Raw genomic sequence first — 144179 nt, forward strand, 5'->3', positions numbered from 1 at the left:
TTTTATTATTCTAAAGTTTCTTTGACAAGACAAGTTAACTGCTGGCAACACCCAGCCTACTTCAAAGAAGATGACCAACATCAAAGAGCCTCCCTATGGAGTTGGCTTCAAAGTGGCAAAACAGCCACTGGGCAAAATGTCCTCGTTTCTGCCACAGACAGAATTTTGCCTAGGCAAGCTTGGATGTAGGTAGAGTCGATGGATGAACTCTGCCAAGACAGGGTAAGTAAGTCCTCAATAGTTCCTGTCTTGCAAATATGTCTGTTAGAGATATTGGGCTAGAATGTCAAAGATGATGCTCCAACGTTATAGCGAATGTTGGATGACTATTCAGGAAGTAAACTGTCTCAGTGATTTTTTTCATTTTGAAAGCTGCTAACCTGCACTTCCAGTTTACTCAGGTATTTAAGTTTTATCCTTTTTCAAGTCTCTGACAGAGCTGAAGACCAGATAGTTTAGCCTTACAATTAAGCTTAGTTGGTTAGGGGTTAAGATGTTCTTAGATCAAGATAGATGTTTTAAGTTTATAGAAATGAAATATGATAGATATTGATTTTCATTCAGAAATTTAGACCTGACAAGATAAGAAAGATGCTTTCTTCACGTTTGACAAATACAAACATCCAAGTCACTATGAATGTAACATTTATATAACTCCTGACTGTCTCATGGTTCTTCCTGCTGCATGTAGTTTATTTTATTTATGTGCAATAATATAAATGTAAATATTATAATTAACATTTTAAAAAGGAAAAAAGAAATCAAAAAGCTTAAAAAAGAAAATAGACTAGTTTCTCATGACCTGAGAAGTTAGCAGGAAATGGGAGGAAATGGGGAATGTGATGATAATGTAATGTTTCTTTTGAGCAAGACAAAAGACTTTCTTAATTGATTGTTGTGATAGTTGCAAAACTCTGTGAAGAGTAAAACTTATTAAACTGTACACTTTATGAGCCTGAATGGCATAGTATATGGAGCCATGCATCATAAGATTTTTAAAAGCAAAGCCAGGAGGAAGTGGAGGAGAAGGACACCTTCCTAGGCCTGTTAGCTCATCATGTTTACTTACAAAACCATTTATAGAAAAATCTATTGGACCCTCTAAATTATGAAAGTTTCTAAGTGGGGAATGGATTTTATATTAATCTCCTTGATGGCTCAGCTTCATAAGTTCAAAATAATAGCTGACTAATTATAGAACTTAAAGAAATAGGAAACACATAAATTGTTTCCCAGCTAAACTCCCATAAGAAGTTGATGGGTTGCTGTAAAAAGAATGTAACCTTGCCTTAGGCTGGGCCCAAGGTGAAAGCAACCTTGGGTGGCTTGACCCCACTGAGCCCTTGTCTCTACAAACTGATAAAGATTTTAGACTGACTCAAAGAGAAAGAGAAAGAAGAAGTTTCAGCCCAACACAAAAGAAAAAAAAAAGGACAGACTCCTGTGATTACACCCAGGGTATTGTATTGCAAAAAGGACCGTTGATTGGGAGGAGATGGATGATGTTGGAGAATTGGAGTGAGTAAGATCAGAGGTTCCTGCCTGAAGGCCTGGAGTTAGAAGATTCACCAGGGAGCAGAGAGCTTAGTGGAGTCATGCAAGTTCGGTGGACAAAGAGGTGTGGCTTCTTCTGTTGGATAGAGGACTTACTAGACTCTGGAAAATTATGCCAGAGAATTTGCCAGGCAGAACAGATACTCAGAAGCTTTCATTTTTGTTCACCTTAATCTCCTTTCCCTCCTATTTAGGGTAGTTGGGTTGTAAGGGAGGCACATGCCTTTAATAAATTCATAATAAAGTAGAATTGTTAAGGAATCAGAGCCAACAGATTACCTTTCCGTTTGGGAAAATATTTCAATCTAATTCAACAAAACAACAGAAGATCTGTCTGTAACAATGATTACAAAAATAGTGGGCTCTTGAATTCACTGAGGCATGGCCTTTGAATTGTTCTGATAAACACAACTAAACCAGGGCCTTGGGAAGAGATCATTTCTGTTAGAAAGAGGCAAGAAATTCAAAAGTCAAATTTTTTATTTATGGCTAAAAATAAAATTGAATGTTTCATAATGAGAAAAGTTGCTTTAGTTATATTATGAGATTTCTATGAGTTTTTAACTATTAATATTACTTGTGGAAATTAACACGGTTGTTACTTAAGCATTGGCAACATTAGGGAATCACTTTAAATACTTTTATCCTACCACTTGTTTCAAATAGTTGCCAACCAAAAAAACACAAAAAAGTGAAATGGGTCAATTTATTCAAATCAGAGCATAGAACTGGATGAGATTGACTTTTGCACAAAGAATATTGAAAAGCGAAACTCTTATGATAAGAAAAATGCCAGTGTTGTTGTAGTCTACAAGGAATTGTAGCCTCAAATAACACAGTTGCTGTGTACTCGATGAAAGACTCTTTCTCCCCACTTGAAACACAACTCTTGCTTTGGCAATGACTCTCCTCTTTCTCAGGAATAGTACAGCACAAAGTCAATGCTGTTGTAAACTCTAATTCTTAAATAGACAACATATGCAAATACCTCAATCCATTAACATTAACTAATATTTTCTTGTTTTTGTAAGGCCAATGAACTGTCACTCTGAATCCAGTTTTTGTTCTGAATGTACAATAGAGTTGAGTGAGAGAGAGTCATCTTCCAACTCAGATCATTTAGCCTAGATGGGTAACTGACTGATACGCCCCAAAGATGAGTAAGACAATAATTTCCTTATAGTAGCTGTCGTGACTCTCGTTTGAATGCTATGCAAATATTTAGTAGAATCATCAATATGTTCCAATTTTTCCCTCTTGCAGTGCATGACCACAAGGACCTACTCCTAGGTAAAAAAGTAACCCTTATTTTCAGTAAAATTTTTGTTTTTATTTTCTCCAAATATCAAGTGGACAAAAGAAAATAGTTGTCACCTTAACATTCCATATATCAGGAATTGAACAAAATCACTAAAATCCCTTAGTATCTCATAAGCATTCCCCAAATGAGAGATGAGACCAATCTGTCTTCACTCTCTACATCCTTATTACTGAACTTCATAATTTAACTGGCAAACAGATGGCTGGCAGCTTCAGTTGACAGTGTAATTGTATGTGTCTCGTTAGCGCCATCTACTGAGGGCTGGTTTTATTTTCTAAATCTCAGAAAAAGACTAAAATCAAAACAACCAAATCAAAGGAACAAAAGAATGACAATGGGAAGGTCCTATGGCCAGTACATCATTTTTTCCCATTCTTTTTACATATAGGTGCAGTGATCAGAGATGTGAATGTCACATCGCAAAAGGGGCTAGTTCGAAATCCCACATATATAAACCAATTTGTACCATCCTTTAAACCTTATTTAATTATTATGAAACAGTATGGAAAAATGTAGTGAAATAATTCCATCTGTCTTGTTAAGCACACACTCATAACACAAGCAGAACACCAGTTTGAAGAGTCAAATAATAGCCGCATAGCATTTTTTTGTTTGTTTGTTTCTTATTTATGACACACAAGTATAACAAGGAGCCTTGCCAAAATTGGAAGCATGAAAACACATGTAAACACCGAAATGATTACCATGAACATAAAAGATAATTGTCTACAATGCTGATATTTCACATGAAGGCTTTGCTACTTGCAAACACAAACACACCCAAAATACTGTTATGAAATCCTGTCTCCACTGCATGTACGTTCTTGTGTAGTGGAATCATTTTGTGGAACAATCCTGCTGCATTCTCTCACCCATGCCGTCCCTCCTGATTCCCTGGAGGTTTCTTAGCATGGAGATCTCATTTGCAAAATAAAAAAAGTTCCCCTCGAAGCCAAATATGCACAGTCACAAAGTATTCTGCAAAGGTTAAAAGACTGATAAGAATTTGGTCCACTGCATGCAACCTGTGTGGTGACTGCAGAGAAGACAGGAATTTGAATGAGCCTAGGTGAAAAAGTAAATTGCTTTGTTCCTTGAGGACAATCTCCACTGGTCAAGGCCAAGGCCTACTCCTTTGAAATTGTAATCATGTCTCTCACCATTTTTCTTTCTCTCTTCACTAAGGTCACATGGGTGAGACATTTTATTTAGTAATCTGATGTTTTATTTTAAAAAAAATTGTCTTTCAAACAATGGAAATGTTGTCTCAATACAATAGAAATGATAAATCATACGAATAAATTTCTTAAAACTCAGGTTATTAATAAGAATGCTTTTCCTATCCTTCATTATATTGACTTGTACCCTCTGAGTTCATTGAGCACAGTGTGATATTTCAATTTCCTGATATTTCGACACATATGTAGAAAAGTGCAATAGTCAGATATGTCTCGTTGATATCAGTAACAAAAGAAAACAACACGATAGCTGAAAATTTGTAGTCTGAGTAGTATCCCTTTTAAAGGTACCAAGTTGAGATATGAGTCTCAGTAAACTTTAAGTCAAAAGCATATTTGCATCTATGAATATACTGAACTACACTCCAGAGTGAAAGGGAGAAAACAGACTAATCTTGAGAATAAAAAGCAAAACAAAGGACAACTATAACAGTGCACACAAGTAAATGGTTCACCGGCTACAATCTCGGGAGCTGTGAACAAAAGAAAACATTTTTTCCTCTAAGTTGCTCATCTGAGGAAATTTCTTTTTTGTTTTGTTTTTAGTATCAGAAAGTGAATGTAATTTGATCATGACAAATATACAAGATTGTGTATATAAAATACAAATATAGAAGCATTGAAATGTCATACTGCTCAAGTACCATATGTCAACCAAAAATTATATGTGTGTGTTTAAAAGAAAATTTTGTATCTTGTATTTTTTTTTCTGATCCACTAAGAGATATTTGCTCAATGAACTGTATGTCTTTTGGATTTTCCTACCAACTGAACTGTTCTGGTTTTCTTCTTCCCAATTCATACAAAAATGCCAAGTGGCCTTGTATTACACTGTGTATTATCAAATATCCCAAACATTCAGAAAGAATTGCTTTTAAGTCAAATGTTGAAATGACCAATTTAATAAAGTAGTCATGTAGATAACAGTCTACACTTATTAATGATTGATTTACTCTGTGTGTGTGTGTGTGTGTGTGTGTGTGTGTGTGTGTGTGTATGGAGAGAAGCTCAAAGGACAACTTGTGGGACTCATCTCACCTTATGGGTTCTGGGAATCTAACAAGCTTGGCACCTTTGCATGGTAAGCCACTTTGCTTGTGAAAGAGATAGCTTTGATAATTCACTTCACACCCTTAGCCTTACAAGAATATACATCCATTAAAACACACATTTATACAGAGATGCTTATTGAGTTTAGTCATAGGAAGCTTCTTGTAGAATGTTTGGCTCTAAAGGAATATTTGGTTAGTAAACTCATTTAAACACAAACAAAGGCCTGAAAGTAGTCCTGTTTTTAGACTCTTTCAGGTACAATAAATTACTAGGACCATCCATTGACTAATAAACAGGCTTCAAAGTTGACAAGGTTGATGATGCCCCTGAGTTCTGAAATGTCACTACTACAGGGAAATCTCTCATGCTATGGCCTGGATAGCATTTGATTCCAAACTATTCTGTGTACCAATTCCAAGAAATCCATTCCACTAGGATCCTACTTTTTTTTCAACGTCTACCTATAGTGATTGATAATTAATGAGACATATTTAGACAAGCAACATTAGAAATACATCTTTTTTTATTTCTTGCCCATTCATGTTTTCAGTAAAAATTTAGAGATTTATGTTTTACTCCAATGAATTCATTGATATAAATGATCTTTCAACTTAGTATTATCATAATTTTTAATCAAATAGGCTCTGATGGTTATTATTGATTTTAACATATTGGCCTTTAACTAGTTATTAACTTATACTAGCATCATTATGATTAACATCATTAGCAACCTGCCACCTTATAAATGAATAAATCACATACACAGGTACATATTTAAATAGTAACATTGTTATTAGAAACTTGCTCCACATAAACACATATCCTAAATTGTTTGGATCCCCATTACAAGTACAAATACTGGAGTTGGTTTCTACTCATTTTTTTTCTACTCAACAATTTTTGCTGTAGATAAATCACAACAGGATACTTACAGGGACAACCAGATGGCTAAAGGCCAGCATAAGAGCACAATCAACAAGAGTCAGGACAATACAGAAGCATCAGAACTCAGCTATCACACCACAGAATGCCTTGTATATCCTAACATACCTAAAGCAAAAGATGACCTTAAATACAATTTTATACAGATGATAGAGGTCTTTTTAAAAAGAAAAGCAATAAATCCCTTTGAGAAACACAGAAAAATAAAATCAAACAGGTAAAGGAAATGAATGAAACTGTTCAAGACCTGAAAATGGAAATAGAAGCAATAAGTAAAATACAAACAAAATACAAAATCCTGGAGATGGAAAACTTAAGAAAGAGAACAGAAACTACAGAAACAATCATCACCAATATAATACAAGAGATGGAAGAAACAATCTCAGCCATAGAAGATACACAGAACAAATCAATAGATCTGTCAAATAAAATATCAAATCTTATAAGTTCCTGATACAAATGATCAAAAAAAATCAAGGACATTATGAAAAGAGCAAATCTAAGAATAATAGGAATAGAAGGACCAGAAAAATATTTTCAACAAACTCATAGAAAAAAATTTCCCCAGCCTAAAGAAAGGTATGCCTATAAACATACGAGAAGCTTACAGAACACCCAATAGATTGGGCCAGAAAAGAAAACGCATCAGCCTCATAATAATCAAAACACTAACTGTATAGAATAAGGACAGAATATTGGAAGTCCAAGTAACATATGAAGGCAAATCTACTGGAATTACATCTGACTTCTCAAGAGAGACTCTAGAGCCCAGGACAGTATGGACAGGTATCTTTCAGACTCTAAGACACCACAGATGTCAGCCTGAACTACTATAGCCAGCAAAATTTAATAACCCTCGATGGAAAAAACAAGATATTCCATGGCAAGATCAAATTTAAACAATAGCTATCCACAAAGCCAGCTCTATAGAGCTACCAGAAGAAAAACTCCAACCCGAGGATACTAACTACACCCAAGAAAAGAGAGGAAATAAACATCAGCAAAACCAAGGAAGGGAAGTATACACACACACACACACACACACACACACACACCACCACCACCACCACCACCACCACCACCACCACCGCCACCACCACCACCACTATCATATTAACCCTGGGAAACATCAAAACCCCACTGTCATCAATGGAAAGGTCATGAAGACAGAAACTAGACAGAGAAATAATGAAAACAACCAACATTATGAATCAAATGGAGCTAACAAATATTTGTAGAACATTCCACCCAAACACAAAAGAATATATGTTCTTCTCAGCACCTCACAGAATCTTCTCCAAAATTGACCACAAACTCAGTCATCAAGCAAGCTTCAACAGATAAAAGAAAATTGAAATATCTCCTTGTATCTTGTCAGACCACTGTGGGTTAAAACTGGAACTCAACAACAACAGAAAGCCTACAAGTTCATGTAAACTGAATAGCTCTCTATCCAATTACCACTGGGTCAAAGAAGAAATAAAGAAAGGAACTAAAAATTTTCTAGAATTTAATGAAAATGAAGGAACAACATACCCAAACTTATGGGACACAAGGAAAGCAGAGCTTAAAGGAAAGGTCACAGCACGAAATGCCTTCATAAAGAACCTGATAGGCTGTGGTCAGATGGTGGAGGAGGAAGACCCCAACAGTCAGAGGTCTAGGGTAGAAGAGGGAGGGAGGGTAGGAACAGCAAGATAAAAGCCAGGGGATTACTATAATAGGAATGAGTTATATTAAAATTAATTAATTAATCAATTTTATAAAAAGAAATTGGAGAGATCTCATACAAGCAACTTAACAGCATACCAGAAAGTTCTAGAACAAAAAGAAGCAAAAATACTCAAAAAGATTAGACTTCAGGAAATAATGAAACCCAGGGTTGAAATCAATGACTTAGAAACAAAGAAGACAATAAAAAGAATCAACAAAACCAAGAGCTGGTTCTTTGAAAAATCAACAAGATAAACAAATCCTTAACAAAACTAACTAAAAGGCAGAGAGACAGTATGTAAATTAACAAAATCAGAAATGATAAAGGTAATGTAACAACTGATACTGAGGAAAACAAAAGAATCATTAGCTCTTAATTTAAGAGCCTATACTACACAAGATTGGAAAATCTAAGTGAAATGGATGATTTTCTTGGTAGATATCACTTAACAAAGTTAAATCAAGATCAGGTAAACAATTTATTTTTTTAATTTTTTTATTAAATAATTTTATTTTTATATATACATTTATATTATTACACATATACATAATAAACTACCTACAGCAAGAAGAACCATGACACAATCAGGAATTACATAAATGTTACATTCTTATTGTTTGGGCTATTTGTATTTGGCAGCCTTGAGGAAAAGATCTTTCCTATCTTGGTGTGTAAAATTGTGAATGTAAATCAATATCTTATCTCCTCATTATCAACTTAAGACATCTATTTAGATTAGGGGGTAAGATGTTTTCAGGTAAACAATTTAAATAGGCCTGTGAGCCCTAAAGAAATAGAAGCAGTCATCAAAAGTCTCACAACAACAAAACCCCAAAAACAACAACATTCACAATAGCCACAAATAATAGAAAATATCTTGCTATAACTCTAACAAAGCAAGGGAAAGACCTGGATGACAAGAAATTCAAGGCTTTGAAAAAGGAAATTGAAGAAGATATTAAACGATGGAAAGATCTCCCATGCTCATGGATTGGTAGGATTAGCATAATAAAAATGGCCATTTTACCAAAAGCAATCTACAGACTTAATACAATTACCATCAAAATTACAATACAATTATTCACAGATCTTAAAAGAGCTATTCTCAACTTTATATGAAAATAAAAATCCCAGGATAGGTATAACAATTCTATATTATAAAAGAACTTCTGGGGGTATCACCATCCCTGATTTCAAGCTGTACTACAGAGCAAAAGTAGTAAAAACCACATGGTATTGGCATTAAATCTGACAGGTTTATCAATGGAATTAAATCAAAGACCAATAAATAGACCCACACACTTATGGACACTTGATTTTTGACAGAGAAGGCAAAACCATACAATAGAAAAAAAGAAACTATCTTCAACATATGTTGCTGGTCTAACTAATTATCTGCATGTAGAAGAATGCAATTAGATCTATATTTATCACCCTGCACAAAACTCAAATCCAAGTGGATCAAAGACCTCAACATAAAACCAGATCCACTATATATAACAGAAGAGAAAGTTGAGAACAGCCTTGAATGCATTGGCAAAGGAGACAACATAATGAATAAAACACTAACAGCTTAAGCACTAAGATCAATAATTAATAAATGGGACCTCATAAAACTGAAAAGCTTCTCTAAGGCAAAGGACACCATAAATAAGACAAAATGGAAGTCTACAGATTAGGAAAAGATCTTCATCAACCCTATATCTTACAGAGGACAATATACAAAATATATAAGGAACTGAAAAAAATAGACACCAACAAACCCAAATAGCCCAAATAAAAAGTGGGGTACATAGCTAAATAGAAAACTCTCAACTGAGGAATATCTAATGGTTGAGAATCACTTAAAGAAGTACCCAGCATCCTTAGTCATGAGGGAAATGCAAATCAAGATGACTCTGAGATTCCATCTTACACCTATCAGAATGGCTAAGATCAAAAACTCAAGAGATAGTACATGCTTAGAAGGATGTGGAGCAGGGGGAATGCTCTTCCACTGCTGATGGGAGTGCAAACTTGTACAACTTTGGAAACTAATTTGGCAGTTCCTCAGAAAATTAGGAATAATTCAAGCTCAACCCCCAGCTATACCACTCCTGAGTGTATACCCAAAAGATGCTCCACCATACCACAAGGACACCTGCTCAACTATTTCATAGCAACCTTGTTCATAATAGCCAGGAACTGAAAACAACCTAGATGTCCATCAACTGAAGAATGTACAAAGAAAATGTGTTACATTTATACAATGGAATACTACTCAGCTATTAAAAACAGAAACATCAATATTTCAGGAAACTGGATGGAACTAGAAAATATCATACTGAGTAAGGTAACCCAGACCCAGAAAAGACACATGTGGCATGTACTCAATTATTAGTAGATATTAGCCAAAAAGTACAGGATAACCATGCTACAATCCACAGACCCAAAGAAGTAAAGTAACAAGGAGATCACAAGGGAGGATGCTTGAATTTCACTCAGAAGGGGAAATAAAATAGACACTGGAGATGGATGGATGGAGGGACCTGGGTGGGTAGAGAGGAGAACAAGAGGGATCAAGTGTGCGGAGGACTGAGGGAGAAAGAACTGAAATTGGAGGGGGAGTAGGCATCTCTGGGATGAACCAGAAACCTAGGACAAGGGAAAACCTCAGGAGTCTATGAGGGTGACCCTAGCTAAGATGCCTAGCAACAGGGGAGATAGACCTGAAATGGCCACCTCCTGTAATCAATAAAGAGGGAGGGGAGGGGTACACCAGTCTACCCACAAAACCTTCTACCTATAATTTGTCTTGCATACAAGATGTGCAGGAATAAAGATGGAGCAGAAATTGAGGGAATGGCCAACCAATGACTGGTCCAAATTGAGACATATCCTATGAGAGACAGCCAATTCCTAACACTATTAATCATATTCTGCTATACTTGTGGAGAGGAGCCTAGCATGACTGTCCTGTCTGTTGAGAGGCTTAACCCAGAAACTGATGGAACCTGATGCAGAGACCCACAGTCAAGCATTATGTGGAGCTGGGGGAATTCTGTGGAAGAAGGGAAGGAAGGATTGAAAGAGCCATAGAAGTCATGGACTCCACAAGAAAACTTACAGAATCAAGAAACTTGGGTCCATAGTGGCTCACAGAATCTGAAGCACCAACCAAAGAGCATTCTTGGGACAGATCTACACATATGTAACAGGTATGTAGCTTAGTCTTCATGTGGTTCCCCTAGAAACCAGAACAGGAATTGTCTCTGACTCTATTGCCTGCCTTAGGATCCCTTTCCCCTAACTGGGCTGTCTCAGTAAGAGAAGACGGGCCTAGTTCTGCTCTATCTTGATATGCCAACCCAGGTTAATGTACATGCAAGGCCTCCCCTTCTTTGAGGAGAAAGGGACAGGACAAAGGAGGGCAAAGGAGGTGAGAGGGAGGTCGGGAGGAGAGGAAGAAAAGGAATTTGCAATTGGGATGTAAAGTAAATAAATTACTTAATTAAGGAGAAAAAGTATCATTGGCATATAAATCTGGGAAAACTGTGAAAGAATATGAGATGTTTTAAATTCCTTCAGTCTATACGACTCAGAAGTAACAAACAATTACATTATATAGGATATTAATATAATCATCACTCATATGGCTCCATATCCTATCAACTCCTGTATATTTACATCAGAATATCCCTATTAATAGTGTAAAGAAAAATTAGCATATCCCAGTGCTTAATGAATAGAAACATGTAGAAAGTTTAACACAATATATTCCTTACAAAAGAGGGCAAAAATATTTTATAAATTAAGTGTTAATAACAGGGATATGCATTAATCATCTTTCAAAAGCTAAATGTGTCTCAAGTTCATTATTATTCAAAGAAGTGGATTTTCCCTAGTAACATGTCACAAAGGAATAAGGAGCAATTCTAATGAGAGCCCAACAATTAAGTATGACATTTTTAATTCTGTAATCTAAAGCTTATGCACACACATGACTGCTTACATGAACTAAAATTCAATTCTAGAATCATGTCATAAATTAAAGACATGAATTGTATCTCAGGAATTCAAAACATGGTTCCATATTTCCAAATATTAATACATTACAGAATAATGTTTTGTTAAACAAGAAGCAATTGTTAATATTCCCCACATTAAAGCAAGCAACATAAACACATCTCTCATTATTATAACATTTCAAAATAATAACAAATCTATGGCATAATGACAACCAATTCATTGCATATAGGATTCATATTGATAAAAATTGGACTTAAGTCAGATACAAGCACCAAAATAGGAGAAGCATTAAGCATAGACATTTAAGTTTGGCTTGCAGTACATAATATTACAACATTGGCCATCATGTATATATATGTGAGAGAGAGAGAGAGAGAGAGAGAGAGAGAGAGAGAGAGAGAGAGAGAGAGAGATTTGGTTTGCCAAACAATGAAAAAATTGAACATTGACAGATTTAATTTTGTATTATTTATCACAAGAATAAATGTGATTTTCTTTTCAATGAGTCTAAATGATCCAGCTAGGGTACCATAACATCGGTAGCTCTTTAGTTATTACAAGGATTTGAAGTGATATGAAAACAATCTAATCATACTGAAAGGAATAGTTTATACTCTGATTCTAATGTGTTTTCAGCTCTCACTACTCATTACTAACTTATTTCCAAAGTTGTGTTTATGTTCAGGACAGATTATCTCAGAATGAAAAACAAAAACTGCAAGATTTTCTTCATATGTCCCTTCTAGAGAGTGAACAGCTCAGCAGCCTGGAGTTGTTCGCATATGGTTTCTGATCCTCACAATTCTCCTCTCTGCTCTTGCTTCAGCCTTTCCTAATGGAATAGCTCTGACTCAGCAGACATAGGAGTATTCTGTCTGGATCATCTATATTATAAATAGCATTTGAAGTAAAATTCAAGACATTGCCAGACTTGTTATGGTAGTAGAGGTTGAAGTTAAGGAACAGGGGTGAGGAGACAATAAATGTCTTAATACTTGCTCAACAACTGTTATTCTAACTGGAAAGACTGTATCAAGTTTCATAAAGAGCCAAGCAGAGGGTATGTGCATTCAGAATGTAGCATCTCATCTCCCTTGAGTATGTCACACCCATGTTCCTCAAGTAATATAGTTGGATCTAGAGTGTCCCTAAAAGGTTGGATCCCTTGTGTGGCACTGACAGCAGCCACTGACAGGCAAAATCTTGAATAGTTGGAACCTACTCACAGGTCGTCAAGTCATTAGCATCATGGTCTTGAAGGAGATAGTGGGACTCCTCCAATCTGTCTCTCACTCCTCATCCACCCAACCAAGTTTTGTTGTGCTACATAATTCCTCCAGAATGTGCTGCCTCATGACCCATGCAGAGCAACAAAATTCATTGATACTGGATTTAAATTTATCATGAACCTAAATAAATATTAGAAACTAACTGTCACAGTTTGTAATGGTGAAGGAAAACCAATCCAAAAATGTCTTAAATGTACTTTCATGTGAAAGATTCTTTGATGAGGATATGTGTACAGAATATTTATTGAAGAGTACTTTCAAGAATTGGATGCTGAAGAAAATAGGAAACACTGGTCAAACAAAGAAACATCTATGACATGGTTGTAATGTAACTTGAGTCTTAGTCAATACAAAGAGCAGTCAGGATAGCCCTTGAGCATTTTTCTGAACTAGGACTGTAATAGGGCTGCATCAGCCCATTACTGACACACGTCACCACTAGGGAGGGACATAAACTAGAATAACAATTCTTTGAAAAGTAGGGTTATGATCAAAGATTAAGCTGTCCCTGTCAGAAGCCAAAATTCCCAGCACTAGTGGGATGGCATTGAAGTAGAGGACCCTTACGAATCACCACACTCAGACCAAGTTACACTCATCACACAGCGTTATCTTATTAGGCTTGGGTTATTGGTTGCTGTTGCCTGAGTTGCGAGATTATCCAGATGTTGATGGCCACGGAAATTTTCTGGTTTTGCCCAATATAAAGCCAAAGGCAGTAGGCACGATAGGCACTTAGAAGCTTTAATCTCAATGTTACATTGGCAAATGACCAAGTTTTATGTAATGATTACAAGAAATAAACAATAGTATTTCTTTGATAATCTGGAATTTATGTTAAAATATGATACTAAACACTTCACACAGATTATCTCATTTCATCTTAATAGAAGCCCAAGGAGGTACATAACACAACTTTCCCTGTTGCAAATGGCAATTGAAACCTAGGAATAAATAGCATACATACTTTTTGGTATAATCAAGAAACAGATATTAAAATACAGGAACCTTTGGCTGTCGTGGGCATCAGCCTAGCATTCCAACTGAGGACTTGGTTTTATCTAACACAATGAAAAGCATACTAAACAGCAACCAGTGCTCAATCTTCAGGACCCACATGGTCGAAGAAGAGAATCAACTTCTACAAATTACCCTCTAATTTTCATACATGTGCTATGGCACATTCATACCTCACCCCTGCAAAAACAGCAATATAGTAAAAATTTTAAGTGTAAATTAAGTGAAACATCTGTGTACTGGCCCTCCAATAAAATCTTAATTCTTAAAGGAAAAATAGTACATCCAAAAACAGACAATCAGTAACACTCAGAATAAGAAACGGTTTGGTAATTTAAAAAACAAAAACAAAAAACAAAAACAAAAAAAACTCTGCATTCTGGTGTAACACTGACCATATACAACGGACACCTCCTTGACCTCAGATAAACTCCTCACTTTAGTTTTAAGTCACAGGTGCTATATTACAAGCATTTTAAAATTGCATTATGCTTGTTCAGTGATCACATGTCCAACAATCTTCATTCTTTGGAATACTACTTAGGACCTCAAGATGGGTTGGAGAGGTCTCTGTTCAGGGAGGATTGTAGTGCTGGGGATTGGCTATTTTGCTTTCAAAACTAGAAAATTCCACCGCCAACAACAGTAACCTTCTGTATAAATCACTGTACTTCCTTAGGAAATAAACAGTGCAGAACTTCACTAAAAGAGAAGAAACAAACAAGCAAACTGTGAATACATCAGCTTATGTCCATCTGTTTCCAGGATCTTTCGGGAACAGAAAACCCTAACAGAGCCTACACTCTGAACTGTAAAAGAAGAAATCCATTTAGAGAGATGAAATGGGCCTGGTTTGCCAAAATGAGTACAATATGTGAGGAAATTGAGCAGAAAAAACTCAGAAGACCTGCAAAGAGGGCTTCTTGAAGCTTCTACTGAGGACAGATCTCATATATGACAAAAAGCTATCCAAAGCATGAGAAAGAACTGTTGTAAGTTCTAGACACACACACACACACACACACACACACACACACACACACACACACACACACACCCCACAGACATAATGCTAAATGCCTATTATTCCAGCACTCAGGACAGCCACAGAAAGATCACAAACTCAAGGCAGTCTAACATGCTAAATAGCAATGTCCTTTCCAAACACAAAGCCAGAAAATACTGGAAACACAAAGAACTAAAAGCAGTTTGTATATCCTGACACAGTTTGTGTTCTCAGAATGGAAAGACCTCATAATGTACAATGTACTCTGTACAATACCTTCTATTGCATACTAGTGTAGAATGTATTTGGGTCAATCATGGGCCATTCATATAACAGTGTTCCCATAAGATTAAATCATCCTTGATACAGTCATTTCAGCTGGTGCACGGTAAACACACACTACGCTATTTGAACAATGATTAAATCTCGTTGACTGTTGCTGTCTGAGAACGCATTCCCATCTCTGAATCACGTGTGACTATCCTCAGGACCAAGCTTCAGAACTACTCATCAGAATCTAATAGTGAGGACGCATTCCAGAACACACTATAGCTATATTTAAGAGAAGACTATAAAGCTCAGCAGCTAACAAAATAAAATGTGCAGTGCCAAGCAGTCAATTAAAAATTACCAGGATTATTAAAAGCTAGAACATATAATTAATAATGAGAAAATCAATCACACAAAACAGACCTCAAAATGACAAACACAAAACCAGAAAACATATTAAACAGCTACTAAAATATGTTCTGTCGGTTTAAATAAGAGAAAAATATTAATGTTACTACCAGAAAAGAAAGAGAGTACTTTATAAAAGTCCTAAATTCAGCTTCTAGAGCAGGAATGACTCTGAAAGGCCTGCCAGATTTTGCTCCACAGGCCATATGGCAAGTACTTTTAACTCCACAGACCACATAATTGCTGTTGCAATGATTCAGCTCCTATTTTATACCAAAAAGCAATAAGAGACAATATATAAGTAAGTGGATATAATGATGCTGCAATAAAACACCCTTTCACAAAGGACATAGCAGCTGTACTGTTGACCTCTTCCTAGAAATAAAATATGTCCAAAATGAAAAATTCCAACTCCAGAGCCTATAAGTTAACTATGTAAGATAAAACATACTAAGACAAAAATTCAGGCTCTGTTATGGTCCTTGTTTTCTTCTGCTCTGACAGAGTACACCACTTCCCCTTTGGGGCCTTATTTCGCACAGTTTCTGTTACCCATGGTTAACCACTGTCCAAAGCTATTACATGGAAAACCCCAAAAGGAAACAATTTGTAAGTTTTAAACTGAAGCACTCAGAGTAGCAGGATGAAATCTCTCTTGCCTCACTCCTTCCTGCTCTATACATCAGTCATCCTTCCGTCTGTGCACCTTCTCTGCAGGTGCTATCTTTGCCTTAGTCACTTAGCAACAGTCTCTCCTACCAGATCACCTATGGTGTCAGCATCCCAGGGCTTCTGTACAGAATAACCTCTCACATAGACACCTAACACTAACCCACGTGCCTGAATCATTTATCTCAGCTAAGTCCGTCATCTGGGGGCCGAATCATCTCATGTAGAGAGGAGTGAGTAGCACATTGTGAGAGAAAGAAGGACCACATTCACAGAACTTTTATCAAAAGATATTGTCACATTTTCTATCTTGGTTAGAGTTATGATGAAACTCTCACTATGCTTAACTTATAAATTAGCTTTCTTCATAGCTGCTGTGCTTAGACAGTATGTGTATGAAATACACAGTATAGCAAGTGCTCGAACATGGTCCAAGAATGGTATTTATCGTAACAGGAGAATTCTGAGTGCTTATGAGAAAATTCCAGGGAAACAAGAGGTTTTTTCTTTCTTTCTTTTTTTTTTTTTTTTTTTTTTAAACCTCGATTTCTTCAAACATGGAGTTGCTCTTGGAATGTGTTTTCATGCTCCTCCAAGGCAGAGTAAATAAGAATCAGATCGCTCATTACAACTAGCTATTGTCATTTGTTTATATGCCTCTACGAAGAAACACATTTTTGCCTCACGAAGCTTGCCCCCTCCCACCGGTGACTTGTTCTTGTGATTGTACATTTTACTCATGTGCCTCTTCTTAACTCTTAAGACTATAACATTGTCTGATGCTCTGAATAAAGTTAGGTATTGCATGAAACTTCAGTCTGCCTCACTTATCAGCTCCATTCTCCTAGGTCCCACCTCCCCTAGAGCAATAAACAGACAAGGAATTAGATTTAGGTATTATCTGTGGTTTCAGGGCTCTGGAGTAGATAAAGTGGACTGATGTGCTACAAATTACATAAATTACAATGTTTTATATTTTAAAAGTGCAAGCTTGATACTTTAAAAAATGAATCTAGCAATTTACATCCCATGATATGGCATAATGAGGCAGAAAAATCAAGAAATTATGCCTGAGACAGAAAGAAGAGCAGAGATGTGTCCTTGTCCTCTCAACTCACCCTCACCCTCTAAAGAGCCAACACATTCCCACCATAGGCATGAATCCATTTTCAAGGACAGAAATCTCATAACTATTTGGCATAACTCTTGCTAAACTTGATGGAATAAGTAATCACCTCCAAAACAGAAGTTGAAATATTTTGAGAATTTTTGAGAATTTATTGAGAAACCAAGTACATACCTAGAAGATACCATTCAAGGTAGTGTTCCATTTACTTCTCTTATCATAGCATCTACATTTAGAGTTGTCTTACCCATTCTAAAGATGGAAAATCTGAAACTGAAGGTTCAACAGATGCTGAAGAAACAACACTAGGAAAAAAGAGGCCCAGACTTGGGTCTTCGGGTCATATGCCATGTTCTCCTTGGAGTTCGTCCTATCAATGCGGTATCAAAAAGGCAAGAGTCACATGTGTTATGAAGGTAGAAACCAGGCAGTCTAGAAATATTCAAACTACAAACTCCTTGGAATGATGGGAAACAAAGCCATCCGTTCCATTCTTAGAACAGGAGACTGCTGGTAAGAAACAAATAGCTGTCACTAAATCTTTAAAGTAGAGTAATTGTTGTAAGTATAGAAATAAATACTTAAGACTCACTCATAAAACCACAAAATTGTGGAATTACTTACAGATTGTAGTATCCAGTGCCTTGGGTGTACCTCAGAAGGTTAAATCATTTACCCAAAATACTATTGCTGGTTATTGACCTTTCTACTAAGCCATCCCCAATTCCATCCCAGAAAATATAAATTATTCATGTAGAAAGACAAACCCAATTTTGGCAAGTGAGAGATTTCAGTGAGATATGAATTGGTTAAGGACTGTGATTGATGAATCTAGGCAGCTATCCAGATTGCATTATCTCAGCTGTCCATCTGGGAAGCGCACTATTGTGAGGACCTAAATTGATCTCTATTCCACCACATTCAACAGTCATCAGCTATCATATGAAGGGAAAGGTAAATTACTGAGACACAATGCAAACACTGAAAGTCAAAAAATGTTAGAGAAGAAATTTATATTGAGATTATCTCCCTTGTTTGCTAGATACACAATTATCCAAGATAGTTCATGACCATATTCTGAAAGAATAAATACAAATCATGTCCATTTTAACCAAACCCTCAGTGACACATTTTACACATGCACACACACACACACACACACACAGAGAGAGAGAGAGAGAGAGAGAGAGAGAGAGAGAGAGAGAGAGAGAGAGAGAGAGATTCTTTATTTAAGATTTATTTTTAATGTGTATGTGTGTTTTGCCTGTACGTGTATATGTTCACCACATGCATGCAATGGCCATAAGAGTGCATCAGCTCACCAGGAGCTTGAGTTAGGGTGCTAGGAATTGAACTGGGGTCCTCTTCAAGAGCTGTAAGTTGCTCTTAACCATTTAGTCATCTCTCCATCCCTGACTCACACATTCTTTTCTCTTTATATGTTCTTTGAATTCAAGGACTACCAATTTCTCATATGAAACTCCCTGCATAGCAGCTCAACAATTATTGAATGACTGAAAACAAAAATACTGAACAAGCACAAGAACACAGAAAACTACAGAATACACAACACAAAGCAAAACAAATAGCTTATTTTTTATCTTCGAGCTTTTTCAGGAATTTGAGAAATAATTGTATTTATTTAACTTGTATGATGTTTTCATATTTACGTTATTAATCATAGTAAAGTTTACCAGCATATCCATGCCTGATCATATTACCAATGTGTGTTAAGAAATTGTCCTGTTAGAAATGTTTAACTTCAACATTTTTGTTTGTAGCTACATTGCCATGAAATCACCTTGTTAATCTTACATAATGAACACTGTAGCCTCTCTCTCCGTTTCCCCCTTCACTCACACCCATCAGCAGCCACCATCCTACTGTCTGTTTCTATATATCTGATCACATTAAATTTTATATCCAAGAATATTTATCATCCCTGTCCAGTGGAGAGCTTATATATTATTATCGATATGTTAGACTATGACAGGGTTTTTCATTCTTTTATAATATGAATAATTTTCATTGGCTTCTAAGGAGAGAGAGAGAGAGAGAGAGAGAGAGAGAGAGAGAGAGAGAGAGAGAGAGAGAGAGAGAGTTTCTAGTATTTTGTGAACATTAGGTTGGTCGACATTTTGGTTATAGTGGATAATGCCACAGTGAACATGGGCATGCAGAGAATCACGCAAGGTATTAAGCTCACTTGTAGGATATACACCTGTGATTGCATACTATTACAGCAATTCTGTTTTTACAGTTTCGAAGGACATTCGTACCCTTTTCTGTAAGGGCTGTGTGAGTTTGCACGCCATCAGCCATGAGTAGGAGCTCCCTTTCTCCACACATTTGCTGACATCATAACCGTTCTGAGAGGTGTGAGGTGTGAGGTGTGAGGTGATATCTACCCTGGTTTCAGTGTGCAGTTCCCTCTTGATCATGGGGGCAGGGGGGGGGGATGCAGGGCACCTTTGCACATGTCTTTTGACCTTTTGTGTTCTCTTTTGTTTGTTTGTTGTTTCTTTTTGTTTGGGGTTTTGAGTTTTTGAGACCGGGTTTCTCTGTGTAGCCTTAGCTGTCCTGGACTCACTTTGTAGACGAGGCTGGCTTTGAACTCACAGAGATCTGCCTACTTCTGCTTTTGAGTGCTGAAATTACAAATGTGCACTACCACCGCACCCAGCTTGTGTTCTCTTTTGATACACATCCTTTGTCGATCCTTTAATCTGAGTATTTGTGTTAATTGGTTATCAATCATCGAGTTATGCTTTCTCTATTAACCCATTATGGAGATACATTATCTTAGTGCGCTTTCCATATCGCAGGTTGTATTTTAGTTTTGCTGATCGACTTTGTTGTAGAGATTTTACTTCAATGTGCTACCACTTTCTGGTTTTGCTCCAGTTGCCATTAATTAGTATTTCCTCCAAAAATTCTGGGTCAAAACAGTGTCAAGAGGCTTTTCTTCTGCTATCTTCTAGCAATTTCAGTTTCACTTAAAGGCTTAAAGTCTTCAAGCCATTGTAACTTTGTGTTTGTGTGTGAGAGCAGGTCCTTATCTTCCTCCTTCCATGTGAGGCATCCAGGTTTCTTACTCGTAGCAGAGATTACTGTTTCTACATTGCATTTGCTTGGCATCAATGCTGAAGACTGACATGTGTAAACCCACTTCCAGATTCTCCATTCTGTTCTACTGTTTCTCTTTTCTTAGTCTGTTTTTAATGTTAATTCATACTACTGGTTTGATAATTAATGCTTTGAATACATTTAAAAACTATGACCTAGAATGCTTCTAGCTGTGTTTTTCTTGCCACAAACTACAATGGTATTTAGTGGACTTGGTCTCACAGGTCCATATTTGTTTTGTTTTTTAATCTGAGATTATACAGAATCTACACACGAATTTGAGTAACATGGGTATCTAAGTGCTATTAATTATTCTAGTACCTAAATATGATTTACCTTCATTTATCTACATCTTTTTCAATTCCTTCATTGGTATTTCATAGTTTTCTTTTTTATACAATTTTTTTCTGTGAAAATAGCTTATTTTCTCACATAATTATATTGATTATGGTTTTATTCCTTCTACACCTCCCAGTTCCTCTCAACCTTTCCTCCCGTCTAGATGCATCCACTTTCTGTCTCTCAATAGAAAACTCAAAGGCTTCTAAGGGGCAATAATAAAATATAACAAGAAAAAACAAAAACTAATACATTGAAAGTGGAAAACACAGATAGAAAAGAGCTGGCATGTTGAGATGAAGGCTCTGTGTAGGCACCCGCTTGACTTTTCCATGTTCAACGAGTTGTGTAGGTGCTGACTTCAGCTGTGGGACATTGCCATCAGTTCCTACAGAGCAACCTATAGCCCTGGCAACAGCCTGGCTTGTTTGGGAGTTCCCATGGAACAACTGAATTAGATGTATGAACTTCATTTCGTGACAAGAGATGGCCATATGTCTCCCCCATAATTGGCGATTTCATTTTGATCACCTTCAAACATGTTTATATGTAGAAAGTTAGTACTGTATTAGGTTTCCATTCTATTTCTCACATGACCCTTAATTTTAGCTGTTTTTCCCTGTATTCCCTCCCTAAGCCCCCTTATCGGGCCCACTTGCTCTTCCTATCCAGTCACCCTCAATCATCTATAACTATGTATTCTATTTCATTTTCCTAGGGATATCCATCTGTCCCCCACACCACCCCACCCCACGCCCACAAGTCCCCTTCTCTATACCTACAATCCATGGAGTGTGACTTGTCTATCGTGGTCTTCACAGACAACATCCACATGTAAGTGACTACATGCTGTTTTTGTCTTCCTGGGCTTGGGTTACCCAGCTTGGGATGATTTTTTTTTTCTAGCTATGGTTTTTCATAGTATTTGCTTGTCCTGTTCACATTGATGCATTATTTATTAGATGCCTTCATTTGTTGCAGCTCTTCCCTGGGAATGTGTTTTGGCCTTGCTTTGCCTCTTGTTGGTGAGATCAGTCTCTGGATGTGGGAAGAGAGCAAGCACTGTAAGGGCTTCAGTCACTGTGCCTCTCAGTATTCTCCTAAGACTGCAGAGATGAGAACAAGGAGGCGCACGGTGTTCTCTCCAGCATCTTAGAATTCTAAGTATTCACTCTGCATTGCCTTGTCTAGAAAGCCAAACGTGGCTTTGCAAGTAAAATTTGGAGCCAGGACTTGCTGCATTAGATTTCTTTTTCACTCTTATTCTTCTTGGCCAGTAAAAAGTTCTAATAGAAGAAAGGGATTTAGGGTAGAATTCAAGTTGGTGATATGATTATGTCCTTGCATATGATTTGTCAAGCACTTAAAGTATGACTAATAACCAGTTAGACAAAAGATTTCTAAAACTTTCAAAGCATAGTCTCACAGAAAGCTTATTCTCCAGACAGTAGCTGATACATGTAAGGACAGAAAATTAAGTATTTAAGATGTTATATGACTTATTAAAAAAACTAAAGGTATGGCTGGCACTGGTGGCACATGACTTTAATCATACCACTTGGGAGGCAGAGGCAGATGGATCTCTGTGAGTTTGGAGTTGGGAACAGCTTGGTCTACAGTGCAAGTTCCAGGATAGCCAAGGCTACATGAAGAAAGGCTGTCTCAAAAAACAAAAAACAAAAAACAAAAAAAAAAAAAGAAAAGAAAAGAAAAAGAAAGAAAATAGCTAAGTGTATTAAATCTAATACACAGAAACAGAGGGAAATTAATTAAGAATGGAACGACAGAAACTGGAATGATGGCTTAGCAGTTTAGAGCATTTGCTACTCTTGTAGAGGACCTTGGTTCCCTACCCAACATCCACATGACAGCTCACAGCAGTCTACCACCATTTCTGACCTCTGCAGGCTCCACACATGCATGTGATATGCATACATATATGTAGACAAAACATTCATACACATGAAATAAACAAATCTTTTTTTTTAGATTGTAGTAGCTAAACAATTGCTAGTATGGGTTAAGAAGCTAGATTTTGGTCAAATTTTAAGGCTTCTCTCTCGTTGGTTTTCTTCTGGCTGGTAGCAGTTAAGGAAACCTTTCAGCTTCTAACACAACCACTGTTTTCCTAATAAAACAGGGAAGATGCTTTCAGCCAAGAACAGAGTGCAGAGTTATAGGCCATTGAAGAGCTACAAACTATAGCAAGCTGTGGATCTGGGAACCATTTCTGCTAAGCAATAAAGTCTCCAACTGGCAGTATTTTCCCTGTGAAATTCAAAATCATTGTACAGGAATGATGGCTGTATTCTCCTCTCTTTCAAATGGAGTGGAAGTGCCGATAGATCTCAGGTCTGTCTCACAGTTTTATGTGAATGTTGAATAGAAGAAGATAATATTTCCCTTTGTATCTCCAGACTCTAGACAAGAAGAGTCATAGCTAAGCCATATCCAGGCATAATAGCTTAAGCCTGCTATTAGACAGGATGTTTAGCATCCTGGCATAATGGTGAACACAGTGAGAGAGATGTTCATATTTGTGGTAGAATATTTATAATAATATGACCTTGAGCACATTTTTTTCTTACCTCTGTCACATGACTTCAGATGAAACAGTAGAAATTGTCTCTCACATCTGAGTTATACCTTATGTTACTTAATGTATCACTAGCAAGCATGCACTCATCAGATGCCTGGGTACTGTTTAACCTGTGTTTTTAGGAACTTGCATGTAAAGAAACCCAGGTGATCACCCAATAAACAACCCTAGCTAATGTATGTCATATGTATGTCATATGTATGTCATATGTATGGGGTCCCTCTCCCAAGAAGCGCTCTTACTTGTTGACTTTAACATGCCTCTGGAAGGTGAGAATGAATATATAACATTTACTGACCAGGACTTTGTCCTTATGAGCAAGTAGCCCGCAACAAGATGATTTATATGTGTATGACACTGCATATATTTAACTAAACATTATCATTTATTACTGTACATAGATAGAATTCAGTACAGGATCCCTTTCACAAAAATAACTGTAAGAGCTTTTGTACTTCTCTTTCTAGGGAGGAATTAAAGTACACCCATATTTTGAACCTGAAGAAATAACAGTATAAGCTTTTTTTTTTTTTTTCAATCGAAGGAAGCATTAAGTTGCTAATTTTGATTGTTCCTATTAAAAGAGCACTTATTCAACAATATAACTGTCTTTGCCATTAGTTACAATTATATATAATGCTGTCACTTCTACACTGTTGCAAAAAAAAAAAAAAAAAAAAAAAACCCAAAACAGTCTGGAGTTAATCTCCAGGATATCACAAGAGAAAGAAAGGGAGGAAAGGAAATAGATAGATCCATCATTGGCTGTGTGCTAGTGTTGGTCTACAGAAAATAACACCAACTGGTTTAGATACAAGTAGTTATTTATCTTTCAGGGCCAGTATGGACACCTGTAACAATATTGAATGGGTGACATATCTACTCAAGGACAAAAAGAAAAGATAGATTGTTACAATTTATGCTAGACCCTGGCCCTAGTCCTATCTTGATACTGTCCCACACATGTATCCTTAGAACAGAGACCTAATTGAATATTTCTCTACATCTGTTGCAAGCACTCAGCAAAGATAAATATAACAACACACTGATAATAGTCAGTGTCAGTTAATTATCATAATAAGCCCATGCTTACAACTTCTTAGACTTCTTAGAAATTAACAATAGGTTGTGGAAGTCGAACAAGCAACGCCAGAAATATCTCCCTGTACTTCAGCACATAGCAAATGACACTCCAGAGTACCCAGTGTGTCATTTACATCTAAGCAATTCTCAAGAGATTGCAGGGCCCCTGGGTCCTCAGGGCATCTGCCCGCTGGCCTGCTTTGCTGGCACTCCTGACTGACTGGCTGGCTCTGCTGATCTTGCAAGCCAAGGGATTAGTAGATTGACCACGTGCCCTCCGCTTTTGTTTCTTTGTTTTTGTTTTGTTTTGAGATGGAGATCCTAAAGTTGACTAGGGCCCCAGAGATTTATGAGGGGAAAAAAGAAAGGAAAAGGAGGCGAGAGGGGAAAAATTTGCAGAGATAAGTGGTTTCAGTTGTACAAGTCAAGAGAGCATGTAAAAGTTTGGTTCTCATAGAAGCAAACTGACAATATAGTTCAACAACAGCCCACGGGGATGCCAGGATAACATCTCTTGAAAGATGTCTCTAAATTACATCAAAAACTTCTATGAAGGATGTGTAAGTAGCAAGCAAGAAAATCAATTGTATGACTTTTTGTCTGTGTGTTTTAACCTCATTGGCATGCATGTTGATAAGTACATTTACAAAAGAAAATAACCTAAATAACAACCATATGCAGTAAAATATTGTGAATTTAAAATTTTAGATAGATTAACTCTGAACGTACTTTCATTCATTGATGCATTAAATTAGCTCACACTCTTAATATTAAATATGAAAAAAATTTTGCCAAAAATAAATAATTAATGTTCTGCAATTATGATGATATTTGCCCTAAGTTTTATGCTGTTATGTGTCATCTAAGCTTCCAAAAGAAACAATCAGACATTCTAAGATATTTATGGTTTTATTTCAAAGAGATTACAAGAGAAAGAAATGTTCATTTCATTCGAAGCTGTTTACAGCATTTCGGAGCTTCCCCGTTTGGTGGGCAGTAGATCCCTATTTGACTTCTGTGGCTTATGAAGACTGAAATGCAACAATTTTATAATGCAGGGTTTATCCTGCATGTGGTCACCTCAAAGAGTCTCGCTTGCTTAAAACTTCTCAAATCTTAACATTTTTTAAACCTTTTTTTTAATGTGATCATAAAAGCATCCTCCAAAGTGTCCCTTTTAAATGTTTCTTTCCAACCAATTCCCACTCCCCCACCTCCAAAAAACGATAGGTTAAACCTCCAACGGTGATCGGCCAGTTCCACACCCTCTTCTTCGGCTCAGTGAGGATGTTCTTCCTTGGAGTCCTGGGTTTTGCGGTTTATGGGAATGAAGCTCTGCACTTCAGCTGTGACCCAGACAAACGAGAGATAAATCTGTTCTGTTACAATCAGTTCAGACCGATAACTCCCCAAGTAAGTTTTCCACTGTGTGCAAAAACACTGACTCCCCAATATGCAGTTTTTTTCTACTATAGTTTTGAGAATTGTATTACTTTTTACTTGGCTAAGTGCTAAAGAAAGTTGTAACTTGAGGTCCTCAGAAAATTCTTCCAAATACAATTTTCCATTATCTGTTAATATTATATATATATATATATATATATATATATATATATATATATACCATAAAGGCATTAAGCGAGTATTAAAATCAAGCACCTCATCATTATCTTTAGTAGATAAGCAAAATAGTAAAATATGATTATGTTCCCCAACTGCCATGTGTTTAAAGTTCTAAAATATCAGTAATTAAATGGTATATGTCAATACCCCTGCTTGTTAATTATATTTTCATTTGTATAAAGTATTCATGAAACTTTTTACATTTTTAAATTGGTCCTTGCAGAATCTATGAATTATCCATTTGTTCTTGGTTACAGGTTTCTTATTTAATTGAACTAAAATAGTTCTGATATACTTTAGGTGTTCTGGGCATTGCAACTAGTGATTGTCCTGCTTCCTGGAGCTATTTTCCACCTTTATGCTGCATGTAAAAGCATCAATCAAGAATGCATTCTTCAAAAGCCCGTGTACACTGTGATTTACATCCTCTCGGTCTTGTTAAGAATCAGCCTGGAAGTTTTAGCATTTTGGCTTCAGATTGACCTCTTTGGCTTCCATGTGAAGCCTACGTACTTGTGCGATGCTGAACCTCTTGGTAAAAAAATGAATATTCTAAAATGCATGGTTCCAGAACACTTTGAAAAGACTATTTTTCTCATTGCGATGTACACATTTACTGTAATCACAATAGTATTATGTGTTGCTGAGATTTTTGAGATCATATTTAAAAGATCATGTTTCCTCTTTAAGCGATGACAGGGTTGATTACCTTTTGTCATACCATAGTTCCTACCAATCATTTATATTCAGTTTCCCCAAGTGTTTCACTTACATATGTTCTTCAAGCTTTTGTGTGTCAGTAATTTATGTATACCAGAAAATAGGATACCAAGTTCTAAACTAGGTATTTTTGGACAAATATTTCCTCCTATTTTCATTTTTATCAATTATTCTATGACAATGTATACTTAAGACTAATGATAGCTCATTTTTAAGACTCTAATTCTATAGGCGTCTCTCATACACAACATTTTAAGTGATCACATTAATTTTTGGATAGCGAAACATCCTACCTCTGTTAGAGGTTGAAAATTGATGTTCAGAGATGTTATTTTATGTGCCCTGAGTCACACAACCAAACCAGATTCCAGGTCTTCCATGTCTCCTGAACCGTGTGTCTTCAACTTTAAGGACATAATTATCTTTGCATTTGTGTAAAGTATAACTTTAAACACAAAATATAAATTAATGAAGAATCATAGTATGGTTTGATTGCTAACTCAAAAAAAAAATGAACAATTGCATTTTGAAATACTAAATCCATATTGTTTTCCTGAAAGTTCAATATTGGATGATTATGGAGATAGTAACCAAATAAATTAGAGTTGCTATAAACAACAGTGTGCATGGCTTCCTTGTTTTTGTTGTGCCCATATATACCCTGTAACAAGTGACTTCCATATTTAAATTTATTGAAATGGAAAATTTTAGTTTCCATTAAGCTATAATTCCTCAATAGTTTTTAGATCACTTCATAGGCAATTTTACAGAAAATCATTGCACTTTCTTTTTATTTACCTACAATACCAACAATCATCCTCAGTTTATGTCATTTAAAAATATTTATGCCCTACTGCTTTATGCTGGTACATTCATAGGGAAACCACTGGTCAAATACTGAAATTTTGGAATTCTAGAGCATTGTTTAGCCTATGCTTGATATTAAAAATTCTCTATTAGTATTTTAAATCATTGAATTTGCACCATAAAAGCACAAGAAAACCAACTTTGTTTCTCTCAACAAATAGCTATGGAGGACATATTATTTAATATGGAAATTTGACCATTGTTAGGTCAAATTAAAAAAAACAACAAACAAACAAAAAACCTGGTACTCAAAGGAGAGCACATTCTGTTGGATGATTACGTGATATATTAAGAAAGTAGTGGCCTGTTGTAATGGAAATAAACTGTAAATAAAATAAGATGATTAGCAAATATCTAAATATTTGAAAACACACTGTTATTTTTTATAATAATCCATGGAATAGGGGAGAATTGGCATCAGAAATTAAAAAGCACTATGAACAAAATGATAATGAAAACAGAATTTACTGAAATTTGTTGAAAGAATCAATAGTGTTTGTTAGCCTATAGAAATTCTATATTATGTCAGTAAATTTATACATTTATTTATTGTCGCCCTTCAAGAAATTGGCAAACAAGTAGGAAAAACATTAAATGGGATGGGAATAAAACACAAAATATAAAAATATGAAAATGAATGTTAAAAGAAAATGCATTAAATAAAGCTTAGTAAAACTAGTAAGATTTTAGTTACACAGTTTACGATGATAAAGAAAAAAGAAATCAACCTTATATTAAATAAAAAGTGATAGGATATTAAAATGATCATAAAGATACTAGAACAATGTAACACTAAGTTTGATGGAATGAAGAAATTCTTTGATGCCATATTACAAAGACAGAGGAAACTGATAAAATACATAGAAAATGTTAATATTCTTAAATGCATTAAATAAATTAAAATTCATATCCTTTTCATAATGAAAATTCTAGCTCCAGATGAACTCTCTGGTTGAATTCACCAAATGTTGGAGAAGACCTAACATTACAAAATCTTTTAGGAAAAGAGAAAAAGGAGCCATCTAGCTTCTTGGGCAAGATTGCGTCCGAACGAGTAGAAAATATGTCCCATTTCAGTTAATCAGAGCAGCATAATTTTGGTATTGAAAATTCTTAGCAAAAGAAATATTAGCAAATGTAATCCAGCTATGTATGTACAACTAAAACATGTCCAGGTTGGGTTTACCCAGGAGATGACAATTTTTTTTCTTAACATTTAAAAGACAATTGATGTAATTACGCTTTAGTAAAAGAAAAAGGAAGAAGCCACATAATCATCTTAACAAATGCAAATTAAAGTATTTGATTAACATTAACAGTTATTGCTGATGAAATAAACAAAACCAAATTTTAGTAAGAGAATTAGCTAAATTTGGTTTAAAACTACATAAAGGAATCTTAGGAAATATCCCATTATATTGAAAGAATGAACAGTTTTCCTTATGACTTGGACAAAGAGAAAGATTTCCATACTTAATGTTTTGGCTTATTTTGAAATGTAGCTCATTAAGACAAAACAGAAAAAAATAGTATATATGCTGAATGATTTCTTCAATGTATTCAATAAAACCAAAATAAAAGATATGCAGATTAGAAAAGAAGGAATATCATCACTCATATGGAAGTACATCGAAGATTCTAAAAAATTTTTAAAATCCCTACACTAATGGTAAAATACATCAAGAAAAACTGCTTTTCCACAACAAAATCTTTACCTTCATAAAAGTATTATCTTTTATAATAGACTAAAAAGCCCTAAACACATAAAAAAAATTCACGTGCTAGACAGGTACAATAAAAATAATGTGGCAGTCCTCAAAGAAATTAAATGAGAAAAATAAAGATATTCTTAAATCTATTAAATAAATTAAAAGTCATGGCAATAGCTGTGTTGGTAGCCTTAATCACTAAGATCTGCTAGTACCTCAAGTGGATCTATAAAGTCAATATACTCTCACCCAGTTTTTGTAAATATCTACAAATGGTTCCTAAAATTCATACGGCAATACTAAAGAAAGCTCATGATAGGATACGTTTCATAAAAGGAAAAAATTCATTATTTTAATACAGTAAGCTAAAAAAAATTCAAGCAAACAAACAACAACAACAACAACAAATATCTCTACTAAGAGGAAAAAGATAAAAAAAAAAAAAAATGACCCAACTAAAACCAGAAAAACAACAAACAAGAACGTAGGGTTTAGCAAATCCTCAAATGAAACACAAAAGGCCTCAGCTCAATATTTAAATGATGAGACTAGTTGGCTTGATTAAAGAATAAATTCCAACCTTGGCAAAGATCCCTCACTGGTTAAGAATACGAACAGCTCTTCCAGAGTTTTGAGTTTCCTCCCAAGCAAGCCTGTCAGGCAGTTTACATCTGTAGATATCTATTAAGTACAACTATTATTGTAGCAAACAGACAGACTCACATAGACTTTAAAAGAAATCTTTAAAAAAGAATGCTATCTGTTCTGCCTAAGAAAGATATCTCTGGCAAAGTAACCTAGAAACTGAGACTCACAGACTATTAGCATAACTATTAAGTAAATAGAAACAATTCACACTGCATAGCTATTGTGATGTCGAAAAGACTTCAAACCAAAATTAATAAAGAAGACCACTTCACACTAGTAAAGAGACCAATTAGTTAATATGATATAACAATTGTAAATGTATCAATGCATTCACTTGATATTTGTGCCACTAATTTCATAAAGCAGGCATTAATGTGCATTTAAAGGTCAGACATATGCTAATACAATCAATACCCCAGATATCAATACCCTATTTTTAATCTTCAAAAATCCATTCAAACTAAAAATCATCAAAGAAAGTTCAGCGTTAAACAGGATCACTGACCAGTTGGACTGAATAGATATCTACAAATATTCCACCTAATATATACAAAATATACATTCCTCTGCTCCTCTTACAGAATTTTTTCCATCATAGAACATATTATAGGCTATAAGCAAGTCTAACTAAATACAAGAGTATTGAAATAGTTCTTTGAATCTTGGGAGACAATGGAATAAAACTAGAAACAATAAAAAAGAGAAAAAAAGCAAATATTTAAGGACTGAATAATAGACTTGGGATCGTGGAAGAAATTTTAAAATTACTGGAATCAAATGAAAATCATAGCACAACTTGTCAAGAACTCTGGGATACAGATAAGACAGTTGTTAGTGAAAAGTGTGAAACTATACATTAGTGGGAAATACAAGACTGTAAGTGCCAGGTTAAGAAAATTTCAAGAAGATCACTAATAAATAACCTAAAAGTATCCTTCAAACATTTTAAGGAAAAAAGAACAAGTCAAACCCCAAAGAAGTAGACATTGAGGACCAGCGAAGGGCAGGGAGGAAAATAATGAAGCACAGACTACGAGGGTACCATCATATCAACTGAACACAACCAGGTTCTGTGAAAATATATGCAAGATAGAGAAGCTCCTAGTCAAACTAATCAAAAGAAAGACAGAAAGCAGAATTAGAAATAAAAAAAATTGAAAGATTATTATAGCAAATTGCAATGAAACTCACAGTATCATTAGAGAATAGTTTCAAAATGTATATTAAAATAAAACAATAGAAAATCTAAGGGTAATAATTTCCTAGGCATATATAACTTACCAAAATAAACAACTTCAAAGGGTTCAGAACAAGGTATGAAAATGAAGCAATATTTTTTCAAAAGTTTGTCCACAAAGCAAAGATAGATAGATAGATAGATAGATAGGTAAAGACTAGGCATATTCACTACTGGATCCACTCCCCCTCCTCCAAGACAGGGTTTCTCTTTGTAGCCCTGGCTGTCCTGCCTGGCATTCTCTCTGTGGACTAGTTACCTCAGAACTCAGAGATCTGCCTACTTCTGCCTCCAGAATGCTGGGAGTCAAGGTGCGTGCCACCATGCCTGGCACACCATTGAATTCTAATGAACAAAACAGAACAGAGTATAGCAATATTCTCAAACTATCCCATGGATAGAAAGGGAAACAACAGTACCAAACCCATTTTGTGACACCAGTATATTACTCGGAACTTAAACTAGAAAAGGCAAAAGAACACTATATACCAATATTGGGAAAGGACGTAGATAAAATTTTCCCAGAAAAATAATTTTAAACAGAATCCAAGAACACATTAGGAAGATTATAAACAATGGCCAAGATTTAATCCCGTGTATGCGAGGTCTGTTCAGCACCTGTAAATCAATAAAACTAATTTACCATATAAATATATTTAAGGACAGAAATCACAAGATAATCTCAATAGATGGAGAAAAGGCCTTTGACAAAGTCCAACATTGCTTTAATACATACATACGTGGCACCATATCATTTGTATATGATTCATATGTGTGTGTAAATTCCATAAGAAACCTCATAAGACCCATTACTTTGTACATTAACTTTAAATTCATTAAACTACATAAAAATAAATAAAAGTGTAGAAAGCATGCATAGACAAAGTATCTAGAGGAGACAAATATAAGGACATTGTGGGGTATGATCACGAAATCTTTTAGTTCTTAGGAGCACGGGGATTTCAGTGAACAACAGTTTTAAGACAAAGCCTCAAAACTGAGTGCTGAGGGGGGAGGGGAGGAAAGCATGAGCAGATGAAAGGTGAGTCCTTAGAGATGAAACTACAGAATGTGGTGGAGGCACAAGAATCGCTGATGTAAGGAAAAGGCGAGGCATGCTATAAAATGACACGAGCCAGAAGTTTTGTATGAATCTCCGGACTCCATCGTGGCATGTATTAAGACAGAATAACACTTTCCTAATGTCCTTAATCAGCGTGCATAGTATTAGTTCACTAAAATATATAGTAGCCATATCAGAGAAAGTATTCAATGTTCAATAATCTGCATGTGTTTATCATTCAAGTTTGAAAGGGCTAGTTATTTAGTCCAATATGCGAACATGCAAATTTTTAATTTAATATTTAAATATAGCACTTCTCATGCAAGGATTTAAAGTTTCTAAACTAAAAGCAGCGGTTGTTTCTAGTTCCAACTCCCTTTACATACATGTTTCCAGTATCTCTCTGCAGTTTCTAGAAAGTTAGAAAGGCTGCAAGGTGTACTTTTTTGTGTGAATGTTTATAAAATTTTTTTTTGCAGTCATTTACTCTATTAAATTAATGGCATGCCCGCCACCCCGACCCGGAAAGCGCTGTGGGCCTGTCTGTAAACACATGGCTCTAATCTCTGCTAACAGGGAAGCTGTAGGTAATGGATTTCAAGTCCAAATCTTGTTTTGGCAACTTAGTGAGACCCAGTCTCATTAAAAAATAAAAACAATAAATAAATAAAAATCTAAAAATAAAAAAGAAAGGAAGAAAGAGAGGAAGGAAGGAAGGAAGGAAGGAAGGAAGGAAGGAAGGAAGGAAGGAAAATTGAAAGCAGAGAAGGTAGCCTAATGGTATACAGTGCTTGCCTAGAATGTTCCCATCAAAACACACACACACACACACACACACACACACACACACACACACACACACACACACACACAGGAAGCACGAGGGAAAAAGATGAGGTGGGTGAGTTTCCTTTCTCAGTCAATGTGCTTTACTTTCTTATTTTTCCCTTTCTTCCCTTTGCTTTACTGAGTTCCATGGTGGGTTGTTGGGTGGGGGGAGATTAAATAAAAACCACTCTCTTCTTCTTACCAGCAGAGAGCGCTGGTGCCGTGTGCACCGTAAAAGACGCTCGTCCTCCGCGTTTCGCCCGCCTTGAGCCAGGCAGCTAAGTTGGTCTCTTCCAACCACCCGTCCCGGATAAGCCTCTGCGCACTCAAAGGCGGAAGCGGAAGTGTCTGGGGCCGGCTTGTAGGAAGTGGCGCTTCCGGGAGTGGAGATGGCCGCGCTGGCCTCGCTGCCGCCGCTGCCCGCGCAGTTTAAGAGCATACAGCATCATTTGAGAACGGCTCAGGAGCATGACAAGCGGGACCCCGTGGTGGCCTACTACTGTGAGTCCTTCCGAGTCGCCGCCCTCCCGCAGGGTTGCTCCCGGAGCCCACGCGCCATCCTCGGTTCTCGAGGCCCACCCCGCCCCCTGGCCTTAGACCTGAGCCTTGACCTCTGGCCCTGCCCCGGGAAACCCCAAGCACCTTGCTGTCCCCGGCCTCTTCATCCCCTCCTGAGTACTCTTTCTGCACACGCCTCCCTGCTTTTTTTGTGTATACGCGAAAGCTGCCTATCTTCTGGGAATAATGAGCTCGACAGATGAGCCTTTGAGATAGGGTGAAACTCAAGTGGGTTTCCCAGAGATGGGAAGGAAGGTAGACTAATAGAGAAAACAGAGCAAAAATTGCACGTTAATTATGATAACATTCAGGTACGTTCCAAAACTCATAAAGGGTTCAGTGGAGTGTCTCCTACTAAAAATTTGAGTTTGACTGTACTTGAGTTGATTTTCCATACTCCTCTTTCCCCACCATAAGAATTTTCCGCCGTCGTTGAGTGATGCTGACAGTTGAGAAATATTCCCGGTTTGAGATATCTATACTCTGTCACTGAAGGGAAACAAATCTTTGTCCTGACTTTTTAGAGTTGGTAAAGTGGGTAGGACTAGTAGTTTTATGTTAACTATAGTTTGAATTTTATACTCATGTCTTTGTTGCAAGAAGTGGCTGTACTACTGTGAATACAGAGCTCCTCAGTATAGAGCAATTTAATATGATGTGTCCTCTGTTGTGGACATTATTAGCAAAAATCTGGACCAAGTCATCCCTTCCCTTCCACATATACCTCATTTCTCAAATGTGCCTGGATACCCTCCCCCTAGTAGCCAAACTCCTCTTGATTTAGATGAATTGGCAGCTCTTCTGCAAGCCCCCAGGTGAAGAATAATACTTTATTTTTATAAAAATCTTAAAGACTGTTTCCACCATGCTTGTTCTTTTAAGTTCCTCAAACAAAGCCTAGTAACCATTCATGTAGTAGGTAATTTTTGAGTCTTTTTTTCCTTCTTGCCAAGCATTGCTAGGTACTGTAAACAGTCCCTATGTTCATTTGTAGGACTAATGAAAGGAGGGTGCTTGAACAGTTCTTGTGAATTATATAAAGTAAGTCAGGAAAGGGAATAGAAGTCCCACAGTAGTGTAAAGGGAATTTTATTTTCCAGTGTTCAGAGAACACTGAGTTGGCAGTTGAAGCCAGATCTTTGGGCACTTTGGGGGAAAAAAATATACCTTTACAAGGAATAAAAAGTTAAAGGTCCAGAGGCAAGTTAAAAAGAGGAGCTAGGATAGGAGGGTAGAGCCAGACGGAGATTGGTACAGGACAAAGAAGCAACGTCTCCTTCTGTCAAATGGAGCCCTTTGTTCCCCTCAAAACTAATCCTTATTCGTCCTATTACCTATTACCGTGCACCTTTGTGACTGCACAGGACCCTATCCTTCCTGTGTCATTTGTGCTCATTTGTCCCTTTGTTCTAAGCTTCTTCCCTTGTTCCTTTTGTTTAAAACAGAAGAAGAAGAAAAAGAAAACAAAACAAAACAAAGCAAACTAAGAGAAATGCTTCCCATGACAGGCCCCTATAATTCTTAAATTGAGCCTCATAGGTCAGCTGGAAATGGGAGTCCACTGGTGAGGACCTTTTAGCCCACTGCCGTCTGGTTTTTATGCCTGTTTCTATTTAGTGGAATCCCTCTTGCTACAGTCACAAGTAGGCATTTCTATGACAAAGTCCATTTGGCTGTAATGACATTTTTGTTATGAGACCTATATGTAAGAAGTGCATATCAGTCATACAGAGTTTAAGGAATGATAGGAAGGCACTACTGAACTCACATTTGCTGTTACTAACGTTTTTAATTTTTGGTAATTTGGTGGCTGTGGATGCTGTCTCTTTGAAGTAATATTTGCAATTCTTTGAGTCTTAATGAGGTTCAACATCTATTCATATGTTAATTAAACATGTGGTTTTCTTTCCAGCTGCCTTTTTGTCTCTTTTGCCTGTGTTTCTATTGAAATGTCTTTTCCTAATAATATATACTAATCCTTTGTTGCATGTGTTGCAGCTATTTTCTCCCAGTTCCCAGCCTGGTTTTTCTTCAGGAAGTCCTTTATCCAAAATACTTAATATAAATTGTCTGTCAGTTTCTAGGAAACATTCTTGTTTTCCAGTCCTTGATTTCTTTTGTGTACTCACTTGGGATTTGGTTTCTTAATCCTGTTAATGGATATCTTATTAATTATAGAAAGTTACAGTATTGATGTTCCTTTGTTATTGTCAAGTTTCTGTTTTATATATATATATGTTATCATTTTTTCCTTTACTTTTCATCCTTTAAGTCTCTCATATATTTCATTTGTCATATGTTGTGTAAATCCTTTAGGCCTTTTCTTAAATTTCCACATATTTGTTGCTTACGACATCTGTTGAGTTGATTTCAACTTATATTTGTTTTCAAATCTGCCTGACCATTTCTCATAACTGAGTTTATCTTTAAACCTGTTAAGTTTATATATATTACCCCCCCACACACACACCCTGTATGCTCTAAAATCCAAAAGGCTTTTAATGCAAACATGATGGCAAAAGTAGAAAATTTCACAGAGAAGCATTGTTTCATGCTTCAGACCATGGAAATATATAAATTTACTTCCCATGCCAGAGAAATGGGTGCTGGAGAGATCGCTCGTGGGTAAGTGCTTACTATGCAGATGTGAGAGCTGAGTTCAGACCTCTAGCACCTGCAGAGGAGAGAGAGGGAGATCCTGGGGAGGAGGTGAGATGAGTAAGCCCAGGAGCCTGCTACCATCCAGCCAAACAGTGGGGATGAGCCCCAGGCTCAACAAGAGGCCTTGTCTTGGAAAACAAAGTGGAAAGCCACAAAGGAAAGCACCCAGCATTGATCACAGCCTCCATACATGCCTATACAAAAAAATACCTGCTGTCTCTGTGTCTAAAACCGACCTCCATGTCTTCACATGGATCTAATCCCTTGTACAAATACCACTGTAATTAGGAGTATATGGTTATACTTATTGCTGGGTAATAATGAGATTTTCAAAAAATGAATGATTCCTGGACTTAATAGGAATCTTCCAATGTTTTGTATTTTTTATTACCTTAATATTCTTAGCACTTCTAGGTTGCCTGCTCTTTTAATATTTTTAAATCAAAAGTTAATGCTGAATGTTTCCTTGCTTGCCCTATTTAATATAGTCATAGCAAAATAGTGAATTTCCCAGAATTGAAAACTCTGTCCATTCCAAGAAAGAATCCCATAAGTTCATCTTGTCTTGTGGTATGTTGTGGTGTCTTTTTCAGACACAGTCTTCATAGCTCTGGTTTTCCTCCAATTCAGTAAGATCAACTTATGCTGAGATTTCAGATGTGTGACACCGTGGCCAGCAATTTTATTTCTTATGAAAGTGTTGTTTGTTTGTTTGTTTGGCGGGGGGCGCTGGAACAATGGCTCAGCAGTTAAGAACACTGACTGCTCTTCCAGAGGACCAGGGTTCAATTCCAAGCACCTACATGGCAGCTCACAACTTTCTGTAACTGCAAGATCTGACACCTTCACACAGACATACATGCAGGCAAAACACCACTGAACATAAAATAAAAATTTAAAAAAGGAAGCATTTTTCTTTTGAGATCACTTTTGATCCATGTGCAGGTGAAAGAAATAATACAGAGAATGGCTGTTGTCCTCACAAATGTCATAGAATGTCTTAGCCAGATGCAACACATCAGTAGATATGTTGAAATTAATGCAGCTCACTGGATTTCTGATTTCCAAGTTCTACACATGCTTACTTATGTGTACACACACTTAGTTCTAAGCAGGTGTAGGTTCCTATTTGTATCATCACAGTCAATACACAGCAGCCTAAGAATCCATTGAGGGAGCTATGGGCTGTAAGGCACTTGGCCGTAGGATGTCCAAACAAGATTTGTCTTTGGAATATGCTTATAATATTGTGCTAGCATGAAAGGTAAATAGACATTTGCCCAAGTATTGAATGAATGTTTGGGCAGACATGTTGCTGCAGGGTTCTAGTGTGGATTCTTATCCTACAAGGGCTCCCAGGAGCTTACAGGCCCTACGCACGTCCACCATGAAGTCCTTCAGCTGTGACAGACTGTGAAGATGGCACTGATGGAGGTCCTGGAGATCCTTGAGAGCACAGACCAACTTTAAGTTGAGACAAGTGGGCCCAGCAACAGTGATGGAAGTTCATTGGTCACCGAGTCCAGAGCCATCCATGCACAGAGTCTCAGGTCCTCTTGCCACTGCACAGAAACTAGCAAAGCCATGTCTTGGGAGTGTGTGATCCTTGAGACCATTCCCAAAGTTCCTTTTTTTTTTTTAATCATTTCATTGGGTGCTAGCTTTGTGCTCTCAAGGCTCAGAGCTTGGGACTGGTTCACTAGCACATCAGCAGCATCTTGGGTTTTCTCACTAAAATATCCAGGCCTCAGGTTGGACCAGGCATTGGTTGGACATTCCCCGTGAGATAGAGTGAACCCCTGACACTATTAATGAAACTCTGCTATGCTCGCAGATAGGCGCCTACATACAAAGACCACCCAGAAGCAGATCCAAACAGATGCTGAGACCCACAGCCAAACATTGGGTGAAGCACGGGGAGTCTTGTGGGAAAGTTGAGGGTGTGGGGGGAGATAAGAGGACATGGAGGGGGCAGCCACTCCACAAGAAGAACAACAGAGCCAACTAACCAGGGCCCAGAGGGGCTTGTGGAGACCAAATCACCAAATAGGACTAAACTATTCTTAGACTGGACCTACACCTCTACACAGATATAGCAGATGGGCAGCTCATGTGGGTCCCCTAGTAAGGAGAACTGAAGCTGTCTTTTGACATGGCCTCTGTTGCCTGCTTTTTGATCACTCCTGCCTGGGGTTGCTATCTTACCAGGCTACAGGGGACTAGGACTCCCTCAGTCCTGACGCGACTTGATGAACTGGGGGAGGCTCTCCCTTTTTCTGAAGAATAGGGTAGGGCAGAGGGGGGAAGAGGGAGGGAGGGAGGGTGAGACGAGGAGTGTATAGAAAGGGTTATGATTGGGATGTGAAGCTAATTAATTAATTAACAAATATATATCAAGGCCTGCCCTGGGCTAGGTCCTGTCTAAGTATCTAAGCTGCCAGGTAGCCTGCCTGAAGCTTGCTTTTAAGGTGTAGTGCTTATCATAGCTGCCTGATGACAAGCTCAGACATCATAGTATTTCAAGTCATATAAAATGGTTTCTAAATTACAGAAAATGGTTTATATGTTCCTTACATCCATTATGGTGCTCTTTACCACACCTACTTTACACATGTTTATACAGTTATATACACATGTATATAGTGGACACATAGTCTTTTATATGTCTATGACAGCTTAGCAACTTAACTGTTGAAGGATATTCAGGCTGCTTCATATTCATTTTATGAATAAAACTAACATGTCACAGAGGATTTTTTAATGACACCGTTAATGTTCATTTCTCCGATATAAAAAGACTGAACTTCCAGTTCCTTCATCATTTTAAATCCCACACACAAGCAGTATGAATGAGGAGGTGCTGGGAATCTGAGCTTAAGTCTCTGCACCTGCCCAAGAACCTTACCATTCATTGAGCCATCTCCCCAGACCCAATTTTACAGATGGAAAATCCCTGAGAATAGACAAAAAAAAAAAAAAAAAAAATGCAAACTAAGGAAAGACAGTGTTAATTATTAACATTAAGCTTAATCAGTGTCCCACCTAGTTTTAATAAGAACTTGACACAGCTGGAGTCATCTAAGAGGAGGGAACTTCAGTTGAGAAAGTGCCTCTGTAAGATTTTGCTGTAGGTAAGCCTGTGGGGCATTTTCTTGTTTAGGGAATGATGTGAGAAGGCCTAGCCACTGTGGGTGCTACCATCCCTGGGCAGGTGGTTCTGATTCTGTTAGGAAGCAGGCTAAGCAAGCCAGTAAGGTGCACTCTTCCGTGGTCTCTGCATCAGCTCCTGCTGCCAGGTTCCTGTACTGTTTGAGTTCTTGTCCTAACTGCTTTTGATGATCAACTGTGAATTAAAACAAACAAACAAACAAAAACAAAAAACAAAAAACCTCTCTTCTCCACATTGCCTTGCTCATGATGTTTTATCACAGCAAAAGTAGCCCTAACCAAGACGGTAATAAGTTTAAGTTAAAGTGAATACGATTTTTAAATATAAAAAGTGAGCTGAGTACAGGTAAGTGTTCTAAAGTCTTCACTGACATAGTTAGGTGAGTTGGCACAAAGTTTTAGAAGGCACTTTGAGAAAATGTAAATATAATTAAGTGGTTCCAGTTCAGGGAAATGTGTTTAGAAATAATTACAAATACTGTAAGAGCTTTAAGCAGAAATCCATGACATGTATATGATACATATTGTTTTTCTTTAATAAAACCAGAAAATATCTGAGTCCCTACAAATAACTGACACTGTGTGAAATATTTTGGACACTGCTAGATGTGCTCCTTTAGGTAATGCTAAACGTAGGAAGATCTTTTCATTCTCAAGTTTGCTGAGCATCATGGTATATACCTGTAATCCTAGTACCCAGGCCATAGAGGCAAGAGGATCAAGAGTTCAAAGCCAGCCCTGTCTATTGCTATTGAAATACCTCCTTTTAGAGCACTTACCTACCCCTGTGGGACCCAAGTACTACATAAGTTTTGCTATAAATTAAAGTGTAAAGTTCCAAAGCACAAATTGTCTGTGTGTGTTTGTTTATGTTTAAATATATGAACAGTGTAAATAAGTACTATGAAAATAGTGTCTTCCCTGGTAGGAAATCATAATTATTCAAAAATTACAATCTGTATTTTATAAGATGAAAAGTTATATGACAATGTAGGACAAATGATCTTATATATTCACAAGTAATAGAGTTTTTGTATGTGTGTGGTATTTTTCCTTTTGATTATGTTTTCCCCTTTCTGTGAGTTGACATATTTCATATTGTAAAAATAAATAAATAAATAAATAAAGCCACTGAAAACTATAACCCAAACTATTAAAAGGCATAGGTAGGTAGTGGGGAGCTTCAAATGCTAACCAGAAAAAAATTGCAGTGTCTTCAGTGGCATGGTGTCTAGTGATTGGATTTTGTGTTTTGTAGTTCTAATGAAACTGATTTCCCTTCCCTTCCTGGAGCATAATTTACTTTCTCTTGTCTCCATGGCCTGTAACCTCTGCTCTGCCTCTACAACTCTTCCACTACACACTCCATTTGTATCCTTAACATCCCTGCCTGCATGTCACCGTTGTTTCTGGTAGCCCTTTTCTTGAGCCCCTAGTTTTAGTCCTCATTGTGTTTTCTATGGCTTTGTTCTGGCTGCCTTTTTATTTGCTTGTCTTCTCTTGTAGATTGTGAAGGTAGGGAGGCTTGCTTTTCTTTATTCATTTACTGTGCCTGCTAGTGCTCAGCTACCAGAGATAGTTTCAGAGTAAAGAAGTCAAGATTTACTGAATTGAACTGAATATTAAGGTAACAGTGGTCCTTATAGAACTATGACCACATAGATGTCACAGAAAGTTGGCAGACAGCTAAAGCTTAGGTAACTCTTGGAATTTGTAACAGTCTTTCTTTAGGGACATTTGATCTTGCTGCTAGTTGGTAGAACCAACATCTGAATGACAGGTGGAAAGGAGAAATGTTGAATAAAAAAGTTGTCATTGAAAGTAATTAGCAAAAGATAATGACATAATCAGGGAGAAACTTAGGTAGAAAGAGAAAATGAAGGTTAAGATTTCTGCTCCTAACACTGTGTCTCTAAGCTCCTCTTCCCTTCTCTTTAATAAAGGCAGAAAATATTTGACTTTCCTCTAACGCAACTGTATGATAACAATTTAGACACTGCCAGATTTGGTGCTCTAGGCTAAATCCAAAAAGGTCTCTTCAAGTTCACTGTATAAAGGGTCCAGTTTGACTTAAACATTCCTCTAGGGGGTGGCATTGTAAAACCATAGACCTTCAGTGACCATGAAAACACATTCTGAGACTCTGTTTATGTGATCACAGAAAGATTAAGTAGTTCCTCAGGAAGTTGTGAATACATGTAACTGTTTCAGTCAGATATAAAATAGCACATTAAAGCAGAAATGTTTAACTTAAATACCAAAAAATGTTAGTTTTTCTTTGCTATTGATAACATATATGGAAATTAGCATTGCCTCTTATTAATTTGTTCTTAATCACACAGAAAAAAATAGAATTTTAAGTTAGATAATCCTAAGCCAATAGGAAGAATCTTGTAATCTTTGTGGTTTCAGAACTTAAATGGTAAATTGGGATCATAGTCTTTTGTAATTTTTTTTTATTGTAGCCCAACTCAAGATACTGTACTGTGACCATTGTCTTACAGTACAGTAAATATACAGAATGATCAATTCCTGTTTTATGTATTATAATTTCATTACTTTTATTTGTACAAGTATAAGAACACCCATATTTTGTTTTATAAACATGGTCATTTGAATCATTTGATGACTTTCCTTTGTTTAAATAAAACTGTTCAAAAAAAAACTGATTGCATGAATGGAGCCTGTGCAACCCCTCAACTTTCACTTCCTTTTCAGCCATCCCAGAGAATTTAACCACTTTTTGATAAGGCTTGCTTTTCATAATAGTTGCATTTGACTGCTCAACAAAAGGGAGGTGGAGGGGGGAAGTGAAAGACACAGCATTTTTGAACAGCACAGGACTATGTATACTAGGCTTCATTTAGCTGTTATGATTAGTTTGTTTTTCTATCTTGGGGTTAATCAATTTTGGGTATGGGGTGCTTTTGTTTAAGCCTCAGTATATTATTGCTTCTTTCTGGAAACAATGCTGGAAATCATGGAAGGAGTTGTTCTCTGTTGACAGGACTTCCCAACACATTGTAGAAAATCATTGTTGTAAGTGGCGCAGTTTCCCCAGACACTACATATACTGGGAAGGGGGCTCAGTCATAAAGTGCTTACCATGCAAGCATTACCACCCAACTTTGATTCCTAACACCCACATAAATGCCAGACATGACAGCATTCCTCTGTAATCCCAGCGCTCAGAATACAGGGACAAGTGGAACTGGTTGGGCAGCCAGTCTTTCTAATCAGCAAGTTCCAGGTTCAGTTAGAGACATGTGGCGGACATTGAAGAAAACACCAACATTGCCTTCTGGCATTTGGTGTACATGCACTCACACAAGCATCCCCATACTTTTCTTGCTCTCTCTAGAAGTCTTGTTTTGCCACCTTTGAGAAACATTGATCAAAATAATGGATGTTTTTTTAGAAAATGTGGGATACAACCAAAAGAATAAAGAATCACATGATTTCCCATTTACAGTCATTACAGGCAGCATTTGTTTGAAGGGACTAACTTGTAAAATTATGTACAAAATCCATACCTGCTACCTTCTGTAGCTGCGTGTGCCACCTGACCTCCTTAGGTGTCAGTTCTTTTGAGGGAAAGATGATTAATTATGCCAAGGATGATTGTAAGTATACTTGGGTTCTTATGTCTCTTTTTCCCTTCTCTACCCAATCCCTTCCAACACCAGGTAGGAGAGAGAAGACATCATTTAGAAAAGGACATAGTACTCTTCGGCTAATTCCTATTGTTGGAGGTCTTAGGTGTCTTTGGGGCAATATAATCTCCATCGTCAGGATATTCAGCCAGCAACAGCAAATCCAGCAGCAGCCTTTTTTCCTTCTGCAACCATCTCCAAGTGTTCTTCTTGCAGGCCTCCTTCTCTCTCTCTTTGGGCTCTTGTATTTTTTCCAACTGGCAAAGATCATGCCTCCGCACGAGGCAGTTTCTCTTGACAAAGTTCATGAACCCTCTCATGAGGCTGTTATCTGCTGTAGACAAACTGGAGCAGCCCCCATATTCCACACATGGAATTAAAACAAAAACATGTTTACATAACATTACTGAGTTTTTAAATGAACAAAAACTTCTACAACAGATGATGATTATTATTATGATCATTATTATCCATGATTATATCGAGGATTCTTATCAGGTTAAGGTCTTATTTAAGAATGAAATAGTTGTTGGGCGGTGGTGGCGCACGCCTTTAATCCCAGCGTGCGGGAGGCAGAGGCAGGTGGATTGATGTGAGTTCGAGGCCAGCCTGGTCTACAAAGCGAGTCCGGACAGCCAAGGCTACACAGAGAGACCCTGTCTGGAAAAAACAGAAAAACAAACAAACAAACAAAAAAAGGAAATAGTCCCTGTGAGAAGAGAATAAATAACACGTTTTACCATGGTAGTCCAGTTAAGTAGAATGGCGTGAAGGGAAGAATGGCAAGCACAAAAGTGCACACGCATAAACCTATTTTTAGTAGTGATGTTTATGATGTGCTGAAACTGTAAAGCTAATATGGATAAGTTCAAGTCCTTTGTGGTAGGCTGCTGTAATACAATGTTATGTCACTAGAAATAATAGTTACCTTTTTTACAGAAGAATCCACAGCATACTATAAAAATATGAATAATGATATATTCAAGTATATATAATCTGGCTTTATATACATGGCACATATACAGTACTATGTACATGTGTGCGGTAAGAGCCAGAGATACAAGGTAGGGGAGGTGGGCGAGACTGTACCTGAGGGAAATCCTAACCTGTTACTTGATTACATGACTTTGGACAACATGCTTCACTGTGAAATTGAGTTTATTTTTAATGCTGCATAAATAATGAGCTTTGTTGTAATATTTACATACATGATACATATATACTTGATGTAATGTAACCCCACCCCTTTTACTTTTTCTTCTCTCTTCTCCTTCATCTCCTTTCTCTTCTATAGTAGTCACCATTCTACTTTACTGTCATCTTTCTAACTTACCCCTGTCTTTTATAGATGAGAGAAAGCATGGTATTTGCCTGAGTTGACTTGCTTCATAGGCATGATGATAGACAGTTCATTTTTCCCTTCTTCCCTTCTAGTGATACTATTTCATTCTTTATGGAGAGTGAAAACTCCATGTTGTGTTTGTGTGACACATTTTACCTACTTGTTGATAGTAACTATTGATTACTTAACTGTTGTGATTAGTGTCTCAGTAAGCATGGATATACAGGTACCTCTATAGTAAGCTGGCCTTGTTCTTGCAATATACACCATTCAGGGTGGTGTCGGTAGATCACATGGCTCTCATTTTTTGAGGAAGCGCCATCCTGATTTTTATGATGGTTATACTAATTTAAATTCTTATTCACAGCTATGAATGTGCCCCCCCCTACATTCATACGCACACACACACACACCAGCATTTGTTGTTTTTTTACTTAGCCATTCTGATTGGGATACGATGAAATCTCAATGTAGTTTTGATTTACATTTGTTTAATGGCTAGAGATGTCAAGTTTTTAGTGTTCATTGACGTTTGAGTTGGTTTGAACAACACATTTGTTCACTTATTTCTCAGATTACTTTTTAGTGTTCTATATATTCTGAATATTAATTCCCTGATTATATAGACAACAGATCTTCTCATATTCTGCATTTTGTCTCTTCTTTGGTAATTGCTGCATAGTTTTATGTAATTGTATTTGTTAATTCTTGATATTATTCCATAAGCTGTTTTGAATCCTGTTCTGAAAGTCTTTGCCTATGCCGCTAATGTAAAGTGTTTCCTTTTTTATTTTAAGTCTTTGATTAAGGACTTGGATCCATTTTCAGTCTAGTTTTGAGAGCCATGAAGATCTAGATTGACACTTGTACATTTGACTGTCCACTTTCCCTAGCACTATTTGGCTAAGAGTGTGCATTTATCTGACATTTGGTTTTAGAACCTTTGAGAATCAGATAGCAGGAAGTGTGCACTTTATTACTAATCTTGGATCAAAGGTAATAAATACTTAAATATTTTTGTGGTGAAATAATTTGATGTTGCTACTTTTAATGATTATGTAAGTACATGACTCTTACTATTCATTTAATGCTAATTATTTTTGTTTTTATTACATATATTTCTGAGTCTTATAATTTCATATATTCTTGAGTCTCATCTTTTTTCTCAGTATGATACCCTTTACCTTTTAATTGGTGTAGATTATTTGTTTATTCTACTTATTAATGTCTTAAATACCCCTAAACTCAAAGTCCCTCCTACTGTTTAATCCCTGTCAGCTGATATCTTGCTCCACCTCTTGATCTATGGTTAACTTTTTATTAATAGCTCTTGGATTTAAAAGTATGTGTAAGGCTGGCTGAACCACACCTTAATCACCTGTTTACAATAAACAGATCTTGGAGTAAAGGTGTGTTAGGGCTCAACCACAAGCAACAAGGATTTACAGTTCAATCTCAGGAATCACAATGGCATCAAAGACAGATTTTTACAGTTCACAATCTCAGGGATCAAAGGTCCTGTCACGTTAAAGCGTTGCAGTCTTCTGTCATGTGGTATATAACTTAATACCATAAACTATCATTTTTCCTACTCTTTGCCAGTAAATGTCATATGCCCTGTAATACATTTTACTTATGTTCTAATTTTTTTATAAAGTGAGAAGCTATTTTTTCATATATTTTCTACAAAAATATCATTTTCATCATTCTACTTCCTTTCTGGCCTAACCTTTAAATCTGATGGCATTACTTTTCCTCTCCCAGAACTATGTCATTTCTTTCTCAGTTTAATGCTGAGGTTATTTCAGCCTCTCCTGTGAGGAAGTAAGCTTTTCTCTCAGCCTTTCTTTTTGACAGATTCACTTGCACTTGCAGTGTACTCGACTTGACAGCTTGTTTTTCTTTTACCTCCTCTTTGACACCTTTCTGGCTGGATTCCTTTATTTGGGAATCTAGTCACATGTAAGGTAGATACTTGACATTTTCCTGGACCTCTAGAGGCTGATTTTTAAGTTGTTTGTCTTTCTTTCTCTTTTTTAACTGTCATGTTTTTTAAATTTATTTATGTATTCACTTTACACAGCCCCCCTCCAGGCATCTCCTCATAGGCCCCTTCCCCATTCTCCCTTTCCCTTCTCCTCTGAGAAGGCAGAGCCCTCCATGGATGCCAGCAACCCCCCTTCCCCATATTAAGACACTATAAAACCAAATGCATCCTCTCCCACTGAGGCCAGACAAGGCAGTTAGGGGAATGTGATCCAAAAGAGACACTAGAATCAGTGAGGGCCTCTGGTCCAGTTGTCAGCAGATCTTCATGAAGACCAAGCTGCATATTTGCTACATATGTGCAGCAGGCCTAGGACCAGTCCATGCGTGTTCTTTGTTGTTGTTTTTTGGTTTTTCAAGACAGGGTTTCAGAGGAGTTATGTTAGGCTCCTATCTACAGGCATAGCACAGTAACATAGTAATGTCAGAGATCGGTTCACTTCCTTGGGATGGGTCTCAATGAGGCCAGTCTTTTGGCTATTCCCTCATTTCTTTGTCCTGTCTTTGTCCCTGCACATCTTGTTGGCAGGACAAAGTTTGGATTGATGGTTTTATGGGTGGGTTGGTATCCCTGTACCTCCACTGAAAGTCCTACCTGGCTACAGGGGGCTGCCACTTCAGGGTCCATATCCCCTGCTGCAGCAGTCTCCTTTAGGGTGACCCCATAGACTTCCTGTGCCCTCCTCTATCTCAGGCCATCTCCACCTCCAGTTTCCTTTCTCTCACCTGGCCCTCTCTTTCCTGCTCACCCTACCCCTAATCACTACCCTGCTCCCTTCCGCATCCCTCTCCTACCTAGTTCCCACCTTCCATTCACTTCCATTGCCTATTTTATTTCCCCTTCTGAGTGAGATTCAAGCATCCTCCCTTGGGCCTTCATGTAACTTACTTTCTTTAGGTCTATGGATATTGTATCATGGTTATCTTGTACTTTATGGCTGAGATCCACTTATAAATGAGTATCATCCATTTGCCTGCAAATTTCAAGATGTCCTTGTTTTTAATAGCTGAGTAGTATTGCATTGTGTAAATGTACCACATTTTCTGTATCCAGTCTTTAGTTGAGGGACATCTAGTTGTTAAAGTGTTAAAATTGTTTTCTCCCAGTTTTATTTTAGGTGGTCTCTCTCTCTCTCTCTCTCTCTCTCTCTCTCTCTCTCTCTCTCTCTCTCTCTCTCTGTGTGTGTGTGTGTGTGTGTGTGTGTGTGTGTGTTTCTTTCTTTCTCTCCCTCTCTCTCTCTCTGACTCTCCCCTCCCCCTTCCCCCTTCTCTTTTAATCAAGTCAATTTTTTCTTTTGGATAATTATTTCTAGGTGTTACATTTGAATCCTTTTGTGTATATTTCATTTTTCTTTTTGCTCATTTTCTTTAAATAATATTAGATTCCTAGCATTTGACTGTCATCTGATATTCCCTTCATTTTAGTTAGCCTTGCTTGATCTGCTTGAAGTGTTGGCTTATGGCCTTATGCATCACATTTTCACACCAGCATGGTTAGTAATCTTTGCTTGTACAAAGGACACTTTGAAAGGATTTGATCTGGCCAACTTTCAAGGTATGTGTGGTTCATTGGATCCTTTTGTGCTTGATTCTTTTGTTTGTTTCCCAGTGCTGTTTGTTGCCATTGTAGCTCTGTGGGGAACATGAGTAAAGTAGCCTTTAGAGAGTCTGTATAAAGGAGCCTTTCTTTTGGAACAGGTTAGCACTGTATGGTTTTGGAGTCAACTGAATAGCCTGAGTAGATATCCAGGGCTCTCCATGGTCTGTTGGAACATGAATGTGTTCTAGTGCTGTGTGTGTGCGTGGCAGTAGGTAGACACATAGCCCTGGTGCCTTCTCTGGCCTTGTGGAGTTTTCCCATGTGCATGCATGCACATACATGGCCAACTTCAGGTGTGTGTAGCTGTGCAACTCGGTGGACTTCTTTCTGATAGCTTCCTCTAGATCATGACCCTAGCCTTCAACTTACAACTGCCTCATTCTCCCTGAACTCTTAACTTCTTTTACCCATTCAATCAGAAGACATGCTGTTCTTGCTTGGAACTGTTGTCCTGCCCCTGAGTTTTGAGCATGCCTCCATGTAAAATCTTGACTTGAACTTATGTGTTCCATGCTTGTATCATTTCTTTAAACACCATGGTTTGTGGTTTCTCCTGTTAAGAAACTTGCTTTGTGTTTTTTGTTCCAGGGTTTTTTTTTTCCCCCTAAATCCTAAGCTGGCCTTGAAATCACAGTTTCCCAGGCCAACCTTGAACCTGACAGTCTTCTTGTCTCACCCTTTGTTTTTTTCGAGACAGGGTTCTCTCTGTAGCCTTGGCTGTCCTAGACTTGCTTTGTAGGCCAGGCTGGCCTCGACTCACAGCAATCCACCTGCCTCTGCCTCCCAAGTGCTGGGATTAACGTCGTGTGCCACCACGCCCAGCTTGTCTTAGCCTTAAAAGTAACTTAGAGTGCAGATCTTTCCCACCCAGCCCAGTATACGGTATCATTTTAATAATCAGTTGCCATGTACTGTTGCTGTATATCAGCACAATGCTGATATCCATAATCTAAGTGTGAGTGTTGGCTGATTGTATAGATATTAAAAGCCTAGATACACTAATTCATAGATCAATTTTTATTTCATCCTTTAATAGGAAGAACTAAGTGTAACTTTATTAAAGCTGCTTGTTTTATGAAGGATGAAGGTGCACTCATTAGTAGACATTTATTTATTATTCTGCCTGCCTTGTTTGTTGTTTCGTTTTCACATTATTTGTGGCCAAACTGTTTGTATTGGTAGGACAGAGAATTGTTATTTACAGTTTTACTTTGGAACGTAGTAAAATTATACCTGCTATAAAAACTATATATAGTGTGTATATATATATATATATATATATTATTTTGTATTTACGTCGTGTTAGAATTACATTTCTCTTGGATAAGCAAGGTCTGTTAGAATATTTATGTTCAGAGTGTGTGGAACTTTGAATAATGCATAGTTTCATGATTAGTGAATGTTTGTCTCCCAAATGGCTCACATTAAATTAAAGTTGGTTTGGAAAGTACTTAATCCTTTTGCAAACATACCTCATTACTCATCATCAAATTATTTTTATTCATAAAAGCAAACAAAAAGAGCATGAATTTAAAAAAGAGTGGGAGTGGAGGTATATGCGGAAGTGAGGGAAATCGTGTAATTATCTCAGAAAAAAAATTAAAGAGTATCCATTCCACTCCTGAAAGAAATTCCAGCTTCAGTATTCCTGTAGGCGACACATGCATTTGTTCTACCTTAGTAAGTGTTTTTTCTGTTGCACATTAAGTCATTACATTCCTATTTCTACAGTAAATTGCACATTTCAAACAGCTCCATATGAAAGTGATCCTTTTTCCATCCATATGGCAAAATATATTTTGTAATTTTCGTAAGGAAATTCAAGGTCTTATTTTTACCAGTATTGGAAATATCGTCTTTATATTTTCCAAACTTCAAATTGTAAGCCACATAACTAATACAGAAATATTAAGTAGGAGTCTGAGAGGATCTAATTCTTAAGTTCAGAAGAGGATAAAGCTCAAGTCAATACCATAAGCATTATTACACTGTATTTCAAGTATTCCTGAAGAATAAGAATGTCAATGCTAGTGATCATGGCTACATTAAAGTATGAACAATTTTATCTTTGCTTTAGAGCAGATAGCTACACATTTCTCTTTATATTGTAAGCAACAGAGGCTAAATAAATTTAATAAAGAGCCGGAATCTTTCACGTGGCAGTCAATCACTTATGGTAGCAAGAAGATATGCTTCCATATGTCTGCTTAATAGTTGTCCCAGGGCTGTTGTAGAAGACAAGTCTAGGAGTCAACTGCACTCCTTCTCTACCTGGGCTTTTACTATGCTGAGTAGCCTTGTCCCCCAAGCAGGTCTACTAAGTAGCTAACTCTTCTCCTTGGATGTTAGACCTAAGGTAATGTCCACTGTCCATTACTGTGCTGAGAAGATAGGAAAAGACATACAGAAATCAAGCTTTCAGTGTAATCTTGCTTCACATTATTATATTATACTGACTAGAATGTCCATAGTGGTCAGCTAATTAATATGTGCTAATTTTTGCGTAGTTGTAGATATGCTTGTTTTAAAGAGATGAAGTATGTTTAAAATAAAATTTTGCATTTTTGGACAGTAAATACTAAGTTTATTTGAGGCTAATAATTATATTTATAATCATGACAGTTTGCCAGCAGTCTCAGCTCTAGTATTCACTTTGGACTATATGTGACATTTGTGGTGTGTTGCTTGCTTGCTCTGAAACTCCACTAACTAGGTCCATTTGGTGGGAAAATGTCACAAACTAAGTAATTTAAAGAGTGCCCACAGTATTTGTAGCTAACATATTTCTATCTGAAGAGCTTATGTGATGGAATTTTAAGAAGTATCACCAAATCCTGTAAGAAGACATCGACAGCTCATCAAAGAAGTGGTCAGAATTCAAGTTCAAATACAAAAGAACTCACAAAAATAGAGGCAAGCTGGGCCAAGTACAAAGAAGTAGAAGTGGTTTGACAAGGAGAGAGTGGATGAATACTAGTGTAATCTTCCTGGATGATGCCCTGAACAAATTACTGAGGAATATGGCTGATTTGGCCATGTGGGAGACAAGAAAGAAATGTATTCTGTTGGGTCTATGGATGAGAAAATGTCTGCTTATCTAACCTCAAGTAAAGAACTGTAGACCAGGATTGTCGCTTGTTGGTATTGTGTTCACCTAACATGGCACCCTGGTTTTAATCCCTACCTCTTCTTCCACACCCTCCCAAAGAGAACGAAAAATGATAGGATAGTTCTTCAATCCTGTTTCTTACAAAGAAAACCAGTTTTGTACAAGAGTTTAATTTTGGTAGCAGTCTTAATTTCATAAAGTAAATTAACCAAGATATCTAGGAAATATGTAATGCCATTTTATTCATCAGGAAACTCACCAAGATGCTACTTTTCAATCCCTAGATTGATATGATTTTACATTTAATATCAGCTTTTGTGGGCTCAAATACAGGTACTTGCATATATTATAGAAGTAACTGTATGGTGGTACTTTGTTTTAAAGCACACCTTGAAGCATCTCTCAAAATGAAACTGGCACTAGGAAATGCTACCTCTTGTTTTCCTCTAACCCAAGCAACTTGTAAATATGTGCACTAGGAGCTATAACTGTAAACTTAGAGAATTTCTCCAATGTATATTTGCTAGAAGAACCCATAGACTCTGTGAAACAGTAGTGTTGCCGTTTGCAGACGAGGGAATTATAGATGTTGTGTATATGTTGATCCTGTAAAGTCACCACCATAAACATTTCTAGTTCTCCACATTGGAAACTGTTGAAATGGGGTGTTTGTTCAAGAAGTCTTCAGTTTTACCCATATCTCATATGCTTTTATTAGTTTTTTAAAAGAGGTTTATTTAGTGAAAGAAAGAGTACTTTGCAGTGACTGAAACAGTTCACCCTATAAACTTCATCTCAATCCTCTGTTGGCACCATCCCAGCCCAAGTTGTCTATCAGCACCACTAATTTGGCCAGCACTTTTTTTTTTCTGCGTATTGCCAACCTCTGTGCATTTTGGGTTGGTTTGTTTCTTTGTTTTCATATACATTTATGTTATCACACACACACACACACACACACACACATATGCACACACATACATAGTAAACTATATACAGGAAGAAGAACCATAAAACAATCAGGAATTATATAAATGTTACATTCATAGTGTTTTGGCTATCTGTATTTGTCTATTTAGGTATTTTTAAAATTGGATTGCTTACACAAGTTGGCTTAAGGAAACAAAAGTTACACATACTAAAATTAAATAACTTATGTTAGCCCAGAACCTTTGAACCTATCATAGTGAGTCTGAAACTCTGAATGTAAATCATTATCTATTATATCTTATCCTTATCAACTTAGAACATCTATCTAGACCTAAAAACATCTTAACCCCAAAACAACTAAGCTTAATTGTAAAAATTAAACTATCTGGTATTTAACCCCATGAGAGACTTGAGAAGAAATAAAATTAATTCTCTGAGTAGACAGGAAGTGCCTGAACAGTCACCCAAATCACTCTATAAGGTTGGAGCATCTTCTTGAGTCTTCTGGCCCAATAGATCTGATATATATTTTGAGGCCTGGACTATTGAGTACTTGCTTACCCTGTCTTAGCAGAGCTTCGCTGTTGACTCTGTTGGCAGGCACTCTACATGGGATTTTATTTCATTTTGTCTTGTCTTTTAATGCTTTGGCTCACCAGTTAAATTGTTTATGCTTTTGACACCATAGGGCCTACCTAATGTTTTGATTTGTTTTTAACATGATGGCAAAAAAAGACCTTACTTATAAAAATGTGTTATCACGATGCCTCTCTTGTGTTTTTAGGTGAGATTTTTATGTTTTTTATAAATAAAAATCCATAAGAAATCTAATCTTTACTTTAAATTTATACAAAATCTGAATTTTTTTACTAGACAAAAATATTCTAAATATTCAGTGACTTAAAAGAAAAAATGTATATAAGATCAGCTGCTTCCCATCTCATGAGATGGTGCTTCAAAAATCCAGGAAGCTAGACCAAAGGCAAAGCCAAGAAAGCAGTGTTGGTGGCGTGTTTCAGTAGCGAGACAAGAATACTCAGGAATGTGAAGCCTTGTCTTGTTTGGAAGAATTACCATTATCCCAGTCTTGCTGTGTGTTGTAGAAAGGGCATGTAGGAGGGGCCATGCGCAGATGCTAAGTTGTGAAGAATAAGACAGGTCACACACTGGTTGGTGGAGACACAAATGCTGATTCCTTAGCTTATGTGCTTAGCAGAATGCCAAGGTATTTTTCTACTCAGGACATGATGCAAAGGCTCTTAAGCCTCAGGGGCAAACAAAAACAAAAACAAAAAAAACAAAACCACCTGCAGTAAGAACACACTGGTGATGTCCAGTCCAGTCAGCAGTGTTTACCTCAACAGCAACTGTGGAAGCCCAGACACAAGGACAGTGAGATAGATGTCATGGAAGAGCAAGAATATTACCTGATAGAGCAGCTAAGATGAATCAGAAAGCTGTGCACTCATACACGCTACCAAAGACAAAGCTGTGCCCCAGCTTCAGGTGTGCATGCTGTCCAGTTATAGCCTAACAAATTGAACGTGTCCTCACGAATGGATGTTGGAAATCTCTTAGCCATGGGCCTAATTAAATAACGGATAATCGATGGGGCTGTTTCTAAGTATAGAAATTTAAAACCAACATATTTTTCTTTCCTGTGTAGGTCGTTTATATGCTATGCAAACCGGAATGAAGATTGATAGTAAAACTCCTGAGTGTCGTAAATTTTTATCAAAGCTAATGGATCAGCTAGAAGCTGTAAGTGAAACACTAATGACTGACTTACTGTCTGGTGTTTTATGTGGCACCTTGTTTTGTATGTTTGTGCGTGTATTTCTGTCATTCCAGTTCTTCTCCTAGCAACACTTAGCTAACTCATTATACCTGGAGAAAAACCCACACTATATCCAGGGGAGTTTCAAGTCTAAAGTAGGCTCAGTTACTGTTGTATACACATTAGTATAGATGGCTCTCTGATCATCCTTTCCTAAGTAGTGAGGCCTGTCTTGCCTTCCTTCACATAATCATGTGGATTGTTGATTGAATAATTTCTAGATAGCTCTTACTGGAATAAAAAGGACTATTTATATTTAGTGAAAGGAATCATGAAAAAGGTGGTACCGATTGCTTATTCTCTTTTCCTTCCACAGGTTGCTGTGCAGGCCAAGTAAAGGAAAGTTGAGTTGTTTGGATTAGGTGTCATTGAACAAAGAATGTAATGCCAACCATTAATAGTCTTAGTAATCAGAGTTCACTCAATGACTCCTGTGCCCTGCTATCCTGGTGTCACAGTTAAGTCCCTGGAAAGAGGGAAGTTCAATTGAATGACTTGGATCACATTGGCCTGTGGGCATGTCTGAAGAATTGGCTTGAATGGTGCAGGAGGTCTCAGCCCACTGTGGGTGGTACCATCCTCAGGCAAGTGGGTGTGAGCTATAGAAAAAAGCTATAAAAGAGAGCCAAAGAGCAGCCATTAGCATAGTTTCTGCTCTAGGTTTTGCCTTTAGTTCATGCCCTGACTTCCTTTAATAAGGGGTTGTGAAGTGGAAGTGTAAGCCAAATAAACTCTATCCTTTCCTCAACTTGCTTTTGGTAATAGTTTTTATCACAGCAACAGAAAGCAAAGCAGACCGCCAAGTTTATCTCTTAAGAAAGGCAAAAACAAAGACACAGTTATGTATCCACTCCAAGAGTTCAACCTTTGACAGCTGTATACTTCACTTTCTGTCTATTTAGGTATTTTAAAAATTGGATTGCTTGCACAATTTGGCTTAAGGAAACAAAAGTTATACATACTAAAATTAAATAATTTATGTTAACCCAGAACCTTTTAATGTCTTCATTGCTTTTCTTTATTATTCCAAAGTTGCTATTTAGATGAAAGGGCCAGTCCAAAGTAAAATTTAGAGCCCGGTTGTAATTAGCAGCCATAGAATAGTGTCCTTTGTACCCTGCTGTCACTCTTTTCTGGATTCTAATGCTGCTTCCATGGACGTGAAGTGAATTAGAGTGCTATTGCAGAGATGCTGCTGAGGAAGATGGGAGATGACTCTAACGCATAGCAGTGAATTTGTAAAATTCCACCTTCCCAGACATTTATGTAGATGTGTCTCTTTCCCATGAGTAACAACAGCTAGAAGCTTCAGGAAAAGGCACACTCACTTCTTTGTAACACATATAAATCACATTTATGTAGGGACTCATTAAGACTTTAAATGACTAGCCAGGTAAGTTCATTCACATGAATGCATACCTCTATGATATAATGTTTGCATTATACTTTAAAGCATTCAAATATGTCAGGACTTTATCAGATACTTTTACTTACTGAAAACAAGGTGACATGCCATGTTTTGACCAGTTTTTTAGGACTAAGTCTGTTTTTGCCAATCAATTTGCAGCTTAAACACAGTAAATTGTATTATATGGGCATTTGGGTATTTTTCTGCTGTTATGCAGAATAAGATTAGCCAAAATTACCTTAAATTCTAACATCACATATATCTCGTCTAAACTTTATTCTATTTTTATTTTAGGAGTTTTGCTTTTGCTGACTTTGTAGGCAATCCTGAAGTCATGTGTATGTGTGCACGTATGCAAGTACGTTTGCCCACATACATGTTAATGCTCCACAAGTGTGCAGTAACTGCCTAGGCCAGAAGAGGGCATCAGATCCCCTAGAACATGAGTGACAGATTGCTGTAAGCCACTATGTGGGTGCTGGAAACTGAACCTTTGTACTCTGCAAGAACAAGAAGTATATTTCACCCTGAGCCACCTTTCCAGTCAGTCTCTAATAGAAAAAAATTTAAGAATATGGTTGCCTACATAAGATGTTCCTGAAAATAATTTAATCCAATATAATAGTCCTAGACAAGAAAAACAGGAACTGTTTTGGTTTTTATATATTTCAAATTGCTTTGTATGTAGTGGAGAGATATGCAAATTGAGAATCTATGTGGTTGTAAGTTGACTTAGGCTGTATGTGTCTAAGTTTAAAATAATCTGGTAATAAGTTTGTCACTTTGTACCTCTCCTAGTTTGGTGTGAGCTCTCCTTTACACACTGTTCTGAAGGTACTATTTTAGGACATAGTAATGCCTCTAGTCTTATTTTTCTATATTTGATGTAAACTGAATGGTTCAAAGTTAAATTTTAAATTATGTGCTTGAGAAGTTTCTACTTCCATTTTAGAGTAGTTGTTAGTGACTTGCTAATGTTTAACAGGGTTTGATTCTTCACCAGGATACTTGGCAATGTTGTCTTTTATTTTTGGTTGCTGCCATCTTTAGAGCTCAGTTGTACTCTACATCTTCATCCCTGTGAGAGACTCCTTTTGTTTGAACACAGGAGGCTGGAGTAAACCATTTTTATAAGATTTGCTGATACAGCTTTTATTGAAATGAATGTAAAGTAATGTACATAAGGTAGCTATGAGAATGACTTGTATTTAAACAGACTATTCTGAAAATACAAAATCATGAGCTGTGTGTCTTCTTTTATTTTAGCTTAAGAAACAGTTGGGGGATAATGAAGCTATTACTCAAGAAATAGTTGGTTGTGCCCATTTGGAAAATTATGCTTTGAAAATGTTCTTGTATGCAGACAATGAAGATCGAGCTGGACGATTTCACAAGTAAGTAAGGACAGGAAAATAAAAACTCTTTTATTACTTTGGCTAGCTTCTTGCCAGAATAACCTAGTTTTCAGTGGAATACTTTCTGACCACCTGAGTAATGGTTTATTTATTTTGGAATTGTAAATCCACAGTGACTTTTTTTTTTTAAGTTAAAAATGTTGGCCTTTCTATTTGAAGAAAATAACTTCAGGAACTACCTATGTCAAACACATTTCTCAGTAAATGTATCCCAGTTAAGCCATTCTTTACGTTTAGTAAAAATAGGCAAAACAAATTTGTCCTGATGATGTCAATTTTAAAAACATACCAGCCTAGCTAGGTGTGGTGGCACATAACTGTTTTGATAGAGGGGGGTCATCAAAAATCCAATGCCAACAAAAGCTGCATTGTGAGACTCGGCTTCAAAATACAAGGGACCACAACGAAACAAGAAAGAGTACTCTACTAGCCAGCTTAGATGATTGATTAGTCATTACTATGCTACTAAAATCATAGAAATACATCATGCTTTGATATAGATCCAGGCAGTGCTTGACATTGCTGAAAGGAAAAATAAAGAAACGAAACAAAACCCTACAATAAAACCTTGCAGCATTTACTTACAGTATGAATGTTAGTTTTTTCTGGTAATATTAGCAATTGGCTCCCATTTATGTTCTTGGTATAGATTTTATTTCAAAGATTAATTTTACTATGTTCAGACTCTTTTTTTTCCTTACAGGTACATGACTACATTTCAGTGTTTCTTTGCTTGCTTGTTTTTAGTTTAAATTCGAACACCTTTTCTCTTCCAGAAACATGATCAAGTCCTTCTACACGGCGAGCCTCCTAATCGATGTCCTAACAGTGTTTGGCGAACTTACCGATGAAGTGAGTAAAGAAGCTCTGCTGTCTCCTAGCTAAAGCCAGGAAACGCTGCTTCTTATCAGTTTCCTGCGCGCATTAGTTATTCAGACCAACGTGTCTGTCTGAAGTGTAACAGAAGCAAAGAGGGCAAATTGTCTCTAGCTACATTTTGAAAATCATATGAAGCAACACTTTACACACAGGATCGCAATACCTTGAAAAATACTTGATGGGGGGGTAGGAAGAAGAGAGAGAGAAAAAAGGAGAGAGAGAGGGAGGGAGAGGGAAAAGAGAAAGAGACAATGAGAGGCTGAGAATAGAAAGTAATATAATTGTAAATACAGGTGATTAGAGAAAAAGAATGAAAAAAAAAAAAAAAAACAGAAAAGCAGAAATAAAATTGTTCACCAGAATCCTATATTCACTTGAAAAGGATGAAGATACAGGCAGGAGAAGCAGTTCAGCAGGTAGTGCACTTTCTAAAGTGAAAATGTTAAAAAGAAGGGCATTCTTGTCCGATACTAAGTGGCAAAGAGCCAAGTAACAGTCATAAGCAAAGTAAGCTGTAAGAACACATTGCTGATGGTGACATGAGACATTTCATAGTAGTCAGGGTCTGTCAGTTCATGAAGAAACTGGTACAGTTACAAATTCCTGTATGCCCAATAACAATATTTTCAAATTATATGAAATGTTTAAAATTTTATAATTATTGTTGGAGATTTAAAAATCTCACTCACTGATTAAAAAAACAAACAGAAAAAAAAAAAAAAAAAAAAAACCCAGTAGCTTTAACAATCAGTAAAATTCACCAAACAAAGACTGGCCCTTGGAATGTTTAGAATGAAGAAAAACCAGACCTTTCAGATTTGCTTGGTGGAAATGTTAGGTGTTATAACTACTTAGTGGAAAAATTGGCAGGTTTTATAATAGTAAACATACGCCTACCTTTTTACCCAGCAGTTCCTTTTCTGGTACTTACCCAAGAGAAATAAAAACATCTGCCTAGAAAAAGAGCTTGCTCTTTGGAAACTTATCCATAATAGCCAAACTCTTGAAACAATCCAGATATCTCCATCTGAGCAATTGATAAACAAAATGGTGGAGTTACTCAGTGTGACACGGAATTGACAGCTAATGTAGCCTAGAATATAGATAAATTTTGTAGAAATGCTGATCAACATAAGAATCAAATGGTGTACTATACATTTTTGCTTGTATATAATGTATAGCTACAGACAAGTTCATTCTAATAAGTGAAAAATACATTTAAAGTTCTTTTAGGAAAGCAGGGAAATGGATCTGGAAAGGGCTGTAAAAAGTTTTGAATAGTTAGAAATTATGTATATTGAGAGGAATAAGATTTACACTGACATCTATTTATCAGAACTGTAATTTATATGCTTAGCATTTATACATCTCAAATTATATGTCAATCTCACTGCAAAACTTTCACTATTGAACTACTTATAGGCTTCTCTGGGGTAAGTTGGCAATTATAAAGCAGCTTACTCTGGGACTGACAAAATGGGTAATACCGAGGGAAGCGGGTTTCTCCGTGGCAGAAGTTAAGCACAAGAAGAGAGAGAGAAGCATGCTGTGTTGAAGTAGAGGATTTAATTCATGCTTCTGAGTACATGGGCTTACATATACACATTGATGCATATATATGTGTGTGTGTGTGTATATATATATTATGTCTTATGTATGTAATTGCCATGTTTTTGTGAATACCTACTTACAGCGTGTATGTAATATGTGTAAAACACATACAGTGTAGTGTATTTCTCTATTCCAAGACAGTCTAACAACAGTAAAGCACCAGTAACAGAATATCCTGAGTACCTGATTGGATTCTGAATACCAGTCTTCTCTGACAGGAACCAGTGCTTTCATACAAATGAATGTATCGTAATTTAGGTCAGGAAAGTTCTGCATTAGGTTAAACCTTCTTGTTCCAGAAAATTGTAAAGTGTGGTTGTTGACTCTGTTTCTTAGCAATTAAACTAGCTACCCAACTAGCTTGTACAAGAAGGAAAAAGGTTAAAGGGACAAAAGAGTGAACCTTCCGGTAGCCGTTCCACGGGACGGGTCCTTAGATGTCTCTCTGGCCCGCGTGCTGATCCAGCTTGTCCGCTGCCCCCGCACGCTCTCCCTGCAGCCGACTTTGTTATTCTCTCTCCCCCAACTCCCTCAGTCACGTGGGAAGGACCAGCTCCTTCTCCCGGTGAGGGTCCATTAGAAAGACAATAGTTCAGGTAGGGTTCCCAGGTCTGCTTCCTGAATTCCAGACCCAGGATGGCTCCACTCAGTCTGTCACAAGGTATTCATGGGGTGCCCCAAGGGTAAAGCCCGCCAAGACTGCTCCCACCTGTGACAAAGCTTACTCCTTCCCACATGTGGTCATAATTGAGAGACCCAGCAGCCTCCTTCAAAGGGTCCCACTGTCTATTTAAAGAACAACTTCAACTGGGCATGGTGGTGCGCACCTTTGATTCTGTAGTTTGGAAGTTTAGATAGAAAGGTTGTAAGTTGGAGGTCTGCTTAAGCTATGTTGAGACCCTCTCTCCAAAAGTAATTAATCAGTGCAAGTTTGGTAACTATGGACAGTAACCAATATAATAAATTAAATAATATATAAATATGCAATAATGCATATAAATATATAAAAAATATAATAAAACTATTAAGTGATGGACAAACAGAGAAAGCTCTTTATAGTGTTATATTCTGTTAAGTATCTCCCCTCAGATTACTTAATAGCTTCAAAGAGAGAAACAGTAAATTCATAAAGGAAAAGCATGGACTACTTTAACAGACTGGGCAACCTGCATCCATAGTGTTGGAACAAGCCAGCATCCCAGTATCCAGTTCAATATTAAGTAGTGTGTGGCAGTGCTGCTCAAAATATGCAATGTAAAACAAACATGAAGAAACATCTAACAGATCTAACCAGTAGACATTTTATAACTGATAGCATTTTTTATTTCAGGAAAAAAGCCTTTATAAATTGAAATTAAATGGGCATGGTTACTAAATATGACTAAATACTGCATGCTTTTTAGATTAGATCTCTGCCTTGGAGAGAAATAACTCCAGAGGACATTGCTGACATAGTTGACAAGCTGTGGACCAGACAGTACTGTTGTGTGTAAATATCCCTGATCTTGATATCTGTTGTATATGAGATTGTCTTCCATCTGAGAAAAAGAAAAACATAGGGAGACATAATATCTTAAACAGTTGGAGAATGATTATAAGATATATGGAATATGTATCTTGCCTAGATGTAACATATCTATGCAGAATGTATACTGTTATTAACACTTTATTGTAAATTTAATGAAACCATATTATGAAATAGTTAACATTCAGACTTTCTTTGGAAATCTTATCTAATATCCAGTGTTATGATAATAGAGTAGATAAATCCAAATATGTGGATTAAATTTTAATTATTTTTATAGTAAAATTTTGCTCTCTGGCTCTATTTTATTGCTAGTTTCTTAAGTATTTCTTACTATATTTCATTGCTCCTGGCATTATATAGAACAGCTATTTTTTATATGATATATTTTAAGGACTAGGGGTAAATATGCTGTAGGCAGGGACAGTTTAGTAGTGTTTTTTTTTTTTTTTTTTTTTTTTGCACTTCTCTTTATAACTTGTCAGTCTCATAAATATTCTCAACCCTATCCACTGAAACTCAAGTCAGAGTATGTTTTCAAGTTTAATAAACTTGTATACATTAACAAAAAGTATATTGCTATATTTCAATGATTTTTAAATGTGATTTCTAGACAGCCAGCTTGAAGATTACTATAGTATTTGATGAAAAGAATAAATTCCAAATGTATCCACTTATTCATTGGTGCAGTGCTTTCTGAGTCTGGTCAGTAGCAGTGCAACAGTGACTTGGAATCGCATTCCTGACTAGACAGACAGGGCTTGTAAGTACAGTAAACATGGTGTCAAATCATAGGTGTCATTGAGAAATTGAAGGTAGGAATAAGAATTTGTAAGTAAGTTGGTTTGAGGAAGGCCTTGGTGAGAATCAGACAGCATTTTAGCAAAGCCTTGAAGGCAATAAGAAGGGGAAAAATCACACAGATAGTCTAGGAGGAGAAAGTTTTATATGAAACTCATTCTTTTTATCAAGTACCATAATGATCCTGAAGCTAATATTAACTACTCATCCATAACTGGGAGGTATCAAGGGGGATATTGTGACTGAATTAAAAATACAAACAGGGGGAATAGCAGAGGGTAAGACAAGGGGGGGGGAGTTGTCTTTATTAAAACAGTCACTGTTTTCAGTGTAGTAGACTAGGACTGAACAGGAAAAGCCGACATTGGTAATCCATATTAGAGACACTGCTCACCTAGAACAAAGTGTGCAGTGGAGGTCATGACAGTCCTCCTCCACATTCTGCATGTGGCTCTGTCATAGTGCTGATAGAATAGGTGATGAGAGCATGACTGAGAGCTTGGCCTTGAGCAGCTAGCTGCGAAGGCTGTTGGTGCACATATGGTAGCACATGCAGTAACCTCACCACTCAGGAGATAAAGATCATGAATTCCAGGCCAACACAGTTTAAGTTTAGTACCTCAGAAAAACAGCAAATATTATGAAAGAGCACAATTACCCTGAGAAGGAACAAGCTTTAGTGAGGACATCAGACAATGGAGCTGAACATTAAGACTCTAATAGTGTATAGTGGTGGCCTGTTGTCAGTTGAATTACAATTCTGAGGTCTATGAGATCATTATAAGTTTATTAATTTAGAGCTACAAGGAACTTCTTTCTTCTAATATGAAAATATTCCATAATAAAAAGAAAAATTTCCAGCCAGGCAGTCGTGGCACTTGGGAGGCAGAGGCAGGAGGATCTCTGTGAGTTCCAAGCCAGCCTGGTCTACAGAATGAGTCCAAGGCAGCCAGTACTGCACAAAGAAACCCTGTCTAGAAGAAAAGAAAAAGAATTTCCCAAAAGTTTCTCACTTTTTATTAGATTTTAAAATGTGACTGTCCCTCATATATTTCTTGGAAGTAATAAAACTAGATGAAGGATTCAGGAGAGGATATTGACATGTGAAGAAGGCTCTCAACAAGTACAGTTTTGAGTAGAAGGGTTAATATTGAGGGGCATATAAGAGGTCTGGAGAAAAGATATAAATTTGGGACTTTGCTGTATGTCATCTTTAAAGCCATCATGATCAAGGCAACTCTTATTTATAAAAGCATTTAAATAGGGGCTTACTTAAAGTTTCAGAGTAAGGTTAGTCCATTACTATCATGGCTAGAAGCAGATAGGCATGGTGCTGGAGCAGCAGCTCAGAGTATCAAGATCCACAGACAACCAAAGGGCACGAAGAAAGTGCAAGACTGAGCCTGGCCTGGGCTTTTGAGACCTCAGAGCCACTCTGAGCTACAAACCTCCTCCAACAAAGACACGTCTAATCCTTTAAACACCTCTTCAGCTGGGGACTAAACATGGTACCCTGAGTCATGGGTACCATTCTCATTCCAACCACCATGCTGGATAAAAGGATGAAAGAATGGATTAGATGGGGAAGAAAGGGTATCTTAGAACTAGTGGGTGGCAGTCCAGGCCTTGCATAACAAAAAGGAGACAATAAAAGGCACTGATTGCAATGTCATCAAGGTAAAAAGAAAATTAGGAGACCTGAAAAACCAGTAAAACAAATACACATAGAGCTTAAAGCAATGGGAGTGATACAACTGGATCTCAGGGTTCAGAAAATGTCATCTAGTGTAGGATAAGTACAGATATATTTGGAAATACCTGACCTTGACAAAAAGCAGTTAAAGTGAGCCATGAGGACATTTGCAACGTTGAATCTAGGTAAGGTCAAGGCAAAAAGTCATGGAGGAAGAACTAAAGGCAAGTCATTCGAGCTGTCTCCAAAGTGAAGTCCTATGTGCCAGAAACACAATATATTGGCTTTTCCAAGTTTGCAGGTTTGGTACAAACTTGGGTTTTGTATGTAGTTAAATTTCTTTTCATTCCTGTGTGCACTTAGTTAGAGAGCACCTTATCCAACTTTGTGGATAAGGTCACAGAGGACTAATACAGTTAGTGAATTGAGAATTCAGTGGAAACCTGCACATCCGCTGCTGACCCTAGTAGCTGAAATTTGCCGTTGTCAGTGATTTTCATCAGCTCAGCTACAAAACAGGAACTTGAGGCCAGGGACAAAAAAGTAAAGGCTCCTTTAGTAATTCCTGTTTCCCAGAAAGGACGTCTTGATTAGCCAAAAAGAGTGAATGGGTTTTTCAGATATTGGCATCTTATTATCCTCTAAAATACTGTGCATCGTCAAGTGTTTTGTTTTACTGCAACAGTATTCAGATGTGTATAAACTGTCAGAGATGTCTGCTATATATTATGTCAGGGTTTTGAAAAATAAGGAGCAAACACAAAAATTTTCCTTTATGTGCTATGGGTAATTTTTTCATATGTTTATAAAAATAAGCCCTTTAGCTAAAACTAATATTTTCTCAAACTTTACTTACTTAGTAAAGGTAATCAAGATGGTTTAAACGTCTCACAATATGAAACTAGGAGTGAATCGTAATAGTCACAGCACAGCTGTTCCACTGAATCTACAGACATGGTTAGCTTATGTAAAGATGCAGTTCGTTTGTTTACAGAAGTAGCCTCTCTTTACTGTAGACATATCCATATACACTTTATTTTTCCCCATAAGTCATTTTATTTATTTATTTATTTTTATTAATTTATTCTTGTTACATCTCGATGGTTATCCCATCCCTGTATCCTCCCATTCTTCCTTCCCTCCCATTTCCCCCTTACTCCCCTCCCCTATGACTGTGACTGAAGGGGATTTCCTCCCCCTGTATATGCTCATAGGGTATCAAGTCTCTTCTTGGTAACCTGCTGTCCTTCCTCTGAGTGCCACTGAAAAGATTGATAGGAGTGGGTTTCTGTTTTAGAAGATTGATCTGTGCATTGGAAATGGAAAGCATATGGGAGGATAGGTTAAAAATAGACAAATTGGGGACTAGGGAAATACTAAATTGAAATACGAAGGTAGAGAGCATTATATTTTAAAAAAATCAACTGAATTCTTGGTGAGTTACATGGAAGTAGTCAAAGATAGGATAGGATTGCTAAACATGACGCCCACAGATGTCTTTCTTCCGTGAATGAAGTAAACTAGGAGGAGGAGAGGCTGGGAAGAGTTTAAAAAAAAAAAAAAAAAAAAAACCAAAAAACATTTTGGGGCAGATTAATTTATTTGTATATGTGACTTCCAAGTGGAAATACTCATCATCAGATATCTGCCACAAACAAATTCAGACTAGTTATATACATTTAAGGTTAATAAAGATGACAGAAGTCATATAAATCAGTATGGAGACAGATAGAAACAAGCTCGATGACTGTCATGATATTTGTAGGAATTTCATGAGTATTATAAAGATGAAAGACAGACTGCTTTGAGGGAATAAATTGTACCTGATAATAAATGCTAAATATGTGTGAACCTGGGAATTCAAGGAGAGGACGGTGTGAGAACAGGGGAGAGACACTGTATTAATGAATCTGTGTGAGTGTACTTCTTCTGAAGGAAATGGCACCCAGCTTAAACATACTGCCAAATAAAGGTAATCCCAGTGTTTCAAGGCCTCCATTTCTTAAAAATGTTAGAAATAATGGATTTCTGTAAAATTGCTGTTACTCTGGGAAACAGGTGATGTTTTAAAGTCCTATATGAGTCACACTGACTGTTCCACTAGCTTGCAGTCTCTGGTAGAATAGGAGTCTTCGACTCTTTGAAGGTTGAGTAGGGGCTTAGGTAGCAAAAACTGAGGTAGGAGAAAAAGATTGTCACAAAATGACACTAAAGGCTTAGCAAACAGAAAAGGCCTAGGTTTTACTATACTGGTGTCAGATTTGACAAGGGAAAGCTGAACATGTCCACTGGACTTGCCCAAGAGTAGTAGGCTATTGGTGACATTATCCAGAGAAGCCCCTCTGAAGGGTTACAGACCCTTGCTACTAAAGGAGTGGGTTTTTCAAATTGTCTGACTTCGTGTGTGACACGAGTGAACAGAAAAGAAATAATGCAGGCGCACACACCAGTGAGCTGAACAGTAAAGCCATAAATGTGGACAATTGTTTTAAAAACTTTGTTAAAAAAATGGAACAAAGTTCAGTCAAACCTGGTGGTGGTGGTGGTGGTAGTGGTGGTGATAGTGGGACCATAATGGGAACCAGTGTTTGGGGCTGAAACAGGAAAGAGTTTCAGGCTCCTTAGTGAGTGGTGTTTTCAATTCCTCTTTAGACAACATAATGAGATACTGCTTGCCCTCCTTTCTGAACTTAGGTAATATATGATAACTCATACATTAAAATTCACAGCCATATCATTTTTATCATCTAAGTTTTATTTTTATTTTCATGAATTTATATATATCTGTACAGAAACAAGTTGTCTATTTTTGCTTTGTTTTCTATTTTAGCTTAAAATTCCATTTAACCTATTTCTCTCAGGACCCAGGAGTTAGAAATTTTGCTGACAAGACATCCATACACTTCCCTTGTGCACTCTGTCTATAACGTGATGCCTTAGTGCTCCAGTGAAAATACCTTTTCATGGAGTCTGCCAGGCCCTGACTACTGAAGAATCCACGCTAGACTGTAGAGCTGGTCAGACTCTCAGAACTGCACCACACAAATAGAGATTTCATCTCAAAAATGTGGCTGAGCCTGAGTTACATGCTTCTCCTTTTTATTTTACTATGGTCTAATGGTGCTACAAATTTACTTTCTTTTAGAATGTGAAACACAGAAAGTACGCAAGGTGGAAGGCAACATATATTCATAACTGCTTAAAGAATGGAGAGACTCCTCAAGCAGGCCCTGTTGGAATCGAGGAAGATAACGGTATGTATTTTTGAATCCTAGGTAGAAATGTTTCAGTAGAATCTTATTTTCAGAAGATTTCAAAGTTTTCCAATGTACTAGCAATTTTTTTATCTACAATAATTATAAAGCAGGAACTTAGGGACATTTAAGAGTAAAGGTTTCCATGTGCTATCTGTCCAGGTCAGCTGAGTGGCTTGCCTGTCTCCTATATCTGCCCAGATTTCATCCCTGCATAGGAATGACCATCTACTCACAGTGACCTAGAAGTGTCTCCAAACCCCCCATGAATATTGTATTAGTACTGTCATAATTTTATGTGCTTATTGGCAAGGGAGAGAAAATACTTTATATGGCTCCAAAAATTACAGTAGATTTCCATATACTCATCTTCCTAGATCCCACCAAAACTCAGATAGTAAATACATTAGTTCTTGGTTTAAATAGTTTAAACAGGTTGCCAGTTATCTGCTTTTTTAATGCTTTGTGGAAATTTTCTGTGTACCTATGTATGGAAGCTTATGCCTATAATTCTCGCACACTGGCAAGCTAAGGCTGAAAGATTTCTCTGAGCACACAAACAGACAGGTGTATGTAGCCAGACATAACTTCAAGAAAAAAGTTGGGGGAGAAGAAAGAAGGAAGTCGAGTGTTGTGAAACCTTCTTTGGCACACTTCTTATCTGTGCCCATCTAGGAAATAAATTTACACTAATGAAATAAGTGCTTCTTTCAACTCATTTTAGTAACCTGTAGATGTGAATGGGGTCCTTCCCATTAGCTCTGAGTTACAGTTCTATATAGAGATAAGCATCCATATACAAGGTTGCATACATCCACTGACAAATGTGACAATGGTTCTGAGTATCTGTGGCTCAGGGAGCATTATAGAGGAGAGGGCGGAAAGATTTTAAGAGCCAGCGTACCAGGAAATGTGCTGTGAAACAGTCTTTCCTAGAAATGGCTGCATAAAAAAAGACAAGAACATGGCAATACCAGTAGGCATGTTACTAAGGAAGAGTGAAAGTTTTACAGGATCTCACTGCTGACAAAGAACCATAGATAATTCATGACTGCTGACAGAAGGAGAGTTAGCCTCTTCTAGAGATGAGACCATTATTGATTGTTGAATGCAAAATGATCAGCCTTGACCACACAAACAATAAAAAAAAAACTCACTAGATTGTATTTATATTTATTTGTTCATACACATACATACATGCTTATACACACACATGACTGTAAGCAAATAGAGGCTGTCAGCTTGAGGGTCTGGGGTGTCTGGAAGGAGCTCAAGTGAGGGTCTGAGAAGGGCTGAAGGGAGGAAGGGGACTGTTATAATTCTACTTCAGTTTAAAACATTTAAAAACAAAATAAGAGTGAACAGGTGCCACATAAGCACTAGAAAGGATGCTGAAATAATTAATTAGTTGGGCAAGACAAACCAAAAGATACTTATTAAAATAAAAGTACTTATTAAAATCTGAAGCTATGATTTAATGACCTATCAGTGCTGTCAAAAGTGCCCACCAGCTCTAACTCATAGATTGCTTATGGGGAAAAAAAGTACAGGTATTAAATTAAGCATATACTTACCGTAAGATCTAGTAATCCAGTTATTTCCTCTAGTGGGATGGTATTCAACCTATGTATGGGTCATGACCCATTTGAGGGTCAGACAGCCCTTTCACAGATACTTAAATTATGATTCATAACAGTACCAGAATTACAGTTATGACCACCACATGAGGAACTATATTAAAGAGTCACAGCATTAGAAAGGTTGAGAACTGTTACCCTAGAGAAAGGCAGAGATGTGTTTATACAAAGAACTGAACATGAATATTTGTAAGAGCTTTATTTATAATTTTCTAGAATCTAGAAATAACCCAAATAATACCAGCTTTTTAACAAATTAACAATGAAACTTCCTGGAGTTGACTATCACCTTTTTTAAAATTTTCATTAGGTATTTGACAGTTCCACACATGTACATAATGTCTCTTGATACATTGTCACTGGCCACATCCTCTAAACCCTTACAAATCCGATTAGCTTCCTTCCTCACTAAAAATCTTTTCTCACATTGGTCTGGTTTGTTTGTTTTCTGACTGGCTAATTTTAACTAGGGCCGTCTGTGTGACCATGAATTGGGAACTGATTATTAGAACCTAGCCAGCTCATCGATGAGAATGCCTCCCCAGAAACTCCCAGTAGTCCATCATTCAACAGAAAAGTGTAGAGCCCAGGGAGCACCTCCCCAATCCAGGGTTGCCTGTTGACAGGCCCAATCATGTGCAGGCCCATTCATTACAGGCAGCCCTAGTGCTGTGAGATCATAATTAAATTTGCTATGGCATTTTCATCATTTAGCATTTCCAAGACCTTCTGCCTATTTTCCTGATCTTAGAATGTTTACTCTTCCTCTGCATAATGCTCCCTTAATTTTTAGGGGATGGTATAAATGTCATGTTCAGGACCAAGCACTCAACTATCACTTATTTTTTAGCAACTTGAAGAGCAATGAGTATTTTATATTTATTCACCACCATTCATTGCAAAGAGAACCAGCTTTGATCAAGGCTGAGAGTAATATTTTTCTGTGAGCATCTATATTTTCATTTTGTTGTTTGATGAAACACTTTGACCAATTTAGGTCAATTTTGGGTAGGCAAAGTTTTATTTCAGCTTATAGGTTATATAGTCCATCACAGGAAAGTCAGGACAAGAGCTCAACAGGAGCTTGAGAGCAGAAAGCATGGAACACTGCTGCTGGCTAGCTTGCTTGGAAGCTTATACTTAGCTTGCTTGCTTTTATGTATAGCCCAGGGACAGTTGTCCACAGTGGAGTGGACCATCCTACATCAAATAATAATCAAGGCAGTCCCTGATAGAAATACCCACAGGCCAATCTGATCTGAGCAAACTTTCAACTGAGATGTCCTTCTCAAATGACTACCCTGTCAAGTTGATAGTTAAAGATTGACAGATATATATGTAGTTATTTAGAAGGAGGCCTAATATCTTGATACCATAAAAACTAAGTTGGTCAGCAGTAGTAAGTTCTGCCTGGGGCCTGAGATCACCTGAGCCACAGGTTTTTGGTTGGTTTTTTCATTACCAGGCCCTGCTAGTCAGAGATCAGGTAGTTACCCCCATAACAGTCATGCCATTATTGTACTACTGAGCACATCTTGCCTTCATGTTGGTATTGTAGTTTCTAGGGCTTACAGCCAAGTAAGACCATTAATGCCAACAGCCTCTTATTCATCTTCCCACATGTACTATAATGGTTATCCTGTTAGAAACATTCAATTCAGTTCTAGCTTGATTTCTCTGAAACTTGGAATCAACATGTATTATGTCTTTAGTAATGGCATCTTCTCATCTAGGTCTGGTAGCCAACCAAGAGGAAAAAGCAAGATTGTGTATTGATTTGGTGGTCCTTGGGGCTTCCTTGTCCAACAGGTCATAAAGGGAGTATCCCACTCCCAAGACTGGTATTTATTTTTAATAGCCTATTATCTTCAGGAGGAGCATTATACCACCCTGCAAGATATCTCTCTTCTTGAGTTTCTCTCTCTTCTCCCATCCTTGACCTTTCCTGTCCACCTCCCTCTGTTTATAAAGTAGTGAATGTACATATGGCTTTTTACATGCCCTTCCATTAGAATAATCTCTCCCCTTCAGCTTCCCCATCCTTGTCTAAATTTTCCACCCCTGGTATTCCTCCTCTGATTTCATATCACCTATTACCAACACCTCTACCACCACCCCCTTAGGACAACCCTCACCTCAGTTGCCCTTTTCTACTCTCCTGGCTTCCAGGTACTACAGGTTAAACACACATCTAAGGATTTGAAGCTTGGATCTACAAAGGAGAAAGAACATGAACCATTTGTCTTTCTGGCCCTTTGTTACCTCACTTGGCGTAATCTTTTTCAGTTTCTTTCATTTTCCTATAAATTTTATACTTTTACATTTCTTTATAGCTAAATGAGATAATGATTGTATGTATCACATTGTCTCTAGCCATCCATCCACTGATGGACATCCAGACTAATTCTGTTCACAGTAAATATGGGTAAGCAAGTATCTCAGGAGTAGAATACAAAAGTTCTTTGTGTATATGCCTACAGCTAGAGTATCTGGATCATGGGAAGCTTCTATTCTCAGCTTTTGAAGAACCTTCACACTGATTTTCATACTGGCTTCACCAGAGTACACTCCAGCAAACAGTGAAAAAAGGTTCCCTCCCCCACCCCATTTCCTCATCAAATTTGTTATTTCTTTTCTTTTTAGTTGGCTTTTTAATATGTAACATATTGTGATATTATTCTTTCCTCTTTCCCAACTCCTCCTAGATCTTGACCACCCCCTATCCCTCCAATTTCTTGTTCTTTCTCTCTTTAGAAAGAAAGAAAGACAGACAGACAGACAGACAGATAAATGAAAAAAGTAGCGGGACAAAAACCATCCAAATAATCACACGCACGCACAAAGAGTTCAACTCCTAACCAGGGCCCTACCTAGGAGTCTGGTTGATAACACCCAGTATAACTTCAGGGGAGAACATTATTTTTCTCTCCTAGTGGGAATCAGTTGCAATAGCTTCTTGGATATAGGTGTTGATCTTTGTACCCACCTCCCCTTCTCTATCCTGGTGTTTTGTCTGGCATGAACTTGTCTTGTGTGCTGTCAGTTTCAGTGAGTTGAGATGACCACCAGTCCTGTTGTTTCTGAAAAATGTTATGTCCTTGCAGTCATCAGCTTTGGTTCTTAGAATCTTTACACCACCTCTCCTGTATAGATTCTTGAGCCTTGACAGGGAGAGAGATAAAGATATCTTATTTAGGGCTGAGTGCCTTAAAGTCTCTTTCTCTGTGCACATTGTCCTGTTGTGAGTCTCTGAGTGGTATTTGCCATCTACTAAAAGAAGATGATTCTCTGATAAAGTGATTGGGTACAGCAGTATGTCACTAAGAGTCTTGTTCCTTTAGCAGAATAATACAAGAAGGTTTTCCTCCAGCTCAGTGGTTCTCAACCTCCCTTTGCTGCAACCCTTTAATACAGTTCTTCATGTTGTGGTCACCCTCAACCATAAAATTATTTTTGTTGCTACCTCATAACTGTAATTTTTCTGCTGTTAGGAATCATAGCGTAATTATCTTTTTGTTTGTTATTTCTGATGGTCTTAGGTGAAATCTGTGAAAGGGTCATGACTAGGTTGAGAACTGCTGCTTTAGAGTACTAAGCCAGTCTACTCTCAGATTCTTGACCACTTCAGCAGTGTCAGGAATTGATTGTATATCATGGGGTTAGGCCGTAAATCAGATTGAAAAACTGGTTAGTTATTTGCATAACACTGTTTCACTATTGTACAGTGTATTTTGCAGTTAGGTCGCTATTGTAAGTCATAGGATTTGCACTTGAAGATAATGATAATTCTTTTTCTCCTCCGGCAGCATGTATAGTACTTTCCAACACTATGTATGCTAGTAAGTAGAGGAGAAACTTAGTTGGCCCCAGCTAGATTCCTCCATGTTTCATAACATAAGGAATATCTTCAGCAATAGAAATAGCATTGGCAGTAGCCCATAATATTTGGGCAAGGAATGTGTAGGAGCCCTATTGGCCAGTGACTCTACAAGATATAACCTATCCCTGGTACTAGGGGTTTTACTTGGTGGCATAAGATACCTACTTATGGCATTGTTTCCCACATTATATGGTAATTCCTTTAAAACTATTTTCCTATACTTATGTAACTTAGGGAGCTGCTACAGTAGCAGATTTCCATGTGGCTTTTCAAAAAGCTTTTAGTGTTGTCCCTCCCCATATTCCCTCCTTTACTCTGCCCTCCCTCCCTCTCCCCCATTCAATTCTCCTAGTTTCTCCTTTGTTTCTTTTATAACACTACACCCCCTCCTTGGAAAATCCCCACACTCCATCTCTTGCCACCTACCTAAAGCATACATATATAGCACTTAAAAGTTAGCGTTGATATATGAGGGAAAACATGCCATGTTTATCTTTCTGAATATAGAGTACCTCACTCAAGATGAGTGTTTTTAGCTTCATCCATTTACTTGCAGGTTTCCTAATCTCATGTTTTTAATAGTTAAACAGTAATTCTGTTGTGCTAACTTATCCTATTTTAACTATCCATTCATCAGTTGATGGACATCTGCTCTGTTACCAGTTTCTCAGGGTTAAAAATATGGACAAATATCCCTGCAGGAAGAGCGGGTTATATACCCAAGCTGGATCTTGAGGTAGATTGATTCTCAGCTTTTGAGGAACCTCCGTGCAGACTATCTTAGTGGTTTTACCAATTTGCACACCCAGAAGCAATGACCGAGAGTTCCCCTTTTGATGCATCCTCGCCAGCATCTGCTGTCATTTGTTTTATTAATCTTGGCCATTCTGACTGTGGCAACAGAAAATCTCAAAATAGTTTTTATTCGGGTTTCCTTTATATATTCGTTATATATCCTTTATATATTTGGAAGTTCTTTATATATTCTAGATATTTACCTTTTCTCATTACACTAACCCTGCCTGATTGTTGAAGTTCCTTTATCTGTGGGCTGCTGCTTTGCTCAAACGGTGGCATCCTTTGCTGTACAGAAGGCTTTTGGCTTCATGAGTTCCCACCTATTAATTGTGCTACAGGTATCCTTTTCAGAAAGGCCCTTCTTGTGTCTGTGAGTTAAGGCCTATTCCTCACCGTCTCTTCTCTCATATTCAAGCTATCTGGCCCTATGTTCGGGTCCTTGATCCATTTGGAATTGGTTAAGTTTTGTACAGAGTGATAATAGGGATCTATCTTCATTTTTCTGAATGTGACTATCTAGTTTTAACAGTGATTTGTTGAAGATTCTGTCTCTTCCGGTGTGTATTTTTGTCCAAAATCAGGCATCTGTAGGTGTTTGGGCTTATGTCTGGTTCTTCAGTTCAATTCCATTGGTTGATGTCTTCCCCCCACCCAATATCATGCTGTTTTTATGACTATAGCTCAGTAATAAAACTTGATTAATGGAGTGGTGATACTTCCAGAAGTTCATTTACTATTCAGGATTATTTTAGCTTTCCTGAGGTTTTTGTGTTGCCATATGAAGTTGAAGCATTGTGTTAGAATGTCGATGAAGATTTTCTTGAATGTATAGATTGCATTTGGTAGGATGGGCATGTTCACAATATTAATTTTACGTATCCATGAGCATAGGCGCGCTATATATATATATTATAATTTAGTGCTATGACTTTGCCTTTTAGAACTGCCTCCATTGTTCCCTTAGGTTTAGGTATGTTGAATTTTCATCTTCATTTAACTCCAAACTATTTTTGATTTCCTCCTTCTTCATTGCTGTCCTGACCCAGTTTTCATTGACTAGTAAGTTGTTTAGTTTCCATGACTTTGTATCCTTTCTGCCATTTCTTTTGTTGCTGACATACAGTTCCACCCCCGCCCCATAAGAACCAGAATACATTGGATTTTTTGTTGTGTTTCCAGGTGGGGTTACTTCCATGTGTCTTTATTCTTTTTTTAATCTTTCTTTTTTATTAAATATAGTTTTTATTTTTTTACATATGCATTTATATTATTACAAATATATATAAAATAAACTACCTACAGCAAGAAGAACTATGAAAAAATCAAGAATAATATAAATGTTACATTTGTAGTGTTTTGGCTATTTGTATTTGGCAGCCTTTAAGAAAGCATCTTTCCTATCTTGGTGAGTCTAAAATTCTGAATGTAAATCAGTGTGTATCATATCTCATCATTGTCAACTTAAAACATTTATCTAGACCTAAAAACATGTTAACCCCTAAACATAAGCTTCATTGTAAAACTAAACTGTCTGGTCTTCAACGCCATCAGAGACTTGAGAAGGAATAAAGTTAATTAACTGAGTATACAGGGAGTGCCAGTTAGCAGCTTCCCAAATGAGAAGATGACAGAGACAGTTTGTTGCCTTAGCACTCACCCAAAACTCTCTATAATGTTGGAGCATCATCTTTAGCCTTCTAGTCCAATATATCTGACAGACATATTTGTGAGGCAGGAACTATTGAGGACTTGCTTACCCTGCCTTGGCAGAGTTTGACCCTTGACTCTGCCTACATCCAAGCTTGCCCTTTTTTAGACAGAATTCTGTCTGTAGTAGAAATGAGGACATTTTGCTCGGTGGCTTGTTTGCCATATTTGAAGCCAGAAATCTCCCTACAAGGCTTCTTTGATGCTCATCATCTTCTTTGAAGTAGCTTCAGTTGCTGGTCCTCATCAGAACAGGACAGCTTCAAAAAAAGTTTCCAATCCAGCATTTCAGACTATCCTACATAGGACTCCTGGAATTTCTCAACATTTAGAGACTGGACCACAAATGCTAATCCCAGCTTGTTTAACCATTTTCCCCAATTTTATTTGGGCCCCTACAAAAGTAATATTCATCCCAAATCAGCTGAAAGAAACCTTAAGAGAACAACATCCCATTTCCCTTAAGGGGTTGGGTAGCTTTTTCATTGCTTTCTTGGGCAACAGATGTTTATTTTCAATGGGAGTTGGTTATGTTATTATTGATCTTAAATATTTAGAGAGAAAACAGGCTTGGACTCAGGGATGTCTCTCTTTTCCTTTATCTTTCATTCTTAGGTTTAGAGATAGAGGTTGAAAAGAAAGGGGGAATATAGAAATATATAGGGATGATAGTACAAAAAGTAGATTAGTGAATCTACTCCTCAACTTAATGCCTTAATTGTTACTCAGAAAGGTTATTTTTAATTCACTGGGATAGAATTGTGTATGTAAATGCGAAATAATATCCAGCTTTAATCCATGGTGGTCACATAGAATGCAGGGTGTTGTTTCAGTTTTCCTATATCTGTCAAGACTTGCTTTGTGTCCTAGTGTTTGGCTGGTCTTGCAACAAGGTCCATGGGCTGCTGAAATAAGTGTGTTCTGTGTGTTGCGGTGGAATGGTCTGTAGATGTCTGCTGGGACCATTTGACTTATGATGGTGCTTGACTCTAGCATTTCTCTCTTTACTTTTGTCTAGATGGCCTCCCTATTGATGAGAGTAGGGTACCAGAGTTTACCACTGTCAGTGTGTGTTAGGGTCTTATGTGTGATTTGAGAAGTCTCGGCATTTCTTTTGTAAAATAGGGTGCCCTTGTGATTACTGAATAAACGTGTAGAATTGTAATTTACTCCTGGTAGGTTTTTCCTTTCATGAATATGTAATGTTATTCTCTATCTCTTTGATTAGCTTTGGTTTGAAGCCTGTTTTGTCAGACATTAAAATGGCACACATTAGTGTTAAGAGTATGGGCAGAGGAAAAGAATTTCAGTGTATTTAAAGAATAAGTTCACAAAATTATTTAGAAAGTATTTATCTCAGGGTAGCAAGTAAATTGGATTTACTTTTTATTTAAAATAGTTTACATTAAAAGTGTATATACTCAGACAAACTACTTACTTGAAAATTTGATTTAAAGCAAAATATTGTGTTTTAAATGTTTATAGCTCTAATTTTATTTTATTTTAAATTATATGATTATTGAAGGTGGCTAATTGTTTCTTCAAGTATACTATCAAATTTTAACTTTCTCATATTTGTTTTCAGAGGCAGTTAATGATATAATTTATTTTAAAAGTGTATTTTTCAAAATTTATTTACATATCTGGTTACCTATTATAGTATAGATATCTCAATGTGAAATTTCTTTTTTAATTTTTTTTAATCTTTGAACAATAGTAATAGATAAACATTTAATAGCATGCACATAGAAGATACTGAGTAAAAGACAGTATCAAAAAACAGTCTATTTTGAACAATACAAACGTGACTGAATTTGCCGAAAATGTCCCTATATTTCACTTGAAGTTTGTTTAAAGAAGGGAATATTATGTGCAATGAATGTGTAGACCTTGTGGATACTGTTCTAGAGAAATGGTATTCATTACTAGTCATACACTTAAGAAAGTAAAATTCTTTAAAGTAACAATGATTTCAAGGAATAACATGCTTATCAGCTGCATTGGGTGGAATAGTGTGTGTAAGTTCTTTCTGTCATGTCGGTGAAGGCAGATAAGAATGATTAGCAATTCCATTTCAGAATGTATGTTTCAACATTGTGCATGTATTATATGCAGATGTTGAAGAAAATGAAGATGTTGGCGCAACCTCTCTGCCCACTCAGCCACCTCAGCCATCGTCATCTTCAACATATGACCCAAGCAACTTGACACCAGGCAGCTACAGTGGGATACAGATTCCTCCAGGCGCACATGCTCCGGCTAACACCCCTGCGGAAGTGCCGCACAGCACAGGTATGAACGCAGTACACTGTCCCCATTTTCATAAACACTGCAGAGTCATGAAGCTGGATATAGCTCAGTGGAGAAGAGCAAGCTGCACAAACATGAGGACCTGCATTCTGACCCCAGCATCCACGTGGAAAGCTGGCCATGACAACATATGCACCTGTAACCCAAATATTAAGGGGTGTGGAGACAAGAGGATTGCTGGGGCTTGCTGGCTGGGAGCTTAGCTCCAGGGCTTTTGAGAGACCCTACCTTAAAGGAATGCAGAGGAGTAGAGCAGAGGATACCCAGTGTCCTCTGGCCTCAGCACACGTCTACTCACACATACCACATACACGTATACCACACTCATATATACATACACACGCGTACACACACACACCACACCCAGTGTTTTTAGAAAGGAGCTACCCTTATATTTGGTTCACACAATGATGTCTGCTATTTCTGTGACACTGTACTCATTACGTCATGGGCTTTCATTTGCAAGTCACATTTAATCAAACCATTTAGGTCATCCTGCATGGGTTTCACAATTAGTTAATTATTTTCGCCATTAAAATAGCAATTACATTTGTTCTTTCCATTTTAAAACTTCATGTTTTCTGTTTATATTTCTAATATAGTACCTTTACTATTGCTGAAATTAATTGTTGTATCACCGGTCTTTCTTGAGTCATGGTTTTGTGTAATTTACCTGGCTTGCAAGGCTTTAAGGTATGTGTCGTGACATAGCTAGTGCAGCCAATGCGAATTCATTTTGTATACATATTTCATAAGACACTATTTTAAATGCTGTATAGTCTTTGGAAACATTCATCATTTCTGATCTAGAGTGCTTAAGCAAAACCATCTACCCCATTGTATCTTCTGGAGGCGAATAATGGTCAGAGTGTACCTGAAAGAGTAAACACTGCCATCTTACAGAAGAAATATGCTCTGCAATGAATCAGAACACAATGTCTGTTGTTTCCCACTAAACTAAATTTGCAGTAACGCAGCTGGAATCTACCTACCTCACCCTGTGTTTCTCTTCTTTCTAAGATGAAATTAGTATATCATACCTATTTTTCATGTTTAATTTCATTATGAAAAGAGGAGAAAGCATCAATTGACTAGTACTTAGCCATAACAGAAATATAAGCACTCTATAAATTCACTTCCTTTCCTTTTCCTTTTTTCATCTTCTGTCCTTCTCTGTGCCAAAAGGATAGGGCTTCGATGGCAAGATAGTAAGGATTCAGAATCGTTTGTGAACTAAGACAAATATCACATATCAGCGTAGACTATATGGAAAGGTTACCTGAAAGGTACGACTATAGAAAAAGTTGAGGGCAGCGTAGTAAAATCACTTGCCCCGGATCAATACAGCCTTGCTGTGTGTGTAAAACAACAAACCATACTTTAAGTAGGAGGAGTGTTCAATTGACCCATATGAAATTGCCATTTTTGTACAGTGAAAACATTAAAATATTGATAGCTTCATGTAGTCACACTAATAGCAGTTATTGTTGGGAATATTCATGACAATGATAAATATTGGAAGGTGGATTCTAGGAAGTATTCTAGTATGCACAGTGCACTTTGATCCAATTAGTGAATCAGGTGGTGGCTGTGTGTTCGATCTCTCCTTCCATGTGCATATATGTGTAAATTGTACATCCTAATTACTCTTTTCCCACTCTCCTCTTCATTTATCAGAGAATCAAATAAAAAGAGAAACATAATCAGTGAAGAACTAGAATTTGAACTCAAGACTCTGGCTTCATTTAGTTAGTTAAGTAGTTGCTATCTCCTTTCCATGTCCCTTGTCTGTTATCCTTTGGAGACAAGGATCTAAAAATCTTTTCAAATCTAAACCTGCTTTCTCAGTGGCAAGCCTCTATTTAGTTAGTGATTTTTAGATGCCGGATCTCCTCTCAACTCCATTTTTTTCCCTGTTACATTTACTTAGTTAGTAGCCGTCAAATAAAAGAAAGCAATAACATTTTTAGTTTATAAACATAACAGATGTTTCCCCTCTTACTCACTTTAAGAGTGATTTACCTTCTCTCATGCAATGGGTCCAGGATGCACTTTTATCAAGGGAAATCCTTCAGATAGCTGAAAAGAATAGTATGTACTCATTTACAAGCTTTCATTCTTCCACAAAAAAAGCAGTGGGTGCAAGGAGGGCAAAAACAGAGGTTGTGTAGCAGTGTTTGCCCCTGTGTGGAAGCCACTGAGCAGACATTAGTCACATGGAGACTCTAATAAATGTTCCCTTTGTCTCTTGAAACGTATATTTCTTGTAGTCTGTATCACAGAAGGCCTTAGCAGAAAATTAAACTAGGTAAAAATGATACAACTGCATTTGTTTCAGACAGAGTCTCACTATGTAGCACTGGCTCACCTGAAACTTTCTACGTAGATAATCTGGCCTCTAACTCAAATTTATCCTCCTGTCACTGTCTCAGGAATACTAGGATTAAAGGTTTGCACCACCACACCCAGCCACTGCTCATATTTTTGCCTCTCACCTAATACACTGCAAAGCTGAGCACTGTAAAGAACTGTGGAGAAAGAAGCTGTGCTCCTGGGCTCTGTGGGGTATTACTGCTTATTGACATCCTGGCCTGTGTTCTTCTCTCAGTGCCATTTCCCCTGGTTACATGAAGGAGAGTTTCCCTCTGGTGTCCTGCTTTTCTTACCTTTGTTTCTGCTGTTCTTCACAAGTTACAGTAGCTGTGTCTCCTCCCTCCACTGGGCCTCTAAACACCACTACATGTCATGGCTCTGTTCAAATTTGGGAGTCAGTCAGTCTTAGCTTCCTAACCAACTCTCATGTCTCCCTTCCCAAGAGTTTCTATGCATGTAGTCTATAGAGCAAGAGTACTTAACTAACAGTGTTACAGTGTTCTTGAGCATGTATGGATGCCTTCTGATATACTGCCAAGTATCCCGCAGAAGTTACTTGCTGACATAAACACTGTATTGCATTTTATTGAGTAACAGAAAGAATAAATGTCCAAGCTCACTGCTTTGCTCCTGGAATGGATTTTAAAAGGATCACCTCACTCCATCATAATGTAGTCTAAAAGTTGTGATCATGGTGCATATTGCCTAGAGGTACCTAACCAAATTCAGAATGGAGAAAAGAATAACAGATTACAGCGTCCAGGGACTAAATAGTAACCTAAAAACATTACAAACCTACCAGGTATTTCTGAGCTTACGTCAATCCAGTATTATAGACTTCTGGTGGCGGCAAAAGGGCAGACCTGCCTCTGCTTCAAGACAAAACAGGAAGAGACATATTCAATGTTCAGACTATCCTGCCTCAGGCATGTGCAGCTGAGTGACTGACCGAAAACTTAGTAAGATTCACACTGCCTTTTAAAGCATTATTCACATGATATATTGCTGCATAACTAAGCATCTCTATGACTCCTACTGTGTTTTTAATATGGCTTGTTCACAAGACTTGTACACATAATTATTAGAGTTACCATAGAATACTGACCAAAAAGTATATCCTTCCATGAAGGAGTTGGCTGAAAGATTTAATCTATGGAAGAGTATGAGTTGCTTGAGAAAGAGTGGTACTACCTGCTTAGACAGTGTGTACAGCCGTTTGCATGTATGTAAGATATGCCTGCTGTAAAGCCCTCATAGGCTTGATAAACAGTCCCTGTCAGACTTCCTAACATTGCCTTTTAATCTTGTTTTTTTTGTGTGTGTGTTTTGAGACAGAGTCTCACTGTGTAGACCTGGCTGGCCAGCAACTCAGAGATCTGCCTGCCTCTGCCTCCCAAGTCATGGGATTAAAATCATGACCACCATGCCCAGCGTTCTAGCACTTTTTAAATATTATTTTTATGTGTGCCTTTAAATATTTGTGGGGAAAAGTATGTTAGATGCTAATAACTTAATATACTTTGTTAGCACTCATCAAACGTAAGCAAAAGATCACTGAATTATTTAGCATAAATTCCATATGTCTCTAGTCTTTGTGGTGTTAGGTACATCCACTATAGTACTATGTGCAGCAGCAAAGATAAGGAAGTATGTTTGTTAGTAATGAGTTGTTTGGTAAATCATGATTCATGCGTTCAAAAGGAGAATTATCAGATCATTAAAAAGAAAGCAGGGATTGTATGTATTAACCTGGAATTATAACTACTAAGCCACATGAACAGCAAAGCATGCAGAGCAACAGACTATGCAGAACTAATTATATTTACAAGACACATGCCATACAGAATTTTGAGTTTTCAGACATGAGTTGGATTCTGAAACTAATCAGCTTGTCTTCGTTTACTTTCCCTGCTGATTGACTCAGTAAAGTTTTTTGTAAGATTTCAGTGCATTTTGCTAAATTTCTAGATGAGTAATATGCTACATCTGGAGCGCAGTGCTAGGTAATCATTGATATGACAGCTTTGACAAGTCTTAAAAGGAACTCAAGCTAATCACCCATTTATCCATAAAAATACCACCTTATAAACATTAGGTGGAGAATTGCAGTGTTCAACACCACACAGTTATGAACTGTATGCTTCTTCCAACCCAAGTCACAAGTCTCACTTTGTCCTCAGGCTGCTGAGCAGGCTGAGATTAAAAGGTGGGAAATGAGTCTTCCCTTAAACATAAATGACAAGTTTCAATTAAGTAATTGACCAGTTGGTCATAGACATACAAGTAATATGGTGTGGGATGAGTAGATCATTGTTCCATGTTTGTGAATATGTACATGTATAACATGTAGCAACAAGTAAAGAAAAAGAAGCAGTGGATTTGGGAGAGAGTAGGGGTTTCATGGGGAGGGTTGGAGGAAGCAAGAAGGGAAAAATGATGTAGTTATATCTTAATTTCAAAGAATTAAAAATAAACAATTTGAAGCACTAGTTATGAGGTTAATACTCATATTTCCCTACATATTTTCTGTTCCAATTTGTTTAATGTGTTCAAATTAATAAATGTATCGAATTCAACTAAGGTTCCAAGAAAATGTTGAAATAGTGAAATAATTCCCTTGAGTTCTGTGCTGACATTTAATTAAGGGAGGAAGCACTTTCTACACATCTTTGCTTTTGATTCACAGGTGTAACGAGTAATGCCGTCCAGCCTTGTCCACAGACTGTCCCAGCCATGGACCCTGACCTGTACACAGCTTCCCAGGGTGAGTCAGCTGCCTTTCTGCAGGCCGCACTCTTTCTCTCCTTATTTGGGCTGTGTTTCTAGTTCTTCCTTGCGTGTTACATCTGAGTTCAAATATCTAGGTTACTCCAAACAAGATTTTTCACTGTCTCCACTAGATTGTCAAGTGAACCAGGAGTCTAAAAGATGGTCACAGAGACCCAAATCTAAAGATATTCTATCTTCTTTTTTTCTTTTCTGTACTGTCCTTCTTGTTCGTTCTGTACTGGACACAAATATCTAGCCACAGCTGCTGTGGAAGCCATTGGTTACTTGGCCTCATTTCAAAACCTCTTTTCAAAATCATTCTGTATTGTCATTGTGCTTTTCTTATCTGTACTACGTTATTACATTGTCCAAAAAGGAAAAAGCTAACCATGATGAATATGGGCATCACTGTCTACAGTTAAGTGTCTGGTTGGCTCGTACTTTAGGTGACTGACATGCTGATGTAATCTTTTTTATTTTTCTGACTCCTCTCTACTTTTTTGCCTCTAGTTGGATTTGAAGCATGTCTTAACTTCTCACTCAGAGTTTAAGTCTTGTCATGTAAAACCAAAGCATGGTATTGCCATAAACACGTACACCAGTATAACATAACAGATACCAGGAAATGAACTCAGACCTCTGCATCTCCAGTTAACCTGTTCTCAACAAGGGAGTCAAAAAACATGTTGGAGAAAAGACAGCCTCCTAAGTAAACGGCGATGGAAAAATTGCATCTGCATGCAGGTTAATGTCATCCCCTTCTCATTCCTGTACAGAAGTCAGAATTATTCAAGAACAAGACTTAACACTTTAAAATTACTGGAGGAAATACTAAGATACACCCTGAAGGGCTGGCAATTTTATATGTATGCAATTCCTAAAGGACAGGAAATGAAAGCAAAAGTTGACAAATGGTATTAATCCCAAAGTCAAAACAGTCAACAGTGAAGAGATAGCCCACAGCATGAAGGACGGTTTCCTAACTATTCAACTGACAAAAGGCTAATATATGGAATATTTATGCAAATAAGAACTGTAAGTAAAAAGAGCCTCCTTTTAAAATTAGCAAGTGATCTAAATAAACACTTGAAAGAAATCGAAATGGCCAGTAAAAACAATTAGCATCTTTTGAAATGCAAATCAAAACTACAAGGGTAGTAATGATATGGAGATAAAGGAACTTTTATACACTGTTATAGGATATTAGTTAACACAACAGTTCCACTAACATGTGATCTGGCTATCCCACCTCTGGGTTCCCAGGTATGTATGTATGTACATATATTCAAGGGCAGTAAATTAGTAAGCTAGTTTACATGTCACTATTCACAGTAGCTAAGATAGAATCATCCTGGATGGCCATCAGCAAATTAGTGAGTAAAAAAAAAAAATCTGATATATGTGCTTTGGTTAGATTCCTCTTGCTGTGATAAAACCCCATGACAATTAAATTGGGGAGGAAAGGTTCTTTTCATACTGTGCATATAGCCCATCACTAAGGAGAGTTAGGGCAGGGACCTAGAGGCAGGAACGGAAGGCAAACCCTGGAGGAGTACTGCTTACTGGATTTTATGGCTTACTCAGCTTACGTTCTTAGAGCACCCAGGACTGCTTGGTGCAGTAGCTTGGGGTAGTAGCTTGGGGTAGCACCAAGCACAGTGATCTGGACCCTGCCACATCAACAAAGAAAATATAACACAGGCTTGTCCATGGGCCAGTCTGTTGCGAGCATTTTTTTCAATTGAGGTTTTCTCTTCCATAATGACTCTAACTTGTGCCAAGCTCTCATAAAATTAGCCAGCACAATATGTAAATGTTGTAAATATGTCTATTTAACCATAAAAATGAGTGAAATGCTGTGATTTGCTATGAAATGAGTGGAACCAATTGAACTATATGATATGAAGGGATAGAAGCAGGAATGGAAAGACAATCACTGTTCTCTCATATATGGAAGATGAACATTAAAGTGACAGGTGACGATTTGTGCATATGTTCAGATAGCATGTGAACTCCATTAGCAGATGCCGCTAGCACCTGTTAGTCAAATTTTAAATTAAATAAAAATAAAATAGGGATGAAGTTATTGAAACTCGGGGCAAAAACTTTAAATTTTTTTTACTCAAAATAACCACATGCCTAAATGTAGAGTCATGCCCCTTGATGCTGATCCACAAAAGTGGAGAATCTGTCCACATAAAACACTGCATCTACTTGTTGGTGCTGAATTTATCCATTTTTGCCAAAACTGAAAAGCAACAAGATCTCTATTGTTGGTAAAAGGGATAAAATGTAGAATATACAGATGATAAAATATCATCCCAACTTAAGTGCAAATGAGCTGTCCTGCCTTTTAAAAAAAGGAAAGGAAAGAAAACTTAAGTGTCTACTACCAAGTGACAAACCAGTCCACTGTCTTACTTGTCACTTGTTTCCCTAGTCTAAAAAACTCTGTGCCCATGTGCTATCCGATGCCACATTGTCAGGAGCTGGCACATGTCTTACTAAAGACGAAGGGCAAAAGTTGCAGCATTAACATATGGCTGAAACTAGAACTACCTCTGTGGTGAAATTTGTCATTATACCTTCTCCCTGATGGTTTCATGTTAAATACAGTGCTTGTTTCAGGGCCCAGGGAACAAAAACAGTGCAACAACAAATGTACAAAGGCTTCGTACTGTATGATCCCAACTAGGACACAGAAGAGGCAAGAGAGTGGAGGCGGTGAAAAGATCAGTATTTGTAAGTTGTAGTAAGAAAAACTGGGATGAAACAGATGCACCAACCAAGGTCAATGCATGCAGTAAACCTAGACCCCATGTTCAGATCAAGCCAGGGGGCAGCTCATTCTCCATGGTTGCTGGGAGAGCAGCAACTGCCCCTGACAAGAGCTCGATTTGATCACTTCCCCTTGGTGCGGAGGCCCTTTGGGCACACAGGAAGGGGAAGTGGGCTATCCAGATGAGAACTGATAGGCTGTGGTCATTTGGTGGGAGAGGAAGTCCTCTTCTGTCAAAGGTCTAGGGGAGAGCTATAGGGAGGAAAAAGGAGGGAGAGTGGGAACAGGAAGATTCAAGTGAGGGCATAATAATCAACAAGCAGGATGTAATCTGAATAGATTATAATAAATTAATTTTTTAAAAAAGGAAGAAAAACAGGGATGAATAGAATAGAGAACAAGAATTTCACTGCTGTGAAGAAGTATTCTGTTAGTTACAGAAGGATTTTATAGATTAGCCCAAACTCATCGAATACACAAAACAAAAGGGAGCTGCACAGTGGCCTCAGGGCAATCACAGTAGATCAGTGAACATCCAACAGTTGAGTCATTGCTGGTGACGCTAGAAATGGAAGGGCTTGCGTGTGTACAGGGGATTGTAAAAAAAAAAAAAAATTGCCTGTCTTTCCTGTGAACTTAGAACTCCTCTAAAGAGTTGTCTGTTTTCAGAAAGCTAATACAGGTTTCTATACCAACTCCTCATGCCCTCACCACCATCTCTATTTCCTGTTCCCTCTCACTGCTCTACTTTTCCCTTAGTGTTTCAGAAGTATACCTGTTATGCTAATGTAGAAATATATTAATATTAATGTATATTAAACTGTTGTAATGATTGTGACTGACTCCAGAAAGAAATTAGAAAAGCAAAAAGTTTCAAGATCTAGTATTTTTACCTCATATATTATTATAATATGAATAAAACCTTATCTCAGTGTTTTTGAGTCTTAAATGTTACAATAGCTGAAAAATATTGAATGTTGTTATTACATTCAGTTACAAAATATTGAAATAATGAAACTACCTGTATCCATAATTCCTTTAGACAGTGCCTTTTTATAAGAATTCAGAAGTGTGTTTTTCTGTTTTCTCTACCTGTGTCTTAAGGGGCCTAATCAAATCAGTAATAGACTATACTCTAATGAGATTGCCAGGGCCCTTGGCATACTAAGTTGTAGAACTGTCTACATAAATTAGAAATATGTCTGGTTATGCTCTGTGGTGACATTAGATAGATGAATCTTGGAAAAGGATGCTTTTGTCAACTATCAGTGATTTCGCTTTACCCCTGGAAAGGGCTTTGATATAGTTCTTGACCACTCTCCTTACCACAGCAGCAGAGACTGGCAGCTAACCAGCTGTCCTCTGCTTGTCCTGGTCCTGCCCTGAAGGGGAGACACCCTCTTATGATAAGGTGGTCTTGGTGCAAAGCCATCTCTACAGGATCACAGAGTGCCTGAGAGAAATGCGAGGTTAGACATCACCACCTGGGACCATGTGGTGCTTTCTCACCTGTGGACATAGGGAAAACTGCTTTTATTTGGTGGAGTAAGGCTGTCCTTATGATACTGAGTGTAAAGTTAGGGACACTGAAATTAAGTTGTCTCCTTTCTTGTTTTTCTACCTTCACTATTGAAATTTTATATGGTACTTTTCAAGAATCATAAGTAGGTGACAAGATATTATTTTTAGTTCATATTAAAAGAGGAGTTCCTATATTTAATTATGGGTGAGTTAATTATATTTCTTGAATGAAGGAGAGCTTAGTTTGTTACAAAAGTAATTATTCGTCATGGCTTGGTTAAGTTCTTTAAATTGTTGGGGAAAGGGCTAACATCTCTCTCTGTATGTCTAGAAAGTATATTTTGAATATGTATCTACATGTTGATTTTTACCATCTAGTTACTATCTTTTACATATGAATTAATTAGTGTCTTATATATCACTAAGCTTTATATGTCTTTATTTTTCGGTAGTGATATTTCATTTATAATTTACCAATATTGAGATGATTTCATAAAAACTAAAATGTTTTTGCTTTAAAATAGCTTTACTATTGGTGAATAGGTTTAGTTTATGAAAATAAAATAGTATCAGCTTTGCTATTAATTTACTATTATGCATATATTATGAGTAAGTGATGCATCAGCAAAACAAAACTAGCATTACCCTGTACAGATGAGGTTGTTCTGGGTGTCAAAGCTGCCTTCCAGCAGGTGTGGTAAATATTAGACACTTCCCTTTGCATTAAAGTTTACTAAGATGGAAGGAGACGCTATCAGAGACAAACTGGGTAGTGTTAAGATGTACTGAGTCTACGTGTTCTACTCCAGGTGGCTAGAGCCTTAGTTATTTTGAAAGCCATTGAGGAATCTAGTAGATACTTTTCAAGCAAAACATAAACTGAAGCGCACCTGACAAATTGTGAGCATAATGAAGGTGGTTGTTCTTAGGGTTGATCAGTGTGGCGAGTAACTATCCACTGAACAGTAATGAATTATTCTTTATTACTTAATACACAATTGTAGTCTTACTCATTTGTTGATTGGCAAGTGAGAAATTCATGGAAATTAAAAACTTAATATCTAATTACTTTAATCTTTTACTAACCCAGTGATTATTTGAAGGCTCAGTCTAGTAGCACCCTGTATGTTTACTGTGTGTAAATTTACAAGCATGTTATCTTAAAATCTGGGATTTAATTAGTATTTAACTGTTCATGAACTTTATTTGGAATGTGGAATATTACTGACAATAAAGGCAGGCTGTCCATACTTACTCAGTGAGCCACTTAGCTGGCAACCACCAAGTAAGTGCCTTATACAGAATAAACACAAAAATTCATAGTGTATCAGTACTTCCTCTAGAATATGGTAATATTTGTTAGGATTTAGTGTCAGCCTACCTACAGCTGCTACCTCTTTACTAGGTAATGTCGTACTTTGCTATTTCATCAGTGGTAAAAAAAATAAAAAATAAAAAAATAAAGACCATTTAAAAGTAATAAATATGTCAGTACAGCCTTAAAAATAATTAAAGTGTGTCACTTGCTCATTTCTCTGTGTTTCTGCCTTCTAGTCAGGAAGTATGCTTTACCATCCTCAGACTTTTCCACATCAAAAAATAAACGCTTCCTTTCTTTTGTTCTCTCTTGCGCTCACACAAGCGCTCTCCCTCCCCCTCCCCACCCTCCCTCTCTATAATGCCCCTCCCCTTTTTCCATGCTTCTATAATAAATTTCTCCATTTTAAAAAAGTAAATATATGAATAAATGTCCATGTATTTCTTTTCCAAAGGCAAAATACTTTGTTTTTTAATCTTACTATAGAAATGCATATGTACAAGGACACCTATGTTTTAAATTAAATGAATAATGTAGTTTTTACCCAAATTATTTAGTTTGATTCTTACATATTACTCATCTGGAAGTAGAAAAAAACTGCTGGAAATAAATGTAGGGAAATTATTTTGTAATGTCTGTTTTCATGTATGTTTTCTGTTTTCATGTATGTTTTCATGTTTTCATGTATGTTTTCTGTTTTCATGTATGTTTTAATGATAAGAATTTGGGGGTAGCCTTAACTATTTTTTATATGGACAGTACAAAATGTAGAATATTTAATGCTTAAAAAGAAACAATGTTCTGTGTAGATTATGTCATCCCCCTTTTATTAGAGGATATATTAATATTCTAGCTCAAGTGAGGGCAGAAGGGTTTAGTCTGTTTGTGGTGTTCCATGAAGAGAGCCTCGGTTGCTCAGTGTAAACACAAGGCTGCTTCTCTTGTTTCACACATCCAGATGCTCTGGTTTTATTTTACATCACGATTAATTTACTAAAACACAGACTCCTGATTTATTTGTTACTGGTGGAAAACTGTATACATATGAGTTATTTTTATTAACATGTATCTGATTTATGTTAGCAGCAAAACAAAGATTGATCTTTTTACATAAGCATAAATATGCTGTTTCACCTTGAATTGAAATATGTACCTAAGTAACAGCATAACTGATATAATCTGTGATGTGTCTGAATGTGCTTCTTTTAGGGGATGTCCGCCTGACCCCCGAGGACTTCACTAGGGCTCAGAAGTACTGCAAATATGCTGGCAGTGCACTACAGTATGAAGACGTGGGTACCGCTGTGCAGAACCTACAGAAGGCCCTCAGGCTGCTGACAACAGGCAGGGAATGAACCTCTGGTTGTGGAACCCATGTGTTTTCCGCATATAGAACTAACAGTCCATTAAACTTTTCTCAGCCTTTCAGGAGCATGGTTTTACAGAAGACCTCATTACCACTAAGTAAGACAGTGACTCCTGTGTATTGCTGAAGCATTCATCAGCTGCCTCAGCCAGTTGTCATTGTCCATTTAGTGGATCGAGTTATCTCTGAGTATTTAGAGTTGGTGTTAGCATCAAACCCTGCTTCAGGAAATGAAAAGATCCCTGTAGAAAATTATGTTGAGTATCAGCTTTCTTAATTTATACACACTAAAGGAAGTTTTGGAAAAATCTGTAATATTTGGACAAACAAACCATATTATGTTGCTATAATATTCTAAATTAAACTTTTAATAAAGACTACCAGAATATTCTGGATTGGCGATCTTGGGTTTTTTCCTCTCAGGATTTGCAAGGCAAACATGAGCATCCAAAAGTGGTAAATGATGAGAGATTAAATGTGGTTTATGCTCATATTTAGATATAACTGTAAAAATTAAAGGTCATTTAAGGAAATACAAGATGAAGAGGTAGCACTTTACACTGTAACACCGCAATGACTTCATCTACCCTCTGGCATGTACTGTGGATTGGTACTCTTCAGTGGAAGTGGATTTATGTATTAGAAAATGAAGGAAAGAATGTTGTCCAAATGCTGGCATACTTGGTGCTTTGAAGTTCTCTTCTGTTCTGTGGAATTGAAGATTGTAGATGCAATGATAAAGAAGCCCATAGGACTTAGGTTTCTGGGTTAAGTAGATCAGTTTTATACAGCTTATGCACTGCCTGCATGTGTGCTCTGTGAACATTAAAACAAGATTCTTTTAACTTGGTCAGGGTACTGCAAAGCCAATCATGTTTTGATTTGCATGGTAGGAATATCCTTTTTTATTTGACTAATTCACCTGAAATTTGTCTAGGCCTTTTCACTTATGCCATTTGGATTGGAATTCTTTAGAGTAGGGAACATAGACTCTACTTACTATAAGGATGGCATGCCATGATCCATGACTTTGTTAACACAGGGGACAGCAGGCCATAGCCTATAGATTTCACCTGTCACTTAGGATCTTATTTGAAAGACACCTTACCCACTCTTTCAAGTTTTATCTGGGTGTTTTCACAATTTCAAAGTTATATGCTTTACACACGTGAATGTTTACTCTCTAGGCCTTTTAAAAAAATTGACTCTACTCAAAAGAAAAAGTCACTGACTCATTACTATTATTTATGTCTGTTTTCCTCCACATTGATATATATCAAACTACACAGTTTGATAGAGCAGGTACACATAGTAACTGAACTCTCAGCATCATCACAAAGAACCCATGGAATACATCTGGAAAATGCTCTCATGAAGTAAGCATTACTGTGGCTCAGCATTTGCATCTAAAATTCAGTGTTCTGGTATGCTTCATGGAATGTCAAAATTAAAACATGACTGGGATGGTTATCACCTCAATAGGCATAAATACAGTATAACAAATTATAATGCAAACCTAGAAATGGGTCCTGTTTCACTCTCAGTTGGCAGAGCACATGGAGGTTAGGAGACAACTGGGAAGTCTACTGGTCCAACCCAGAGCCCCTCGCTGTAAGATGGAAGGAACACAACTGGCATTTGAAATGCTGTTTGCAAGGAGCTTAGCACACAGTACATTTTTGGGGGCAGGGGGTTTGGTTTTTCTACACAGGGTTTCTCAGTGTAACAGCCCTGGCTGTCCTGGAACTCACTTTGTAGACCAGGCTGGCCTTAAACTCACAGAGATCCACTTGCCTCTGCCTCCCAAGTCCTGGGATTAAAGGCATGCACCACCACTGCCCGGCACACAGTAAACCCTACAGCTGGATGCTTCAAGATGATGTAAAATATTAGTGACAAATCATTTTTCAAATATCAGGAAATGTTTCCCTGCGTGACAGAACTATTTTTAATACCTTTGTATCTATTCCTATAAGCTAGGGCACATTTTGTGATGTAATAGGATAAGCATTTTTCATATATTTAACATGTATTTAATAAAATCCTGCTTTGTGCCTGGTATTGTTCTGTCAAGAGCAAATGGCAGAAAATAGAATCTGCCTCAGTTTACATTCTAATGAGGAGGAAATAGCTATCCTTAATACAAGTTACCACATGTTATATGTGATGAGTGTTTCTCAAGAATTCGTGTTAGAATGTAGTCCTCAGCTGTCTCAGTCAGAATCTCCAGCTTCAGGACTCAGCCTTCTATACTTCCAGAACTACCTTGTCTTGTGTCTAGTGACCCTAAAGTTTGAGTGGATTAGCCCTGTCCAGATCAAAAACAATGAGGTCACAAAGCAGTACTTGCCGAAGGTGTAGACCTTGGTCCACAAGACATCATAGTGAGATTCAGGGAATTTCCATGTTGGAGAGTAGATGGTGTTGAGAAACTAAAGCACAGGCTAGGAGACTTGAATTGTTCACTCAGATAGGCCTCACTGAGGAAAGAGCAGAAGAGGTAGTACACAGCTACACTGCTGTGTGGTTGGTGAGAGGGAAGAGATAATGTCGCCATGTATGTGGGAGGATGCCTGATTAGCCAGGAAGCCTGGGAGAATACAGGGTTTCCATAGGGACTTGGCTTCAAATAAGATGAAGAGCTGCAGGCAGGTGTTGTGAGGAAGACTGACCTGCTGTGGTGATAGCAGCTTTTAAATTGATCCTATAGCTGTTGCCACTTGTAGAAGGCTAGGCAGAGAAGGATTGGGAGCTACATGGCCAATTAAGAGTACTGCATTCATTACAGTGTAAGAGGTTGACGTGAGCCACTAGTAGCCATAGAGAGAGTAAGATCCAAGTGTATTGAATTCATGGGCGTTCTGTAAACTGGGTATGAGGAAGGTGAAAGTGAGGGTTGACCCAAGTTAACTTGAAAGGTGATCTCAGCTGGGAGCACTCACTGCAGAATTTATTTAAGTGCGGAGTTCCTGAGTTCTTGTGACTGTCCCAAATAAAACTGATAACAGTGTTTTACCAGGGTATCAGAAAAGGATGAAGAAATAAGATAATTTTCTGTCAACATTGGTTGTCGTGAGCAGCAAGCTACTGCTCAGCTGAGGCCAGAGCCCAAGAATGGTTCGCATGGCCAGCCTGACCCAGTCGGCTCACTGGCCTCAGGAGTGCACCAAGCAAAGTCCCTCCAATGACACTAGTGGAAATTCAATATCTTGAGGTGCTGACCTACTGTGTGTGTGACTTGAACTTCTGGAAATGCGAGGCTTCTCTGTACCCATTAAAGGAAGAGGCAGATTGGGAAAGACTTTAGTTCTGAAAGAAAAGAGGGCTGAGTTTTGGTTATCTTTACGGCTTCCTCTCTTCACCCACCCCCCCCCCCCACCCGTTTTTAGCAAATCATTTTGTACAGCAAAGCACTTGTGTCAGAAGCTTCAAGTTTGGGCCCTAAACAAACCTTTGTCCATAGAAAAGTTGTGTTTTTGAAAGAGGGCACAGAATTCTCAGATGCTTTTTATAGAGAATTATGTTGTATGTACTACATGCCAAACACTGCTCCTAGGTTATTTTACATACATGAACTCACTTCCTGTTGCCATTTGCCTGTCCTGAGACATGGGTCCTGTCATCTGCTTACAAAGCTGCACAGTCAAGTCACTTATAGGACGTGTCTATATGGGCACACTACCAGAACAATGCTATGAGTCAGTTCCACATGGGAGATCTGCAAACAGATTCTGTTGTGGGTGTTAGGGTGTGTAACGGGGTATACAGCAAGCAGTTAGGTTTTTCTGCTGTCTCAGCCATATACTCCAGTGGACAAGGTGCTCTAAGGAAAAAGAAAAGGTATGCAATACCATATTTCTGCCTGAGAAAGTCAGGAGAGATTTCACAACACAGGTTGAATCTGAAGGATTCCCAGAGAAACAAAGAGTAAACAAAGAGGTTGTGAGTAGAAGAGAAAAATGGAAATTTCAGGGAAATAGATTATTTGGTATTATGTAGAGACCAGGAGCTATATATTTTACAGGGGCTACAAAGTGTTAGGAACTCACCTGTATCCTTTTATAATTCGTACTTGGAAGGCTAACTCCCAGTATGGTTATTTAAATGTACAGCTTTTAGGAGAGTAATTAGATGCTGCAAGATTGGTGTCCTGATAAGAGGAATGGACACCAGAACCCACTCTACACAAAGACAGAAAAGTTCCATGAGGAAACAGTGCGTTGTCTTAGTCATAGGGCTTGCCTGCTTGATTAGCAATCAATGGAATTTTCTTCATCCACAGCCTTGCCATTTTTGTAGGCATAAGGAACATTCTCCTCCGATTGAGAAAGGAAAAGACATGGCTTTGGCCATTATGCTGTGCATATATTATTTCCTAAAACCACCAGGGATCCTTTAGCAGTAACTTGGAGAAATTACTAGTACCTAACTGCACACAAGGTGGACAGTATTTTATGCTTATCCTTCCATCACATGTTGAGCCTCTTTTCCCAGTCTGTAGGCTGTCGCTTCGTTCTCTTGACAGTGTCTCCTGCCTTACAGAAGCTTCTCAACCTCATGAGGTCCCATTTATTAATGGTTGACATTAAGGCCTGGGCCGTTGGTGTTCTGTTCAGGAAGTTGTCTCCTGTGCCAGTATGTTCCAGGCTCTTCCCCACTTTTTCTTCTAAGTGACTTAGTGTCTCTGGTTTTATATGTTGAGGTCTTTGATCCACTTGGACTTGAGTTTTGTGCATGGTAACAAATATAGATCCAGTTGCATTTTTTTACACGTAGACATCCAGTTAGACCAGCACCATTTGTTGAATATGCTATCCTTTTTCCATTGAATAGATTTGGCTCCTTTGTCAAAAATCAAGTGACCATATGTGTGTGGATTCATATCTGGGTCTTCGATTCGATTCCAGTGATCAACCAGCCTGTTGCTGTCCCAGTACCATGCTGTTTTAATTACTGTTGCTTTATAGTACTACATCTTGAGATCAGGTATGGAGATTCTTCTGGAGGATCTTTTATTGTACAAAATTGTTTTAGCTATTCTGGGTTTTTTGTTGTTGTTGTTCATTGCTGGTGGGAATGCAAACTAGTACAGCCAAAAAACTGGGAATAGGGCTTCCTCAAGACCCAGCTATTCCACTCCTTGGAAGATACCCAGAAGATGCTTCACCACACAACAGGGACATATGCTCAACCATATTCATAGCAGCCTTATTCATAATAGCCAGATCATGGAAACAGCCTAAGTGTCCCTCAGTAGAAGAATGGATAAAGAAACTTAGGTACATTTACACTATGGAATACTACTCAGCTATTAAAAACAAGATTTCCCTAAATTTGTGGACAAATGGCTTGAACTAGAAATGATCATAATGAGTGAGTTAACCCAGAAGCAGAAAGACTCATATGGTATATACTCACTTATATCTGCATACTAGCCCAAGGGGCATGTCCCATGAAAGTCTTCACTTACCAGGAAAGTGGGACAGAGGAGAGGACATCCTATTGGGACTCCAAGTGAGAGAAGCATGGGACAATGGGGAAATAGAAGGATCCAGAGGGTCCTAGAAACTTACAAGAAGAACATTATGACGGGCAGATCTGGGTCCAGGGGTCCTGCTCAAACTATGGCACCAACCAAGGTCTATACATGCAGCAAACATTGAACCCCTACCCAGATTTAGCCAGTGGAGAGTGGTGACTGACTTACACACGAACTCTGGTGCCCCATATTTGACCACATCCCCTGGATGGGGAGGCCTGGTGGCACTCAGAGGAAGGATAGCAAGTTACCAAGAAGAGACTTGATACCCTATGAGCATATACAGGGGGAGGAGGTCCCCCGCAGTCACAGTCATAGGGAAAGGGAGTAAGGGGAGAATGGGAGGGAGGGAGGAATGGGAGGATAGAAGGGATGGGATAACAATTGAGATGTAATATGAATAAATTAATAAAATATATTTTTTAAATTAATAATACTAATCATAACAAGAAAAAGCTTCAGATCACAGTGAAAAGTGAACATAATTATGACATCTGAAAAAATTAACATTCTTGTAGATGAATTGGCAAATAATTTAAAAATAAAGAAACTACCATGGATCTTTGAAGATGGGGGAAGTCAGAAGTCATATGATTCTTTTTCCCTAAGTATATTATAAAATGTCCACGAGTTCAAAGCCAAGAAACTGAAGACAAGAGTGAAGATTATAAAGCCATGGGAGAAGGTAATATAATGTTCTAGAAGGTAATATAATATATAATATAAAGGGAAATGTGTTCTTTCCCTCATTGCCTCAATCTGCTCTGCCCAACAAAGAAAATTTGCCCTTCTGGCCTTCCTGTGCTGCCACACACAAAATGATCCTGCAGAGTTAGATTGCTAGCATTGCTGGAAAATATGAAATTCAAGTTCAAATACTTGGGCTTCGGCAGATGAAACTCAGATGGGGCTATAGCCCTTGAACCACTTCCCACTGTCACCAGAAACATAGCATATTTTCAAAACCTAAATCCTGGCATCAGTCCTAGTGAGTAAGTAAATAGTTCTGAACATTGTATGATAATATGCCAAGAATTCAGTCAATAAGTGCCTTTGAGGAAATTGAAACCGTATACTATGACAGACAAAAATTTGCTCTTTGGGGGACAGGAAGATTTCTCTGCCAGGGCCCAAACTGCTAGAAAGTAAACCTGGTGAAGGTTGTAGAATAAAAATATTACTGGGGAAAAGTTATATTATAATGAGTATGTGGTTAATTAGTCAAATTAACCAAAGGGACACAATTCCCTTGTTCTTTCCAAGAGTTTCAAAGCACATAGAGGAAGTGCTGTTCAGATTGAGCATTCTTGTCAGAATATCCAAAAATCAAAAGTTGCTCCTATTGAGGGTTTGCCTACATAACCCTCAATAAGGTTTAGATTTTGGAACGTTTTAGATGTGAACTTTTCAGATTAGAAGTGTTCAGCCAGTGAAGTCGTAGAAGTATCCCAAATCCTGAAAGCCTCCACACTTCAAGCTCATCATCTCAGTATTTTAGAGAAGAAATGCTCAGCCTGTGCTCAGCAGGTCCAAAGAGAGGTAGATTTTCAAAACCACCTCAACAGATATAGAACAATTAGAAAATATCCCCTCAAGTTGTGCCATATACTTAAAATCTCAAAACCAGTCATTGACTGGTGGTTTTGCAGTGGGTTTCTTCCCTTCTTTACATGTGACTTTTGTGTCTGATGGTATGCAATGAGTCTCCTTTTTTATTCATTGTATTTTACTTTTACATATGCAAAGATTTTAAATAGCTATAAACTTAAGAGGAAATGTAATGAGCACAATTATTTACAAATATGAATATATACTTGATCTTAAATACTTCTTAATCTTCATTCCTCTCATAATATTTTTAGAAACATTCCCTGATACTAAGTTTAGTTGAAGGACTGTCTAGTAACTTTTAAAGAGAAATTTATTGCAAGTCACTATAACAAAAGTTCAGAGTCTTCACTGTGTTCACTATTTTCAGATTAACATGAGGAAAAAAAAATCATAGTATTTGCAGGTAAAAAGTTAAAGAGAGCCCTGTTAATATTTTTACATCAATGCATTTGTCAGTATGTATATCAGAAAATAAATATACAGATGAGATTCTGATCCTTTTGAAAGCATTTTAATCTAATAGAGGAGCAAAGAATCAGTAATTTGTTTGGTATCTTCAGCACATCTGCTAAAATCAGAGATACACATGTTTTTACCGTCATACTGTGGATGAATGATGTTTGAGCTGCCTTATGGACACACTGGGTATTCAGTCAACTTCATATCACCAAGCTTTGGTTAAGAAGTTATAAAGTGCCAAGTGCTGTGTGGACCTAAAGACATAAAGTTCCAAATAGCCATTTGTGACCATTTAAAGATAAATACACAAATAACTGATGGCCTACTTTACTACTCTTGAAGTAACACTAGTGTGGATAACTGTTACAGAACATAAGAGTATTTCTAAGACAATATGAAGAAAGTCAAAACACAACAGATATGTTCAAAGCTAAATCTCCCAATGGTTTATTCTTCCCAAATCTCAACTGTACATTCCAATGCTGTGTGCCTTCAAAGGTAAGCAAGCATCCAATTGGTGGCCATTAAGAAAATGGGTAACTGCCAGGCGTGATGGCACATGCCTTTAATCCCAGCACTGGGGAGGCAGAGGCAGGTGGATCACTGTGAGTCCAAGGCCAGCCTGGTCTACAAAATGAGTCAAGAGGAACCCTGTCTCAAAAAACCAAGAAAGAAAGAGAGAGAGAGAAAGAAAGAAAGGGAAGAAAGAAAGAAAACAGGGAACTGTTAAGAGAAAATGAAGTTATGAGAGACTTTACAACTACAGCAAAATGTTCATTTAGTCCTAAGGCTTTAAAACTTCCTAGCAGAATGGATACAATGGATCACTCTGTTCCCAGTGAGGTAGATGGCAACCTCAGTATCCTCGTTAGTTTATAGATCCATTCAGTGTATCACTTTCTGAAGGAAAAACACTTTGAATGTTAAAGTTCACCTACTGCCTAGTCATAGACTGTCTAAGCTGCTACATCACAATAATGATGCCAGAGAAATAACCAGTAGCTCTGCATGCTGGGAAGTCCAGTGTCAAAGCTGCACCGTATTGAGTGTCTAGAAAGGGCCCATTCTCTTGCTGCATCTTCAGTGGAAAAGAGGTAACAAACTCCATGGGGCTGGTTTGACAAAAGCACTAATCCTGAACGCCCACCTCTTAATACTGCTGTCAAAGGGGTCCATTTAATGTGTGACTTTGAGAAGTGCAAAGTTTCAGAGGATAGCATGCCTGCAGTGCACTTTTATAAGTATGGATTCTTTGAGAATCAAGCAATAATGTGCCTATTTTCATAGCTTTAGTTTCTGTTGTGTCAATAAAAATGGATGATACATTTAAAAACAAGATATATAGCAGACTGTTCTTAACTAAGATCAAAGCAAGAAAGGCAAAAGAAAACAACAACCATATAGATACATTCAATTCTATTTTTATCTTCCTGGAGCTGAGCTACATACTCCAATATTGTGTATGCTCTAGTGACTTCCACCCTGCAGGGTCTGTCTTCAGACATCTTGACTATTAAAGTGAGCACTGGGTTGCCCCAAGGAAGGACCTATGAAGTGAGCAGACCTGGGAGATGAGGAAGAAGTGGATCAAGGGGTGGAATAGAAGACAAAGTAAGTGTGCAGTTCAATCTCCACCATCTCAAGGAAAGTCGGGAAGTCCTGCTAACAGATTTGTGCTGTTCAATGAAGTATTAGGGGCAATCTACAATGCTACAATAGTTCTTCAGAGAATGTTGAGAAGTTCACAGCTTGCATTTTTATATATATATAAGTTGTGAGCTGGAGGCATGGCTAAGTGATTAAGAGCACTTGCTGCTCTATTTAAGACCTGGGTTTGGTTCCTAGCACCCATGTGGTGGCTCATAATTCTAGTTTCTGGGGAAATCTGACACCCCCTTCTGGCCTCCTGGAGACTAGACACACAAGCAGTGCACATATGTGCATGTAGACAAAACACAGGTACACATAAAATTAAAAATCTTCAAAGAAAACTCAGGGCTTTCCCAGCTAACCCAGCTTTTTACCTTTTTGGACGAGAGGTTGAGGTAGCATACCATTCCAGATGAGGTGGGGTTTTGTTGTTGTTGTTATTGTTGTTTTGTTTTTTTCTTGTTTTTTTCAGATGAGGTTTTTGACAATAAATTTGTGTTTTATAACTGTTGTCTGCTTGGTGGCTTGTTTGTTTGCTTTAGGTTTTTTGAGACAGAGTTTCTCTGTGTAACAGCCCTGGCTGTCCTAGACTCGTTTTGTAGATCAGGCTGACTTTGAACTCAGAGATCCACCTGCCTCTGCCTCCCAAGTACTCCTTATTGATTTTTTGAGATAGTCTTGCTCTTTAGTCCAGGCCAAACTAGAGTCCTATGCCACGAAGCTCAGGCAATGGGGATGAGTCTTAATAGAGCTGTATTTGATAGAGCCAGAAATGACCTCAATAAATTTCTAGTGTTGAAGCACTTCCACTATTAAGTTACCTCGAGTAGTTCAATAATCCTGGAAGTTTTAATTCAGTCCTAATGGAGTGTTACGGTGATATTGACACCGATTCATAAACACTCCAAGATGGAGCAACCTTAGCAACGAAAGGCTTTTACTTAATACAGAATGGAACTGACAGAACGGATGCAGTCACTCAATACCGCAGTGCTGTCAAAGAGGAAGAGTGCATGGTGGCACTCACCCGTAACCCAGAACTATCAGTACATACAGGCAGCAGGGTTAGGAGTTCAAGGCCAGTGTCTCACCCATAACTTATTTGAGCCAAATATAGACTAAATGTAGTGTTATTAGTTATTTTTTGGACCGTCCTCATCAATTTATAGTGGTGTAGTCGTTGTAACAATTGTTAGCATAATCTTAATTCTCCTGCCTCTACGCCTGAGTGCTGGGATGCCAGGCCTGTTGGCTAACCATATGCATTCATAAAAGCAGAGAACTTTTTCCAGACTTAAGCAGAGCAGAGTGGGCGATGTAGGAAGAACTGATCTGTCTTTGTAGACTTTGAAGATGGAAAAGGAGACAGAGAGCCAAGGAATATGGGTGGCCCCAGGAAGCTGGGAACCACAAGGAAGCAGTCAACCATACGTCTTCCAAAAAAGAAACTCAGCCTTGTTGGCACTTTAGTATTAGCCCCCAGAGACTTCTATCAGACTCTGACCTCCAGAACTGTCCGACTGTCAGATAATAAATCTGTTCTGAATAATTCACTAAATATGCTAGACTTAGTTACAGTGGCAACAAAAAAAATGAGTACTCTATTCATTTTATTATATTCATGTAAAAACAATTCTGAGGAACTTCAAGCGAAGATGTTAAAGCACATGTTATTAAAAAGAAAAGAAAAAAGCCTAGGACTATCTGAAGCTACAATTAAAAGTAAATCTCTACTAGCCTGATGCTGACATAGTGTTTTGTGCTAGATAAAAGAGAGTCTGTGTGTGTGTGTGTTTCTGTGTGTGTGGTGTCTGTGTCTGTGTGTGTCCACAATTTTCCAAGTACTTTGGATAGGCTTCTGTAGTAAATCACAAGTATAATGTTCTCCCAAGCCTGACCTTCTCCTCCACTTTCTCAGTGATTCATATTTTTTCTGGCTTCCACCATTTCTGCATTTGGATTACATTTATATATGCAGTCCATTCATGCAGGGATGGGGGCCAACAGAAGAAGGATTATTATCCTTTCAATCGGCCTTATTACTTTATGAGCTTCCAAATGAGGCCCTCAGGTTTTGCAGTACCATTCTGGGTGATGGCTGTAGGAAGACAGAAACTTAATGAAGCGGATGTATGCCAAGGACGGACATAAGCGGGTCATGACAGGGTCTCTGGACAGGTCTTGACTGGAATTCTGGGGCACATCCTAACCTTGTTCGATTACTGTCAAAATAAACTTCTAAATTAGTTTCTATTCTTCGGTTAAGTATAAACAGCAATTTTTGAAGTATTTAACTAATTAAAATTGGCAGTTATCACTGAGTTCTTTACATTCCTAAGGGGATCCCTTGTATACTTTAACGGGCATTTTGTTTCCTTTGGAAGTTTCTTTTAATCTCTTTTATTTCTTTTGAAGTAAGTTTGTTTTTACATATAAAAAATGTCTGTGCCTTCATAATTTAACAAAGACAATCCACTTGAAAAATGAGAAGGTAGGCCCATGGCAGAGAGCTTGAATAGGTGCATAAGCCCTGAGTTCCTTCCCCAGTGCTGAGGAAGAAAGAAAGAAAGAAGAAAGGAGGTGGGAGAAGAGGAAGAGAAAGGAGAAATGAAAGAAAAGGTGAAAGGAAAAGAAACCGAAGGACTTGAATCAAAATCCTGCAAAACAGTGCAAAGCTTCTGACAGATACTCTGATCATCAAGGGAATAGAGTCTGGGAATGGGACCTTGGAATCCAAAAGAAATTTTCTTTCTTTCCAACAAACCACTGCACAGTAGTCAACAGCACCTTGTGTGTCTACTTTTAAGCCCTGTCCACAGCAGCTTCTCAGCATGATCTCCACATTCTCTAGTAATAGCCTTGTAGAAAGTTGGCACCTGGGTCATTAGAAATAGAGAAGGACAAAGTTAAAATGGGCCTTGAAAATGTAAATCAAAGGTTATTGGTCAAGTTGTTTCAGAAAGCATGTGCTAGGGAATATAGTTATTCTTTCCAAGGAATCCGAATGAAAGACAAACATGTTGCAGATGTCTGTAGCCAGGTCAAGAATATGCCGTGTAAGATAAAGTGTGATATCTGGCCCCTGCACCAAAGAGAATTTCAATAGGAATGCTGCCAGTTTTCTACCATGAAAAAAAAAAAAAAAAAAAAAAAAAACCATGAATTAACAGAAAAATCTCCTTTTCATACTTTAGGAATCTAAATGTCCTTCCAGGCATTCAAAACTAGTATTTCTCATTACTTTGGACAAAGTCATAATTTTTTATTAAATTGTATGTGACATATTTTCAGAATGTCTCACAGAAAGTTTAGTTTGAAGTAAGAGAAAATAATGCTCAGAATTCAGTTTGCAAATCTTCAAAACGTTAGGTTGTGCTTCATAGAGTTTTCAATTACAGTTTTGTCAAAGCAGTTGCCTATGCCAATGCCTGGGAGGGAACTCTTATGCCTTGTTTATAGCCCCACTAAGATGATCTATTTGATTTTGCTAGCTGTGGATCAGTTCACATCCTAGCACACACCCAGCAAGTTTGCTGCCACCAGACTAGCTCCCCAGCCCTTACTGTCTTTCATTTTAAGTAAATGCTTCCTGCAAGTATGGATACGATTGCAGTAAGTGGTATAAAATAACAGATCATATTTGTTGGTGACAGAAGGGGTTTACAAAGGCAGATGAATTTTTAATCGATTGAAATAAAGGATATACAATCTCATAGTATTAAAATATTTAGAAGCTCATCTTTTCTAGGGTGTGTTTTATTACTATGGTAATGTATAGCAGCACAAAGGTATTATCAGGATTATTTCTTCTATAGTTAAAGATCCAGAATGAGAATATCTATTTAGAAGGTCACCTTTCTACCAATGACAACTGATGGAGCCAGGCTTTTCTAGCTTGTAGTTTCACCACATGGAATATTTTGTATCATCTCCATACAGCTAGATGAAGAGGAAAGAGCTCTCCAAATAAGGTCTACGTCTGCTTAAAGATTTTGTCCAGTAAAGTCTATTATTTTAAAAATAAAATCCCTAATGTTGGACTTTGCCAATAGAGACTCAAGAGCTAGATGCTGGGTTGAAAGTCTTCTAGCTCAGAGACGCAGAGGAAGCACCCAGCTTACCTTCCTACTCAGCCTGTGTCCCAGATGGAAAAAGCCCTTTTTTCCTTCTACACACTACCTTAAATAACCCTTAACTGAATGCCTCTTCTTTCTACTTCCAGTGAATCTCTTTATCCATCCTCTGGACTTCCTCTCACTCTATCTGTTTTTTCCCCATGTTCACTTCCTGCCAGTCTGGTTGCTTGCTCTGCTGTTCGACCTAGGGTTAACTTTATTTAATCCTCTTTACAGAGAACTTTTGGATGAAAGGCGTGTGCTCTGGCTGAGCCATGCTACAAGTACTTGGAGTAAACAGAAAGCTCTTGAATTAGAGGTGTGCGTTAGGGCTGAGCCACATCAAACAAGAAACAGGTCTTTCCAGCTCATGATCTTGGGGTTTACAATGAGATCAAATATCCAGCTACATTTCCCCCCATTTGTCCAAATAAAACTCTTTCTCTAGCATCAATAAACTATATACTATCTAGTAAAAATTATATTTACAATATCCAGTGCATATGTACTTAACAACCTTGGAGAAACTATTCTAATCTATCTTATCCTGGTGACTCCAAAGTTCTGTGCCTAAATCACTTTCTATTGTAACTTGCATTCATCAACCTAAAATCATCAATTTAGACCTCAAAATAATTTTGTAAGTCCTACACAACTTAGGCTTAACTGTGAGACTATAACTAGTCATCAACCCTGTCAGAGACCCGAGAAGGATAAATATTATCTGAATAAACAGGAAGTGCAAAGGAAGCAGCTTCCAACACTGTAGAAATGACAGATGTAGTTGGCTACCTGGAAAGTCCCCCAAAATTTCTCTGTAATGTTGGCACATCATCTTCAGCCTTCTGGCACAGAATACCTGACAGACATTTCTATGAAGGAAGAATTATGAAGGAGTTGCCTACCTTGTCCTTGAAAAGCCTGGCAGTCCACTTTCCTGTGTTCAATTTGTTCAGTCTGTCCAATATTTTGTCTTCAGTTGAAACAAGAACATTTTGTTGCCCAGTGGCAGCTTGCCACATTTGAAGCAAACTCCATAGTGAGGTTTTTTTAGATGCTCATCATCTTCTTTGAAGTAGTATAAAGGTGCTGCCAGTAGCAGACATGGCTCAATCTCAAAAGACTTTAAATGTCACAGTGTATAGATCTCTAGGGTTTTTGAAGACCGTCTATCTCTCCTGTATCTGAATTGCTTGTTTCTAGCTATTTGATATCTTATTGACTTAGAAAACACCTGTGATTAACTAAAATAGTACCTAATAAAACCACAAGTTTGATTGACTATTATCTTGCATTTCATAATTTTCCTAAACAGTTTGTGATCAAGGCTTTCAAAAAGACTAGAACTTCACATAACATTTTAAAGCATTACATAGGATAAGTACAATACCTTAAAAAGGTTAATACATAGCAAGTTATAACCAAATATAACCTTAATTTTGTATCAATATACAAAGATCTATACAGATGTAACCAAATATAGCCTTAGCTTTGTATCAACATAGAAAGATCTATAAGAGTAGATTCAATAATTTACCTTTTCCCCTATTATTCCTATATTATCTCTATATCTCTGCTTTCTTCTTTTCAACCCTTCTCTTCCTACATAAGGAAGAAAAGAAAGAGAAAAGGAGAGAAATCTCTTAGTCTAACCCCCATACTTTGTTTCCTCCCTGACCAAGTTCATTAACAACTTGCAACCAACCCCCTAAACATCCATCATCCATCATATGACCAAAAACTACCCATCCTACTTCTTGCAAATGGGGCCTTGTTCTCTTAAAATTCTTTCCTATTGTCTGAAGGTGACAGAATCTATTGGGGGCCCAAAGAAAACTGAAATATTGGCCAAGTCTGAGGAGAGCTAGATGTATCATTTATTGTTCAGTCTTTGTGGAATGGGAATTTCTGGCTGGAACAATTTTGTCTGGCTGGATCATTTTAGCTAGGGATTTTGAAATTGTTCTAGATGCAGATTTTTGTTTGTTGGTTTGCTTTGGGTTTTTTGTTTGTTTGTTTGTTTTGTTTTGTTTTGAGACAGGGTTTCTCTGTGTACTCTTGGATGTACTGGACTTGCTTTGTAGATCAGGCTGGTCTCTAACTGACAGAGATCTGCCTGCCTCTGCCTCTCAACCCTCACCCCACCCCACCCCCCAAGAGCTGGGGTTACAAGCATATGCCCCCATGCCCAGCTCTGGATGCAGATTTTGACGAAACAGCTGTTGAGGCAATCTCTGAGGCTGGATCACCTGGCATACTTGTCTTCTTTGGTGTCTGGTCCTTTTTCTTCAGTTGTTTCACTTATCCAGTGGTCTCCAGATTCCTTAGTTTTATGCTTTTCTTCTGGAAAGATAAAAACAAAACCCTGCCCACATCCTAACACTGAGGTGTTCCTTTATAAAGCAGTTTATATTCTTCTTAGGACTTTTTTTTCCCCAACAGAAAAAGTGTGTGATCTTTCAATTGAAATTTTATATTTATTTTCATATATACATTTATATTATTACACATAAATAAAATAAACTACATACAACAAGAAGAACCATGAAACTGTCAGGAATTATGAAAATGTTACATTCATAGTGATTTGGCTATTTGTATTTGGCAACCCTGAAGAAACCATCTTTCCTATCTTGGTGAATCTAAAATCCTGAAATTAAATCAATAGCTATCATATTTATCTCTATCAACTTGAGACATCTATTTAGACCTAAAAACATCATAACCCCTAAACAACTAAGCTTAATTTTAAGACTAGACTATCTGGTCTTTGACCCCATCAGAGACTAGAGAAAGAATAAAACTTAATTACCTGAGAAAAACGGAAGTGCAGGTGAGTAGCTTCTGAAACAAAAACAAAAACAAAAACAAACAAACAAAAAAAGACATACACAATTTGTTGCGTGAAAAAATCACCCAAAACTCTCTATAATGTTGGAGCATCATCTTCAGCCATCTGACCCAATATATCTGACAGACATACTTGCAAGGCAGGAACTATTGAGGACTTGCTCGTCCTGTCTTGGCAGAGTTTGGCTGTTGACTCTGCCTGCACCCAAGCTTGCCCATTTTTAGGCAAAATTCTGTCTGTGGCAGAGAAGAGGACATTTTGCCCAGTGGATGATTTGTCTCATTTGAAGCCATATCCATAAGGAGGTTCTTTGATGGTCATCATCTTCTTTGAGGTAGGCTGGGTGTTGCCAGGAGTTAACATGTCTTGTTGTAAAAAAAATCGTTAAAATAATAAAAACATTTTTAAATGCCATATTCTGTAGGTCTCTGAGGCTTTTGAAGACCTTATCTAACTATTTTACCTTATCTATCTATAGAATCATATCTATTTGTTAAACCTAGGATGTGTATTCTTATGATAAAAATAGACTAATAATTGACATGACCATGATTCAATCAACTAACAATTATCTTGCATTACTTATTTATCTTAAACAGCCTGCAATACCACTTTCAAGGTGTTGGAAGTAAGCCTTATATTATAAATGATTTGTATGGGTACAATATCTCATATAGTGAAGAACAATCTTAAGCTTGAATTATATACCAATTTATCAAAATTAAACTTATTTTGCATCAATATGCAAAATTTTATACCAATGAATTTAAAAAAAAAACCTTATTTGTGAGTAACAAGGCTTTAAATTGAGGAGTAAATTCAATAATCTACTTTTGTCCGGTCATCTCTATATATTTCTATATCCCCTCTTCTTTCTTTTCAACTCCCGTCTCCAAACCTAAGAAAGAAAGATAAAGGAAAAGAAAGACATCCCTGAGTCCAACCTAGTTTTCCCTCTGAATAATACCAATAATAACTTACAAACAACACCCAATGAAAATAAGCATCTGTAGCCCAAGAGAGTCAACAACAATGTACCCAAACCCCCTTAGGCAAAATGGGGCATGGTTTTCTTAAGATTTCTTCCAGCTGACTTGGAGTGAATGATACTTTTGTAGGGCCCAAATAAAAATGGGGTGTAGGCATGGTACTGGCACAGCAACAGGCTGGTAGATCAGTGGAATCTAATCAAAGACCCAGATATGAATCCACACACATATGGTCACTTGATTTTTGACAAAGAAGCCAAATCCATTCAATAGAAAAAGGATAGCATATTCAATAAATGGTGCTGGTCTAACTGGAGGTCTATGTATAAAAAAATGCAACTGGATCTATATTTGTCACCTTGCACAAAACTGAAATCCAAGTGGATCAAAGACCTCAACATAAAACCAGAGACACTAAGTCAGAAGAAAAAGTGGGGAAGAGCCTGGAACATATTTGCACAGGAGACAACTTCCTGAACAGAACACCAACAGCCCGGGCCTTAATGTCAACCATTAATAAATGGGACCTCATGAGGCTGAGAAGCTTCTGTAAGGCAGGAGACACTGTCAAGAGAACAAAGCGACAGCCTACAGACTGGGAAAAGATCTTCACCAACCCTGCATCTGACAAAGGTCTAATATCCAAAATATATAAAGAACTCAAGAAATTAAACACCATCAAACCAAAAAACCCAACTGGGAAATGGGGCTTAGAACTAAACAGAGAATTCTCAACATGGGAATATCAAATGGCTTCTAAAAACTTAAAGAAATGCTCAACTTCCTTAGTCATCAGGGAAATGCAAATCAAAACAACTCTGAGATTCCATCTTACACCCATCAGAATGGCTAAGATCAAAAATTCAAGCAACACCACATGCTGGCGATGATGTGGAGAGAGAAGAACACTCCTTCGTTGCTGGTAGGAATGGAAACTAGTACAGTCACTTTGGAAATCTATCTGGTGCTATCTCAGAAAACTGGGAATAGGGCTTCCTCGAGACCCAGCTATTCCACTCCTTGGAATGTACCCAGAAGATGCTCCAGCACACAACAAGAAAATTTTCTCAACAATGTTCATAGCAGCCTTATTCATAATAGCCAGAACATGGAAACAGCCTAAGTGTCCCTCAGTAGAAGAATGGATAAAGAAACTGTGGTACATATACACTATGGAATACTACTCAGCTATTAAAAACAAGGAATTCTTGAAATTTGTGGACAAATGGATTGAGCTAGAAATGATCATAATGAGTGAGTTAACCCAGAAGCAGAAAGAATCAAATGGTATATACTCACTTATATCTGCATACTAGCCCAAGGGGCATGCCCATGAAAGCCTTCACTTACCAGGAAACTGGGACAGAGGGGAGGACATCCTATTGGGACTCTAGATGAGAGAAGCATGGGAGAATAGCAAAGTAGAAGGATCCAGAGGGTCCTAGAAACCTACAAGTAGAACATTATGAAAGGTAGATTTGGGCCCAGGGGTCCCGCTCAAACTAAGGCACCAGCCAAGGACAATACAGGCAGTAAACTTTAAACCCCTACCCAGATCTAGCCAATGGTCAGAACATTCTCTACAGTTGAGTGGAGAGTGGGGTATGACTCCCCCTGGAGGGGGAGACCTGTTGGCACTCAGAGGAAGGACAGCAGGTTACCAAGAAGAGACTTGATACCCTATGAGCATATACACGGGGAGGAAATCTCCCTCAGGAACAGTCATAGTGGTGGGGAATAAGGGGAAAATGGAAGGGAGGGAAGAATGGGAGGACACAAGGGATGGGATAACCATGGAGATGTAACAAGAATAAATTAATAAAAAAGTTTTAAAAAGAAAAAAATGGGGTGTAGGCTCAATTTTCTTAACAATTATATTTTATTATGAACATATTAATCAAGCGTACCTCACTTATAGCCAGACTAACTTAAACAAGCAGAAAAGGAAATTAAAGAACACAAGGATGAAGCCTTCTGGGTATCAGTTCCAAGAAAAGATTCTCCTGGTGTAGTCAGCAGGATTTTTTCTGCTGGAACCTGGAGCAACCGGAACCTGGAGCCTCAGCCAGAGCATTCTCTAGAGTGGTTCTCTCTAGAAGCGTCTCGAAGTAGAATGATGAACAGCCAAACAATCCCAAGTCTCCAAAGACACCCTGCCTCCTGTTTTTTGGCTCACATTAATATCTCCTCTCAGAATCTGTTCAAGGATATTTTTTTGGCTGGTAACAACCAAGTGCTCCCACAAGGTGGGATAAACATCACCTGCTCTCTCACAAGTCTGTTCCTCATCCCACACTTGGGATCTAAACAAAAACATGTTTATCTCTCCTTCATTGGGGAAAATGGTTAAACAAACTAGGAATAGCATTGTGGTCCATCTGAAATTTTAAAAAATATTCTTTTGGAAATTTGAAACTAAATATACCTTTTAAGTGTATTTATTTTTGGATTATAAAGGACATTCACTTTGAATTTCAGTCCGCCTTTTGCAAGCAGCCTTTAATTTTTTAATATCTTTTACATTTATTAAAATTAACTATAGCAAACACATAAATCTAGGAAAACCATACTATGGCATCTATGGACGTATCTATATTGAACAGAATTTAAATTAAATAAATATAAATATTTGCTCAATCATTCATGATTTTGTATGGTAAAAACATTCAAAATCATTTTTCTTGCTTTTAGGATATTGGGCATCACTGTTTCTAGCCACCTACAATTCTATTCAATAGCATACCAGGTCTTCTTACACAGAACTAGATTTTGTAGCCCACTTCTGCCCTACTAACTGTGGAGGTTAGTAAGCAGGAAAATCATGATTTTTGAGACCAGGTGGGTTAGAAAAAGTTTACAGCCAGCCTGAAGTACATATTGATAAATTGCTACCAAGTCCTTCCTGCCACACAATCTTTTAATCCGTGTAAACCACCAGTCTACTCCTGTCTTCCATTAGGCCAATGTAGTTAGACTCCAAGTAGTGGTGAGATCAGGCAGCTGGTTGATTTGAAATGCCTGCCTGATTTCACTTCAAAAGCATTTCCACTCCTAGGGCACAAACCACACTATGTGATTTTGAATAGTACAGTTTATTCTATTGTACATATCAGAGTATATTTATCCATTTATCCCTTGATAGACATTTGGGTCTCTTTGGAAATGGCATAGTTGTTTTTTCTTGATTTATTATTTTTGATATTTTTATTAAATATCTGTAACTCCTATGCACTTGCCTCTGCCTCCCAAGGGTTGGAATTCAAAGTAGGAGCCGTCAGCACCCTGTTCATTCTAACTCTAGAACTTACAAAGCAGCTAACTTACAGAGACCCGCCTGTCTCTGCTGGGATTAAAAGCGTGGGCGATCACCTCCCTGCTCAAATATCTTACCTTAGGTCCAAATTGCTTCAACTCTTACAACTCTTAGAGATTCAGAAAACAAGTTTGAAATTTGCTTTTTTTTTTTTTTTGAGACAGGGTTTCTCTGTTTAGCCTTGGCTATCCTGGACTCACTGTGAGATCAGGATGGCCATGAACTCATAGCAATCCCCCTGCCTCTGGCTCCCAAGTGCTGGGATTAAAGGCATGCGCTGTGTTTTTAATGCCAAGCAATGAAAATAGCCTTTCTATTTAAGCAGAAAACTTTAGTCTTTATAAGTTAATTTGGACTAGCTAACCACGCTGTTTGATGAACTATTGCCTTATTCAGGAGATTTCTCTTGTTTGAATATAATCTTTATCAATTTTTATAGCATCTACAGCTTTCTTTCTCCTGTGGGAAAAAAGGCAAAACCTCTTCAATATGACACATGTTCCGATTCCATCCTGAGGTCAACACATCTTTAAAATATACATTGCTAGGGTGGGTTGGTACCCCTTAGGGGTCCACTCTTTGCTGAGAAGAAGGAGGAGAATGGTGGGAGGTGAGCATGACTGCAGGACTGGGAGGAGAGGGGGAAAGGGATAGTATCAAACTATAACGTGATATATAAAAAAATAAAATAAAATACAGAGTGATTTAATTCAGCAGATATATACAACCTGAATGTACTGTAACTGTTCTTAATAATAATACCTTTTAATATTTTTCTCAGAAGCATTCTTTATTTTGCTTTATGGTTTGTTTCTGAGATTGAAATAATGTTAATCTGTGCCATTTAACTGGTGCTCACTTGCAGTTCAGAAATTTAGTCTCTTCTCATCACAGCAGGAAACATGGCAGCACACAGGCAGACATGGTGCTAAAGAAGGAGCTGAGAGTTCTCATATGAATTAGCAGGCATCAGGGAGAGAAAATTACATTGGGCCCGACTTAAGCTTCTGCAACCCTTCCCCTAGAGGATTTCTCCTCCAACAAGACCATACCTCCCAAGAATGCCACTCCCTGTGAGCCTATGGGGCCACTTTCATTCAAACCACCATACTATAATTCAAATCTTCATCATATTTGGCCCCTAAAAGTTTTTGATTTAATAACTTACAAATAGAAATCCTTTGATTTTAGACTTAGAGATATCTGAACAACTGCTAAAGAGAATGTATTTTAACGGTAGTTCACTGATTATTACTTTTATCATCTCTTACTGTAAACACACACACACACACACATACACACACACACACACACACACATGTGTGTGTATATAGTATTGACAGAGTATTTGCCTAGCAAGGCTTTCTTTCACTGATAAATTGATAAGGGCTGGTTTTATTACTAGCAATGGCAAAAAAAAAAAAAAAAATGCTAAGCAATTCTACCATTAGGAAGAAGTTTGAGGATTTTATATCATATATCAGACATGGAAAGCCATGATTCAAACCCCTACTCTGAATTACCCAATGGACAGAACATTCTCCACAGTTATGCGGAGAGTAGGGACTGACTTTGACATGAACTCTGGTGCTCCATATTTGATCACCTTCCCTTGGTGGGGAGGCCTCGTGCACTCAAAGAAAGAATAAGCAGGCTACCAAGATGAGACCTGATAGCCTATAACCTAGGAGAGGGGAATAAGGTGAAAGCGGGAGGGAGGGAGGAATGGGAGGATACAAGTGATGGGATAACAATTGAGTTGTATTCTGAATAAATTAATAAAATTAAAATTGAAAAAAAGAAAACCATGATTCGTGGGCTAATCTGACCCATCACCAATTTTCTTCCATAAGGTTTTATTGAAACACACCATACATTTTCACTAATGCATAGTCTTCTGCCCTTTTTTCCGCACAATGTGAAGAGTTGTATAGTCATGGCAGTGACAGTATCATCCATAAAGGCTAAGATAAATACTTTCTGCCCCCTTTAGAAAAAGATTTCTGATTCATATCATAAATTGATAAAGATTTTAACAGAGAGAGAGAGAGAGAGAGAGAGAGAGAGAGAGAGAGCGCAGTGTCAGACAGCTTCGGTCATTGTGGAGACCTTCAGTATGCGTTCTTTAGACTATCTGCTTTTCAGCTGCATTCTAGTCCAATAGGCCTGTTAGAGGTTAATGCAAAGTCTACAAAACTAAGAGAAGCAATTGATTTAAATGAAGGTGACTCTGAATAACAGTGAAGAGTTATTTTAAGCATCAGACATAATGTGCATAAAGTGCCTACTCAGTTACTGTGTTGATACTTAGTTCAATAGATATAATGACATGTCATAAGGTTTTTTCCATCCATTCAGTCAGTCATGTGTTCACTTACTCAGTTTGGTAAATAAGTTGGCATTGAAAACAAACTGAAAAGTTAATAAAATAATATTTTTGGCACATATTTATTTGATGTCTATCTGCAAAAGTAGATTCCATTGTGCAGTGGCACCAATATCTCAGAACAGTGTAGGCAACTCATTTATCACAATACAAATCAACAAGGCTATTATTTGGCTAGCATGAGTGAGAATATAAGTCTAAAAGACAGTTCCTGGGCTTTCATTTTATGAAAAATTGGAGCATCAGACAGTGGTAGAATTCAGGGAAAAATGGGTAAATTGGTTTGTCAGTCACACACAAGGAGCTTCTAAGCAGTTCATATCTAAGGGAATAAAACAGTAAGTATGAAGAATCCAATTATGTTTGTTAAGGAAAAACTCAGCGAATGTAGCTTCTAGGAATATATGCTCACACAGCTTATGAATAATGTATGCACATAACGGAATGCTTGCTAGACGCAGGAAGTATCCTAATAAAAATCAGCGCTGTCATCTTCAAGGGGAACTAAGAGATATGACAAGTGAATGTAATGCAGAACTCCATGCAGGACAGAAAAAGATGCCTGGTTAAAAATTAAGATACTTAGTAAGCAATAGATCTTGTCGAGTAATAAAGTACTAACATTGGTTTGTTTGTTCTCACAAATGTCTTGGACAAACCTAATGGAAACTTGGTATGCAATGTGACATTTCCCCCTTTTGCTTTGTTTGTTTTCTGTCCATTTAAAAGTATTCTAAATATATTTTCTTATTTTAAAAACTGAATTTTCATTTTGGTTCCCAGCCTTTTTTTCTTTCTTACATCCCCTGTTTTTGCTGTGCAATTATGATGGGATAATTTCCCTTGGTATCTATATTTTCAAGGTACACAGTAAGTTGTGTTAAGTTAATATTGAATCCAATATGTGAGTTTAGCATCAAGAACAAATAATTAAAGAAAATGGCTTTTGGGTCCATAAATACAGAAAATATTTGAAGCAATCTATAGAGACATGAAAATGAACCCTCAATGACTCTGACTCAGACCCAAGTAAATGTATTTTCCTGTAGCTCAGCAGACCATGTCATAAACATCAGCCTAAAGAGCCTTCAAAGTTTAGTATAGTCTTTCCAATTCAAATCCTACACCACTTCTCTGGTTAAGAAACTAACCTTTTTTTTTATTATTAATTCATTCATATTACATCTCAATAGTTATCCCATCCCTTGTATCCTCCCATTCCTTCCTCCCTCCCATTTTCCCCTTACTCCCTTCCCCTATGAATGTGACTGAGGGGGACCTCCTCCCCTTGTATATGCTCATAGGGTATCAAGTCTCTTCTTGGTAACCTGTTATCCTTCCTCTGAGTGCCACCAGGCCTCCTCATCAAGGGGACATGGTCAAATATGGGGCACCAAAGTTCATGTGAAAGTCAGTCCCCACTCTCCACTCAACGTTGGAGAATGTCCTGTCCGTTGGTTAGATCTGGGTAGGGGTTCAATGTTTACTGCATGTATCATCCTTGGCTGGTGCCATAGTTTGAGCAGGACCCCTGGGCCCAGATCTGCCCATCATAATGTTCTTGTAGGTTTCTAGGGCCCTTTGGATCTTTCTATTTCCCCATTCTCCCATGCTTCTCTCACCTAAAGTCCAAATAGGATGTCCTCCCCGCTGTCCCACTTTCCTGATAAGTGAAGACTTTCATGGGACATGCCCCTTGAGCTAGTGTCCAGATATAAGTGAGTATATACCATGTGAGTCTTTCTGCTTCTGGGTTAACTCACTTATTATGATCATTTCTAGTTCAATCCATTTGCCCAAAAATTTAGGGAATTCCTTGTTTTTAATAGCTGAGTAGTATTCCATAGGGTAAACGTACCAAAGTTTCCTTATCCAATCTTCTACTGAGGGACACGTAGGCTGTTTCCATCTTCTGGCTATTATGAATAAGGCTGCTATGAACATGGTAGAGCATATGTTCCTGTTGTGTGCTGGAGCTTCTTCTGGGTATATTCCAAGGAGTGGAATAGCCCTATTCCCAGTTTTCTGAGATAGTGCCAGATAGATTTCCAAAGTGGTTGTACTAGTTTGCATTCCCACCAGCAATGAAGGAGCGTTCCTCTTTCTCCACATCCTCGCCATTTTTTCTTAAGTTGCTTTTTTTTTTTCAGAATATTTTGTCATAGTGACAAAAAAAATGTAGCTAACGTAGTAGGTGAATCTCAGAAAATGTGGCAGAGCAAAATGGTCGTGCAAACCTGTGTGGATAGTGAAGCCCAGAAAGGCAAGTGATTAGAATGAGGCAGCCAGTGTGTTTAGAGAGATGGGGAAAGAGATGGAGATGTGGGTCACTGAAGGTCAACGGATCTAATAAAGTGCTGTGGCTAAGAACACACATTTTTATTTCTTCTAACAAGGTTCTGTAAAAGAATGAAAGCCTTGTGAATTCAAAAATAAAAATAGAAAGTTCAAAGATCAAAATGAATGACAGTACTAAACATACATTTTCTGAATGTTTCATTTTTAAGGTAACTCCTTCCTTATTAATGAAGTGTTTTGTTATCATAATTTCCCCTACCCCATCTGTTAACCAACTATCCTGTTGAATTTGTACAGAGGAATTCTAAAATATTTTGATATGTCTAAAACCTTACTTTTAACTTTATAGAAAGGTCCTTCTATTGTTCTTCTGCAAAGAACGAGATAAAAAAACAAAGCCATTAAGGATAAAAACAAATGTCAGTAGAATAAGATCTAGAAAAGTCCAATGGTAAATCTCAAAGGATATAGGTCATAGGAAGATAGGGACCTTGAGCAAAATGGCAAATTAAACTCACATGCTATATTGGTCACTCTTTTCATCGCCAGGCAAAAAAAATGGCTTTAGAGAGAAATGGTGTGCTGGCTCAGAGTTCCAAGAGTTTAATCTGTCACAGTAGGGAGAATGTGTCAGAACATAGCTGCTCACTTCTCAGCAGACAAAAAACAGGGATGGCAGGGAGCCTTCCTTTCTCTAGATTCTGTCCTGTCAGATTGCCTGGTACCACACAAATTCAGAGGATCTTTCTCACCCAGCTAATTAATCCTCTCTGGAAATGCCCTTGATGACACACCCACAGGTATGTCCCACTAGATGATTCTAAGTCCAGGCAAGCTGACTGACAATGAACACCAACCAATACACATAGAAATAGGAGCTGCACCTTTCCAACAAAGAACCCGAAAGGATGAAACATTCTTTGTTTGTTTTCAAGGCAGGGTTTCTCTGTGTAGCCTTGGCTGTCCTAGGCTGGCTTTGTAGACCAGGCTGGCCTCAAAGTCAGAGAGATTCACCTGCCTCTGCCTCCAGCGTGTTGAGATTACAGGTTTGCGCCACCACTGAAGACATTCAACTAGGCAGACAAACTGAGTGCATTTTATTTTAAGAAGCAAAAGGCTTCACGTGGACATGTAACATTGACAGAGTGTTTGTGAAGAACTCAGGGCTCAACTCATCAGGAGTCCAGTTGCCAAGGCCTTAGCAGGAAGAAACTCAGCCTCAGTTTTTGTATCAGCTCCTATTAATATGTAATTAGCCTTCAGTAAACTTACTCAATTGAAACAGACCAAATACCTGTGGGTTGGAGCATACGGACTCTTATGATATAATTACACTAATTTCTCACTGGCCATCACATCTTCCTCAGGCAAAATGATTTCTATCTGGCACACAGGGTTGAGGCAAATTCCATAAAATTTTGCATTTTGTGTATAGAAAGTTCATGGGCTTTCCCTACCGTTATGAGCCTTCCAGTTCAGAAGACTTTTAAAACTGTCAAGTATCTAATTTTATCTATTTCCCTACCTGGATTTTCAGGACTTGTACAGAATGGTCCAGTACCCAGGTCACTAAGTTGTCTCAGAAGGACAAGAGTAAAAATAAAATGTTAATTGCTTTTCTTTCTTAAAAGGTTTTCATAAAGTTGGGTGTTCTCTTAGTTTTGGTTTCTATTGCTGTGAAGAGACACCATGACCAATGCAACTCTTATAAAGAAAAATATTTAATTGGGGCTTCCTTACTGTTGCCGGATATTTGATCCCATTGTGAACCCTGAGAATGTGGACTGTAAAAACGTAATTCTTGTTTGGTGTAGTTTAGCCCTAACTCACACCTTTAATCCAAGAACTTTCTGTTCATTGTAAACAGGTGATTATGATGTGGCTCAGCCCTAGCAGACACCTTTAATCCAAGAGTTTTCTGTACAGAGGATTTTAAAAAGTTAACCCTATGTCAAGAGGTTGAGCAAGAAACCAGCTGACGGTGATTAAGTAGATAGGAAGGACTTTGAGAGAAGGGTGTTTAAGACAGCATGGAGGAAAAGAAGGGCTCTTTGGGTTTTTAGCTTTAAGCTCTTGGTTTTTTCAGCTTGAGCTAGCAGGCCTTTTCCTCCTGGGTTGTCAGCTGAGCTAGTCTCCTGGGCTTTTAGCTTTTGGTTTTTCCTTCGGAACGTGAGATGAGTAGGAAGGTCATGGGTACTTTTTCTGCCTCTCTAAGCCAGCAAGTTTTCACCCCAACATCTGGCTCTTGAATCTTCATTGGTAAAATCAAACATTTGGGATTTTATTTCTTTGTAAGAATAGCTTATAGTTCAGAAGCTTAGCTCATTATCATCGTGGCACGATCATAGTGCCATGCAGGCATGGTGCTGGAGAAGAGGATGAGAGTTGTACATCTTGATCCTCAGGGATCAGGAAAAGAGCGGAAACACACTTCCTCTAACAAAGCCACACCTCCTCCAGTAAGGCTACTCCTCCTAACGGTGGCATTCCCTCTAGACCAAGCATTCAAACACACGAGTCTATGGAGGCCATTTCAATTCAAACCACCACATTCCACTCCCTGGCCCCATAGATTTATAGCCATAATGTAATGCAGAAATGCATTCAACCCAACTTCAGAAGTCCAAAGTCTCTAATGAGATTCATGCAATCTCTTGACTATAATCCCCTGTAAAATCAAATGAAAAATCAGATCTTCCAACATACAATGGCACAGGATATACATTACCATTCCAAATGGGGGGAGGAGGAAAGAGACCATAGTGAGGAAATACTGGACCATAGCAAAACCAAAAACCAACTGGGCAAACTCCATACTCGGTGTCTCCGTGTCATATGGCAAAGTGCTCTTCACATCTCCAACTCCTTTCATCTTTGTTGACTGCAACATGCATCTTTCTCTTGGGCTATTTCTATTCCCTGTTAGCAGCTCCCCTCAGCAGGTATCCCACAGCTGTGGCACTGCTAACATCTTGGAGTCTCCAAGGTAATCCAGGCTTCTTCACAGCTTCATGCAATGGACTTACTAGGTCTCCATGCTTGAACACCCCTGACATGTGCCTGGTCTCAGCAGCTTTATGTAGTCACAGAGAGATATCCATAACCCCTTTCCTCTATCCTTGACTCTAAAGCCAAACCTACATGTCTGATGCTGCCAAGCTCTGCTGCCTGCTGGGGCTAAGAATACAGTTCCTTCATTCACTTATATCTCCACCAGTTTCTGTTTTCCTTCACTGCCTAAGCTTGGTTGTCCTGCAACTCACTTTGCTACCTGGCCTTGAACTTAGAGATCTGTCAGCCTCTGCCTTCTGAGACACAGGCATGCTGGCAATCTTAGGGCAGAGGCAGGAGGATCTCTGTGAATTTGAATAAACTTAGTGTACACACTGAGTTCTAAGACAGCCATGGCTACATTGAGAGACCTTGACTCAAGAATAAAAAAGATATCAAGTGCTCAGGAAAGCATCCTTAGTTACTAGTGATAATCACTTACCAGTTGCTAACCTGAGAAAGGTGAAAGGCCAATGATGCTGGGATAGGTGGATTAAGAAAATAACAAAATGAATAGAGCTTTATACCCTAACCCATGTCTTTTAAGCCTTTTACTACCCATTTCTGTGTGCAAGAAAAACAGAAGTTTAATTCCCAGAGGATGGATGAGCATTTTATAAATCTTTATGGTACACTTGAATTACAGCTATTAATAGTGAGATCACGGAAGAGTGAGTAAGACATTCCAACTCATTAGTGTTCTCCCAGATGGTGAATTCACAGCCTGATGTTCTTGGAGCCACTGCAACTTTCCATTAATAGTGAAAAAAAAATCCTTTTTAAAAAACTTCTAGGAAGTGGGGTCTTGAAATACTTTAACCCAAAGAGAGGTCATTTCCGTTGTTACTAATTATTCTGAGTATCTTCCTCTTTTCTTTTTTTTTTTCTGGCGTTTTGGTGAGGGAGTCAATCCTATGGTCTATTTCTCCACATCTATAGAGGGTTATGTGTCTCAGTGGAGACTATGCTAAGGATTCAAGATGCATGAAAATGTGGACGTTATTTTTATAATTTTTGTTGTTTTGATTTTATTGCTGGCCTCTTATCTTTCATGTTAACTTTCTATTAACAGTTAGTGGCCTCATCCCATTCAAAAGTCTTCATTCTTTCACTGTTTACTTCTTGCATATTAGATGAATAGTAAAAGTTCCCTGTAATTTAGATGGAAACAGAATGAAATAGGGAAGAAGTAGAAGGTGGCCTTGCGAGATGGCTCAGCAGGTAAGAGCACTTGCTGCACAAACATGAGTACATGACTCCTGATCCCCAGCACACACATACCCAGCCTCAACACACACACATACACAAAGTAAAAAGTGTGGCTGTCCTTATCTGTAACCCCAATGTTGGGGTGTGTGAGAAGATGAGATAGGTTGAATGGGTCCTGCTAGGTGTCAGTTTACCAGCAACCAGAGTGATCTCCAGATTTAGTGAGAGACCTTTTCTCAAGGGAGTAAGAAAGCAAAAGTGGAAGACACCCAACTTCCTCATGTAGCATCAGTACACATGCATGGTCATACATATCCCCACATATGTGTTCGGACATGTGTACATATATACCACACAAAGAGATACACATACATACAGACACACACACACACACACACACAGAGAGAGAGAGAGAGAGAGAGAGAGAGAGAGAGAGAGGAATCAGAGAATGTGGTGCTTGAAAAACAATCCCTGCTCTGCCTGCTCCTTCTCACAAATTACCTTTCTGTTTTTGGGGTGTCAATGAGATAACCCAGGGCTTTGTGCATATTAGACAAGTGCTTCATCATCCAGCTGTCCCCAGCACCTCAAGCAAGACTTTCTAGCTGCTCCTATCCCAAGACATTCAATCCTTATAAACCAAGTATTCTTGGTTTAAAAGGCAGTCACACATTTTTTATCCAATTTTAAATCTGAAATTGTTTTCTAAATGGAAGGAGTTATAAAGATGAACTAAATTCTTAAACTTAAAAATTATTAATCTGTTCAGGTCATTAGGAAACCTTAATTCAAATTTAAAAGCAAAACAACAACAACAAAAAAACCCAGCATTTTGTGAAATCCATATTTTTCAGAGTTACATTGGGAATAGTAGTAGACATTCATCTACTGATGAAATGAGCCAATTTAAGCCAAATTAAAGTATGAAGGCAGGTCTATTGGGGGCAGCTCTTCAGCTGGTTTACTGCTCCCAAGCAATGGGGCCAGGGAAGTCCTCATACATACAGGGAGACAAAGAAGTGGGGGAGGAAGAAAGAAAGAATGTATGCATGCAGAGGTAAAGGGGGGAGGGAGGGAGGGAGAGAGAGAGAGAGAGACAGAGACTGAGACAGAGAGAGACAGAGAGATAGAGAGACAGAGAGAGAGAGAGAGAGAGAGAGAGAGAGAGAGAGAGAGAGAGAGAAAGAACACCATACTATCTGGATTATATAGTGAAGAGCCTCTGAATAAGAGGAAGCCCAGCCCCTGGGCTGGAAAGTTCAGGAAGAGACTGAGGGAATGCTGGGGAAACCTGAAGGCCAGATCTGCTTTGGTATGTTAAATAGGCACCTCAGCCTCTTCTCAGTCCCAACAAAGAGTATTGTGGTGAATGGAGACAGGGATTGACTGGAACACAGATCTTCCTAATGTCATTTTTTGTTCAAAAGTTTCTGATTAATTGGGCCATAGTACAACAAGAAAAGGGGAGACAGTCAGATTGGCCACTGTGGAGGCTAAAAGAATCCTACAAGGGATCAGAGTGAAAAGAGGCTAAACCCAACCTATGTGCCTTCTGTAAGGTAACCACTGTGATTGGATGCACATGTATACAGCTGTGATGGGACCAGCATAAAGCCAGTTATGAAAGTTTTCCAGGCATTTTTGATGGTGGAAACATTACAAACACACTGAAAGTTGGCAAGAAATGTCAGAGTGTGTTATAAGAACAGTAGACCAGTGATGGAAACTGCCTACAATACATGATTTCCAAGGAAAATGTAAATTATTAGAAAAAGGCAGACAAAAGAAACAAAGATGTCCCAAGTCCTGGTGGGCAGGCCTTCATGTCTCTCTGTTGGCTTCAGTTAAAACAAGAACTGCTCTGGAACATTCTATGCTTTACCATAGTTGGAAAATTACAGGTGTTCCTCATGAAGGTAATAAAGCACCTCTTTTTTTTTTCTTTTAAATGCAGTGTCTCTCACTGTTCTGGAACTTACCAAGTTGCTTCTTGTCTCCTGGTCCTCAGTGCTAGGATTACAAGTCCTTGCCACCATGCCCAGCTTTTATTTGTTTGTTTGTTTGTTTGTCTAATGTGGGTTCAGATTGTATGCTTGCAAGAAAAGTACTCTACCATTTAAGCTACCCTCCAAGCACAGGAGCCTTTATTTATAAGATAAAGAATTACATATCCTTCTTACTCTTTTCCTATATACCACGGTTCGTATTTCTACATCTTAAAAACCACAGCAACAGAGTTTACAAGCAAAGCCAGATGGTGGCAATAAATACCAGTTCCTTAAGAGCAACAGGCATACAGTGAACACAACTGATGTGATTGCCCCTAACAGGTCCTGTGTCAAACAAGACCTAGGCTTTCTAATAAATGATGTTGCTTGCAGGGAGGTGGAAGACAGGTATAGAGATTACTATATACTTTGTTCAGTAAGATGGCATGCTGGCAAATTTATGTTTGCTTGACACAGGATGGAGTCAGTTGAGAAAATGTCATCGTAAGATTGGCCTGTAGACAAGTCTGTAATGCATTTTCTGAGTGATCGGTATGGGAAGGCCCAGCTCATTGTGGATAGTGTCCCCTAGTCCTGGGCTAGTGGTCCAAAGTGCTGTCAGGAAAGAGGCTAAAGAACCCATCAGGGAGAAAGCCAGTGAGCAGCATTCCTCCCTAGCCTCTTCAGTTCCTGTCTTGAGGTACCTGCCCTGACTTCCTTCAGTGATGATGGACTGTGACTCAGGACACATAAGCGGAAATAAACCCTTTCACCTCAAGTTCCTTTTGCTTACGGTGTTTGGACAAAGCAATAGAAATTCTAACTATGACAAGAAGTGGGCAGAAAAGTTGTATATTAGTTACTTTTTAATTGCCGTGACAAAACTCCATGATTTAAAAAAAAAAAAAAAAAAAAAAAAAGGAACAGTTTATTTTAACTCATGGTTCCAGAGGAATAAGTTCCCTGTGGCACAGAAGCAGGGCACTGAGCCCATGCAGGGCAGTAGCAATAGGGAGCTGAGGGTCACATCTGGAACCATAAGCTCAAGGAAGAGAGGGCAAACTGGAAAAGGTTGGCCAGGCCTAGGTTTACTTTCTCCAACAAAGCCACACTTTCTTATCTCCCCAAACAGTGTCACATGCTGGGGACCAAGTGTTCACACTCCAGAGCCTGTGGGGACATTCCCATTAGAACCATAGGCTCCAAGAGAGAGATAGTTTATATTCTGGGACCATGGATTTCTCACCTGAAAATTAAAAAAACAAAAAACAAAAAAGCACAACAACAACAAAACCCCACCATATAAGTACTGAAATGATTAAATGAACCCCAATACAAGATTTAAAGGTAAGAGGTAAGAATTCTATGTAAACTGTTATCAATATACTTCTAAAATTAAGAACTTCTTGTATACTAAGCATTTCTATCAGCAATTTAAATTTATGGACTGATTCTATTAGCAACCTTCTGAAGTAGGTTCTAGTACTGTTTCTAGTTTACAAATGAGAAGATGGATCCAAAAGCCTAGTGACTTGTGGAAGACTGCAGAGTTAGTATTGAAACCCAGGCATCAGGCTGTGAAACGAAGATTAATTCTGAACCTGACGTAGCTTATATTTTAGGTTATTTGCATGTACCATTCCAAGCCTTGAGTGAACATCTAAAATTATCCTCACATGTTCATATGTTCTCATAAAACCTGCAAAACTCTTCTAAACAAATGATTCAGACTATTTTCCTTCCTTAAGATCACTCCTTTTCCAAGGTGACAAATATGGGTCCAGTTGCATTTTTTAAACATAGACATCCAGTTAGACCAGCACCATTTGTTGAAGATGCTATCCTTTTTCCATTGAATGGATTTGGCTTCTTTGTCAAAAATCAAGTGACCATATGTGTGTGGATTCATATCTGGGTCTTCGATTTGATTCCACTGATCAACCAGCCTGTTGCTGTGCCAGTACCATGCTGTTTTAATTACTATTGCTTTATAGTACAGTTTGAGATCAAATATGGAGATTCCTCCGGAGCGGGAGACCTGGTGGCACTCAAAGGAAGGACAGCAGGTTACCAAGAAGAGACTTGATACACTATGAGCATATACAGGAGGAGGTAATCCCCCTCAGTCACAGTCATAGGGGAGGGGAGTAAGGGGGAAATGGGAGGGAAGGAAGAATGGGAGGATACAAAGGATGGGATAACCATTGAGATGTAACAAGAATAAATTAATTAAAAAAAAAAGATCACTTCTTTTCTAACTTCATTTCTCATCATCCAGCTTTTAATCTCTCATATTTATATTGCCATTAGTGTTAGAGCAATCTTTTCATTTTTAAAATATAGTGAAGAGTAGGCTGAGTTGATGGTGCCCTTAGTTTGGTTTATTGAGATCCAATAAGATCCAATTTGATTTATTGTGGGTCGTAGTCAATCTCATACCTGGATGAGTTAAAGTTTGAAGAGACTTACAGGTTCCTGGAGACAGAGGCTGGACCCATACTGCTTCTGATATTACATTGCTTTTCATACATACATTTAGTTTTCCATAAACAAATCATTAATTCCTTGACACAAATACTCTAAATAGCAATTGATACAATTTTATATGTCCTACCTTGTTTTTATGAATCCTTTCAACTCACTCCCACTCTATCTCTCCCCATTCCCATAATTCTTTAGAAGGGTGCTTTCCTTTGCTGGACCACACCCTTGGCATAGGCTCTTATTAATTACTTGCTAACTTGACACAAAATCTGACATTAGTTTAAGCAACAAATTTCTAATAGACCTCTATGTATATCAATGACAAACTGTTAATAGGTTTTGGAAATTCATTGATTATTTAAAATAAATGCCTAAACAATAACATTTTAAATGTTAGAAACTCTAAAGATTATACATTTAAAAAAGGGAAACAGTGGTTTCCTGGGCTTGACAAGAATTCTAAAAATGCATAGGAAATGCCCAAAAGTCTTGAAACTGAAAGCTGTCTAACTGTCAATAAATAGGGTTATTTGCTACTAATTTGAGTCCATCCTGATGTCAAAAGTCTGATGTTTCTTTCCATGCTTGGTTATTCTTTACCTAAGTTGTTATGATTTAACTATGAAGTTTCTCTCATAGGCTCATGGAGGGAGGATTGAGTTGCCGTCAGATGGGCTCTGGGAAATGTATGGGTTGTAAAAGCTATGAGTTTATGGCTAGATATACACCATTGATGAAACTAAAATCTGAACAGACCATTTAGAGATAACAGAACTGTGTACAATGGGACCTAGTAGGAAGAATTGGATGATAGGAGCATCCTTGTAGGATGCATCTTATCTCTGTCCATAATGCCTTGTTTTTGTTGTTTGTCTGCTGCATGGTTAAGCAGTTTTCTCCTGCTCTGTTTCTTTTCCAGGATGTCTCTGCCTTGGCCTGGACCTGAAAGTAATGGAGACAATCTGCTATAGACTGGAAAGCTCAGAAACTCTGACCTGGATCAACATGCCTAAAGGCTGTCTACTAAATCAACAGGCCACTGATAAGAGTGGTCATGAATAAACATTATGTTCAGGTCTCCTTCCAGGAAAGTTTGCAGACCACATGGAAGCAAAAATTCTTGGAATTGCAATGCCAGGAAAACCTGTCTTATCTGTCAGTACCAGAAAAATGAAGGAACATTGAGGCTGATTGGCATAATTTGATTCTAACATGGGAAAGCTTCAGTTGGGAAGGTTTTACTATTGCAAATAACATTGCCAGTCTGAAAATAAGCTTATTAAGTAAAGGAAAGATCGAATTAGAGAGCAGCAGTGAAGCTGCCAATAAAAAGGAAGAAAACATATATCCAGAATATGATCAAATGTTTTTGGAAGATCTGCAGACCAGCTTGTAGTCTGACAAAAACACAAGTGGAAACAGAAAGAGTCATCAACTATCAAGGGAATTTGGGGAACTAGAACAATCACCATTATAAAGACGAGGACAGATGATCTCGTCTGTCTCTAAAGGTGTGGAGCTGGTATATACTGGAAACTATAAGTTGATTTTCATCCACTTGTCCATGTAGCTACACTGATCCTCTGTAAAGAGGCACAACAAAGTGTACCAGGAAAGCATGCCACTCAGAAGGAGAACCAAGCATTGTAGCTTCCCACACTCCCTGGCCTCAGGCACTCTTTGTCTCTGGAACATGGCCTTCTCCTCTGGGCATCAGATGAACTGTCCGTGAGGTAAGTTCTGGTACCATTCTCCAGATCCAGATCTTTTTTTCTGCATGGCCCCAGGTTCATTGCACTGTTGCAGTACCCCTTTTCATGACCCATGCCCTCAAAGTGGAATAAATGTAGTTTGGCGAAGAAGGACTGAGGGACATGAGTTTTGTAAATTTGTATAGACAAATCTGGTTCTGCATGTATATATAAGTTCATGTTTTGGTTTCGATATGGTAAAGATCAAACCCAGAATGTCATGCATGCCAGACAACTGTTTAAACACTGAGCCACATCCTCAACTCTGAATTTAAAAGTTTTAAGGAGAATTCAGCTTTGTATATATGACTAATGTTTAAAGTCCAATAGAGTTAGCCACCGCTGTTTACATGAGGAAGATGAGATAGGTCAGAGAAAAGTTCAACATTTGCAAACTGTGGACATTGTGAATATTGTGGCCACAAAAAAAAAAAAACAAAAAAACAAAAAACAAAAAACAAAAACAATAGACACTTAAAAATAACTAATAAGAAAAAGGCTACTGTATTCTTAGTGAAACTTAAGACAATCTTATGTTTCATAACTTTGAACACTGGTAAAGTAAATAATTTCTTAGAAAAATGTGTTAATTTTATTAGCTAAGTTGAGGCCTGTTGCATTTTTCCATTTTATTAGAATTAACAAAAAATGTTATAAAGTTTCACTTGGTAAATTATGCAGAATCCTCTACTTTGTGACTTTCTCTGGGAAGACGAGAATAAATACTGTTCATCATGGGTAGGGCATTGATAGTAAACCCAGTAAAGGATTCCACTCAATATAGATTGGTGAAGCAATGAGACCTTTGGAGTTGCTTGCAGAGCACGGATGGGTCAAAAGAAACTGCATCACTGAAAAAAGCTCATCCTAACACCAGTGAGAACTCAAGAAAGCTGCACCAGTTTAAAAAAGAAAAACATTAAAAAAAAAAAACTTGTAGGCAGGTTGTCACAGTCACAGTTTCTCTTACCCAGCAGTTGTCTGCTGCTTATAGAATCTTGGCAGAGGAGGGAGGGATTTTGTGGTCTTGTTTCTTGAATCTTCTAAGTTTTTTTTCTTCTTCCTGAATACTAGAGTAAATGTATCGATTAAGAGGAAAAAGCTACAAAACACAACACCACTTCCTCTGGTTCTTCATCCATTCCTTCTTCCATATTTTCTGAACTTTGGATCAAAAAATAAAGACGTGATCATTTTCTAACGTGTACGCCTGAGCATTGGGCCACTATGCCCTAGCAACACTCACTTATTGTCAACAGACAACGGTCTGATTATAAGTCTCTATAGTAATCCCTTCCTATTACCAAGAACAATTTTCTTCTATGATCCAAACTGATAGTTGCAGTAATCTAAGGACATAAACATAATTTGACAATCACATCACATTCATTTAACAAAACAACAGCAGTAGTCTCTCTTCTGATGACCTCCCAACTACGTCTTTTCCCAGGCTTAGCGTACAAACATGAATTTCCTCCTTGGAGTAGAGCTTTACATCCTGTCAGAAAGCAGTTGGCTACACTCACCACAACAGCAGTAACACTACTTGGATGGAATGTTTTTAATGTTACACACAGGACTCATAAGTGAGGATGATTGGTGACAATTCTCCCAAAGCAGTCTTCCATGTACTTCAAAAAGCCATCTGGCAGTGGGAAACTTATGGATTCGTTAGTCCTAGTCTGATTTCTTTTATGTCTGGCCATCAAAGAATTCAGTGTCTTCAGAGACAGGATCTTACTCTCTAATTCTTGTGTGCAAATAACACCAGAGTCAAGAACCATTGTGGTTTGTGGAGTCTTAGTGGTCACCATGGCCAACAACTGACACGATGGTAGCCTACTCCTAGCAATGGAATTTGCCAGCAACCATGTGGGTCTTGGAAGTGACTTTTCCACCCATGCAGGGTACTTTCATTTAAAAGTTTTACCTTCTGCTTCTACTATTCTTTGCAATGTTATTCCATACCTGTAAGACACCCTGTGGTTAGCACTGTGTAATAAAACTTTTTATAGATGATGGGCAGGATCACTCAATGACTTACTGTCTTCCATTGCAACCAAATGTCAATTGACCTTGGATTTAGCTGCTGAAGAAATAATTCCTTAAGAGTTACTAAGGTAAAACAATTCTAAAATGTATCCCCCATCACTTATATCAATTTCTTCATTAAAGAAAAAAAAAAAGCACTTTTGGGTACAGCTGTCTAAACGAGGACTATTATGCTTATGTGTCCCTCTCTAAGCTACAGTCATTTTCCATGAACCATCTGGCCTCTTCACGCATCTGCACCTACTGATGGATGCAGGTGTTGCTAAATAGCTCTTCATTCCCAATTAATGCTACTTGCTCTGGCTGAGGCCTGAGAAGGAGATGGGTTGTGTTTTCACCTAAAACATTCTCTACTTTGTTGTGATTAAATTACTAGTAGGGCCTGATAATAAACATTATCAGGCCTATAATTATTATTAGTTCAGCATAATCCGCTAGTAATCAATCAAGACACAGACACTTGCTATATTATAGCTATATAAAATTGCCTTAGTTAACCTGGGCAGGGCAGCTATCAATCCTGTAAACTACTTCCCATAGTGGGGCAGGTATCCCATACCTGCCCCAATCCCATGCCATCTGCTTCTAATAATTTCTATCAAGCTACCTCCCATCCATAATCCCATATACGTGCTAATGTTCTTCATCTGGGGCAAATCCTCCATCTATGCTGGCCATGTGCTTCTCTTCCACCTAACCCATGATGGCACAACCTTCTTCTCATCTCTTCTCCACTGGTTTCTCTTCTTCCCCAGATTCTCCCTGTCTCTCTAAGCCTAGGAACCTTAGCCATGCCCATTCCATTTGCCCTGCCCAGGTGTAAAGACTTTTTGTTAATTAGCATCAAAATACATCAGATCAACCCCCATCACTACTTCAACCAGCTCTCTGGCTTTTATGGGCTCTATTCTAGGGTCATGGCCACCATCCATTTATCATGGGCACCTAGCTATGGAGAAGTCCCCAGACTGTTTAAATAATCTCTCTTCTATTTTGTTCCTGGGAGAATTATACAATGTATACTCTGGGAAGACAAGCTTAATCTTTTCACCTAGACCACTCTATCTCCCTTTTTTTGTTTGTTTGTTTGTTTCCTGTGGTGGCAGGTTTTAAAGCTGACAACCTCCAGGCACTCACTAGATTCTAGCACAATATTTTACTTTTTTCCAAATTTATCCCTCAAAACTCCAGCTTGATGCAAACTTTGCTACGTTTGCTTTTGACTTACCTAAACAGGCCCTAGTATCTATTTTATCCATTTTATCTCCTCCCTTAATGCTTTAGTTCTTTACAAACCCTGTTTATATTCTACTTTAAAACATTCAAATCCCCTAGAGCACCTTCTACCTCATAAAGATCACACTCAGCAAAGCCACTGAAGGCATGCACACACCAGTCTCCAAATTCTGCTAAGGCAATATTTTCCTTTACTCTCCTGTGAATATAGCTCTATCAAACCTGATGAAATGAGCATCAAACACCATCTCTTTCATTTCCGATTCTCTCTGTAAGCTTCTGTTTTCTTCCAGTTCCTGATATTCATGGAGTCATCATCCAGAAATAACCAAATGTGCCTAAGGGCTCCTCCTATTAACCAACCCATAAAGCACAGATTTCTCTTGCATTGCCACAGGTTGTGACACCTTTGAATTAATGAGGAATTATTCCATTCTTGGTTTTCAGAGCAATTACACTGATCTTCCTGTCTCCTATCTCCTGGCCTCATAAGCCAGACTGTGAGGAGATCTTCATTTCTTAATTAAAAGTCTTCTCCTGCCTGGCACAGTGGCACACAGCTTTAATCCAATGACTTGGGAGGCAGAAACAGGCAGGTCTCTGTGAGTTCAAGGCCAGCCTGGTCTACTTAGCAAGTTCTAGAACAGACAGGGCTACATAGAGACCCTCTCTCAGAAAACAAAGAAAGAAAGAAGCCATGTAATTGTGATGACATCCTGTTAGCCATTGCATCTAATATGTGTGCTACTTTCAGGGACCACAACATATTCTGTAGTCCACCGTTCATTTGTGAGTCTCCATACCTACCTGGCAGACTCCATTTACCAAGGGAGGGTGCCACCCCATATCACGTATGATTTCTGTATGCCACCTGGGGTTTCCTTCCAAGGATGTGCCACTTTCAGACAGCTTACACTTGGTCAAAACTAATATGTGTAACAGGTAGCATGCAGCAGCCACTATTGTATATTATAAGTATAGATAGAACATGATACCAAACCACCTAGGAAAAGTGTCTTGTCATTGTTCTATTGCTGTGAGGAGACATTATGACCATAGCAACTCTTATAAAGGAAAGCATTTCTTTTCAGGCTGCTTACCGCTTCAGAGACTTTTGTTATCATCAGGCAGGGAACATGGCAGCAGGGAGCTTGACAGCAGGTAGGCAAGCACGGTGCTGGAGAAGTAGCTAAGAACTACATTCTTATCCAAGGGAGAGAGAGAACAAAACCCTGGGCCTGAAGTGGGCTTTTGAAAGCCTCAAGGCCCACCCCCAGTGACCTGCTTCCTCCCATAAAGCCACACCCTTTAGCCCTTCTAATCCTATGACCCCATGGAGGCCATTCTTACTCAAACAACCACTGGAAGGTAGCCATATAGTGTGTCAGAAGCCACTTTCACAAGAGCCAGTGGGAGTGGTAAAAGAAGTGTATTGGAAGGAGGGGACAAATAGGACACCTGTGACAGAATCAGGAGGCTAAGAAGGGGTAAAAGAGTCAAAGCGTGGATGTGGGGATGTGGGGATGGAGGAGGAGAAGCAACAAAGACAAATTTTAGTTGAAAAGGCCATTATGGAGCCTAATATTGACTGTGCTAACTTTAAAGTCTGAGGCGAAATAACTAGAAGCAATATGAAGCTAACACAGAATTCAGTAAGCACTCCTATGGCTAGCTTGTGAGTGATTATATAAACAAAGAAGCCCAAGTTAGCTGTGGAAGTGTTAAAGCACAATAGAAATCCCAAAACAGGCCTTGATAACATGAAGTGAATAAAAGTTTGATCAACCTACAGAAATAATAGGAAGTGGAAAAAGGAATTCAAACACACATAAGAATGAAAGGTGTAAGTTAAGAATAGCTTCCCTCTCACTAAAAGTCAGTAGACAACATTCTACCCTCTAAGTAAAGAGGGCGCATTAGGTATTATTTTATAAGAAACTAAAGAGGGAAAAAAAAAACCTACAGATATTTTAATACTACTCTACTTTCAAAGGTATCTCCAAAACGCCTCACAGTACTTCAGGCACATTTTCTACAGAAGCACATTCATTTAAAGCAGTTTATTTTGACTACATTCTGGAAATACAAGAAAATTGTATATTATTTATACTAATTCTGAGTAATAACTGAAACCTAGAATTAAACACAATCTTTCTGTCTCTGTCTCTGTTTCTCTCTGTCTCTCTCTCTCTCTTTCACACACACACACCCACACACACACCCACATACACACATACACATGCACGTGCACACACACACACACACACACACACACACATACGGGTAGAGAAGTTGATTTTAGTTCACACTAGAAACTCAATTGTTTGACATTTCAAAATTGAATGCTTTAATATGACAAAATATTATAAAGCTGAGAAGTAGTAATGCTAGGAAATGTTTGCAGTGTGGATTGTAAAGAGTTAATATTTGTACCAAACAAAGAGCTTCCCAAAATAATACGAAAATAACACATAACCTAACAGCATTCCCAATACCATAGTGCAGGAATAAATAAAATCATAGAAAACTTTGTCTAAGCAGTAAAGAAGCATTTGGAAGAAATAAACATTTGAAAACTTATGTCAAAAAAGCCAAAGGTAATACTTTTTATCCACCAGGCTAGTAAAATTTAACAATGAGCTGTAACTCTTAGGCAGTTGGATGGATGAAGGGAAAGATTGCTTTCAGTGTTTTCCGTGGAAATGTGAGCCTAGAACTTCTTGGAAGGCAATCTGGCAAGATACATTACACTTAAAAATGAATGCCTAATTCACCCAGTTTTCTTCAAAAAGTCCATCCCAACAAGGTCCCATGCTATGGTGCTGAGTCAAAGACACAAATTGCTGTAAATATACCGTATGGTCAGAGATCAGAGAAAAGCAAAATATTGATGACCATGGCAATCAGTGGTTGGATTATATAAAACTTATTCAGAATGCTCCAATAGTTCTATTTGGAGGCTTCTGAGGAACCTTGTCATGCTTTTCATGATTTTACTGTTGCATTAGCACCAGTAGTATAATACGAAAGTACTGTTCCCTCCACATCTTTAGTGCTGTACTGAGAATTATTAAAGACACCTATTTTAATAGGTTTTCTCCCATCCTATATGCTTACTTTTTACTCCACTGATTGTTTCTTTGGCTATGCAGAAGACTTTAAATGTGATACAATCCTCCTTTGTCTATTATTGCTTCTCTTGTCCATGCTTTGAGGGATTGTATATTAAACAGAGAAAGAGAGACAGAGACAGAGACAGAAAGAGACAGAGAGAGAGAGAGAGAGAGAGAGAGGGAGAGAAAGAGACACAGAGACAGAGACAGGCAAAGAGGCAGAGAGGCAGAGAGACACAGACAGAGAGAGGGAGACAGAGACAGAGAGGGAGGGAGGGAAAGACAGAGGGAGGGAGGGAGGGAAGGAGGGAAGGAGGGACGATGGAAAGAGGGAGAGAAGGAGGAAAGTTGCTTACACTGATGTCATGGACTGACATTCCTTTAGGTTTTCATCTAGTAACTTTAGAGTTTCAAGTCTTACAATTTACTTCTGGTCTGCTTGGGTTGATTCCTGCCTTATAAGAAAGATAAGGACTCAAATGAATAGTTCTGTGTAGTACACTGAGTTTTCCCGACTCCATTTTACTGCCCTTTCTGTCTTTTTTTCCCTTTGAATGTTTTACCATCAATATGTCAATTCATTGCTAGGATCTCTATTTTGTTTCATTGGTCTATGTGTCTACCGTTTGTGCTTGTAGCACAGCGCATTTCCACTACAGACTTGTCGTTTTGAAGTGGGACACTATGATGCCTCCCGCTTTGTTCCTGTGGTTTTCCTTCTCCCTGGCATGCTTGGACGCCACCAGACACTGAGTCAGGAGGAAGACTACAAGCTGAGAGGATGGAGCACAGGAAATGTCCAGCCAGGAGTTCAGGAAAAGAAAATTTTCTCTGAAGCAAAGTGTTATATCTCTCTGATAAGCATGCAGAAGAGAAAGGTCCTCTCTGTAATAGAGCAAAGTAACACAGCTTTTTAGCTGGGTTGCTGGCATCAGGCCAGGCGGTGACAGTGAGGGGCTCAGGTTCCAGAAATGAGCCTGGCAGCAGTTGGTAGCACTGCTGCAGCTGAGCACTAGGTAGGGTGCCAAAGGTGATGGCTGCAGCTTGTGCTCACAAACAGAAGCCCAAGGGAACTTCCGAGGCAGCTACTGCAGAGGCTGGGACTACTACTGGCTGTGGTGGTTGAAAAGAAAGCCTGAATGGGGATCCAGAGATAAATCCTCTACGGAGAAGGTGAGCCCTTCTTTTCCAGGGGTTACATACAGCTCAGTAAGAAAACAGGCAATCTCAGAAGGTCTTCAGTGAAATAGATGATGGTCCTTTATTAGTGAAATAGCGCGCGCGCGCGCGTGTGTGCGTGTGTGCGTGTGTGTGTGTGTGTGTGTGTGTGTGTGGGATGTTCTAGGTACGATATAAACCTTGGGAAGTAGGAAGGGGGGTTGAGGAGCAGGGTGAATACCTCCTGTCCATTGGGACCAGCATGTTGGTGATGCTTTATTTGCATCCAGGTGTCCATTATGTGACCACCTGGCTAGGAGTCACCAGTGCTACCTGCTCAGAGGAAGGCATGGAACCAGGGAGGAAGCTGTCCCACTCCTGCTGGTTGTGGGATGAGATTTTAAATCTCAAGTTTGAGATTTCTAGGCTTTGAACATGCTCCACCTTGCCAGTCCCATGCTAATTCCTCTGGTGGCGCCATCCACGTTCCACGTATGTTCCTATTTCTCAAGATGCCTTTGGTTACTTGGAAGGGTTTTGTTGTTTGTTTGTTCTGGGTCTTTTGTTTTGTTTATGAATTCATTTTCTACTTTCCCAGAACCTCTGGCACTACCCATTGGTAATAATAGGATATGTAGTCTAAACTAGATGCAAATTGTGGCTGGAAATCTAATTTCTGGTTGAAACAATCTATTAACAACAGCACCACAAACTCATAACTAAGTAAGCACTGTTGGCGATTCCCTCTGCTATGGGTTATGAACTGGCAAGTAACAGAAACAGAATGAAAAGAAGTGCAACTCCAGCACATGTGGCAGGAGCTTCAATTCACAGAGAAACTTACAATTTAAAAATAAAGATGCATATGTCACACTGCATGGTTCTTCTGCTCCTCTACACATGCACAAGGAAGCAGTCTAAAGATATTTATTGCATAGCTTGCAGTGTTCAAAACAGGAGAAAACTCAGCATAACTCTGGTGCTGTCATTACACTTATATCCATATATGTGATCGTGAGTAAATCTCAAAATATAAAGCTTGCAAAGAGCATTTGGCATACCACCATTTATTTAGCATTTTAAATTAAACATAAAAAGCAATAGTACACATATGTATTCATATATACATATATATGGAGACATATAACTGCACTAACTGCCAGAAACCCAGCTACTGGGCATAAAGCTAAAGGAAGTAAAATCTTTACATCAAGGAGATAACTGCACTCTTATGTTCATTGAAGCATTGCCCACAATCCCCAAGCTACAGAATCACTTAGATGCCAATAACAGAAGAATGGTGTGTATACATAAACATATGTCTCAGCCATGATGTATATATGTTTGTGTGTATACACACACTATACTTTATGTACTCTAATACAGTGGAATACTATTAACCTTAAAAGAGAAATTCTGCCGTTGGATAATATGGGCAAACCTGGAGGACACATGGTATGTAAAACAGGACAGTCTTGGGAAGACAAACATGCATGATCACCTACACGGAATCTAAAAATCTCAAACTCCCAGAAAAAGAAAACAAGAAAGTGTGTCAGCAGTCAGGACCTAGGAGGAAATGAGATATGGGTCAAATGAGGAAAGAGTTGGTCAAAGGGTTCTATTATTCAATATAGTAATCTCAATTAATAACAATGTATTGCACATTGTAATTTTGATTTGCTAAGTAGATCTTATTTTCTCTCACCATACACAGGTACATTCGTGGATTGGTGAATGGTTAGTAACATCACCATAGGAGTTATTTTACAATGAATGCATACATCAAAGCATCACATTATACACTAAATATATCTAACTTTTCTTTGCCTTCTCACAAGCTGGAAAGCCTGAATGAAACATGGAAACATTCAACTTAGAGACTGTCATTACTTTAGAAAAACATATCAGAGAATGAACAGGAGTTGTCATATATTTCTAGTACATCCCAGAGATGAAGATGGTGCAGAATTTGAGGGAAGGGCCAACCAATGACTGGTCTAGCTTGAGACCCATGCAATAAAAGAGAGCCTGTCCCTGACACTATTAATGATATCCTGCTATACATGCAGACAGGAGCCTAGCATAAATGTCATCAGAGATGCTTCTCCCAGCAACTGATGGAAACTGATACAGAGAGCCACAGGCAAATATGGAGTGGAGCTTGGAGAATCATTTGGAAGATGGGGAGGAAGGATTAAAGGAGCCAGAGGGGCCAAGGACTCCACAAGAAAACTTACAGAATCAACTAACCTGGGCCAATAGGGGCTCATAGAGACTGCACTGCCAACCAGTGAGCAGAAATGGGATGGATTCAGGACCTCTGCACCTATGTGACAGTTGTGCAGCTGAGTCTTCATGTGGGACTCCTAAAGTGAGAGCAGGGACCATCTCTGACTAACTGCCTGCCCTTGGACCCCTTTCCTTTAACTGAGCTTCCTTGTCTAGCCTTAATAAAACTATATTCACCTAATCTTATTGCAGCTTGATATGCCAAGGCTGGTTGATAGCCACGGGAGGTCTCCTCTTTTCTGAGGCGAAGGGAAGAAGGGGTAAGTGGGGAGGGGAGAGGAAGGGAGAGGGAGATAGATGTAAATCTGGATGTAAAGTAATTAAATAACTTAGACAATAAGAAAAAAGAAAGAAAAAGAGAGGGAAAAAGGAAGAAAAGAAAGGAAGGAAGGAAGGAAGCTTAGTCACTCTGGCTGTGAACCTGTCATGGTGTTCAGTCCTTTGAAGTGTGACTTTGAGGGTGCCACGGGGTAGATGCAGAGGGGAGAGTCAAGGAGGTGCAAAAACCAAAGGTTCTCCCAGCAGCAAGATCTGAGAGGTCCATTTTCACATCTGCGATGGGAAAGAATGTATAAATGTTCCTGTAGTGTTTCTGTCCTTGCCTTGGTAACAAATGGACATTTTCTAGAGCTCTTTGGAAACAAGACTCTGCTCTTGTTTACCCTTGTGCCTCCCAGACCTTTCCTTGTCTTGGCACACATAAGAGATGATACTACATCAAAACATGCTGCAGTAATTAGAAGGAACTATCATAGGAAAAGACTCAGGAGTCAAGCTATGCAGAAGAATGATGAAAGTGAACTCAAGGCTCTTAAGCCATTTTCAGCACTTGGTAAAGTCAGGGTCTAATGCGTCTGTTACTTTATTGGTTTGTCTATGTGGTGAAATCTCATATCCAGCTGAACATTAGAATCACGTGAAGAACTTCGAAATCGTTATTTTTAACCCTGGTCAGACAATTCAAATTCTCCACTGTGGATTTTCAATATTGGTATTGAGTTTTGTATTACTCAATGTTTTCTAGAGTAACAGAACTTAAGGACTAGGTCTCTATTGAGAGGGAGTCCATTAGAATAGCCTACAGGCTGTGGTCCAGCAATCCAGCAATGGCTGCCTATGAATGGAAGGTCCAAGAATTCCGAAGTTGTTCAGTCTATGAGGCTGTATGTGTCAGATGGTCTTCAGTGTACACTAGAATCCTGAAGAAGTAGACTCTAGTACCAGTGAAAGGGAGAGAGATTCTTTTTCCATGTCTTTTATATAGGTTGCCAGCAGAAGGTGTAGTCCAGATTAAAAGCAAACATTCCCACAGCAAAAAAAAAAAAAAAAAAAAAAAAAAAAAAAAAAAAAAAAAAAAAACCCTGAATTAAATATTTATTTTCCCACCTTGAAAATACAGATTAGAATGGGTCTTCCAGTTCAAGTGATTCAATTAAGAAAATATCCTTTATACAGGCAGAGTCAAAGGCCAAACTATTCCAAGACAGAGTAAGCAAGTCCTCAATAGTTCCTGCCTCACAAATATGTCTGCCAGATATAATGGGCCAGAAGGCTGAAGATGATGTTCCAATGTTATAGAGAGTTTTGGGTGACTGTCTAGACAGTGAACTGTCTCTGTCATTTTCTCGTTTTGGAAGCTGCTAACTTGCACTTCCTGTTTACTCAGATAATTAATTTTATTCCTTCTCAAGTCTCTGATGGGGTTGGAGACCAGATAGTTTAGCCCTACAAATAAGGTTAATTGTTTAGGGGTTAAGTTGTTTTTAGGTCTAGATAGATGCTTTTAGGTTGATAAAGATGAGATATGAGAGATATTTATTTTCATTCACAATTTTAGACCCACCATGATAGGAAATATGTTTTCTTCAAGGTTGGCAAATACAAATAGGCAAAACACTATGAATGTAACATTTATATAATTCCTAATTGTTCCATGGTCCTTCTTGCTGTATGTGCTTTATTGTATATATGTTTAATAATATAATTGTATATAAAAAAGTAAATATTAAAAAACCCTCATAGGTATGCCCAGTAATCTGGGTTTTAGTTCATTTCAGATATAGTCAAGTTGACAACCAAGAATAGCCGCCACAATTTTTATGTACAAAGTGTACAGCTAGTGTTCTGGTGTCCACTATAATGGTAGGATAATGAAAAAGAGAATATACACTAGTGTTAACAATAATTTGTATCAGTTTGACCTACAAGGCCAATAAGTGACACAGTCTGAAATGTACTTAAAAGCTGTTAGCACTACGCGTGGGGTAGGATCTAAACTGATACAAATCTACTCATAAACTAAGCAAACTACTCTAAACGTCATACCTATATTTCGAGCACTTGTCACTATGATCCTTGGGCCATTTCTCCCCCCCCCCCGCGCCCCCCTCCGTGCCTTGTCCATTGTAAAGCCCCTTCCCCTCTCATCTGTCAATCTTGGCCCCGCCCCCTGTCCAGGAAGTCCCACCTTCCACGTCCTGTCCTTCTGCCCAGCTGACTGGGTAAATAGCGCTTTATTGACAGTTGTTACATCTGCCCAAGACATTCTTCCACACACTGGAAAGATCTTTAAAACTCATAACTTTCATCTTAGTTAAAGGTAGGTGTACCAAGGATGCTGTGATGTTGATGGACTTGAGGACAGTCATCACTTTCACTCTCCTTTCCTCCTATTTCACCTGTTTTTCTAGGAGTTACGTGGTACAAACAGGCTTGGTTCCACTGCAGCTGGTAGTTTTATTAAATATTTTACTATTATATTTACGTTTTCTTAATCAATTTTGTTCTTTGATAATTTCATGCACACATATAATGCACTCTGCATTCTGGTCACTTTTACCCACACCTTCTCCTTTAAAAATGTTCTACATAAAATATATTTTGAGATGTCTCTAGTTCCTCTCAGAACTTCCCTACTCACCCAACTTCATTATCTCTTTCTTAAAAAAAAAAAGCAAAACAAGCAAACAAAAGCCAAATAAGGCAAAAACAAAAAACAAGAAGTGCACGGTAAAGCATGCAGCAGTATGTTTTATGTTGGTTAATTATTCTTGCATTTGGGAGTGATCTGGGGCATAATTGATTTATTTATCTGGTGACTCCACTGGGGTGGGGGTGGGGAGCTGATTCTGCCCAGCAGAGATTAATTGCATATAGCTTCTTGGTTAGGGGTGGGACTTAGTGTACGCACTTTGCCACCTCCAGGCTGGAATTTTGCATGGTTTGACCCTGTGCTGGTCATCACCTCATCTCTGTTAGCTCCCTCCAGGCCCTGGCAACTCTTCCTCTTCCCTACGCATCCCTCAGATTCATGCCTTTCGTACATTTTTAAGTGTGCATTCTATTTGTCGAGAATAATACTTGGCTGATTGTAATATAACGTGGTGCGATTTTAGCATTTATTTCCCATGAGGAATTGAATTAGTGGTTCTCATTCGTTTGGAATCATTAAGAGTTCCTGATGCAATATTCCTCAAAGACAAAGCTGGGGCACTTCCAAAAGGAAAAATTCTCCTTATCTACAATGTCATGTCTTAGGGGTACTATTTTACAGAAAATGCAAAATGTGTATTATTTATTTGTTTGTTTGTTTGTTTAATTCAATGGTTCTCAAAACAACCAGTTCTATGACATCCTCTCTAACGCAGACACTATCAGCGGTGTCTTAGCATTACTGGATGGAACTCATGGATATTTGACTGCTGTGAAGTGTCTCTACCCACTGCAGCTATTTTTGTGGATGCTCTAGCTCAGTGTGGCCGAGAATGCTGAATCCCTATGACACAATGCTAGTCCCTGAGAGGTTCATTCCCACCTTTTGGATAACAGGTTCTAAACTCATCCTATACATCTTCTCAGACCTTTCAATCATTCTGAGATACATTCCTTTTTACCAAGAAGTATTATCTAAGACTCATAATCTGGGCTGTGAGGGGCTATTTTACTTCTTATTATTTTTAGACATTTTCAGTCAATAGAGATACAAAATATAAATTAATTCTAACAAGTCCAGTGCAAATTCAGAACTGTATTTTTTTTTACAAATATGCAACTACATTATAGTTACAGGAGGTTTTATTTTTCTCCAGCACCAAGAATTTTTATTTTATAAGACATTGGCGATACTAAAATATAAACATCATATAATTATTCTTCTAATTCAATGTACTTGCCTCACAGAACACTATTACATGTTATTACTGCAAACAAATCCAAATACTTAACAGGCTCTTTTTGATGCTTTATGCTCACTAAACTATATTAATTACTGCATTTTAACCTATTTCAATGAATTCTAGCTTATATTATTGTACTGCCAATTGCTACATTATGTCAAACATAATTAAAAATTGTTTGATATAAGGATTTTGTTTATTTTATAATTATGTTGACTATATATATAATTCAAAAATGAAATTCACAAGTAGATAATATAATCAAGTAAAACTGTCGGCATTCTATGACCCTTATATTCTATGTTTTCCAGCCTATTTATTGGTAATGACTTAAAGTAATTAGTTAAAATTTATTTTTCTAATGTCCTCTTTAAAATATTGAGTATGCCTTCATGGCCATATATTGTGTTTTCAGTAAACAGCAGCATTCTATCACACATCAGTCTACTTTGTTTTGTGCACATAAATTTTGTAGATCATATCATAGGCTATAAATATGACTCATTCCTTTTTTCCTTTGTGTAATAACTCCATTGTGGTTCTGGCACAGTGACTTTTGAAGCAACCCCAAGGTATTTCTTGTCTTCTGGAAGAATGACTCTGAGATATAAAAGCTTTGAACATGTGTTTTTCTTCTATCTTTGGCAGTGTAGTGTCATAATGCTGAGTTGTGAAAACAGTTATTGAAAGGGTGTATACATAAAAGATTTTATGAGTCATTGTCAAGTTCCCCTATACAACAAGTATTTCAGTCCTACAGAATAATGGAAGAGTGCATCTTAACACAGCCTTTTCAGCCATCCAGGTTGCTTGTGTGATTACCCCCAAAGTATCTGTGTAAAACTTTAACATTTATATCTCTTACTTTAAAAAGTCTTATTTCTTTTTATGTAAGAAAGAACCGTATCCATTTCTCATATGACCTATCAGTTGCACTAGCCCAGTATTCTACAGAGTCTCTCTTCCTTGCTTTTCTATAAGTCTGGTGTAGTTTTAAACCTTTCTTTGTTGCACAAATGGAGCAAGCATAGGTTGAAAGGATATGGGAAAATGAGACCCCAAATATACTTTGGCTAATGGTGGTGAATAATGCTGAGAACATCTTTACCAATTTGGTTGTAGGTCTCCATGCAGCCATTTTTTCAACCATCAATAAAATAAGACAAACTTACTAAGTTCTCAGTATGTACAATTTCCAAAGCTCTCGGGAAGGGGTCAATGATGCTTAGTTATTCAAGAGATCCAAGATGCAAAGTTTTTATTCATATTCTTCCAGTTTTCAGTATTACTAAAAACTACACATTTCAGTCTGCTGAATACAGATAGCTGCTGATTAAAAATTACACCTTTGAGTGACTGTTTTCAAACATTTTCTGAAGCATGATACAGATAGAATATTACAAAATGTATAAAACATACTAAGAAGGTGCAAGCGATTTGGGTGCATTTATGTAGTATGGCTGATGTTACCTTTATATTAATGCAAAAACATTAGAGATAGGTGTACTTTGTGCTCAACCCCAGAATTAAAAATTTCAAATTGATGAATGAGAAACTTAAGTGTTCTTTTGTGAATTTTACTTTTTAAGGTCAGCTTGAAGTAACAACATAGAATTCTAAACCTTCAGTGGGGATAACTTTATTAATTAAGTGAAGTGACACAAATATTCAGACCTCTTATGACTATGTACGAATTTCTACTTGAAGTTAGGCAAACAAAGGCTTTCACCTCTTCTGTTGGTAAACATAACATGAACTTTTAGGAAATTTCATAACAGAGACATTATCAGTACAGCTGCAACAAATTGATCGACCCAGGCTTCCTTGTGCAGTTAACCTTGGTCTGTGAACATGAGGTCCACCAGAGGATGAGATTCTCAGAGCATTGGCTTCTCTGAGACCAGTTGCTGAAGACATTGTCTAGAGGCCAGGTCAGCGTTGCTAGCCACATCACCAAGGATCTCTGAGTGCTAGGAAGAAGACAGAAAATGACACTTTTGAACCCTGTTCCACTAGCTACAATCAATCTTGGTCAGAACAAATCACTAAGGTCTCAGGCAGTGCTGGTAGCTGAAGGGCACACAGGTAACCCACACCATTTAGTAAGGACTATTACGATGTCCTGTGAAGAGAATACGTTGATGGCCAATACAGTGCCTGTGTCTACCATTACAGCTGCCGAGACAGCTGAAGTGAAAGTATTATTGCTTAATTCTAAGAGTGTGAGATCAGTGTGGGCAAGATAGTGAGATACCATTTCAACACAACAGCAGCCAGCCAGGTAAATAAAATTAAGTAGTGTGTGTGTGCGCGCGCGCGCGCGCGCACACACACACACACACACACACACACACGCATACACCTGAAAGGAAATCCAGTTCTCCATATTTCCTTACCACTTTATGGGTGGCAAGAGAGAAACAAAAGAGTCAACCAAGCTGTTATGATATGAAATGTTTATGCTAGTGCAGACAGCGTCTTATTCATTTGAGTGGGAAAGAGAAATATTAGGAAGAAAATATTATGCATATAAAAGCTGTATTTCCCAGATACCTGCATGCTTTGGCAACCATCTGTACACAAATGATACTTCCACTGCAGGCACATGCAGATAGCAAATGCACTAGGGCTTTGCATGGCATTCAGTTGGTTGCATCACATTGTGAGGCCACTGAACAATTCAGGCATCTGCCGACGGGTAGACTCCTGTAGTAATGCGCCTTCAAAGTAGCTTTTCCTTTATTTTCACGTAAAACTTTATGGAGCGTATTACACATGCCCAGAAGCGCTCCTGTTCATCCATCCCTTTCCAGGCCTTTAAACTCAGCATACATTGGAATAGACCAACTTTGATATGGATATATAGACTCCATGAGTAGGCTCTCCATGCTTTCTTAGAGGTACGCATTGCTTTGACAAGGCCTCTGTGATCTCTCCTTGCTGCTTAAATTATAAGTCTTTCATCACTCTCTTGTCTTTGCCATGTTACTCTAACTTTGCACTCACCAAGTTGTGAGCCCATTGCATTCAGGCACTCAGAAGCTAAAGAGGAAGTAGAAGGAGCACAAGATTACTACATAGGAGTCTGTCTCTTACACAGGAAATGGGTAAGATTGTCTAGGATGCACGTCTTTAGAGGAAACCATGTAGAGTAACCCCTTCAATGCACATAGAAATTAGATGGCTCACAGGCATCCAAACTATCAGATATTTATAAGCAGCATGAACATGAGTTTCTTGGGTCTATAAGCAGATCTAAAAAACAATGTAAAGACACACACCCACTCTCTGGGTGTGGTATGCGTGGATTATGAGAGAGCTAGTCAGTAAGCAAACAGGAGAGAAACAGTAATGAAGACAGGAGTAAAAAGAGAGAGAGGCCAAGACTGAGTGATGTAAGAAGTGTGTACTTAGGGACATAGCCCTTCATTACACAAACAGAAGTGCAAGCTTAGAAATGATGGTTTAATTCCATAAAAAGTTATGAAGCGCTTGTTGTACTAGGAGCTTGGAGGTAGAACTAAGCAAAACAAGGAAAAATTTCTCCCATTCATGGCCCGTGTTCTAGAACAGAGGTTCTCAACCTGTGGGTTGCTACCACTTTAGCAAAACTTGTTTACAAAGATATTTACATTACAGTTAATACCAGTAGAAAAGTTACAATTATGAAACAGCAATAAAATAATTTTATGGGGACTAGGGAGTTGGCTCAGAGGTTAAGAACACTGTCTGCTCTTCTAGAGGTCCTGAGTTCAATTCACAGCAACCACATAATGGCTCACAACCATCTAGAATAAGATCTGGTGTCCTCTTCTGGTGTGCAGGAGAACAGGCAGGTAAAACTCTGTATACATAATAAAATAATCTTTTTTAAAAAAAAAAAAAAAGGTTAAAAAATAATAATTTTATGGTTGAGTGTCACCACAACACCAGGGACTGTATTAAAGGGTCGCAGCAATAGGAAGTTTGAGAAACATTGCTCTAGAAGATTCTATGCATTTGTCAAACTTATAGAATAGCTTTCTCATGATGTAGTCAGAAAAATTCTTTAGTCTCTTGAGTAGAATGAAGCATTCTGTATTTTCATTTTTTAATTTTATTTCTATTGAACAATATTTGTACTTATTGACAAAATAGAATATATTTTGTTGCATATGTACATTGTAGAAGTATTAAGACAAGCTAATTAGAATGCCTATTATCTTTCCTTTTTATATAGAGAACATATAAAGTCCACTCTCGGCAGACTTCAACCACGTAATATATTATTATTGACTGTAATCACATGTGGTAAATAATGTCAAAGGCACATTCACTTGTATAACTGAGCCTTTAGCCTATGTCTCTAACCTCTCTGCCACACATCCCCAGGTCTGGTAACCACCAACATTTTGCTCTGTTTCTGTAAGTTCTTTCCTGCACCACCACCACTTTTTTCTTTCCTTTCCTTTCTTTCCCTGTCTTTCTTTTTTTCTTTTTTGATTGCACATATAAAAGAGATCATGCAGTATTTAGATTTTTGTGTGTGGCTTATTTTACTTAGCATGTCATTCAGGCTAGCCCCACTGTCCAAAGTGACATGATTTTTTAAGGCTTAATGTGTTTCATGGTGTATATGTAACACACATTTATTCACCCACAGTGAACACATTGGTTGATTTCATGTTTTGTGAATCGTGCTCTAAGCAGAGGGGACACAGACATCTGTTCAATTTAGTCATGGGTTTTTGTGGTGCTGAGAACTGAACTCACGGCTCCATGCATGCTAAGTGCAAGCTTTACCACTGAGCTACAAAGCTAGCCTCCGACATAAAGACTTCAGTTCATTAAACTATGTATCCAGAAGTGGTATTACTACATCATAGAGTAGTCGTTTTTAGTGCTTTGAGGAACCTCCATCATGGTCAGACCAAGGCACATTTCTGACAACAGTACATAATCTACTGGTACATAATCTCTGTTTATCAGCTTCTTGTTTTATGAGATAACCATCTTAACAACTGTGCACTTTGTGTCTTTATGTTATAATTTTTATTTCCATGATGATTACTGAG

The 144179-nt window shown here is 38.0% G+C and overlaps 2 protein-coding genes across 2 annotated transcripts; both read left to right on the forward strand.

The window, feature by feature from the left end:
* Nucleotides 1–25152: 25152 nt before the first annotated feature.
* On the forward strand, nt 25153–27081 carry Gje1 (gap junction protein epsilon 1). Its single transcript, XM_051164668.1, has 3 exons — nt 25153–25322; nt 25993–26175; nt 26686–27081. The coding sequence occupies exons 1-3, from the start codon at nt 25284–25286 to the stop codon at nt 27079–27081; spliced, it is 618 nt and encodes a 205-aa protein (XP_051020625.1). The 5' UTR covers nt 25153–25283.
* Nucleotides 27082–33792: 6711 nt separating this feature from the next.
* Vta1 (vesicle trafficking 1) lies at nt 33793–90073 on the forward strand. Its single transcript, XM_051164669.1, has 8 exons — nt 33793–33958; nt 54191–54285; nt 57036–57163; nt 57961–58036; nt 66839–66947; nt 77085–77261; nt 82339–82416; nt 89249–90073. The coding sequence occupies exons 1-8, from the start codon at nt 33847–33849 to the stop codon at nt 89392–89394; spliced, it is 921 nt and encodes a 306-aa protein (XP_051020626.1). The 5' UTR covers nt 33793–33846; the 3' UTR covers nt 89395–90073.
* Nucleotides 90074–144179: the final 54106 nt, after the last annotated feature.

Source organism: Acomys russatus, chromosome 21, assembly GCF_903995435.1.
Source record: "Acomys russatus chromosome 21, mAcoRus1.1, whole genome shotgun sequence".
NCBI lineage: Eukaryota > Metazoa > Chordata > Mammalia > Rodentia > Muridae > Acomys > Acomys russatus.

Excerpts from the sequence above, each read along its gene's own strand:
- Vta1 (XM_051164669.1), top strand. The coding sequence starts at position 33,847 with ATGGCCGCGCTGGCCTCGCTGCCGCCGCTGCCCGCGCAGTTTAAGAGC. Across the intron at positions 54,286-57,035 it reads TAATGGATCAGCTAGAAGCT|CTTAAGAAACAGTTGGGGGA; the intron begins GTAAGTGAAACA and ends CTTTTATTTTAG. Across the intron at positions 57,164-57,960 it reads CGAGCTGGACGATTTCACAA|AAACATGATCAAGTCCTTCT; the intron begins GTAAGTAAGGAC and ends TTTCTCTTCCAG.
- Gje1 (XM_051164668.1), top strand. The coding sequence starts at position 25,284 with ATGTCTCTAAATTACATCAAAAACTTCTATGAAGGATGT. Across the intron at positions 25,323-25,992 it reads AAAACTTCTATGAAGGATGT|GTTAAACCTCCAACGGTGAT; the intron begins GTAAGTAGCAAG and ends AAAAAACGATAG. Across the intron at positions 26,176-26,685 it reads TCAGACCGATAACTCCCCAA|GTGTTCTGGGCATTGCAACT; the intron begins GTAAGTTTTCCA and ends GATATACTTTAG.